Source organism: Tyto alba, unplaced genomic scaffold (assembly GCF_018691265.1).
Source record: "Tyto alba isolate M040663 unplaced genomic scaffold, T.alba_DEE_v4.0 Super-Scaffold_10, whole genome shotgun sequence".
NCBI classification, from domain to species: Eukaryota; Metazoa; Chordata; class Aves; order Strigiformes; family Tytonidae; genus Tyto; species Tyto alba.
In genome coordinates this window covers 13,623,484-13,751,792 of record NW_024881262.1, presented here as the reverse complement: position 1 = coordinate 13,751,792, position 128,309 = coordinate 13,623,484, and the positions used below count along the sequence as shown (strand labels likewise).

Here is a 128,309-nt window from a genome sequence, read left to right as displayed (position 1 = left end):
TTCCTCTGAAAATCCTGCATTCATGCAGGTGTAATAGATGTGGAAAACGAGTAAGAGATTGAAGACATCTTATGGCAGATTACTGTCAAATGCTGGGGTATGGAGCATGGTTACTGACTGGGCTGGTGCTGATTTGACGTTTGACCTGCTGTGTACCCATGACTTCCTTGAGCCTGAAAGCAGTAAAGCTGCATTAATGCGGTGGTGCTTCCAGCTTATTTGCTTTTACCTCTTGGTAGGGTTCATCACCTTAGTTGCAGGCTGGGACTGCAGCAGCAACACCATGTCTAACCTGATACTAGCAAGTCTGAATCCAGCTCCTCGGTGTGTAGGCACACAGTATAGATGCACCATCAACAAAACTTCTAAAAATCAGCCACAGAAATGGAGCCTAACACATCATCTTTTTCTTTATGAGACAAAGTTCTAGAAATGTTTATTTGCTTTTAGTTACTGTTCAGTTTGCGTCACAGTTCTTTGGCATACAAAGACATGATAGAGAAGGTCTTGCCTGTACAAAACCTAGACTGGGCTTTGAGACAGGGGTTCAGTCCTGGTTTGTGCCTGATGCTGCCTATTTGTCCTTTTGTATCTATTCCCAGTGGGTGAAACCGAGCCAAAGGCCTGCTGCTACTCATGGAAAGTGTGAGGTAAAGCCCAGGGAAGCCTGTGGCATATTCCTATGCCACAGAGGTAGCTAGAGACCAATAGGAATGAAAGCAAAAAGTAGAAGAAAAATCCAGTTCTTCACACAACCATCACAACTAGGTAACGAGGAGGTAGCCGAGATTAAGAGTTTCAGCTGGGTACTGTACTTTTAATTTCAAAAACAAATCAGGCAGCTGAAATAGAGGAGCAGGAGGCAAAAATTCTGGGGTTTAATACTGCCTCTGGCATTACATTTTGTTTCTGAGCTTCAGTTTTTATGGAATCCACCACTGGACTAGTTCATAGCAACTTCACAAGAAAACATGATTCTTGCTGCTGCAAACTGTGTGAAGTTCCCTCTCGCCAAGGATCAGTACCAGGTCCAGACACCTCTGGGATGGGGAAGTATGACTGAAATGGCCCAGTGGCCCTGGGAGGTTCTTTGAGCAGTGAACTTCATTGTCTGTAAAGATCCATCTTGTATTAACATATCTGTTTTCTTTTTTTTATTTGAAGCTTGTTTGCTTTATTATGTGAATGTAACATGTGCAGCTGCACACTTTAAAACAATCCATGTTTTTAGAAAGGTATGCTAATAGAAATGGAAGTTAATGTAGCACTTACTGTGTTAATGTTCATGATTTTTGTGATTGAGAAAGGCCATGATTATATGTAAATGTCAATTTTACCAGTGTCATTAAGTTATGTCTAATAAAACTTAACAACTAATTGACGCAATTCTTTCTGTCTACTTCAGCATCTATTAAACAATGCAGCTGTTGCTCACACTGCAGAGCACCACACCTGACCCCTACACATCCCTCCAGAGGACTGAAAGGGATTTTATTTCCTGAAAGCACAAGCATCCACACAAGGAGGTGCAATTTTTGATCATAATACAACAGAGGTAAAGATATAACAGCCACAGGTATGCTCATTTCAGTCGCAGGTTGCACAGCATATTGCAGTGATTCATTATTGTTTTCACTCAGAAATAGATTCCATGCTACAAAATTACTAGGACAGAGGGAAGTATTGTGCTTTTCTTTTGTTATTTGTGCAGCATCAGGGTCTCTCACTTAACAGACTTATACCTTCTTTCTTAGTCAGCGAAGCATCCTGATCCAGGGCAACCTGATTCATCATAGTACATTGAGTACTCTGATGTTGACTCTGAAATGCTGAATTGTAAAATGGCACAAAGTGTCATGTAAAGAGACTGAAGATGAGAGAGAAAAGCATGAGCAAAGAATTCAAACCTCTATTTAGTCAGCTATACTTGACAACAAAAGTAAAGCTGTGTTACTTATTAACTTTCCTTTCTGATCATGGGCCAGTTTATTAGTAACCATGCACCAGCTGGGGAACCAGAGAGATCTATTTTTCATTGGAATGTGAGTCTGTTTATTGCTTATGATAAGATACAAAGTGAGCCTTCCTTAATCTCTTTTACCCTCTTCTAGAAGCTGCAATAAGTCTATTAGATGATTCATAAACACTCTGGCTTGTTGCCAGGTAGCTGACATCCTGTCAGAAAGAGAGAGCAGTCTATAAATAATTTGTGGAATGAGCTGTGATTCACCTAAAATGCCATCTCTCCCATCATTCCTCTGCTTCATTAATTGTGCATCAATGAGTTATTTCAAGGCTAAATATTTACATGCAGTGCAGCCCAAGGAAATTAGTATAACAATGGTGTGCAAGCAACAGATTACAAAAATCAGAAGGGGTGTGAAGATCTGGGAGGTCTGAGGTCCCTATTTTCCCCAATTTATTCAAAAATCCCACTCACAAACTGTAGCGGTAATACTGGTATGGTTAGCTGAAATTCACAACTGACTCAGAAACTGTTATTAGTCCAAGAACACACTCTAAATATTAATTTACTAAACAACATTTGCACGTATAACATCTTCCACCACCACATTATTCCCTGTTAATGATCACAAAACACAGGGTCAGGAATTGGGAGTGTGGGAGCTATATGACACTTTCATGGGCACAAAATATGTCTTTAGATGAGCTGCAACGCAGGCCAGGAATCCTAGCCTCCAGCTGCACAGACCGAAGGCCTAACAGCATACTAGAGCCCACATGTGCAGTCAGTGTCCCAGCTGTGCAGACAGCAGGCGCTGAGGCCTCAGCGGTGCGGTTGTACAGCCAGATGTGTGGCTGAGGCCCCAAGCTTCCACAGCTGGGGGGGCTTGTTTCATGCATGCCACAGCTGGGGGGGGGTTGTTTCATGCATGCCACAGCTGGGGGGGGTTGTTTCATGCATGCCACAGCTGGGGGGGTTTGTTTCATGCATGCCACAGCTGGGGGGGTTGTTTCATGCATGCCACAGCTGGAGGGGTGTTTCATGCACGCCACAGCTGGGGGGGTTTGTTTCATGCATGCCGCAGCTGGGGGGGTTTGTTTCATGCATGCCACAGCTGGGGGGGTTTGTTTCATGCATGCCACAGCTGGAGGGGTGTTTCATGCACGCCACAGCTGGAGGGGTGTTTCATGCACGCCACAGCTGGGGGGGGTTGTTTCACGCACGCCACAGCTGGGGATTTCGGTGCCCACCGAGGCCGCGCGGCGCGGCCGGCCCCGCGGCCCTGGCCAGGGTGCTGAAACGGCCGCGCCGCGTCCTGCGCGGGGGTAGCGGGGTGCGGAGCTGCGAGGGAGCGAGCGTGCCCCACCCGAGAGACATCCCCGCAGTGTCACGCCCTGACCTTGTGCAAGCCAAGGTGGGAGCAACACGCCTGTCCGGTTACCCTGCCAATACCCTGTCACACGGGATGGCCTTTGATTGGAAGAACAGCCTTTCGCTAGTCTCGAGGGGATCTCTGCCTGATGACGTGACTGGGGTTAAGGAACCAGGGACAAACACTGCGTGCACAGGGCTTCAACCTTGGTAAACGTAACTGGCACAGTTTACAGGTAGAAGCGGTGCTGGGCTCCTCTGCCCAGGCTGTCAGGTAGGTGGGTAGCGGGCAGGCTCGTTGCAGAGGCTGCACGCATGGCCAAGTACCCTACCACATATCACTGCATGCAGAGAAAGTGTCAACTGGCAAGCCCCCCATTACCAGTATTACAAACTGCAGTTTATTCCACACAGAAGCAAAAGGTTATCAACTGCCTCCCAGCCAGGACAGAGAAATCAAGAAACCCCTGTGATCTTTGATAAATAACATCCTTTGTAACCTCTAAAGTACTGGATGTTTTATTGAATATCAGTGTCCAGGTATTAATCTTGATACTACAGAAACATTTTTTACTAGAGTATTAAAATAATAATTATGTTATAGGATTATGTAGACTATCCAGATAGGAATATGGGCTTACTATATTAGTAATTTTATTTAAAAACTTAACCATTCTGTAGTGAATTCTGTTCTCATTTCCACTGACTAGGATCCCAAATAGCCTTCCTCTTTTTTAAAAGATTTTTTCAAGTTACATTATTATAAGTGGGACCTGAAACATATATTGTGTTTCTTTGCTTTTTACCCAACATTCACTCTGGAATTACATGACAGACAGCTGCTAAAATGATTTTTAATAACCAAGAGACATGACATAATAAGAACTACCTTCTTGCTGCTCTCCTATTCTTTGCCCATCCAGTCCTATTTGAAATCCAGCAGCACAAAATTACCTGACAATTTCAAGCAATGGGAGGAAAAAAAAAAAATAAAAAGGAAGAAAGGAACATATATGTATATGGAAAGCTTCTGTGCAGATTTGGGTTTTAAGAAAAGCTGACATTTCTTTTGTTTATAAGACCACACAGTTCCAAGACACAAGTAACTGTCTAAGAAATACACATTGTGGCCAGGCCCAGACAAAATCCTAGCCTGACAACTCAGTTGCAAGCTCTGAATATTACTGAAAAACAAGAACTCAACTCAGCAGTATTCATGCTCAGCTAGAACTGTTGAACCTACTTTGAATTCCATTTACCTCACTTAGACATAGAATTAAACAGAACAAGTAGGAATGACAGGATCCCTTCTTGCTTCAGGAAACAGGGCTAATTTTGATTACCTATGGGTCATGAAATATTTAATGACACCTTTCTGCAAGTGAATGGAGAAGTTGTGAGTTAATACTGGTAGGTATTGTTTAAACCTGCCAGCTTCAGTTTCCTTCGAAGATTGATATTAGCCTGGTATTTTTTCTTGCCTTCTTACCTGAAGCAATCAACAATACTACTGTGTGAAAGATGCAGTGTTCTTCCACAATTGCTTCATTTCAACAAAAGTATGTTTCTGAAATAAATGGGTCATTTTTGCAATCTGTAAAAATTGAACCAACCCGCTGAAATCAGCATGAGTTAGTACTACCCCCGAGAACAAAATGGAACTGAAAGAGCTTTAAGTTTCTTCTTACTAAAAGATCCTTTATCAGAATAAAATATCATTACTTCAATGGCCCTGTGGCCATTTCAGAGGTATATAAACATTTGCTGCCTATCTGTTAGCCATTCAATTACTAAGATCTTGATACTGTGTAAATATTTAACTACAATAGAGGATATAAATCAGAGAAAGTGATTCTGTTTCATTCCACTGGTGGCAGTAAATCACAGTCTATTCAGGCTACTGGGCTACACCCAAAGAACTGAGCTGTGAACACAAGTGGACGTTATCTGAAATGTACTGTAAAGCAAGCCCTAATTTAATTAAGAATTCTTAGGGAGAAGGACAGAAGTATACCACAACTCTATAAACCTGGAGCACTTCCAGATATTTTTATTATATCAGCCAGAAAGGGAGACACTATCTGCACCCAACCTTTGAATTAGTTTTCCAGATGATGTGACCAGAACACAGGAAAGATGTGGGAAAGCAGGTGCTATTGAGTTTGAGGCCCTGGATACTAATGACACAAGCAGCAGAGAAAAGGAGTGGCCAGTAAATTCTGATCTCATTCATTTTCTGGAATGGGCAGCCAGATAGGTCTGAATATAATTAAAGGCAGCAGCATGATGAAACTCAAGAGCAGTCAGCCCTTGTGATCCAGGTTTCTGTGCTGCAACAAGATCCAGGGGCTGCCACAGGAGCAGCCATTCTGTGTGCTGCTACTCCAGAGATGCAACACTGAGCTCCCCATCACAACAGGGACGTGAGTTTTGTTGCATCTCATTCCCTAAATGCACTGCAAATTGAAAGTCAAAGTCTCCAAGGACACGGCTTTTCCTATGAGAATAACAACTGCAAATGCATGGTCTCATGCTCAGCTTCAGGAACAGCCACCAGGGACTGTCACCATTCTCCAGTGAACTACGCCTGCAATACCTTTTCTCTGACTTTCTGGTGTACAAGTCTTGATGACAGCCCTGGGGCCAGGATGATGAGTCACACTTCCCTATTTCCAAGAGATACCTAATACTACTGCTGGCTGGTGTTCTCTGTCAGGACTTGTTTATTCTCACATCCTCATTTCTGCCTGTGCCATCCTCTGTCATCAAAACACTTCAGTCAGAAGAGCAATTAGTGTCACCCCAGTATCTTACAGAGCCCTGCTGCAGTCTTGAATAGGACACCAAGAAGCCAATGGACCAGCTATCTTCAGAAAACAGAGGAGTGGGATTCTTCTACCAGAAAAGTGTTTCCAATCCTTCCAACAACATATAATTTCCCTGGGGCACCTCACTCGGGGCCTCTGCTTACCCTTTGCTTTGCTCTGGAATGGGCACTTTGGCAGAGAGGAAAGCAAGGCTTGCTCACCAAAAAAAAAAAAAAAAAAAAAACCCCAACAAAAAAACAAAAAAACAACCAACCAACCAACCAACCAAAAAAGTGAAGTAGGTTTATTTCCATCCTTTTATGGCTTGGGGTTTGTCCTCCCTGCTTGCAGGATGCTTCATCTCTCCAGTGCCACCTGCTGGGCCCCACTGGGGGAGGAAGAGGAGGGAGAGGAGGGTGCAGCGCCTGGAATAGTCAAAATCTTCTGCAAGAGAGCATGACTGCAGAGAAGGCAGGCATAACCTTCCCCACACTTTTCTCAAACACATTTTCCAAGCTGCATGGCCTCACTTGGGGCTGCTGACAGTGGAAGTTAATCTGCTTCTGCAGGGGCTGATTAGAAATAAAATTCCCTTTGCCTGCCCTCCCTTTTCCACTTGGCCCACGTGCAGGTACAAGTTTAGCAAGTGCCTGCAAGCCCCAGTGCATACAAACAAGCCTTGTGCAGCATTATATTTTGGTTTTCTCTACCCCCCTTATGGCCTCCCCTGGCTAAAGTCAAAGAAACACCGAAGCATCCAAGTAAATCAGCCTATTGCATTTTCTCATCAGCTTAAAATGCAATCCTTGGTGCCAAAAAAATGACAATTCTCTGCAGAACCAGGCTTGCAGGACAGTTGTATTGAAGCTATTTCTTTTTGCCTTGCCTTCTTGAAAGGCATGTTGGCAGAGGAACGTGTCTCCAGATTCTCAAGTCCAGTGTGCTGTACTGAGCACACAAAATTATATGTATGGCTGTGACAAAGTGCAGAGGGTGTCCCAGCATGAATCTGCTCCATGAGCACTTGCCTCCTACCACGGTCATCCTAAGAGAGGTCAAATTAATTGCACCATAACTGACAGCTGCTAAATAAAACCCTGTCAGAAGTCAGGAGCCCAAATGTGCTTGCATGTTAGCCACCCTGAGGGACAGGGCTGAACACCGTTAACCACTCTGAGCTGAAGACCTTAGGGCTGTGTCGCAGCAGCCAGAGCCCTGGGATGACAGCAGTGACCCAGCCCTCTTGTGTGGCCTGGGCAGAGGGGAGAGCTGAACAGAGAGGTTGGTGTTGGCTGGGGCAAGGGGAGTTCCTAGGATGGCACATCTGCTCCTTAACACACACTGCAGGTGTTTTCTTAATGAAGAAGCAAACCCAGTATCCCCAACAGTCATGCTCTGCAACATTACACAGTCCTCTGTCTTGCATCTGAGCAGTTAAAGCCTTCACATCTACTTCTGTCACTAGAAAAGCTCCAGCTGCCCATGACTAACTGCAGCACTTCACCCTGCTCTCCTCTCCCACAGCAACATACACACACACAGCGACAGGAGAGACACAGAACCCCAAATAAAAAAGGAGAGTAAGAGAAGCGGGTTATCCAGTGATGGAAACAACCAACATTTACCATAATCATTATTTGTAATACGTTATTTGAACAGGACAAACCCTCCTGTAAAAAGCAAATGGCAGAGGATGAACATCAGCTCAGAGGAAAGAATTGGTGAGTTACTTGAGCATAGTTCAGGAACACCTGTTTTACAGCAGCTTGGGGAATTTTTAGAAAGTCAGAACAGAAATCAAAATATAACCTTGTTCTGGCTGTTGCCTGAGTCCAAGTCAAGAGAGATAACATGTGCAAAGGGAAGCAGCAGTCAAAACTGGAATAAAGGGGAGCAAGATTTGTATGTATTTCTTTCTTAATGATTTAATTTTCAACCTACTCTGGAATTGGCTGTTCATTTCAGCATGGATACACTCAGCAGTTTGTGACACATTGTGCTGTTTTGCTCTGCCGGCCGTGTTGTGCCTGCCAACATTTGTTGAGAAATAACAGGAGGTCATACACGGTGTCAAAAAAAAAAAAAACATCCCTGGCACAGTACATAGAAAAAGGCATTGTATTAGTGGCAATGAATTCAGACTTACTGATGGTGGAATTAATGAAATCCATGACTGGCACTCTCTTCACATCCCAACAGAGGCTACAACGAACAAAGCAAACGTACTGGCCACTAGCCCATAGGATCAGCAAACCATGCTTGTTCAAAGGAGCTGGGAGACCATTGCCTTCCCTGTCAGGCCCTGAGGTGGAAAAGGAAATTGCAGTGTTTACCGAAGACCTCTCTTCTCTGACTCTAAACCAACAGGAAACCAAGAGACAGGGAAGCAAGGATGTAAGTGATGCTCATGGAGGAAAAAGAGCAATGAATAGTGAGAAGAATTTGATGATTCTTCTACTTTGGCTTTCTTGGTTTCTTAAGCTTTTTGATCTAGCTACAAGGCAGGAACATCTTTCCCTTTGGTTCTTATTTGCCATGAAGCTAGAGCCTATCTCCTGAGCACTAGCATTCACACATCAGTCTTCTTTCCACTCCCAAGTGGTTTCCAGTCTCTTTTAGGAAACCCCCAGATTGATGCTGGTCTTTGTCTTTCCATTATCTTTATGTTAAGCAGAGACAACTAAGGATCCATATATTTCTAGACAAGGACAAAATTCCTCACAATAAAAAGAAACATTGCAGCCAGGACTCAGGTAGGTGATTGTCCATCCTTGGAGATAGTCAGAAGGTGGCTGGACAAGGCTCTGAGCAACTCAATTCAACTTTGAAGTTACCCTTGCTTTGAGCTGGAATTTGAACCAGAAAAGCCCTATAGGTCTCTTTCTACCTCAAATTTTCCATATTTCAGTGATTCTAGATCCACACCTGATCAGCCATCTCTTCATGTACTATCATCTACCTGCAGGTAAAAATCAGTTAACACTTACCTGCCTTGGACTAACCATCATTAGCTAGAGCATGATCCATCACTTTCTTTTTCCTCCTATAATGTAGGTTTATAGATTTTTCCGTATCACATACTTTCTTCCTTCTGTCCAAATGCATCTGGGAGCAGAATCCAGAAATTACAGCTATCAAGTCTAACCCTTTCCCTAGGTATCTCAAAGGACAGCCATTTGTGGAAGTTTCTGTATTAACCCCAGCTGCACGTTCATTCCCCTTCAAAAGGATAATTCAACCCCTATTGTTTAAAATATAACTGGGTGAACCAAGTCAGACACATGCCAGGGTTAAATCTTCTAGAAGAAATACCCACAGATCAAAAAGACTCAATTAATTCCTTTCTCCTAATGCATTTTAATGCAATTCTTTTGTGTTTAATGTTTAATATGAGTGGAATAATTATTTGTCTCTTGCTATCCCCCATTAACACAGATCAGAGACACCAGCTGCTTATATCCCATTTAATACTTCCCAGTTGGTCACCCAACCAACAGCATCCATCCTTCCCAGAGCTGCAAACTCAAGGAGACAGTGCTCAGATTGCTGCTGCAGCACCGCCAGTGAGTGTTCCTTAGCAGGGGATGAAGTGAGAGGAGGACAGGCAGCAGCCAGCATTTCTCACACCACCTATCATTCATTACCATTATTAATAGAATCTAGCTGTTATTAATATTGCAAAATAACTATTCCAATAATATTCCCACTAGTTGCTCCCACCCTCACAGTTACATGATCAGAGCAAGATCTGGGAGACCAGCTCCAGCTCTACTCAGAAGTGGAGAGTTGTGTTCAGGCTGACTAAAAGCAGTTTTACATCCTAACCTGAAATCTGATTTTTAAAAAAATGAACTGTAAGAGGTTGCTGTGCAATTCCACTGTAATTCATCCCTCATATGAACCTGAGAAGTCTGATAATAGCAAACTTTAAAACTACATTTTGACTGATTCTCTCTAAAGCTAAGATGAAAACTGGTAATTCCATTTTTGTTGAGCACTGACATTATAGTCTTTGTTTTAATTTTGAAAAGAGTAGACAATTAAAATTATGTTCTATGTCGAAGACTTTGATGTAGAACATATTTGGTATGCATTTTCTGGCCAAAGTAGAAATCTCCTCATAATCATTAGTATTTCTTGATGTATTTTAATTTGAGAACTGCATTTTCTGATGGAAAACAGTTCTGCTGAAATATTTCTAGAAAGTTTTCCTCAGATTTGAAGTCCAAGATTGAACAGGGAAAACAAAAAAATCAATTGCAAAGTCATGTGGGAGACCAAGCTGCCCACAGAGGCCCTGGCAGAATCAGTTTTACACCAAAACTATGCTTAAGCTGAACAAAGATGTAGACAGGGTGACTACCTTGTGTGATTTATTGATGTTCAGCTGATCCTTTATGCTCATAACCAACTTGCAGCAGGGAAGCATTAGTCATCAGCTTCAAGCAAGCCAGTTGTCTATGACTAGCAAATGAAGAGGGATTTGCCAGACAGTACCAATGATCCGGTATTGGAGTTGCAACAGCTTTTTGAAGATGGAGGCAACCATAACGTGTGCTGATAAAGCTAACAAACTCAGGACCAAGATCTTTTGTTTTCTTCCCTCTGATGCCAAGAAGAGGAGCGTGGCTGGGTCTGCACAGAGTGTTCCTAATGAACAATGTCAGACACACGCCAATTTGGAGGTCTGCCAGTACAGGGCCACCTCAGTGAACTCATATTGGGAGGCAGAAGGAACACACAGGGGCCAGACCTAGGTTATCACCGTCTTCTCAGAGAAGGCCAAAGCAACCATTTGTCATCATTATGTTCATCCTCTATTCTTATTTTCTGCACTCCCTAGAAAAGAAAGTAATGCTTACTAAGAAATAAAAGGAGGGAAAGAACAACTTGAATACCTGAGACTGGCTAAACTGATGGAGAAGATGATGAATAACCAGCATGGCTGGCATAACTGCTATTTTTCCTTTATGAATGTCGCACAACCTACTCCTTAAAATATCAGTCTTGATTTATTACATGGTGTTAAAAAGGTTTTGATTGCTTGGCACTCTTCTGCCAAAAAAAAACAAGAGATCATCCACCCATGATGCTTCTTTGTGCATGTCTTGTACAACTGAATCCCTAGACACTAATTTCTGCTGACTCAGCTTTAAGCAGCCCACCAGTCCCAGCAAGTGCCCTGCTAGACTGAGACTAATGTCAAATTGGAGTTTCTATGCCTACTGCCAGAACGTATTTTGTATATGAAAGGCCAGAATAAACTATATAAACCCTAAAGAAGCAGAAACTGGAGAACACCAGACAAAACCAGTGAAAAATTAGAATATGAGAAGGCAGAACTGATACTATTTTACCTTTCTAAGGTATTTTCCTATCAAAGAACCTTTGAGTACTGAATTCTGCACTTGCCTCTGGTTTTTGCTCCCTTCTCTTTAGCAAAGACATTCCCTGATCAGACTTGCCTCCTCACTGTAGCCTCAAACCAGGAAAGTAACAGCCCAGTGGCACTCAGCCTACAGCTAAAATGTGCCAACAAGGTTGAAGATCAGGGACCATCCCTGTCTGCACAGGACACAGGATCTTGAACATATGCATTAAAACACACAAGACACCAATCTCACATTCTTATCCAACTGTTACCCCCATGACCACTGCAAAGCTCTGTGGTGCCTGAGGACAGGCAGGGATGATGGTCATCCTTGCCTCTGATGCACAGGGCCAGATATTGCAGCAAATATTCAGCTCCTGCCCTGCATCCTTCATCCTGTTGGATGAGCCCTCACTACATCAATGATTGTGTGTTGGCTCCATAGTTCTGGTCCTGTAATCCTAGCACACATCGAGCAATCAGTGAATGACAAAGTAATTCCAAAAATCAGGAAGAGGAGAATTAACTCATTCATGCTGCATCCTGCCATATACCACTGCAGTCCAACTCACCTGAGCATGAATCAGGATGTCAGAATGTGACCCATGAAAGAAACAAACCAGCTTGGACTATTTAGCAGAGTTTTCCCACTGGGGACATAGGCTCTGCAGACTGTCCCTATAGCTGATTCACAGCTCTGGAAAATGACAAGAACAAGTAGAGAAAATGTTGCACCCAAAAACTTCCATGTATGCAGTCCCATAAAGTGATAATGTTGTGATCATCAGCCCATAAACAAAAAGGATGGCAGTGCCAGGTTAATGCAAAACCAAGGAAAGACAAACAGAACAGGCAAAAGGCACTTGTGGAGGCATGTGCATTAATTGTTTTATCTTGGATCTGGTCATTTGTGTTAGCAGCCTTTGATTAGCTGCTTCCTTGTTGACACTAGGTCTGGTTGAGTTGTTAAAGAACAGCAGAGGATACTGGAGATTCTGTATTATAACAGATGAAATGCAAACAAGGAAGCTAGAATAAATCACTGGCACACAAATTGCCATCACTATGCACAATATACACATCAGAATTGTCCCCTTACCTTACAGGGAGAGCCTCAAATGCTGTCCTCCCCCAAAACTGAGATGAAGAATAGCAGGTCCAGGAGCTGCAGTCATCTTGTATAGGTAAGGAAGAACCAAAGAACAGCCTCAGCAGGACTGTGAAATGGTGGTATGAGCTCCTTATCTCAAGTGACCGTTGCCTGAGGGAATCAGCATGATTTGGGCAGTAGGGCAAGTGCTCAGCCTGGATCTGACACTAACTTCTGACCTTCTCCCCCTCATGGTTTTATTTTTCTTCTGACTTACCTCTTCAGTGTTCAGGCTCTCTCCTGTTGTTCATTTTTTTCTACTGGAAGCAGATGTCACTTTCTGGGGATCAGAAAAGGAGGCTTTGCAAAGAGTCCAGATGCTTTATTTTTATTATCTTTTTTCCTGTTTGAGAGAAAAGTTTGAAAGAACTGATAATTCGCTCAGGTCAGAGGAACTGCTCAGTTTTATGTTACTTCCCACTAGTAAAACCCATATCTATGTATAGGATACACACTGTTGCAATCAAGCATAAAGATACTAAACAAGATACATTTCCTCTTCTACCACTATGAGGATATCTCTGCCAACTCCACTGTGCTATTCCTGATATATATTAAGGAGTCAGTGTAATAAAAACAGTAGCAAGAGCTTAGAGTGGAACAGTTTTGAAGATTCCCAGAAGTTTCCCATCCTGTGCCAAGAATCAAGAGCTTTCTGGAAATGAGAGTAAAAGCAAAAGAAATGCAACACAAAGTAATCTGGGGGTTACATCTGGTAGCGGAGTTGGAGCTGCCACACCAGGCTGAGTCACACAGGGAACACCACCCTCATGTCTCTGGGGCAGGTGAGCGATAGGTCTCCCATACATACAGGTCCTGAAGGATGACCACACAGCTTCGTTTTCATTGTGCCGAGGAACCTCTAACAATGATCCTTGTGTTAAAACTGCTACATTCCTACTGAATTTGAGAAACTGAAGAAATCAAAAGTTTCTAACAAATCTCCCCTACACTCTTAAAAATTCCCAGTAAACACCTGGGAAACCAGTCAGCAGAAGCCCTGAGGGGGTAGGTACACTGGGATCCCAGTGTTAAGGTGAGACTTCACCTGTCAAGTCTTCCTAAGGTCCTTAAAACTCAGCTGCTAAACATTTATGGGCTTTTCAACCACTGTGCAGTTCATGAAAACTAGCTATGTAAAAGCATTTATAAGAAAATGGATTTTAAACTGTCATCTACATTCCCTATTGCTGCATGTCCTCAGACATAGCCCACTGATAGCTCATCTGTGTAGAGCTGAAGCTGCTTTTTTTTTTTTTTTTTAATTATTCAAAAAATGTGTCTGGAAGGCTTTGAAGTATAAACTGTGATAAGTTTGAAGCATCACAGTACAATGCTTGATAAAGAAATAAAGTATGAATTTTAAAACCTCATTTCTCATTGCCATCTTCTGGTCAGAATGGTGTAGTGTATTTTCTTGCTAAAACAAGCTGTGCTATAGGGCACAGAGATGCAAGGTAAATCCCAAGTGTAACTCTGGTTTGGCTGCAGTGATGTACTAGTGTGCAGAAGGGGTATGAAAGCAACTATCTGGGATTCATTACCCACCTGTAACATCTGCCCAAAAATTAATTCTGTGAAAAATTATAAATTTGAAGATATCTGAAAGCAAAGCACACTGAAACCTTTCTCTTAAATGGCATTTATACTCTAAGTTCTTTCCCATACTTTAGGTATATTAAAACGGTTATCAATCTTTTCCACAGCTTCATCATGCCTAAAGAAGAGAAAAACAGCTTTTAAAAATCACTCTAGAGTTACAGTCTTATCTCTTCCAGACCAGTATCCTCAAGCAAACTTTAATCTCTGGGGGGAAGCTAATAGATGCTGAAAAGCCTGTATTCAATGAGCAATACTTGCATTAACACACCATCTATTTCTGATCCAGATGCAAAATAGGCTTGGCATATATGAACTGCACAGCTTGTGGTGACCTGCCTGTGTACCTATTGCCCCAATATTAGAGCTGCATCCCTGGTCAAGCTTTAAATTTATGTTTATGAACCAAATAGGCACAGATAGCAGAAGTTGTGTTCACTATCAATATGACCCTGACAAGTGGATAGGAAGTGATTCTCCATCTCCTTGGTCCTTTCTGCTTTTGGAGTCAGCTGCAAGTGAGGCTGCTTTGTCTAAACTGAGAACAATTTTCTTTGCATCACTGTGGAAGAGCATGACTGCTTCCCCAGTATTTTCCCATCTTGAATACAGCATCCCAAGCGGCTTCAACTACAGCTCATTTAAGCATGCATAAAAATTCCTCCAGATTTCTAGAAAATTAGTCAGTCCACTCCACAGAACTTTTGCCCAACTCTCCCTGCAGACTGGAGGACAAAGAAGAAGTCTGGATACCCTATACTTGCCTACATCTTTGTTGGGGAGCACCTGCTCTGCGTCAATGAGTCATACCACAATGGGGAAGAAGTTGAATATTTACACGTCACACCTCTTGATTCTATAATAATTTTGACAATTTTTGGCTAATCCCCAAGCTCTGTTCTCTTTATCCTTTAGTTAAACAAGCTGGAGGTTTTAACTGCAAATTTAAAACAGAACAACAAGAAAAGTGTAATGAACATAAATAAGTTCAACCAGAGAGAATGAAAATAATAGGGCAAAAGAGGAAAACCACAATCATTATAGCAGTAGGTATTTGCAGTAACCAACTTCCCTGCTCCTCTTGCAGAAACACACCTGAGTTAATGAGTGGGACAGTGCCAGAGAGCTGCTCCAAGTGCACTGGGATGGCCTGTAATTCCTCTCCAGAGCAGGACAACATGAGCATTTTGCTCATGCTTTCCCAGACACTCTTCACGCTGCCCCATTTTCCCTGTGCTCCCTGCAGATGGCTCAAGACAGTCCTTCCTCTGAAGCAGCACCACCACATGCAGGCAGTGAGGGGGCTGCTCATGTAAGACTCCAACCCCTGTGTTGTTCATCATGTGTTACTGTCACAGTGCTGACAGTCTTTGATAGTCTCAACTTGGCTGCTCTTTTCCCTGTTCTGTTGGCAATCTGAACTACAGACTGCTTCTCTTCACCTCTTGTTTACAATAGCTTCAACATACAACTTGGTTAAAACCAGGATTACAATGTCTTTTACCATGACACATTTTCAAAGACTCATTTATTTTATGAGCCTTGGATTTGAGTGATATCCAATTGTATATTCATGATTTACAAGCAAGCAGCTTGGTAAATCCTACTCCCTTTAGGTTCCCTCTTACTTGCTTAAACTTTTTAGTAGACAAAGAGGTGAATTATCCAAATAGATAGTTATATTTGTTTATAGATTCTATCTATTTTATGCAATAACTATTTTAGAATACCATTAGGGTGTTGAAACTAGTTTTTATCCACAATCAGATTAGGCCTGACTCTGTATTTAAACTTCTTTTTACCCACTAGTGGCTCTGCTTTTCTGGATAAACATTGGCTTTCAAGTCTCAAAACAAATACTTGTGATTAGATCCATGCTGTTAAAACTCACTTATTCGGAGGGTAGAAACATGCAGCAGTTCCTTCATGAGTATCTCAAGAAAATGTTGTGTCTAGATTTGATTGGAAGCAACTCCAACTTCCAAGTGGATCAGATCTGTTACGACTGATGACACTGATTAAGTCTCACAGCCAAAGTTACTAGGTTAAAGAATTCAAATCACATCTTAGCCAGCACTGTAATATGCTTTTACATCTAGAAAAAGCTTTTTTTTTTTTTTAATAAAAAAACTTGGACCTTGAATCACTTGCACTAGAAAGAAGAAACAGATATCACCCGCATGTTCCTTTTAAAAGCTGTACAGCCCACTGAGCCTGAAAGCCAACAGAGTGATAAGAAACATGTTTGAAGAGACCGAATAGCAGTGAGGGATCCAGCAAAGAGTTATCCTGGCTTCTTTATACTTATTCCCTGAGTAAGTGAAATATTTTTTTTCTTGTTCAGCTCTGCTGTAGTAAACTAGTTAATGGATAATTCACAATGAAAACATTAGCAACAATTAATAAAGGAGAAATGGCTTGCATAACAGAACACACAGGAGGACATCTTGCCAGAAGACTGCTTATGAAACACCACTTATTTGCTCTATAATTATGACTATCTGCTATTTCTGTTATATTTACAGGTTTAGGGTTCACTGCATAAATTGCGTACAAAATTGCTGTAAGATGAAAATCCAAGCACTTAATACGTCTACACTTTTTTTTTATCTGTTCCACTAGCAACATTTTGCACCATTGGGTGCTACTGCATGCGCTAGCTGAAGAACATATGAAACCAAAGAGCTGTGCCCTACAGACAGCAGTGGGTACTGGCAAAATTGCAGCACAAAACAGCAAATTGAGGTTGTTGAGATTAATCCAGAGGAACAGCTGCAGCTTTCAAGAAGTCCAGGAGGCTCCTCTAAATTTATGCAAATAAACAACATTTACAGGAAGGAAAGGAATCACACATAGCGATTTACAGTCTTCACCATGTCTTAGCAGAAGCCTGACCCTCATCTCTGCAGTTTGTGGTTGCAGAGCATTGTTCACTGAGGTTGTCAAGTGTACAGTTCACAGACAGTGTAGAGGCCACTCGGTGGGTGGAGGTGGCCTGCATTAAGTACCCATACACTGCACAATTTCAGCTTTCAGGTAGGAAAAAAAGTTCAAGGAAAAAAGTAAAAATTAGGTAGGGATGGTAGAGGGAAAGAAAAACTGAAGTCAGAGGAAGAGGAAACAAGAGGAAATCAGGAAATGAAGAGGGAGATAAGGCAGCAGCTCATTCACTTACAAAGCAACTTGGTCAGACACCAAAGATTTAGCTATTAGGCTGTTTGATGATGAATCAAAGACTGGAATCCCCTTGGATGTCTGTGCAAACACTGCCTGAAGGAGTACACTGAAGGGTGCTATGATCCCCACTCGTGAACTGTTACCAAAGCCAGCAGGACACACAAACCCATCATTCAGCCCTCTCCCTTGAGGACTGCAGTCCTCAGCCTTGTTCTCTGATCTCAGACCATTTTAACCAGCTTATTCTGGACACTCAGACATAAGGGTTCAGATTCCAGCTGAACAGCATAAGAAATGCATGCACTACTGCAGCTGAGGCAAGGGAGATGCTGGCACTGCAGCATCTATTGTTTGAACAGAAAAGACTCTGGTTTTATCTCAAAAAACAATAGGTTGATTCGAAGGAATTTTCCCTTGAAATAATTCATCTAAATCATATGACAAAATAGATTTTGAAACAAAAACTAGTTTTTCAATCCCCACAGCTCTTCCAAGAGCTAGGAACTCAGCCAACGTATCCTGCAATCACTGGGTTCTGTTCCTACTTCACCACTATATTTTTCCCACTGGAGTTAATACAAATGCTAAAAACATCTTCAAGTAAGATATGAAGTCCATTGCTGCTAGAGTTTCTGGCTTGGGCTGGTTTAAAAATGTCATAGGTAGGTTTTGGAGTCATAATTCCTTATAACATTCATTGGGAGGATGTGATCAAGTCCATGACAGCTTCACTTCTCTTCCCCATGCCACATGAACTGCTCTCTTATCAGAGGAAGTTCTTGGTCCCTCTATTTCTGATTGAAATTGATAGCAAAAACTTCTACATACATGTACTTTTGTACATATACACACACATGCATATAGTATTTGATCTTGCAAATGCTTATTCATCCGAATAGTGCCATTTACTTCGATAGGAAAACATCTGTAACCAAGAGTAAGCACATCTGCAGGGTCATATCTTTGTATATATTGTGGTGAGTATATAGAATACAAATAGATGATTTTTATTCTATTAAGTAGTGAAAAATATTTGACAGCATGTATGTAAACAGAGCTGGAAGTCCTTTCTGCATGATAACATATTGAGCACTATTTAAACAGCATAGATATTTGTACTACTATAAAACACCTATTATTTTATCTGCTCACACATCAAATTGATCTGAAGCTTTTCCTCAGGAGGAGGAGTAATCAAAGAACAGATTTCCACTTCAAAACCCAAATGTAAGAACTGTCCATTTTCAGCTGCACCAGTGATACATTACTAATGTTGAACATCCTCGAAGGACTGACGTGTTGAAGAGTCGGAGAGAAATTGTACAGGAAAGAAGTAGTAAGAAAAGGACACTGCTTTCTCTCCAAAACCAGATAAGTTTTTAGGTTTGAGATGAAAACTGGAAATTGCAAAGAAAAACAAAGTCATCTGGTAAGTACATAATTTCTTGTCTCAGAGCTTGCTGTTAGAAAAGCTTTCAACACAGAAGTGATGACATTTTAGTGCTGCACACAGGCAGCTCCTGAAAGCCTGTGCTAATATGGCCTGTGGTCAGGCCTGACCCATGTCAGGTGAGATCATGGCTCTACTGTCCCAGGTGCCCTACAAACCTTTCATCGAGGGTGGTTGTTATCATGTCTCTACTGACAGCCTTGCCCAGTATTAATTCACTGAATTTGATAGTCCTGAAATGATTTTTGGGGGCATTGTGGTTTGCTTCAGGTTCACCAGTTCTCTTCACCCTCCCAGCACTAGTCATGAAAACAGATTCCCGAACCCCAACAAATAGCTTCACCTGTCACCAACATTAGTTAGCTCAACATAGCCAGATACAGGCTAGATTGAAAAGACAGTAACAGTGAAGAGAGCAAGTTTCTCCTGAACCAATTAACAGTTCTAAATATTTTCAAGAACCAGGACAGGTACTCTGTGTTAAACAATTCTCAAGGCAGTCATAGAAGCAATCCTAGGTATTTATTCCCAAGAGCAACCATGTTTGCTATCTTCCAACATACCTCACCCTCCTTTACATACTGCCAGTGACAACAGCATCACCTTTAGAATAGGGCCTGTTATGGATAACTCCTGAATTCCAGTGCTCTCTGGGATGTGAGTGAGTTTACAAAAAAAACAGAACAAAGGCATCTGGAGCTTGAATATTACTCCAGTAAGTAATTGCATTACAAGAACACCTGGAAGTGTGACCAAGGCCACACAAAGGTAGGTGCTGCATGTCTACTAAAAAGATAGTCCTCGCCACAAAAAAGTTCACAATCTTGGCATACTATGGAGTCTTGGTTGAGGCTATTCACGTACCATTAATGTCTCCAAGGGTCACAAACCTGATAACCCATCTGCCAAGGCTGGCTTCAGTGAATGCAGAGTCCTGTGAAGGGCCAGATTCCTGCACCGCACCCAGCTAAGGAGTATGTGGAGAAGGTAGTAGCTGAGAACAGGCTGCTACAACTATTCTTTCTCCAAGCAAGGTCTGCATGGGGTGCAGGAGTGATATATGGCTTAATTCACTTTTGTCACAATATAGAGGAAACCTTGAAAGTAAAGACACATCTTTAATACCCTTAGCCACTTTGAAGACCGCCTGGACAATTCCATGGCTAAAACAGTAGGCACGAGGACTTCAGTTACTGCATAGACATTGTCGTATCCAAGGTATCAAGTGTATTTGCAAGGACTGACTGGCAGCACAAGAGCCTCACCAACCAGGACCTCATCCATAACAGCCAAGCAAGGCAGGCCACAGAAAGCAGCCAGGTTCTGCTGAGAATCCAGATCACCAGAGAAATCCATGGTGGTGAGGCAGGTTTGAAGTGAAACTAGAAAGCCAATCCACAGGTCAGGTCCAGCAATGGCCAGGCAGGTCCACAGTGGCAAGGCATATCCAGGGTAAGGCCAGAAAGTCAGTCTATGCATTGAGGTCTGGCTCAATGGGGTTACTTGCCAGAAAAGAACATAGACAAGCTGCAGACCAGCACTCTCCTACATCACTTAAACCAGAACTCAAGACCCAGGCCTGAACTTAAATAGGATCCCTGGGCCAGTGAAAGGGATGGAGGTCCCAGGGGAGGCTGATCAGGGCAATTAAGAGGTATTACTGCCGTCAGGACTCCAACCCATATGTAGAATCACCATCTTAAAGGCTATGATTGCACATTTATCAGCAGTGCAATTAGCCACTATAAAAAGTGATGACTACTCTGGGATCCTTGAGAGTTTCTAAAGCCTCCTGCTTGCTTCTTGCCCATCCCTTAGCATATTAATCCATCCTAGAGAGATGCTGATGCAACTGTGGCTTGAACAAGTAAGCAGTTGCCTCTGTAAGACAAGTAGAAAGTCCAAATAAATTAATAGAAACCTCCTTTCCTGTGATTTGAGGGGACTTTGAGTCATCGTGCAACAGTGCATCAGCACCTATTTTGCTGGGAATCACAGGGACACTGTGTGCTGAAGAAATCACTCCTACCACTCATCTGGCTGCTGGGTTAAAGGTTTATTTTGCCACTGCTTTCTTCTGTAGAGTTGCCATTTCACTAGTTACACCCATGTTGCCCATTAGCCTCATCACTAGCACCGCTCCAGTTGTCTCTCAGTTGGTGACATACAGGAAAACAACTCTGATTAATTTTGTTTCCAAATCATTTACCCGATACAGCATATATTGTTCTGGTTGATTTCAACAGGAATTTGTTCATACTTTTCAATGCAAAATGATATTAAAGGTCAATATTCTGTCTTGTTGATGAAGTGCCACGTGGAGATGCACTGCATACAAAGGTCACGTTGCCTACACTCCAGATAGATATAGTTTGAGCAGAGAAATTTGAGTTCAGGTAAAGGCAAGACAAGTTTGTTTTGAAACAGAGCAGTGCTCTTGATTCTGGAAATTAAAAGAAACGTTGGAATCTGAGGGAAGAATCTTCATGATGGCACTGCCAGAGCAGAGCAAAACTGACTCTGCAAGCGAAGAAGAAATGTTCAGCAACACCCTCAGCTTTGGGGGAATCTGCTCCACAGGTCAGCTTTCAGGTGAGACAGGATCTGTATCTCCAGAACCTTGATATATAGAGAGACAGCAATGACACATTGCTGGTGTGCTGGCATGGATATCTTAGTGCATGTGTGTACGTGTGTACACAACAATTCAGATTTCTATGATATTCTGATTGTGCTCCCTTTTCCTCTAGTGAAACATCTCTTTCTGACATATCCCAAAATAAATTAAAAAGTGAAAAAAGAGGAAGAAATGCCTGGCAAAGCAACCAAAAGCCATTTAGCCTCAAAGATATAGGTCAGAATATGAGCCTGACTTGCAGAAGATGATTTCCATTGTTTAATTTTTATTTTCATATTAAAAGAACCACTGAGAATTTTTAGTCTGGTGTTTCTTTTCTTGTTTCCCCTTGGTAAAAGAGTTTCTCTGCTCCTTCAGTATACTTACATCACTAATTTTTTTAATGTTCTAAAGCCTGGGATGATGACTTTCACTTGACCTCCTATTTTACCAGCCAAAATGCCAAGTCAGGACCATGCTGTATTTGATATAACATAAACAGTGAACACACTCTAAGAGCTGTTAAGGTTAAAAGAGGTGAACTACATAAAGAAATGGTTTATAGGAGAAGTCAGAGGGAAGATGCTGCACAGTGTATTTCTTATTGGTAAATATAAGTGTGGTATCCAGCAGCCTGAGGGCTGACAGCTGAACTGCTGGGACCATTGGCTCTCAGAGAGAATGATCCTGTTTAATTATATTCCTTTTGCTTGTTTTGTCCATATTCATCTTCCCAGGGCTTCTCCGGTGTGCATTGTTTTGTTATGTGTACAGAGAGCTCTTAGCAGAGTGGCGCTGAGTTTCTCAGAGAGGCTCCAGTCTGCTTGATTAACCATATCAGCAAGCTCATGCCAGTCATCTCCACTCTTGCACATTAACAAGAGCAAATGTGTGGGACAAATGCTGTGGAGGGCCTAGGTCAGAGAAGGAAAGCGATACTAGAAGCATGTGGAGAATGAGGACTTGGAAAATAGCCGTGAACAATTTCCAGAAATGTCCCAGGAGATCATTACTTTATTCAATGCCTCTCATTTCTGCCAGCCTATATTTGTCTCAGCCCCAAATGTGTCCATCTTAGTATATGCAGCTAACTTGGTAATTTTTAACTCATGGCACTAATTGAATTGCTATTGAATGTGATTAATTAGAACTGGAACAAGCCTTTAACAAAGAATTTATCAGATCCTTTTCTGCTCCCTCCACTGACTCACTGCTTCCCAGTGGTTCTGAAACTTGTAACTTGGACATGCTCACACAATCCTTGGCAGGTCTCAGGTACCTGAACCCCACTGGAACCTGCTGCCTTATGGGCATGATGCCAGTGTAGGCAGCCTGGCCTTCCTCGACCCAGATATGAGCCACCGGGTGGGCCAGGTTTTTTCTTCACATTTTCATCTCCAAGAGCACCACGACTAGCTCAGCAAACCACTACTTGGAGCTGCAGCACTCAGGTCAGGTTAATTGAGCTGCAATAATGCACACACCATAGCAGGACAACAGCAGGGTTTGGAAACCAGTCTATCTAGGCTCCTAGATTTCAATGGGCATTTAGATCCTAAATACAGATTAGGGTCTAAATATCTTTGTGACACCAACACAGTTACAGAAGGTCTAATATTACATGCAAATATATTAGAAAGATTTATAATGACTCTGGAGATATGTATGTATGTGTGTATACACAGAGATCAATATACAATCATCTCAAGTAGAAGACTTTTTATGCATCTTGTGATATTCTTGACCACAATGATGTCACATAACACTGATTTCCCAACCTGATTGTACCTGGAATGGAAAATGTCATTTTAATTGTTTTTGAACTTGTAATTTTTTATTTCATTGACTATCTCTTCTGCCATTTATTCCTCATGGAAGCAAGTACTGAGTACCTTACCTCAGAGGTCCCTAGGCAAGAAAACTGCTATCCTCATGTCAGCTGGCACTTCTTGGTGATGGGTACCAAAGAAAGGATCAATTCAATGTCAGGAGCTGAACATCTTTCAGAGTATGAACACAGGATACACTTTTAAAATTCAATGCTTCCATTTTTTAAATCCAACTGATCTTTTAAAAACAGTGATTAGGTGTTTTTACTTGTTTCAAGGGAAGTCACATTTGTTTTTAGTCTGGAATTCAAAATATGCTGAAATTATGACTTCTGAAATGTTCAGTTCTGCAGTAGGACAGCCTCGGGCCAAAATCAGTCAAAAACTGGAGAACTTTCAGACTGTTCTATGCTGAAAGTCACACAAATTGTGAGAAATTAGCATTCCCTAGAAATTATTTCAAGCACTAACTGAGGTACCTCTTCTGCATGTATAAAATAGAGCTTCTTTTAGGGGATTGCATGAAACTGAAGCTTCAAATAAACTTACTTAGGGAAAGTCTTCCATCTTCTCTGAATGTAGATGGAAAAATTCAAGTCCTGGCTCAAGCAAAACCAAGCTTATTAAGTTAACTCCAAAATATGCACAGGAAATTGTTAACTCAGAGAATTATGGCAGTTTGGAAATGAAAAAAAAAAAAAAAACCCACAAGCAAACAAAAAAAAAAAACCCAAACACAAAAGCATGCAAAACTTTCTTGTTGATTTGTTTAGTGCCCAAGCAAAACACTAAATACAGATCTATTTTGTCCCTAGCCCAGCCATGAAGTGGCAGAGTGTTGGGTGACTGGTGCATCAAAGCTTTGGACAACACCAGACTTAAGCACCCATCCTCTCCTTAGCTGAATACATGCTGCTTAGGTATCTGGAGAGAAGAGATGCAGCCGGGCATCTGATCAACTCAAGTATTATTTTAAACACGAGGCATAGCACTCTTAGACAATTGAACTGAAAACCAAACACATATACGTTGATAGCTATTTACACTAGACTTAGAATTCCCTTTTATATGATGTCTCAACTTACAAAAAAATCACATATTTAATTATAATTTTCCAAGACCTTCATATATTTGTCATCATGGTAACGTGCTTTGGCACCCGAGATCAAATGAAAAGAAATGAAGGCAGAACAAATATATACTAAGAAAGTTCAGTCCTACCCACTTATTTGAGCTAATCATCTCATCTGTACACTGCTCAGCAAACAAAAGGTGCTCCAAATTGGCTGTCCTCCCTGATTTGCCTGGGGAACGTAGAGTAGGTAGAGCGTGTCACCTGGGGGGTGAGTGTATCGTTATTTGTCCTGCCAGCTCACCAGAAGTCCTCTTTTGGAAATATTGAGCTCAGGTGTGGAACCAAGAAAAAAAAAGTGACTTAATATCAAGTTGCCAAGTTTGGAATGAAAAAAAAACTTCTCATTCTTTCATTAGTGGTAACTTCAGTGGATGTTGTGAAGCAACATGCAACTCAAACTGGCAGCAATATTTGAGCAGCCTCCAGTTCTCTCTCTCCTGGCCTTGGATCCTCATCTATACACATGGGATACTAGCATTTTTCTGACTCACAGAAGTTTTGAGAGGATAAAGAGGTCAAAGCAGGGGGAACAGGAAGGGGATATTATCAGATAACATCAGATATTTTCGCTACTGCTCCATGTGTACATACAGCACACTTTTAACTAGCTATTAATGGCCCTGCCACGGGTACAGCTATGCCGCAGGGAGCTCATGACCCTGCCCAAAACTGGGGACAGATGCTGAGGCAACCAGTCCTCACTGTCATCTCCATGGCATTGTCACAAGTGTTATAAGTGTGAACTTACCCATCTGTGGATGTGTCTGACAAGTTTTGGGGTTTCTTGACTTTGCAATTCCCTGTTAAGAGCTCCAACTCTCTTCTAAGGCTGCAAGATGCAACTCCTGTCCCACATGGTCAAAACCTGTCCTTACTTTCAATGTGTTTGACCAGGCAGTGGTGGAACATTTTCTTACTACCAGCTACTTAAATTCCTGCTTCCTTTACACCCAACAAATATTTCTCCAGGCCAAACACAAAGAGTTATATTGTACACAGTATTTGAAATGTACACTTAATTTTCAAGGAGGCTGCTTCAAGGAGGGCAGCACACTTGTAGGTATTTTTAACTAGCAAAAGAAAAGGAAAAAGATAATGCAACGGTGGAGAACTGAAGCATGACTTCTCTGATGTTTGTTTTTTTTCTGTGCCAGCAAACATTCAATAGTGTGGAGGATTTGCCTGCAAAGTAATTCTTTGCCCTCCCTCCTTTTCTTTCCATTTCACTCCCCTCAGCTAGAGTAGTTCTTTATTCTCATCATAGTTCATGAAATGCCTCATTTGCAAAATAATGTATCACCAGCACCTGTTAGGTAAAGGAAACCATGGCCAGCATGGTGCTGTAACCTCTCCACAGGATAAAAACAGATCAATGAGGAGCTCAGGTGGGAAACTCCATTTGGAAACTACCCAGTCTGCAGAAGCCAGTGGGTGTTGCAAGATGTGTTTCTCCTTTCAGTCAATTATAAACCACTGTGTTTGCAGAATCAGCACATAAACTGCAAAACAGAGGCCATGACTGTTCATATTCACTGAGTGGCTTATTTTTGCTAAATTCAAATATGCCCTTAAATCACAAGTCTGTACATTGAGTCCCAGCATCTGTGTTTGTAAGGAATTTCCACATACAGTCTGTAAGGAAGGTTGGCTAATTAATTCTCTATAAGTTTTCCTTCCATTAAACCTGTGTTCACAAAAACCTGGGAAAATGACAGGCAAGAAGAGGGCAAGGCTTCTACCAAGTTCGTCTGGAAAAAGATAGATCTCCAAAGTCAGATGTCTGCCAAAAAGCAACAGCAGTTACATGCATCAAGCTCTGCAGATTACATCAGTGAGGGTAGAGCACATGTTTCTTGGGTGCTGATGGCACAGCACTTCAGTGTATCAGGCCTCACAGATTTAAAAGTTAAATAAAACAATGGAGATCCAGTAGGTTATTATTTTGTCAGAATTGTTAACAATCCTTTACATTTTAATTGCCCATAATTTCCTTAAAAGCCCTGCAAAAAGAACATTTAAAACTCTGGGTTATTGAAGAAGTAACATATCTTAATTGAAAGCAAACTTTCAGCCAAAGAGGTTTTTGGCAAAAGACCAGAACTACTGACCTTTTCCAGAACTTACTTAATTTTTTTAAATTATAAAATATTTTAACAAAAAATGTATAGCAGAGCTAGACATCAAATTTTGTTCTGATTTTCAGCACCATCATGAACATCCTTCTAAGTATTCATGGTGGTTGGGTTGCTTATGGGTAAAAAAATGAGAATAAAGCGATGCTCTCTTATTACTGAAATGGTGGTTGATGTCAGGTGGGGTGTTAACACTTGTGTGCATGTGTCCAAGAGAGAGAGAAAGAGGAAGAAGTTTGCATTCAGTAGAATTATGGAAAGTCCCAAGGAATAAACCAAGCAACCTTTCGCAATCTGCCGTTGTAAACTCAGAGATCATGCCAAAACTTCAACAAAATGATCCCCCAGCTCATTTCTGGAGGTTATTTAATCCTTGGAGGTAACGAGGTGGCAGAGGTAGTGTCTGCTTTTTCACCTCCACATCCTCTGACTCAGCTCAGAGCAGGACACGCCACTTGGCAGTCGCTACCTGTCCAATAGCCTGCACAGCAGCTTTGCGAGGATCAGACGTGTGTCAGCCCGTCTCGTTTGCTTTTTCCTCTCTCTCTCTCAAAAGAATCAGTCTCAGTTGATTTGACTTGATTTCTTTGTCACCAGAAAAAAACATGTACACTCAGGCCAGAGCATGGGGTTGGTGCACAGACATTCAGGTGCAATGGCAAGGAACACTTAATCCCACTTCCAACAGCACAGCCTTCCTCATGCTGCACTCCTCTTCCCCCATAACACTACAGGTACTGTACCTTAGGCAACTCTGATGAATGATTTAATTACAAGGGACAGTGAAGATGAAGTGCATGGGAGCTGAGGAGTCATGGGGGTTTGAATTTGTGTGATGCTCAGTGGGTTGTTGTTCCCAAGGCTGAAGGGCAAACCATCAGCAGTGCTAGGATGCTGGTGCTGCAGGTGGGCAGGATCACACCCCAAAGGATAAATGCCTTCATAATAAATGGTTTTCTGGATGTGTGGAAAATGTTTTGGCATGAAATTTTGTACAATGCAAAGATGCTCTTGAAGTCCTGTGGCACATGCATGTCCATCAGAAGAAATACAGTTTTGTTCCCTTTCCAAGGAAGGTTTTCCAGCCCCAACAATTCAGCATATTGTACAAATAAGAATTTTATTTACTTGGAAATAAAAAGACCACTCATATTTTAAACAATTCCTATCTATCACAACAGAAAGTTGCATTTCACACAGCTTGAGGGCAGATGGGTGACACAAAACACACCTGGCCTCCGATTCATTCTATTTCTTACTGTTTTGTGGTTTATGCTGGAATTGCTTAGCCATGAAGCCTTCAAATTCACTGAGGGTCACCTGTGAATTTTCTAAGACTATGTCTGCATTAGCAAGTAGAATGGACCAAGAGGAGCAGAGCCATAGACCAGGAAAATTTTTGCCGAGGACTTGACATCCACAGTAATTGGATTTCATGGTTCTTTTTGTTTTGTTTTTTTCCTCTTTTTTATTCATGTCATCCACACTCTGGTCTAAGGGATTGATTTCCCAGCAGTGACTGGAATGGATTAGGGGAATATGCATTCCAGATAAATTTCCTCCAAAGGGACACTAATTCAAGCATCCTTAAGATGGCACCACAATGCAAACCAATCTACTTCTAATGTGAGCTCCTGATCTGAACTGAAACACTAGTGCAGACACACTCAGGTCTTCACAATGGTTTTAATTAGTGGATCTGTAATTTCAATCCATATTTAGGAAGAAAATTGCAGTTCGCAGTGCTAAGAGAAAAAAATAAGGACTGAGTATTCCTCAAGTATTTGTATTCTCCGGGAACACACCAGATGAAGCATTATGGTTACTAGGGATGTGAGATGAATAAGGTTTACTCTGCCTTGATCTCCAAGGTTGTTGATTTATGAGTTTTATCAACCCTCCAGCTGCACATAGAGCTGATGTAAGAAACTTCCCATCTTGTTGAATAAGGGACATGCCTATTTCCCTTCTTGTAAATCTCACCTGACCTTGGAGGGAGTTGAAATTAAAAAAAGAAAAAAAAAAAAAGCAGGGGTGGGGTGGAAGGACTGAGAAAATAAAAAAAAATAAACAAGAAATTAAGCTTGGGATAAGATCAACACTACTATTCATTTGTCCTAAGTGTGTGAGATAAATTAAAGAATAGAGATCTCTATCTGGGCAAAATGTGCATCCAGTACCCTTCTTCCCCTCCACTGAAGTAGGAAATATGTAGTTTATGACCAGCTGGGACAATCTCTACTGAATAGCTTTGAGGCAATAAATCACAGAAGCTGGTTTGTCCACATTTCTTTCTTTTCTTCAGACTGTTTGGCTAAATCTCCCACAGAGAAAGTTACGCCATGCAGGGGATTCAGCAAAATACATGAAAAATGTACTCAGGTCACCTACAAATTCTTCAGCTCTGGCCAAGGTCCAGTTGTGGCTTTAATACAAGACAATGCCTCACTGCTCTCCTTCACTGAATCCTATGAGAGCAGCTGTTTAAACATTTATCATTAAATGTTTCAAAAAAGAGAGCTCACTCTAGTACAATGATGCTATTTGAACCTTCAGATTTGTTTCTGGCACCTATAGAACACATGTGGGTTTGGGTGGGGTCAACCCATAGTCACACAGTTGGCTTATTTTACTCACATTCATGCTAAATACCTCACTAATATTTTTTTTCTGTATGTTCCTGATTCTTCACAAGCTGGTTCAGCAAAACCAAAGCTGTGGCAAAGACTCGGCATGTTGGGAAAAGGCCTCCTTACAGCTGCATCAAGGAGAAACAGAGCCAGAATAGATCTGGCTTGATTTCTCATGCTGCTTCCAACTGTTCCTCATATCCATTCTCTCTAATTTGCTTCTCAGATTCATTCAGCCTATCCCTGTCTTAGGATGCTACAAGTCTACATGAGACCAAGGAGGACAGAAAAACTTCCTGAAAGAGAAACACACTGGGTTACTAAAGACAGAGAAGCTCCTTCTGGCTCTGGCAGGTCCTGAAGCAGCAAACAGTTGCATTTGGGTGAGTCATGTCCTTGCCAAGTTCTTGTATGTTTTCCTGTGGATTGCTTTTGTCACTGGTGAACACAGCACATTGGGATAGATGGACCTTTAGACTGAGGCAATATGGCCATTCTCTTCTTCACAGGGGACTGCTTACCTGGGGAACCAGGGTCCCTCTCCTGTGGACAGACAGGCTCCAAAAGGGACAGCAGTCAGATCATTTCACAGCAAGATACCAAGAGCCACTGTCTGAATGACCTTCCAACCTGAAGCAAGCACGAGTCAACGATCGAAAAACGTAAAACTCTGTTACTTTCAGAGGTCCTGGGAGGCTCTGGATCTCCTCTGTGTTCTGGAAACATGGTTTCAGGAAAGGGTTGATTCCCCCTGAGAAGGTGGATTGTTAAATGCTGGTGTGGACTTCATGGCATGTGTTTGAATGTTCCCAGGTTGCCTGTGCTGTTGCAGTGCAGCAGGAAGCAACAGCATGGGCAGCCAGTCTGCACCCAACGCTAATCTGAGCCTGTTTGCCTTTCAACAGCCAAATTTCTTCAGTCTGGGTGGCTGAAATGAGGCAGCTAATGCTATACTTAATGACCTATTTAATGACCCATTTTCCAGAAGTGATGAGAACTTACAATTATCCCTGTGCTCAGTGTGAGCTGTGACTGCTTAACAATCAAAAAGTCCAGACTAAGCATTCAGATGCCTCATTTTAAATGAGTAAAAGTAAAAAAAATGTAGCCTCAGATCCTTGTCCTTCCTGCAGTAAGGTCAAATGTAACTACATCAAAATAAAATACTTCTTCCTATTGACTTCCATGGGACGATTAGTGTGACCTGGGAGTCTCAGTCTTTCCCAAAAGCAGAGTATCTCCAGCCAGTGCTGCCTGTTCTGGCCCCACTCTCCATCAGATGCGCCACGTATACTACCTGCAGATAGTTAACTAGGCTCTGCTGAGAATACCAATTGAAGTTAGATGACTGACAGTACAAATCTGTGGTCCCACTGACTGGGAAGTCCTGGTCTTTCCATCCTCCTTTGGGTTGTCATAATAGATCTCCATGACCATTATATGCACCCTGCTCATTTCAGGGACTTCAAGGTAATAAAAGATCTCAGCTAAATGGCTTTATGTGGAACATTTGCACAGCTCAAAAAGCAATTATCATTTCTCAGCAGCAAGGACTGAGCACAGACTTTGTTGATTTTGGCTCAGGGTTGGGTGTACTGATTTGCCTGAGGTGCTACTTAAGAGCTGACTAGCCATCTCAGGGTAAAGTCCTACAGACCAAAAAGCCTTTCCTGTGCAGAAAAAAATATGCTGGCACGCTGCAAACAGAAACCCTGCTGCTCATGTGAAATCCCTTGTCAGCCCAGTGCAGGCTCTTTCTATCTGGAGCTCAATCCACCTCTGTGGCACCAAGCACACCTGCCAACAGCCAAACTTCTTCTGCCATTTGAGCTGGCCCATAGTGACCTCCTCCCTCCATATGAGCAGGACTTAGTAAGCAGCAGAGTATGGAGTGATAGAGACTGACTGCAGACATTGATTTGAATCTTGATACTCAAAAATGTCTAGCCAAAGTGGTTGAAAAATGAGTTTTCAGGTCTGTGAAGAACAGAAGTAGTATTTTTAAGTGTTTCACCCAAAACTGGAACGCTTTGGATCGAAGCCTCTTTTGGTCAGAAGATCTTCAAGTCCACCATTAACTTTAGAAACACCAAAACATTTCTGCTCTTAATCTCAGGAGCCTTAATATTCACCAACGTGCTGAGAATCAGGAATTTCAGCACAAATCTCAGGTTTAGAGTCAGGGCTTCTTGCTGCTTAAGCACTCTCCAAATGCATTTTAGTCCACATCAACACAACAATAGCTTACTTTTGGGACAGTATCAACAGATTTTACCCCTACACATGAGAGATTTAAGGTTTCATTGGCACCTTTTATTATCCTGGCTTCAGTGGGTTTTCTCAATATGTTGAGGACACAGCCATGCCAAGAAAAATATTATGTTGCCCTGGAGTTGTCATCTCTAGGTTTCACTCTCCCAGGGTCCTCCACTGCTTTCTCAGTCAACTTTTCCCTGATTAGCTTCACACTGATATGTGGTTCCTGACCATGCAGGATAAATGACTTAGTAACTGTCCAAACCACTGCATATATTAGGGACTTTCACCCCAGAAGAGAAAAAAATAGGCGAGAACATGGCAGAGCTACTTTAACTCATGACAAGCTTGCTAATAATTAAAAGGTGACTTCAGCTTGCCATCTCTAACATCAACAGGGGGGGATATGGTACGAAGCAACTAGACAGCATGTTCAAGAAAGACGAAAGAAGGTATTTTTTTCCACACAATGCCTTCTGTGCAAGAACACTGTAGGTTCTTAAGGGCTACTGTGATGCAAAAAGCAATCAGAAATTCAAGAAGAAAACTACGTCATCTACAGAAGTCTGAGCTCTGCATCCTGAATTATCTGAGCTACAGGCAGTTGAGAAGATATTCTGGGGAAAACAGCTCAATATATTTTTCCCTTGACATCTCCTAGTAGCGAGATGCATGATTGAATGGATGCTGGACTGCAAGGACCCTTGCCCTAATCTTTTAAGGTGCTCTTATATAAACAAAACAAGACCAAAGATGACAACACTGTGTTCCAAAACCAGAAACACATGAAAATGACCTTCTCTGGGCAAACTTGACTATGTCCCAAACCGGGTAAGTCAGGCTGGGACTGTCCAGCTCCACCCCTGCAGACAGGGCCCCACACCAGAGCCTCATGAGCCAAAAGCAAGAGCCAGGTAACCTCCCTTTGGGCTGCAGGACTGCCTTATGGAGACCTGCTTTGCCCTCTAGTGACTATTGAGCATAAAACAGGGATTTTTGCACCATCTATTCCAGTTAATAAAAATCAGGTCCTGCTACATCTGCTGGCTAGCAAACAAGCAGTGATCTTGTTCTGACTTTGTTTGGCGTAATTGAGAATATCCTGCTCCTGAGGCAGCCTAGTCATCGCTGTCTAGGAGTTATGTAGGATGGAGCAAGGGAAGGAGATGCTGTTCTGAAAAGTTGAGAACAGACACCCTGAATTGGGGAATGAATGTCCAAGTGAACTGTAAAGGAAAATCCTCCAGGGATGGTGCTATTTCTAGTCTACACATGCCTTGGAACTGAGAAGAGGCTATTTTGGAAAAAAAGGAATGGATGAATAATGGAAGCAAAAATAGTCACTCCACATTCCTTTCCAAAGCCGTGTTGCCTACAAACTCTTTGGAAACAATCAACAATTCATCATAACATGAGCTCAGATTTTGTGATCTATGGGGCCATAGACTTTGTGATGTATGGTCTGTGTAAGTGACTATTAAAAGAGCTCTTAGTTGGAAAAATAATAACACTGATCTTTGTTTAAACATTAGCAAGGAAAGAGAGGGATTAGAATAGATATCTAGATATTTGCAACTTCTGAGAACTGTTGAAAGAAAACTCTTCAAAAACAGCATAGAAAACTTTTCCTTTAAACTTAGGAATAAATATTAATATTTTACACTTTGAAAATGCTAGTCTGTTTTTGCTAAATTAGAGAGACTTTTGCTACAGTCCAAAATAATCCAAGAAAGCAAATGGAGTTAGATTCCTAAGTATCGCAGAAATAAAAAGAAATCAAATTTCTATTTGGAAACTCTCCTACAGTCAACTCTTGTAGTCAGAAAATAGGGTCATGATCATGCGATGGAAAAATACTTTTTGTGTTTTCATATATAAACTATTTTATAGAAACTCAAACTCAATCTAAATGTTTTGATGAGTATTACTATTTTCTCAAATAGACAAGAATGTTAACAAAAATACTTTGAATACTAACAATCACTAAACAGACGAACAAAAAAATAGGGACCATAAATTAATTTAAATGGAAAACTTAAGCCCAGAAATAGCATTGAGCTTTTGTGCAAAGATTGATTAACAGGAATATTCCAGGCAGGCTAGAAGCCATTCTCTTACACCACTGACTAGAGTGAGTTAAAAAAACCCCAACATGCAAAACAGAAAAAAAAAAAAACAACAACAACAACAAAAAAAGCCCATCCTAACTAATTCATGAGTGAAAGAGGAAAGGCTACATTAGATGATATGGTCAGTTGCTGATTTCAAAAGGTATTTCATTTGGATATTACAGTTCCTAGATTTGTACCTAAAAACCTCAGTCTTAATTAGGATCTTCTGCAAATCAGTCTCATCAGCTGGGGTATTGTTCATAAGAGAGAGATGTTTGGCTGTGGTCGTTAAGTCACTTAGACCTACTGCAGAAGGATTTGAAAGAAACCAGGACTACACAGGAGGTCTGTAATCATGTTTGAAAACACCGTCTGGCTGTCAGCTCCACATCCACGCTGGATACCCAGACCTTCACATTAGCATCTGTTTGTTTAAGGATGCTCCTTTTCTGTGCTTTTCTACACAGAATTCACTTTCACAAATTGTTTCCTGCTGGGTTTTTCTAGGCTGCAGCTGGCCAAACTCTGCTGAGAAATGCCTGTGCTGGGCTCTGACATGGATTCAGTGGCTTGATTAATGCCAACAGATTACCAGGAGTGGGCTCATCTGACTTAACTTTACAACTCCAAGAATAATTATTATTTGTAGTGCCCACATGCCAAAAGATGGGTTGTTGTATAAATTCTGTGCTCTTCTCCGAGAGGTCCTGGCCCCCAAGAGTCATTAGATGGCATCAAGTGAGGAGAGTCAGAGGGGGCTTGGGGGAGCACAGCCCTGTTCTTGCTACGTTAATTTTTAAAACAGGTAGATACACACAGAAGTATCTATAAGACATGGGCTGCTCTTACATGGACAAACTGTGTTTACCTGCATTCACTGTCAACTACAGTGTGTGCAGATGCCTATCCAAACTTAGCTTTGCCATCCCTGAGGACTACAAACTAATGCAGACAGTCCTTCCAAAATCAGACCAGCCTGAAAATACCGATTGGTTAAAACAATGATTTTGAGGTTTTAAAAACTTTCTTCCTGTTTTTTGACCCTTTAGAGACATAGGAGTGACTGTTCCATAACCCATAACCAAGTGTTCAAGATCATGTTTCTGATAAAGTGTTTCACAGGAAGGAAAACCACAGCAGCAGATGTCTGATGATAGTCTCTCGTACATTAGTTTCTTATTGCACATTAGTTTGCTACTGATCTTAGTAACTCGTATGTGATTTTGACCTGAAAAACTAGAACTGAGTCACTTGATTTTCATGGATCATGTTCCTTAGCTATTCTTGACAGCTGAAAGAGGTAGAACAGCATTGTGAAAAGAAATAGGTCATGCTTCTCTGAACAGTGGCAGCTTGATATCCATCCCTCAGAACAACTCAGGGATGCCAGGCATCAATAGAAAGGGTTAATCAGAAGCAGTTCTCCTCTGAGTTCCCATATATGTATTTAAATTAGGCTGTTTCATGTCCATTTCATATAGAGATGTGTCCTCAGGGGCAAAAACATGGGCATTGCTGGGCAGTTCCAGCTTGCAGAGTTTCAGGGTATGCTTGGACACAACTGAGGCAGCAGTAAGGCTCCACTGGTGCCTTGGTGGGAGCTCTGAGGATGTCGTTCTCCTCAACCAGGAAACCCAGATAACACACAGAGACAGGTTCGGTCAAACACTGCAGAAATCTATCCAAGGCAGATCTAACAGCACTAAATTAGCAAATGCTGAAGAAGGCACAAACTCCCTTCAGAGTTGCCCACCTGCACTCAAGTGCTGCTGACAAAGTTCTGTAGTCCCATGAAGGTTTTCCCAGGAGCAGAAAAGTGTTTCAGCATGTACATCCCACCTGATTCTCTATCTCTGAAGGTTTCTTTGTGTCCCTTTTTCTATGAAGTGTCCTGAGAAGGCAGTGCTTTGGCCTGGCCATCCACAAGAAGGGAGGTGGAGGTGCAAGGGAAGGAGGAACAAGCTGTGACAAAAGATGTTACCAGCCTGTTACTTAGGGGGGAAAAAAAAAGAGTAAACAGTGGTAAAAAAAGCATCTCAAAGCTGAAATAGTCAGAATTAATTTTGTTCTATTTTTCACAAGCAAGTAAATTCTAACCAAGCAATTAAGATGGTTAATTGTTTTAAGGGAATAGGCTACTCTGAAGGAATATAGTGGAAGAATGATTTAAAGAAATAAATCATGTATTCAAGCTGGCAATGGCTGCAGAAATTCCCCCTAGAGTGCTTAAAGAATTAGCTGAACTAAACCCTCTGAACCATTAGTGATTGACTTCAAGGAGGCAAAGATGACAGCGAGGTCCCAAAGGAGTGGAAAAGGGCAAGTGTAATATTTATCTTAAAAAGGGGGCAGAGAAGGGCTCTGGGGATTAACCTTTTCAGGAGCCAGGCCATGCGAGTGATTACTGAGCAGCCCATTATTAGTACCAAATGGATAATGAAATGATAAGGACCTGCCTCCAGGGATTTGATTAAAACAACTGTGTCAAACCCATCTGAATTCCTTGAGAAAGAGAGTGACCTGATGGAGAAGGGGAAACCTATGTATGTGATCCTAGCTTGAGAGCAGTAAGGCTTTTAATGTTTTTTCCCCTCTGCCATCTCACAAGTAAACTGCTCCATCTACCAACAGACTTATGGGCACTGGTACTGGACAGCGGGGCAGGGAAAGGCTAATATTCCTGTCATTCCTCTTGTATATTTACATCCCACCAGTGTCATTATGTTGAGAACATCTTCTGCTTTCTTACATATGTAAGCTCACTTATGTTCTCACCACAGCAGGTGAGGCTAGAAGTTTTAGTACAGACCTTTCTCAAGCTGCTTCCAACTGTTCCTCATGTAAAGATCAGTACATGTGAGGCCACTGCAGACCATAAATGCAATCAAAAAGACTATATGAAGGTGGAGATAGTCCAGAACAAAAGGCTGGATCTCATTTGCACTGAATTTTGAATAATTTTTTTAGAAATAAGTTTTGTAAACTCCCCATACTTTTAATAGAATTTGAGCCAAAAGCCACCTGGGGTAGATATGCATCCTAGCAGTGAAGTGCATTTGTGATCCAGATCTGCTTTCTCTTCCCAGCTCTGTGGGTACATGCCCAGAGTCAGACAAGGGGTGAGCTTCCTTCCCCTTCCATAGTCTATTGCAATGTTTTCTACAGCACACAAAGAGACAAAATAATTGTGATCTTGAACTAAATTCCATCTAGGGAGACCTGGTTTGACTACCCCCAGCTTTTTGGGAGAAAGGTACTGTGCCCTGGAGTAGTGCAGCATTTTCACATCCTCTCTACCAGATCCCCCTTTGAATTGGGAGGCATGAAAAAGCAGTTTGGCAGAGCCCACTTGACAATATTTGACATCTAAATTGAACGTCCAGGCCTTAAATTCCTAGGATTTGATTGAAAAGTCAGTAGGCTTGCCTCTTTATAACTTGTGGGCTGTGAAACTGGCTGTGTGCTCCTCCAGATAAGGGCTTCTTTGTGCAGAGTTGTGTAACGGCTGCCACAGGGTTGATGTGGGCCAGTCCATAAATAACTTCTGCATAAATATTTTTAGCAAATACTTTCTGCTCTCTTGAGATACACTGGACAGCTTGAAGTGTGTGTATCTGCATGTGAAGTAGGTGGGGGAAGCTAGAAGAGCTCCCACCCTGGGCACAGAGCAAATATCACAGCACTCTTGAGATGCACGTTAACACAATAGGAGCTGACACCTCCATGCAAGAGTGTCCAGAGCAAGCAAGACATCTCAAAAGAGCTGCCTTATTGGAGTGGCAAGGTGTGTTGTCCTGTGGTAGAAATGTGAATGAACCCAGTGCCCATGAGATGTGGATGCCAGCAGAAGTGATCTGAGCTAGACAATCCACAGCCAAGCCCCGTGCTCCATCCTATCTGAAGGCTGCCCTGCCAGCCATCTACTGACCTTTCTGGTGCATGCTTAATGCAGGGGGAAGTGCAAACTGCTGGTTGCATTTCCTGTGAGGATAACCTGCTTTTTAAAGTGTACCTGAAGGACACTGTTTGACTCCATCTATAGAAAACACCACTAATCTCTGTAGATGATTGTCCAGCCCTGAAAACATAACAAGGGTTAACAGGGAAGCACAGTTGTAAGAAGGCTCCAGCTACAAGGAAAAAGAAATGAGCCCTTCACCCTCATATATGAAGCCATATATTAGGACCCCAAATATCTTTGAAAATGCAGAACAGGACAAAATAACCTACTCACATTTTAGTTTCTCATCCCTGCCCCCCACCTCCAAAGGCACTTCAGAAAGGTATGATATATTCCCAGCGTGTTAATGAGCCTTCACTAGCTACAGCTGATAGCACAGAGGAAAAGGTACAAACTGGCTATGGATTTCGCATGTATTTATCATTACCGATTATCTGACTACTTCTGTGCAGAGCGAGTCATAAACACAGGGTCAGGCTTTAGCAAGATTCTGCATGCATCACTTCGAAACCAAATGGGTCAGCAGAGAAGCAGCACTAAACAGTCAAGAAGAAGAAATAAAGAAAGGTGGTTTGGGTCAATCCCAACTGGGTTTGTCCAGAATAGCCTGTGCGTTGCAGCACCTAGTCTAGAGGAAGCATCATAAAAAGGGCTAATTTCACAAAAACATGGAAGGAGAGAGAACGCTGAAGACTATTAAACTCACTGGTTAAAACATCCATTTGACACATAACAGGACATAAGGATACACAGGAAAGAGCAATTTTGCCTAGTCAGCCCTGCAAATACTAGGAATCTGAATCCTCAGATGAACTCACTTTGAAAGTGGCAGGGAAGCACCAGCATATTTACCTTCCATTTTTCTATAGAGACAATTCAGAAGCTGTATTGCAACTGAAGAAATTAAGCTTAATGGATGCAAAATTTATCTCTCTGCTTTCCAATGAAGTCTCTATGTAACCAGAGGGAATTCTCCCGAGTAAGCTATCTGGAAGAGCTCAGATATCCACCTACCTGTTTTTTTCCTTAAGGAAGATAGCAAGTTGTACTTTACCACAGTGAGCCATAAAAAAAAAAGAGATCCCTGGCGACCTTCACTTCCAGCTTCTGAAGCAGGCATGGAGTAACATACCTCAATCCAACCCTGCTTCTCAGTCATTTTTTCAGGGGCTTGCTTGCCTAGCTATATTCCTCAGACACAGCTGATGTAATTAATAAGCACTGTCTGATTGGTTAAGGGGGTGACCCTTAAGGGAGTTGCTCAAGGCAGTAGAGTTGTTGCTGCAGGTGGGACTTGTTGCAAAGATTCTCTCTGCCACCTGCTAGCCATGTTACTTAATTATACAGTGCTGTCTATCTTTCAAAAATGAAGGAAAATACTGATGTAACTAGTTTAGTATCCATACTATCTGCTCTGCTTTTGTAGTCAGGGATAAGAGGTAGTAAGAGCTTTTAACTATCCCTAGTTATAAGGGGAGGGAGTTTACAACATAAGGTATTTAAAAAGAAAGGCCAAATGCCAACCTGAGAGGGAAGCAATGAAAATCAAATAATGCAGTAGTTATTCCAATTAAGTGATAAAGGTGACAGTAGCTAATGGAGAATGCTGCTAAGGGGTCAGCCAGGCAGCTGTGAATTCTCAACAATATCCCTAGAGCTTGCTTTTGGACAAGTAGCTCTTCTTATTCTAGTGTTTCTGTAAAAGCATTGACTAAACAGAAAATAATAAGGGCTACCTTTAGTCTGTGAAATGAGTGGCCACATTTTCCCTCTGCAGTACTATAATGGAGAGCTACTATTGTCCTGCCAAGTACTGTATTTAAAAACAACAAACAAACAAACAAACAAACAAAAAAACCTAGAAAACAAATCTCTATCATAAACAAAAGTACAACTGGAAATGCCAGGATGAATGCACTTTTATATTTGGAATGACATGATCTATTTTCTCTGCCACATCTTTCTTTGTTCCATCTCTTTTCAAAACACCACCTACTAGAGAATAAATAAAAGCTACCCACCAGACTGAAACAGCCCATGACAGGAGGTGACAGCCTGCAGGCTGCTCAGATCTGGATGCTCCAGCGTTACGCTGGTGACTGGCAGACAGGCATCTACACACCGATTTGGACCATGCTCACTGGTGAAGTCACTGCTCAAAAGCATCTGTTGTGTTGACCTCTTCACTGTATGCAGGGCCAAACTGGGGAGACTTAGTGTACCTCTGGGAAGTTTACTGTAAGGCTGTGTACGGCTGCAGGGATCACACAAAATAAGAGTAGAGCCCCTTCAGAGCAGAAGGTGTCTCCTGACATCTGTGTAGCACCTGGCACACAATTCCTTACCCGCGGAGGATGGAGAGAAAGAATGTGCTAGAGACTGAACTGTCCAGATACTGTTATAGCAGAGGGGTATAAGGGCAGGAGGCAAGCTTCTATATTTCGGTGAGGAATAAGTGAGAGAAAGAAAACAAGCAGGTAGGCTGGAGTACAGCCAGATGATGAGTCCCAACCACCTGCTAAGTCTGTCTCCCTCTCATAGTCAAGCTGGTGTGCAGAGCAGCTGGAAATATTTGGATGCTGCTTGTGTGCATGACAATGGTTATCAGGAAGCTTCAAATACAGACAGGCAGGAAAGAGGGGTAGCTGAATTAGAAGTGAGAATTGGAAGTGAAATGATCTTGACCTAGTTTACAAGGTGGTGACCTTGGGTCCCCCTTTGGCATTAGATTAATGTAGGAGGAATTGCAAGAAAATGAGCTGGACTGAGCGTTAGGTTTGGAATGAGCTCTGGGCATCTTCCCAATGATGTCTCTGCCTAGGATCTTGGCAGAAGTGAGAAGGTAGTGGGGAAGAGTTTTGGCCACTGATAAGAACAAAGCAAACCAGGGGTGCAAGGTGTCCCCTAGGAAAAGGATAACTTAGCCCAGTTACTTGGGTCTATTTTCATAGGTCTCAAAAGAAGCAGTAATAAACACTTAAAATTAGAGTGGTATGAATGGATTCTGCTGACATTATTGGTATTTATTAAACTCTATCCCAAGGGAAAAGGGAGCACGAGGCCAAGCAAGCAGAAAACTAGCACCCAGCATTATAGAGCAACCCTATATGGGATCTGAGGAGCTGGGTGGTAATTAGGTGTTGACATAGCCCAGATGCCCTCACTTTTCTCCATTCAGGTCCAGCCTTGTGTCAAAGGCTGGGCAAAAGTAGGCCAACTGAGCATTTACTGTTGTTCGGGTGAACCAGGACTCTGGCAGGATTGTGCTGCTGAGTGGATGAAACCATCCAAAATAGATGTGGATAATAGGGGACAATAGCCAGATAATCGGGGTTTGGTGGTTTTGGGGATTTTTTTCATGTGTGCAAATCTGAAGGGTACAGTGAGTGAGTTTGAAATGCTGTCTAACTCCATCAGAATGTTAAATGCAGATAAACAAACATGTGCCATTGAGGCCGATACTGAATGGGAGCAAGCAGCTGCTCTCTCGTGCATCACTACAAGTGAACCAGGTGCTTTTGAGGCAGAGATGTGAAACAAAATTATACTCTTGCCTGCCTCCAGAAAGGAGCATGCAATTAAAATGTAAGCATGAATGGAGCAGAATTTTCTTTCACTGGCAACAGTGTGCATTGAAAGAGTGTAAGCAAAGCAGAAGGCATGTATTGCTGTCTTCAGAGACATCTCCATTTGTCTTGGCACTATATAGGAGGAAAGAGGTAGTAAGGCATTATCCACAGCCAAGTTCTTGGACCTCATACACAAACATGAGTGAGATTGAGGAGCTGATGCGATCTGATATGCAAACATGTTGATTTTTTTCCAGCTAGCTGTAAGAATACAGTTGGAGGCTTTTCAATTGCTAGAGGGTTGGTTGAGGAACTCATGGCATCACTGACCTAATTCTTTAATAAATCTTAGAAGACTGGGAAACTTCAAATACTGAAAACTGAGAATGCTGGGCCAATATGCAGAAAAGGGCAGGTTTGATAATCAATGCAGATCTGATGTTGTGTTTATAATGGAAGCTTTTTTTCAAAGGAAAACGTTGTTTTCATTTAAGTTGAAATGTTTTAAAAGGGACTAGTCTTAACAAAGCATGCTGCAAGCAAAACAGAAGTGAAATACAAACATGTTTTTGACACGCTTGGTATAGCACATTTTGAGCTTTGTTTAAAAAACTTTTCAAAATATGTTTATGTTAAAGAAAATAGAATTTAAAATGGAAATCAAATATTTTCCATTTTCCATGGATATAGTTTGCTGTGAACATTTCATGGAAAATTCTGATGTCATCTTGTGGTATTTGTGTTCTGTTTGATGACAGGAGAGGAGAAAAAAAAACCCAAACCAATGGTATTTCCTGTCAATAGGAATCTCAAGTTCCTTGTGAATCTGTATGGGTCATTACAGGCTCATACCCAGACTGGTCAATATGGAATTGCCCACATACATCATTTCAAGGTGTCAGTGTAATTAATTAGTAGCCAGTGAACATGGCTCAATGGGATCAGATATTCCCAAATGACCTTTTTCCATCAACAGTATTTCCAGCTTGGCTCGTACCTGTGGATACATAGATGTGACAGTGTTTTGTAAGCATCAATCTGTGCACATTAACAGCAGGTTTTTGATTCTTCATCCATTAACCTATAGATCTCAAAAGATGAGAACTTGTCATTGAACATGTTTCTAATGGGAGTCAATGTCTTCATGGCTGATATGGAGATAAATAAAACATCATTTGCTAATAACTGTGGCAGATGGCACAAAGATTGTCTGTCATCGCTATTTCCCGCTTCTCCAAGCGTGCAATGTGATCTGGCTCACCTGATGAACTGGCCCCAAGCAGACACAGTGCAGTGTACCAAAAAAATTCATCTAAGACCATGCTGGTGGAGTGCCAGGGGGCACCTCAGCCTTAACACCTGTTGGAGAATGGTTCAGAGACAAGGGTCCTGTGCCTTTAGCCAGTAGATTGTAAGCCTGCATGCCTAAGTTGTGCCTTGTCATGTATTAAGAAAATCTTTGAATGAACGTTAGCGCAGGCTCTGCTCATACAAAAAGAAAAAGGGGGAATTGTTGGAGAATGGCTCAGAGACAAGGGTCCTGAGCCCAGCGAGCAATTGTATGATCAGAGCCTGCTCTAGCTGCTGATGCTGAGCCTCACTAGGGTTTGCCTGCAGCTGCTCGCAGCTGCTGATACAGGAGGAATGTCAAGGACGCTTCAGCCCTGTGTACCGTGGTGTGTCGAAAACAGGTTAAGGGGAATCAGGAATAGTGGTCTGAGAAACCTAGTGTTATGATAATGGTGGTCTGAGAAACATTGTGTTACGGTACTGTCATGTATCGAAAACAAGTCAACAGGAATCAGAAATAGTAGCATGAGAAACTTAGTGTTATGAGAAGCTTGTGCTGTAAGCTAACTGCAAGTAGGTGGCCCGTGCGAATACGATCTTTAGAGCTTAAGCCAATCAGCTAGTGACTAGTAGGCATAATAATTATCATTGTCTGTATAAATATATGTACCCTGGACCAATAAACACACACGTTGATTGATGCTCTATCACCCACACTGAACCCGTCTCGGCGTGTCGTTCGTCCGCGGCTCTGCAAACACCTTCTTGGAAAAGGTATTGGAGTGGATGAGCAATGAAATCTGGTTTCCCACTAAGATGTGGTGGCATGAAGGAAAGAGTCAATGAGAAGTAGTGAACAACCACAGGTCAGGGACTTCACCTCCTTGTGCAGCCCTGGCAACAGGAGAAACATCTCTGAACGTCATCTGAAAATGATTAAACATCAAAGAAAACAAAGAAAACCTTTTGAAAAACTTGAGAACAAACCTTTCATGGGCAATGGATTGCCAGATGATTTGGCAGCAGCGTGCAAATACCCCATGGACAGAAAAATCCCCAAGAAGCATCTTTGTTGCATCAGAGGAAGGTAGAACAAGAACCCTGTCTGGAAGCAAAACCAGGCAAAACAACAATCAGGCATGATATTAAGGGTGAGGCTGATTATTCACTTGAACAAATACTGATGAGTTGGAAAATTCTTCTGTGTTTTCAAGCCAAATGACTTTGTGGCAGATATGTTTTAGTAAAGTACGAATCATTAGCCTGATTACAGGCATATCAGTGTATATGTTGTGTCCCCTGATGTCTGGCCATTACTGTGTCTGGTATTATGAAGAATTAAATCCATATTCTTTTACAAACCATTCTGCAACATTTATGTGTCTTATTAACATCTTTGCAAAAGAGGCCTGAGTGGTATGTTTATTAAGTCTTTTTAGAGCTGCAGCCTCTCTGCAGCATAACCAGTATGGTACATAGCATGAACACCCACATGAACAAGAGTAAAACTTTCTTTCACATGGATTTGGGCAGGCAGCTATGGGACCATCCATTAGTGTTTCTCTCTACTCCTGCCACAGTGTTTTAACTCACACATTTCCAGAAGAGCACCACATTTTCCCAGGTGCCGGCTGAGGCCAAGTGCCTGGGTGGTGAGCAGGGAGCACCTATGTCCCCCAGGCTGTAGCTCCATACTATGGGTGCACTCTCTTCCATGGTCTCCTCTCCCCTGCTTGGTGTGGCTCTGGGTTATACCCTTACTCTGGGTAGGTCACACTGGGCAGGTACCATCTTAAAGGTGGTGCCACACTTCATAGATATTTGTGGTGAATCAACCATGGAAGAAAAAAATATAAATGTGGAGCAAGGATTAAAGGTTTGAAGCATTTTTTTTTCCCTATTTCTGGCATCTGTTGGTTCCTTCACGATCTTGTCATCGTTTGGCAAAATGTCTGCTATAAATACACTTAGATCAGATGCTCTGCGATCAGCTTCTAGTGTAATAGATGAGAATAAAAAATATTGTTGATGTTAGGAAGAGAATTTGTTTAAGTTCTTGCAGGTTAGTGATTCATCTAACATTTCAGATATGAGAAGCAGCCTGTTATTGGTATGTCCAGTAGAAGTTGCTAGGAAGAGACCTTCTGGGTACCAGAGCTTTGCAGCCACTGAAATGAAAACAGGTTGATGTTGAGATGGACTAAATAATTTGCTTGTGTTCCCTAACTGCCTAGCTAGCACTGTTCAGTATCTTCATGACAACACCAGCCTTCCACAGACTAAAAACAGCTAGGTAATAGTGGAAATATTGTACAAATGGCTCTGCACATTATGACCTGGTAGCCTTGTACCATTGCATGCCATAGGTAGGATACTCAACATTGCAACACTGTATGAATGTTAGGATATGGTAGAAATTCTCCATATCTACTAACTCTTCTCCCCTCTGAACAATTCTCTTCAGAGGACAGGGTAGAGTGAAGTAAATTGTAAAATAGTATTGTGATGCCTGTTAACTTTGGAGATGATTGTATTTTTTATACAACTGACAAATACATGTGTACCAGAGAAGAGAGCAGTGACTACAGTCCATCTGTACCAGTCATCTGCAGATGGGACATGAACAGATTTTAACTGATTTTCAGATAGAAGAACTCAAATCTGCAAAGAGCTCGTTCTGGTCCTAAAGCAGGACCTCATGCTGGTGCTTGGGGTTATTTCTAAGCAATGTGCTTAGGATGAGACAAATAGAATGGAAATTGGTTCTAGCATTTGGTCCCTGTGTCCTTGCTGAGACACCCCATCTGGCACAGTGTGCCTTTGGGCTCTGGAACCTTGGCCTCAGGGGGCAAAGTCTCTGCACACACTGAAATCCACCATGTCTCAGTATTTGTTACAAGAGCAACCAAAACTCCAGGTCTGTTTGGTGGGTAGGAAAAGGGGTAGTAAAATTGCACTGCCTCTGTTGAAGCAACAGGTGAAGCAATAGTACTTACCAGTTAACATTTGTTCTTTCACGAAGAGATGACAATTTGCTGAAAAAGGCTGGATTTGCCCATTCTGTACACCTATTAGAAACTCCAGCTGTTGTTTCCTACAGCTTTGGATTGGTGTAGTGGACCAAGACAACACCACAGTCAAATAAGAGCAAAGTCTGTAAATAAATGCTGTTTAAATGCCGACAAATAAAAAATGTGCTGACTCTGCAGGTAGATTGATTGCAAATTATTTGTATTTTGTAGCTTGTGTTTTCAGCTCTACCAGGCTCATTGACAGTACCATCCCCCATCTAGTTGTAAGCAACTGGAACCATTTAACCATTTAATGGTATTTTGATTACTTCTCACAAAGCATTCTGCATTTTATCAGCTTTCTCTCCAAATATCTCATTCCTGCTCCTCCTTTTTGATCGCTGAGAATGGACAAAACTTTTCTGAGCCATTTACAACATATCTGCTTTAAATTACAGAGAAATCCATACCTGGAGATCTCTCTAGAGCCTGAATTTCTAATTCCTATAAACTGATAGGGGATTTTTTTCCTCTTATTTTATTTAGATTGACTCAGCATCAGATTTTTTGGTTTCTATTTTCTCAGTCTGTTGGATCAGGGCTGTCAGGATTCAGCTCACAGAGACTTGTAACGGGAGAGCCAACAGCTGTGCTTGATCTCAGAAGAAGGAAAGGATCGAAAAAGCCAGGGGGAAGAGGGGCTGCTGAGGGAAGGAAAGCAATGTGTGAGTTATAACTGGGCTTCAGCACTATTAAAATGGGTGAGATGTGGCGCCTTCCTTTCTCACAGCTCCAGTAATTTCGCTAGGGCTGCACCTGAAGACATCAGATAAGGGTCTGTCCTGGGGGCCATGGACCTTGTATACCGAGGGCTCAGTTTGTTTCCAAGGCAGAAGAAAAATAATTACTTGCCAACCTGAGAGGCAACAATGACTGACCAGAGTGCTGAATGAGACCTTTTCTTTGTCTCAGGGAAAGAAAACAAATACAGTGTATTACCCTGTTTAGTGTGTCTGAAGCTGAAGGCAAGCAGCCGAATCCCAGGATTAGTACCCTTCCTTGGTGGGGAGAGAAGTCATTATACAAAGGAGAATGAGTCAGATGAAGTTTTCATTGCAGATGAAGAGTGGGAAACACTGTTGACAGCTAGCTCAACGGGCTGATGAAACAGCAGCTCCAGGGAGACTGTTCAAAGGCTCTTTCGGTTATTAATTAAGTGTGGTTGAGATTTGACCCCTCAGCTTCAGTGCCTGAGGTTTTCTGAGTGTTTTAGGTCTTGCTCCTCTCCCTGAGCTCACTGACTACTCGGAGAATTTTTTAAATCATATTTCCCTAGATTTGTAATGGTTTTCTTTCTTGCTGCGTGAAAGGCCACGCAACTGACAGAACAAATTCATCATATGCTGAAGCTGGGAGAGGGACCAAGCCCAGGAGCCACTTGAAGCACTGGAAACAGGAGGGGACCTCAGCCAGTTTGGGCAAACCACCTCCCCAGGCATCACCTGGTGAACAAGGCTCCGGCATTTACCAGTTCCCATGGCACTTGTAACAACAACAGGTTAAAGAAATCAGTTTTATTTAGAGAGAAGGGACTCATCTTAAAACTTTTAACGAAGTTCTTTTAAAACACAGTGGATAATGCACCATACTGTGCAGTACACTCCTGCACTGGCAGAGGCTCCCATTGCCCTCATTAGCAAAGTTTTATCCTTTGCAAAATGCAGGCTTGCTCCCCCCTTCCAGAGGTTACTGCCAGGAGCGTGGCTTCTCCCCCCTCCCTCCCACCCATCCCCTGGCTGAGGACCTGCCCTCCGACACCCAACCCCAGCAGCAGCCCTGTGGCAAACACAACCACAGCTGAGGAAAAGCAATGCCAGAGAAACACATTCTCAGCTCCACTTTGCAATTTAAATTAAGGAGAAGGACCCAAGCAGGCAGCTCCTTGCTGCTGCTCTGTGTGTGGCTGCAGGTCCCTGGCTCTGATCACCAGCACTGGTGATATTGCTGCAGTCCTCCATGCTGGCATGGGACTGATGGTGAACAACACTGAATCAGCCTGTGATATTGTAAAAATATCATAGCTGAGGCTACAGTGAGTTTCTTTTGCTGGCCCAGCACCTGGGGTGCCGTCAGCCTCCTGGCTAAAGTACGTAGAAGTCATTGTTGTTTGACAGGTCGCTGTAATGGCAGAGGGCGAGAGCAGGAGCCTGTGCCGGCGGGGGCTCAGGTCGACTTCTGCCCTGAACCCCCTGCACCGCAGGCCTGCCTGAGCCTGGCTTGCAGAGATGATTGTCCCACCTGGGCTCAGCCACAGCCCGATGCTTGCGCTTGAGTCTGCTGCCACCATTGCAGTAGGTCCCACAACACTGGCACGTCAAGAAGTGTTTGGCTCGGTGTTTGGCCTTTGACTCAGGGGATGGGGCCATCCCTCCGGGAGCCAGAGTCCCTGCCATGGTGCCCTGTGGGTCAGGCTGCCCTTTCAACCGGCTCCTTCTCCTCTGGACAGGGTCCAGGCTGATGTCCGATTGGGAGGAGCAGCTCTCATTCCAGCTGGCACCAGCACTCAGGCTGCGCAGCGGCAGGGCAAGTCGCAGCGCCTTCCAGAACTGGGACCCAGAGCGCTTGGACTTCTCCCCCTTCCAGGTGACAAAGGAGACGGACTCCTTCAGCTGGAGGATGGTGGGGTGGGTGCATTGCAGCGGCCTGTACTCCACCACGATGAGCTTGGTGGCGATGGCATTCTGGCACATGATGCCCAGCTTGAACTCCAGGAGGCTGATACTCTTCTCCGTCAAGTAATCAGGACTCAGGACCACGATCATCCTGCGGCTCCTCTGGATGAAGTCGAACACAGCTTCGGTGGTATCTAAGAGTGCAAGGGCAGAGGAATTGGGGTGCACAAGGGGGAGGGAATGGGGAGAGAAAAGCCGAAGGAAGCTGTTTGGTGGCATACCTGCACAGATTGTCCCTTCCCACAGAGGGAAACCTGGCACAAGCCCAGTGACTTTCAACTTGCCCACGCTCCTGCCAACAGGGACTGCAGGAGCCGTAGCAGCATTTTCACTTTGCAGTTGGTTTTTGAGAAGACTGAAGTGGTAAATGAGAAGCCAGGATAGCCGGATAAGCCAGGACTGTACTATGACTTCTGCACGGCACAGCATCACTGCTGCCCAGGGAAATTTGGGCGTTAGATAAAAGGCAGGTCATGTTCAGGAACTACCTGCCCACAGCTCTGGCAGCCCTTTGCATGGAGGGAACAAAGTGAAGTAATCATGTAATCATGCCACAGGTCACCCTGCTGAGGCCAAAACCTACTGCCCTCCCTCTTATGCTGTCATCTAGAAATGGAAGCCTCCAAGCTTGGAAAGCAAAAATGTCAGCCTTAAACCTCCCCATCGGTTCCCCTAGTTGTGATGGGGGGGTCAAAATACTGCCCTTCAAAACATTTCTTGGGATTAATTGCAGTCTGTAAAGCTCAGCAAGATGCTTAGCTGGAAAGCTGCCAGGCAAGGGCAGCATCTCTTTTATTATGAATGTTGAAAAGCAGCACACCTGAAGGATGTCCTTGGACATGTGCGGCTTGGAATGCAGCAAGTGTATTGAAGGTGTCATGGCTAATGGGTGAGCAGTGGAAAGGGTGGGAATTAATAGGGCTGTGGCACTTATCAAATTAACCCAAGCTGAGTAACAGAAGTGTAAAAACTTTAAAAACCCCCATCTACCTACTAAGTGCTGGTGCCTGAGATGGGGAGCGGACCTGAGGACAAGGTGATGTTCCAGCAGGACAGGGAGCACTGGAGTAAGAACTCTTACACACTCAGTGAGAAAAAACACTGCAGGAATATCTTGCAAAGAGCTGTTCTGGGGAGAAGAGCTACCTGCTGCTTCCATCACCTTTCACACTGCTAAAGCCTTGATTCCTCAGCCTGGAGACTCCTCTCCCTCCCTACCAGTGGTCTTTTACATAAATAAAAATACTGCTCCTTCCCTGCAATGGCAATACTTCTTACTCTTCCAGTACTTGGCTGTCTTTTTCCTTATCTCACAGCAGAAGGTGCACCATGTTTCACCTGAATGCATCTTATTTTAATACTGTACAGAGAAATATTTTTTTTTGTTTATTGTTGTTTGTTTGTTTGTTTGTTTGTTTTCCCAAAGAGATATTACTAGATGTAAAACTCATTGTCACTAGATTATTTGGGAACCAAGAACCTGGGATAGGAAAAATGATTGAACAGTAATATCATAATGGGGAAAGTAAGTCACTGTTTGATTCTTTAACATAACACTGGAATTTAAATCAAACTATTTGGAGTATTTTTTTCTTGTATACAAGTTTTGGAGGGATTTCCCACACACACACAGAGGAAATCACTGATGCATTGCAACCAAAAGTAGATGATAAAGGCAGTTCTGCCAGAATTGTCACTCAGTGCCATGAAATGTTCTTACCACCCTATTTCAAAGGCACGAGAAGTTGGCAGCAATCTTCCAATTTCCTGAGTCCCCACCTCATTCAAACCTTTCTATAACTGATTGAGATCTATTTTGAAATCAGCCAAGCTTCAACATTTCATGAAAAAAAAAAATTCTTTGCTGGTCTGAAAGGTCTTTCTGCTTGAAACTGGAATTACATAATCACAGTGAAACGTAGGCAAGCGCAGCCCCTGGGAGGTCACCTATTCTATCTGCCTGCTCAAAAAGCACAGGTTCAATTAATATGAATTATTCCAACATTGCTGAAATGAAGTGTTTCGATTGGGCTGACAGTAATGGTTTTATCAATTTTGAATTTGCAACACTCAACATTTTTTTTTCGGTAGGAAAAATGCTCAAATTCCCAAAGATAGATTTTATTTCTGAGAATGGGAAGCATTTAGACTTGGCTGACCAGGATACCTTGGGATGTTCAGTTTATAATGTAATCCCAGCTCATGGGAAAACCTGGTGGCGACTTCACAGTGTGCTGGCAGGAGGGTTCCTCCCAGAGACACCAACAGCACAGGACAGGGCTGGCAGCAATAACACTGTGGGGTTTAGGTACCAGCAGAGTGAGGAATTTGATACTGTTGAATATCTGCTTTATACTAAAAAAACTTCCATGTTTACTACATGGTTACAAAGACACTGCATATTTTTGTTGGTTTACTTGTGTCTCCCTTAATGCACCCCAGAGATGTGACAGAGGATTATGAGATACACACATTTGTCCCAGCCCAATAAAAGCTGGGGGGTCACAGACCCCATAGCCCACAGACCCCAAATCCATAGACTGTCACAAGTATTCATTTTGTTAGTGATCAGGAAGTGCTCTCTCAACTTACCTGCTAACATATTGTCTTAGTTTGGGCTGAAATAGAGTTAATATTCCTTTTCAGGGACTAGATGGGTGCTGTGTTTTGGATTTAGCTTTGGGTTTGGTATGGGAAAAATGCTGATAGCACACTGATGTTTTCAGCTGCTACCGAGACTTCAAGGACTCTCCGACTCCTCATGTCCTGCCCGTGCACAAGGGCACAGGGAGCAGGGAGGGAGCACGGCCAGAGCACCTGACCCTAACTGGCCAGTGAAATATTCCATATCATGGAACGTCATGCTCACTATATAAAGGAGGGGTGGTTGGGAAGGAGCTCTCTCGCTTCTGGGATTGTGATTGTGGGATCTTGGTATCTCGGGGTCGCTGGCCGGGAACGGGCTGGGTATTGGTTAGTGGGTGGTGAGCAATTACGTTGTACATTGACTGTTTATATATTTCTTTTGGTTTCCCCCCTATCATCGTTATTGTTCTCGTTTTATTGCCATTATTAAACTGTTCTTATCTCAGCCTGCGAGTCTCCCTTCACCCCTCTAATCCCTCCCCCATTCCCAGGAAGGGAGGGGGAAGGGAGGGTGATTAGCTGCAGTGGTTGATTGCCGATCAGGCCCAAACCACAACACATATAAACAAGGAAAAGAGTAAAGAAAGTGGCTTGGATGAGAAAATATGAAGCTGAATGAACATTTTCTACCCAACTACTTGGAAGGTAATGGGCAAAGCAGCCTAAGAGTGAATTTGATTTCTGTGGTTAGGGTAGATTTCCAAGATTTCTGTTCAACACTCTGGCTTGGTCTCTCGAGCAAAGGGATGATATTTCCTTCTCATCTTTCTATCTTGTGATTGCTGAATGAGCATTCTTCAGGTCAGAGAATTTCTGTGTGTGTGTGTCCACTGTTGGGTGACATTTGAGCGCTGTGTGTCACTGTGTTTCTGCTTGCATGGCCCTGGTAGCAGTGGTGGTGCCTCAGGATCTCTGCAGGCACACCATGAAACAGTCAGGAAAATGCTCCCCTCTAAGAAGGTGTCCCCAAATGATCCTGATGCTTAGACTACACAGAGTCATCTTTCTTTAATGGCCTTCTGTAGATGTAATGAGGAGGAAAATGATACTTATGAGAAATGCACAAGGACAGAAATGCAAAAGTGAAAATGTTTTATTGAAAAGCAAAATAAAATAATACTGACACTTCACAGACCAAATAACACAAAGGCAAAAACATACAGGAAAGAGAAGGGAAAACTCTGGAACTGCTGTACGACATCAAATGGCACAAGGGGGAAGATATTTTTTCCAATTTGTGCCGTGCTGTTTCCCCATGAAATAACAATGAGGAGTTTTATATGAGCTGCATATTGATAAATGTTAGGCTAGAGCACAGAAACTCAAATGAATCAACTGAACTATGCAGATGCTGTGACAGAATCCCACAATGGACACCACACATGGCATAGGATGAAGTGGCAGGCATATTTGAGGTGCTTTGCAGATCTGCATTACAGCTGGGACTGGGCTTCACTCCTGGCCTGAGAGCTCCCAGCAAAGCCAGTGGCAAAGCTCCCAGAGGAGCAAAGTCTGCTCCAGCACTATTCCCTCCCTCTGGACTTCCTAGTCCCCTTCCAGCCCATCTCACTTCTTGCCTTGCAGGTGCTCTGCTGATGTCTCTCAGTAATCCTGTTCTGGGGTGTCTCTGATTTATTTGGAAAACTCTTTGAATAAAATCAGCAAAATAAATGAGGTGTATTTTACTTCCTAAAATAATCAGACTTATTAAAATATCAGCAGAAGTTTTCTTGGTACTTCAGCCAAAAGTGAGATGTGATATGGTGAGGCCTGCAATGTTAACTAATTTATAGTTATTTTTGAGTCAATTTTTAAAAAATCAAATTGGAATATAACACATTTCTGCTTTGGCCCCAGGGCCTTCTCTCTGCCTGCAGATCTGTCAGCCAATTACAGAGATGCTGAAAACACAAACAAAAGGCAAAATGTCGTGGTTGCAAGGGGTTCACAAAGCTGAGCATGGTTTTGGGTGCTATCTCTTAGAAATGAAGCTTCCTGGAGTGTGGGAAGCAACTCTGTCCCTCCACAGAGAACCGGAGTAGAAAAGCTCGTAACAGCAAGGCTTTTAAGCACCTCTGAGCAGATAAGGAGCTCCACTGCCTTCAGTGAAGCTGACTGCAATTTTATTTGCTTAAAACAAAGCTTACTTGGGATAGGAAGGATGAAGATGAAGGTGAGAAAGAAGACCTATTTGTTCCACACTCGCACAGTACCTGCCCAACAGCACAGGTGCCTGTGGCTCCCCACTGCCAGGCAATAACATTATTAATCATAAGATGCTAAGAGCAAAGGGCTTCACCAGTGCCAGGATTCAGCCCCACACCTTTAAGGCTGGGCTGTTTACTGGGAGACCCTCAAACCTTGCTGCTCAGCTGCGTGAATAGTGCATAGATTCCAAATTGTAGTGCTTTTTTAATGCTAGTATGAACGGATATGCTTCACCCACTGGACACCTACAGAGCAAAAGCATGAGTCACAGGTGACTCTGGAGTAACCATTATCAACAAAAAATAAGCATGCACTTAGTGTGCGTAATACTGAATTCCACAATTAAGTGGGCTGGCCATTGCACCGGGAGCTACAGGAGTATGGAAACATCCCCAGAGCTTGTAGTTTTATGTGAAAACACTGTGAACAGTACCAGTCAATGCTGGGGTCCTGCTGTGCTTTGGTCTATCCTACAAGGGAAGGGACACTCCCCTCCCTCAGTCTGAAAAGCCTGTCTGCTGGGGGTTAACATAGCAGGTCCCCTCCCATGCTAGCTGCCTTCCACTGAAATAAGGACTTGTACTCAGTGGTTTTTTATATTCCCATTTTGTGCAAAGGTTGCAGAAGCTGAGATATATCCTCTGTCCTGCAGCTCTGGGTGGGAAATAAGATGGGTGGAGACTTGTTTTGTAAAGCCACGGCTAGTTTAAGCCTAAGCCCTGATGGTGATGTTGTTCATATCTAGGCAGAAAACACCAAGTCTTCATAAATTCATAGAATATTTTGTGTTGGAAGGGACCTTTAAAAGTTACTTAGTCCAACCCTCCTGCAATGACCAGGGACATCTCCAACTAGATCAGGCTGCTCAGAGCCCCGTGCAACCTGGCCTTGAATATTTTCAGACATGGGGCATTTACCACATCTCTGGATAACCTGTTCCAGTGTTTCACCACCCTCATTGTAAACAATTTCTTCCTTAAATCTAGTCTGAATCTACACTCTATTAGTTTGAAAACATTATCCTTGTCCTAATGAAACAGGACCTACTAAGAAGTCTGTCCTCATCTTTCTTATAAGGCCCCTTTAAGTATTGAAAGACTGCTCTAAGGTCTCCCCAGAGCCTTCTCGAGGCTGAACAACCTGAACTCTTTCACCCTTTCCTCATAGTCTTACCCAGCTGAACAGAGCTAGTAGTTTTTAATAAGTTCAAGTAAGTTTGTAGGGTCTCCTGGGGAGTTGGACATATATCCAGTGTCATCCCAGAGGCCTTGGCAGCACCTTGCATGATGCTTTCCCCCAGCCAGCAGCACAGAGACAGTAGGCGGGTTCAGTAGTAAAGTGGGGTTCCTTGCAGTGCTTCTGAAATCCCTGAGTTTACTCTACAAAGAAGCATCTCTCAGACACTCTCTGTGGTCTGTACTAATGAGAGATTTCCCCTGGATTATAAGCATTACAGCCCTGAAGGATCTGGGATACTCAGGAGTCTGCAGAGTCCCAGAGACTGACCACTTAATAGAAATGCTACAATGCAAATACAATGCAAATATCACCTAGCAGAGCTCTCCCCCCCCCCCTTTTTTTTTTTAATTATTTTGTAACAGCCATTTCACATTGCCAAACTATCTGAATACCTGCTCCTAGAGAAATGTGGGGAACAAAGATGAGGAGCCTCAAGAGTCTACACTCCCCCACACTGAAACAGAAATCTGTGATCCCACAGTGATCAGGACTATATAGCTGGGACACGTATGAAAGGCTCTACACTGGAGCCACCTTTCAAACTGTTCCCCAGCCTCTGCAACAAGGGTCAATGACCAGGAAGGAGTGAAGCTGCTTTGGAGAAGAAAGGAGCCACAAGTTGCTGGCTGCATCCCACCTGGATAGCCCAAATTTAGACCTGGAGCCCAGGGCTTGTGTGGTTGATGACAAGAACATGAATTTGCAGAGAGGAGGTGTATGCATCTTTGGTCTCTCTACTGCCAGGGCAACAGAAAAGCTACGGGGAGGCCTGGCTGTCCTCTGAAATGCTTGGGGGACAGTCCTTCATGGCAAAACCCCCGAGTTCCTTCCCATGCCCTGACCTAACTTGTGGGTTTTGGGGGTTTGTTTTGTTTTGTTTTCTGATGGTGTCAAACACTTTTCAGGGATACGTATGAGCGTATCAAGGCTCCTGTTAACTTTTTGCACTGGCATTTCCACCTGCAGCTGCTTCCAGAACCTGCCCTTTGGGAACTTGGATTTCTCGCCTTTCCATTTAATGACAGTCAAGGCCGCCTTGGCCTGCTTCAGCTCCTTCACTGTGCTCTTCTTGATGGCTTTGTACTGCACTAGAATGACTTTGATGTTGCCCTTGGAGGCCATATTCTCTAGACCAGCCTTGAGCTCCAGCAGGGCCTGTGTCCCCTGCAAGATGTAGTTGGGGCTTAGGACAACAAGCAGACGTCGGCTTTTCTGGATGAAGCTCAGGGTTTCGTCTGTGACAACTGGGAGAAAGAAACATTGAGGTGGTTAGTGATGGCCGAGAACATGCTGCTGATCTGCTAGTGTGACACCAGGTGTCTTTTGAAGGAGACAATCAAATCCCTTGGAGGCCTTCTCTATACTGGTGCTTCCCAACCCTACAAGTGATTCCAGGTAGGGTGTCCTACACCATAGCTGGCACCCACTGCCCCATACCAGTGACATATTCTACTCCCAGCCTCAGGCTGCCTACAGATGCATTTCCTCCTAGCTATGCTGCACAGAGATGCCTGAGGTAGCTACATCTAAAAGGCACTGTACTACATGGCAGTGTCACCACCCAATGCTATGAGGATGCTATGTGGCCAAGAGGGCTGCTCTGGTAGGCTCAGATTTAGCTTCCTTCTAGTAAGAGTAGAAAAGGAGGCTCTCTGGAGCAAAACAAGAAAGTTGTCAGCTGGACAACACATGACTTCAAGGAAAAGACTCAGCCTGAAGAGGTGTTGGGAAGCCTGAATGCCTACACTTATATCCTCCTCTGGCAGATGTCCAGAATGACTCTGGGTAATCCCTTCACTTCTCTTGCCTCTATCTACAGCCTCCCTGAGTGTCCTCATGGGTTAATTTGCTTTGGAAATACCACCATCCTAACTCCTGCTTCTCATCCAGCTGTTCCTGTTGCTGTCATCGATGAAAGCAGATTTGTGTGTTTGTAGAAGTGACGAGTAAACTGCTCTGAGGACTTTTAATGAAGTGTCCCAAAAGTAACACCCTTTGAGCTGGAGATGCCATGGTAACTGTGGATCCTCTTTGATTTTCTAACATCCGTACTTAGACTGTCATTAGGTATCTTTCTGTAATTAATGTGAAAATTCATTGTAAGTGTGAATCCCAGTGCTTGCACTCTCTGCTGCAGGATCTCCTATGCTTTATTGACAAGTGAACAATCTTGACTGGTCAGGAAATACAATGGAGAATAAAATAATGGTGACAGGCAACTTTATTTAGCTGTCAAGCACGTTTGATTAGTTCCTGTCAGCAAGCTCACAGGATAATCCATCTCCCACTGTTTCTTCATCAGCGACAACATAACTCTCTACCTGTTGACACAGATGCACACTCTGGAGGCATAAGATCAGCTGCCAAAAGCTATCTCCTGGCCCCCCGTGCTTCCCCCCAAGAAGGAGATTAGTCAAATCCTAGCTAAGAAGCAACACACAAGCCCCAGCAGTGTTGCAAGTGGCAGTGCAATGACAAGCCACCCTAGCAGTGCTCTGGAGGGCTGGCGCTGGACTGAGGTTGGTAGTGACCACCACGGAGAGCAGGGATGGGGGTGCTCCAGGGATAAGGGTGAAGGGCAGGGAGCCCAAGGGAGCTGCGCTGGAAGGAAAATGAGACCCTCCAAAGGGAAAGACGAAGGATGACAAGAAGTGACAGAGGGAACAGGAGGCAGATGTACGTCTTGAGGAACTAGTGAGAATACCTCAAGAGCAAACCTGCTCTGAGCCTGGCACTGGCATCAAGCAAATAGAGCCCAGAGGGTGTCCTGCCATGTCATCCAGGCTCTCTCTAGAAGGAACAGCACCAAGATTGCGGTTGTCTCCCATCCCCCAAAGCACACATATTTATTTGCCCTCAAATTTAGAGGTGCTGTGTTCTAGCAATGATCTAGGAGATAAAAATAACGGATCCCAGACTGATTCTGCTCCCTGTCACACAGCTGGGCTGGGACTCCAACAGTCCCTCCTGTCCTACCCAAAAGGGACCCTAATGGACTTTATCAGCACAGGTTCTGTCATCAGTGGGATCCTGACCCAAAGCCCATGACTTCAAAGTGGGGCAGTCTGCACTGGCAAAATTTCACGCTTTGAACTTTTAGTAGGCATCAGGGATCATACAGCCAACTCTGCTCCAAGGACACTGGAAATTGAGTGTTGGCCAGATTTGTGCCCTTGCTGTGGCACCTGCGCGATTGTATGCCTATCCAGAGACTTTCACAAACTTCTGTTCTTGGTGAATACCTGCATCTCTGCAGCAGAGGCTGTGTCTGGAACCTTGTATGATTTAGCTTGAAACAGTGAAAATAACCAAATCTACATCTTGGTGAATAAATGAGTCTCACTACCTTCAACAAAGTACTCTTAATCAGAGCAACTTAATTGTATGCCAAGTTAGACACAGACTCTATAATTAATGAGGGTGAGTGGGAAGCCTTCTGGGAGGGCATTTTATCTTCTCACTGATGTTGGCATGGTGCTCTCCACACTTCCCTGAAGCAGACACTTCTGGGTTTTACAGGAACGCACCATTACCCTCTGTGAACTATCAGTCTGGTCCAGTATCACACTCCCCCTGTCTCTCTTCTTTAAGGCAGCCCAGGGGGGTTTTCATGAGATCAGTGGTCTGGTTCCCTTATGTTGATAGATCAATCACTCCTGTACATCATGCCTGGGAAGAGCAACTGAAATGACCAACAGCCACCACTTGTCCACTGCAGCCTTTTTGGTGGCCTGGAACATCTGAGACATTACCACATGAAGCAAAAACAATAGAAGATACAACAACAGATCATTAAGGAAGATGGGGAAAAAAAACGAAAGATAAGCTGGATAGGCCAGTTCCTATCAATTATCAGTACCTCAAAGAACAATAAAGAGGATGCGCATGAAGCACAGCCCCCTGTGAAATACTCACTTCCCCCTGGAATGCTGTCTCTGTCGAAGATACACAGCTTGTACCCAAACTCATTCTCCAATACTCCCCGCAGCATCAGCAGCACAAATTCCTCCTCCTCCGCATTGCGCGCGTAGGACACGTACACATCGTACTCCTTCCCGTCTGAGCATGGGGAGCGCAGAGAAACACAAACAGCAGAAGAGACACTTGTGATACTGCACATGCTGAACCTTTGACTTGCTTCACAGGAAAAGCAGATATGAAGGCTCGCTTTGAGCCCAGGCAGCACAGGTTAAGACACATTGATTTCCATAGTTACAAGACAGCAATGCTGCCTCTTTGACTACCCAGCCTGAACGTGCAGGTACTCAGATACTGCTGGGTTGCTGAAGGCACAAGACCGCATTAAGATGACCAACCTGTTCTGTCCAGGGTTCTTTTGTCATCTCTGACTTTGCTTCCTCTCACTGCTGTCTATCCACATGAGCAGTCTCACAAGACAGAGACTTGCACCCCGCCTACACCCTCTGAGAACCACCGCACCCCCTTGGCAGGTTCACACCACAAGCTGCAAGGGCTCAAACTCCTCCTCATCCTACAGATGAATAAACCTCACCTCAGAGTCCCAAGAGATGAAATCCCAGTAACACAGGGAAGCTGTGGAAAAACTGAGGATAGAAAGGTGATTTCCAGGTCCATCTTTTTGGATGCTTTCCCACAATTTAAAGCAAATTACCCTGGATTCATGAATCCTTAGAGTCACCAGAGAAACCAGGGACTTACTGAAATGTGATGACTTATTTTGACCATCTAGATTGGATGAAACAGCTAGCCATCAGACGGGCAGTACCCCAGGGAGCCTGACAAGTCCATGCTTCACCTCTGCAGAGAACACAGAGGACTTATCTCTCCTTTCCCCCAACCCAAACCTGACTTTTATTGCTCTACAATGACCCACACAATTGAACACAGGTATAGAAATGGAAGGTCAAAATGCCATTATGCTGTGAAGTGTTAAAAATAACTTGCATGAAAATTCCTACATGAAAATGAAGGGTCTGGCCTGTAGCAGGATAAAATAAATGTAAGTCCTTTAACTCCTTACCTAGAATGGTTTCATCTGTTCCAAAATGAGCCCGATAGAAAAGGACCATTTCAAGCCAATAAACATGATAGATGACTATCAGCACCACAACAAGCAGGATGGTTGCCCCCAGTCCACAGGCCAGCTCCACGGTGTACTTCGGTGCTACAACTCGGTTCAAAAAGAAATAGAGGGTCTGGTTTACAGAACAGGTTGGGCCTTCAGCTAAGCAGGAACAAGCTTGTGTCACATGCAGCCAAACACCACAGAGGAACAGCTGAGGGCCAAGCTGGCTCTTCAGAGGAAGATGGCCAAGCCAAGGCTCTTCTATCAGGATTCATGATGGCTGGCCACCCCGGAGTCCCCATTCTGGGTTACCAGGTCTGGTTGGGCTGGCAGAGCAAGCCAAAGCACAGGCTGGACTTATGCCTCAGAGAAACCCTGGGAGCAGCCAGATGTTGATGGAAACCACCTGCACAGTTCAAAGCCAGCTCATGAACATGACCTTCTCAGCAGTATATGAAAACTCTTAGGGCAACACAACAACACTTCTAGGAGAGCCAGCCAAAGCTCACATGCAGCAAAATAAAGGCAGTGGCCACCATTTTCCCTCCCCATCAAACACATATAGTTCTTGTGGCTTGTCCTAGACTAACAGCAAGGATATAACTAGCCATGGCCTGCTTGTTTTCTACCAGGAAAGAGGAATCAGAGTTCACTACAGAAAAACTGAAATACTTGCAAACAGATAGGACAACCTGTGGACATCAAGCCAGAATATCACAGGCCCCCCTCCAACTCATACAGCGTCTGTCACACCACTGCTGCTTCTTTGTATTAAGGACAGAGAATAACTCTTCTAACTAGCCTTGGGCAACTGTTTTTATGGCAATTCAGGTGGCAGCTGACATGCACATTGGCAAACTGCACAATAAAAGAACAGCAATGAGTGGAAACATCACCAAATTCCAAGATTCAGTAAGTTTTATTAGAAGATGAATTACAAAAAAAAAAAAAAAAAAAAAAAAAAAGAAGGAATTTAACAACTTTTATTAGGTGATGGGCAGCGGAAGTATTTGTTCCCCTACTCTTTTGCCAGACAAGGCTCAAGGCAGGACTGACAGCCCTCTCTGAGCATGCCTCATTTCACACCCATGCTCTGCAAGTATTTTACCTTTTATGCGCACTATGGCCTGGCTATGGTCCTCGCCTTTGGCATTTCTGGCATAGCAAGTGTAATTCCGTTTCAAGTCCTCTGGTGTGGCTTTTGCAACTGTTAGAGTCCTTATGACAGTTTTGTCTTCAAAATCTCTAGTAATTTCACTGTAAGAGAAAAACTAGAGCACTACATACGTGAAACTGCAGCAAGTTCTTCTTGACAAATACTCCTTTCCCTGATATATAACCTGACTTAAAAAAAAAAAAATTAAACTGATATTTATAAACTGATACACACTTCAGATTTTAATACAGCTGAAGCTGTTCCCTTATCTGATTTTCCTTAATATTTATTTTGCCACTCATAATTTTCTCATTGCAGCTGTATCACATTGCATTTTAGAGATAAAGGAAGTTCTTGCCTACAAAGCAACAAGATCTCATGAACTCAGGATTCAGAGCACACGTCACATTCCCTGTACAATCCTGGCTGAGTCACTTTGTCTCTCTCTGTCTGAATTGATCATCTGCAAAATAGGGATAATAGTATTTTGTTTTGCCTTTCCTTTTTCTATGTAGGTTTGCAAACTCATTGGGGCAGTGACCGCCTTCTAAGTGTAATTCAGTACCCAGCAAATGGGACTCTGAACCTCATCTGGATTTTTCATGTAACAAAATCTCTATTCCTTCTAATCAATACTATGAATAATACTATATTTTTGTTTCCAGCCTCTATTTTTTGGAAATATTTTTATCACTTATGGTACTTGGGAACATTTGTCTAAATAAAATTGTGTCTGCCCCTCTTTTAGAAGTCCCACAATAGCACCAGCTGTTGGCACCACTACCAGGACCAGAACAAGTGATGATGTGAACAGGTAAACAAAGCTCCCTCGAATCCTTCTGTAAGGTGAAACACTGTCCAGGTCTGGAGGCCTCCTCCCTGGAGTTTCCAGTGCTCATCATGGCATGGTGCAGACACAGGGGTTTCTGATTAACAGGGACGGAGGGGACTACACACTCCCTTGCAAGGGAAAATGATATTGCTGCTTGTCTGTACCCACACAACTCCACAGGACCCAAGAGAGGGTTAGATACAAATGAAGGTTCACATTATTATGTTACCTTTGTGTGACTTTTATCTTGGGGTCTGCAATGTCATCTGTGCTTTTCCCATCTATGGTCCACCACACCTCAGTCCGGGAGTCCTTCAGGAACGTGAAGAAGACCTCACAGGACAGTACAAGGTCCTCTCCTAGGAAGAAAGGACCACTGTGAGGTCTTGCAAAGCAGGAACAGCATCCCCCTGACTTTTGTGCTTTCCAGTGATTCTACCAGCCGAAGCTCTGCCTCCTTTCAGGAGGGACTGGGACTCACATCCACCTTCAGACATCTGGTAACAGTTTAACACTCTGGACATGTTGATTTATGACAGGCAAATAAATAGAAAAAAATATTCTGCCTGCTCAAATGTGTTACAAATTCCTTAACTGCACCAAGTGACCCATCAAAAGGGTCACTTGCTAACCACTTAGTTGGAAAACTGGGCAGTGTTAATCACCCCCACTGCACAGGGGACAGATGCCGTAAAGCAAAAGATCCAGCTCCACAAAAGCATTTTGATGGAAATATTTCTTCAGGCATTTAACTTCCCCTCAAGATCAGGCATGGGAGTGTGAGTATCTTTGTGATCAGCCCATAAGTGATTTTATCTTATAGAGTGACTATGGAAGAAGTCTGACCTTCTGAGCCAAAAAAGCTGTGCTTTAAAGTGAAGACTCTGCTGCTATTCATCATTGGCACCACATTTATTAAAGCAATGTAATAGGACACGATCCGTTCAATATAGGGAATTTCTCCAAAAAGTTACCCTTCTAAACAGATGGGGTGGGGGAAGGGATGTGGTCCCCCTTACAAAATGATGTGAGGCCAGCAAAAGGAGAGCTGTCGTTAATTAGGAAGTAATCAGCCAAAAACGGAGAGGAGATGAGCAAGAAGTGGCCAGAAAGCTGAAGCCACTGAGGGAGGGTTGGAGTAAACCACAGCCAGGGACAGGGCCGAGACAAGGTCCTACAGGAACTTCTCTAAGCACCTGAGTGTCCCTGTTTCACCTGCTTCTGCAGCTGCAGTCCTGCATATTCATGCCTGAATATGTATCTTTATTTGTGCCTGGAAAAAGAAACTTTTAAAGTTGTGCTCTCCTAATTCTGGCCTTGAGAACTGGCACCCCACACTGTCTGCCAGGCAAGTTGTGGCAGCTCGAGTGCTCTGCAAGGGGAAGCACCGGGGGTGCAGTAGAAGGGGAGAGCTCCTTGTGCCTGGCTGGGTCTCCCCATCCTGGCAGGCAGGCTGCCAGGACAGCTACAGCCCACAGTGAGCATTGCAAATTTACCTGCTTCCAGTTCATAGACAACTTTCTCATTTGGAGAGGTGAATTGTGGCGGCAAGGCCTTGTTTGGAGATCCTGTGGGAGAGAACAGAGAGGCCCCCATGGGGACCCAGACTTCATGAGAAACTGAGGTCCTTGTAGCCTCACTCATGATGCCCTTGGACCCTGCTGCACATGCCCCAATCTAATATGTGATACAATCCTACTGCAGAGTTCCATGCAAAGAGAAATCTAATCCTAGTCCCCAAACTCAGGGAGTGACCCAGATTTTGAGGATCCTTCAAAGTTTAGGTAAGTCTAGATACAATTTTTTTGGCCTCTAATCTCCCACTCAACATCTCTCACAAGGCACAACCTGTACCACTTTATTTTTATTGCTGCTTCTAAAAGACAAATTACAAACATCATTTCCTGTCACAAATATTTAATTCAGCTCTTAAAGCAGTGGTTGCCATGGGACTCAGCATGTGCTCTACTGTTCACTAGGTTTTTAAGCTCTGTCTACAACTCCCTGGCAGATAGGCTGAGCCCTTGTGCCTGGGACAGACATGCCCAGGCACTAGGCTGGGTAACTTGAGCCCTGGCTGGCCGATTAATAGTCTCGACCTCAGCACACAAAGCTTTGAGACTGCAATAAGTCCGAGGCAAGTTGGCTATAATGGGACAATCCCACAAATAATGACAAGCAAAGGGAACAGAAATGAACAGGACTCCCAGGGTTATGCATTCACATGCCAGCAGAGGGTACCCCTGGCCACCTCATGGGCTATACCTCACCAGCCTAAAGCTTGGTCACTCTCCGTGTTGTTTGGGGCATTTGACATGGTGGTGGGTTGGACTTCTAGTGCAACATGTTCTGGGCAGTCACATGAGGCTGACCGCAGAAAGCAAAAATATGCGGGTCAGTTGGGTAATGCAGGTTGAGCACAACCACAAAGGAATTCCATGACAGACTCTTCTAGCTGTTTTTACCACTTGTGCAGTTATCCATCTGCATTTTACGCATTTTAAAGTCATTCTTACCCACCACCTTCATCTTTATGGTTCTGGTGAGATTATAGGTTCTTCCATGGTCCTTGAATGTCACAATACAAGTGTAATTCCCTTTATATGCACTGCGGACAATGCCAATGACAAGCCTGGGCCCTTGAGGGTATCTCTCATAGAAGCCATCCACCAAGTTGCAGTTCTGGAGTCAGATAGAAAAATACTTGAGGTTTGGGATTCAAAAGTAAAGATATTGGTCTAAATCTACTACAAAAATCAGTTCTTAAATGATGAATATGATACTTGGGATTGTGACATAGATTGGACCTAAATACCATAAACTTTGAGCACGCTGGAATATAAACTGGTATGTTCACCTTGAAAATGAGGTGATGAAGCAAACGACGCTAATAGCTTTATCCCACCTTAAGTACAGACAGTTTTATAAAAGAGAGACCTCTGATCCAGAAGCACATTTGCAATCAAGGTGAGCACCTCAGCAGAGTGAAGAGTGAAAGTAAAGAGAGACAGGAAAAAAGTGATGATGTATTCACAAACGGATACTAAGACTAAAGGACATGTCCCCCGTTGATGTCAGCATGTCTAACTCTTTCAGGACTAATCAAGCTACTCTGATTGACTTCAGCTGAGGATGAGGCCCCAAAATTGGCAACTGGCAAAGGAAAATATGTAGCACAGAAACCTTAATAACTCTCTTCTTTCTGTCAGGCGAGGCAGGAAACCTCTGCCAAGTAGCAAGCTAGAGATCCCTTTTCAGAAAGGGGTTATGCAATTTGTCATAAAACCTAAAGAAGTGAACATTTTCTAAGAGATTATTTCTGAATGATACATTTCCAAATCAGATACATCCTAATGGGGCAGTTTAAAACAGGGGTCATATACCATTTTTAATGATTTTTATTAGGCATGGTATGACTTGCTGCCTGAAAAATTACTTCCACGGGGATTTTTTGTTTCATTTTGCTAATTGATTGCTGAGATGTGAATTTCAAAGAATTGTACAAGTAAAGCATTTCAACTACTGGAGTGAAACTGCTCCTGTTGGATACAAAAGTATGTTTTTCCTGAAGGGTTTCAGAGTTGGGTTTCTTCTTTTGGGGTGTGTTTTGGTTTTGTTTTGTTTTTTGTGTTTTTTTTTTTAAAAAAATCAGCAGATACACTTGTTGCCAACTTACTTTATTACTGAATTCACTCATACAGAATCTTCTATTTAGAAATCCAAACGCGCTTTATAAGCAGCTCAGGCCCATAACCCTCTGGCTGCATGTCCCCTGACAATTCTTACTCTCTCTTGACTAAAGGCATCCACCTAGAGAAAACCACTGAGGTCAAAATTTAATAAAATTGAGCAATAATTCTATAAACAAGAGCCTGAGGATGGCTGGAGACAGCGTAACTATCAGAGCAGTATGGAGCCTAGAGTACAGATGTCTCCATCTTCAGAAGATAGGTTTGCTGAAGTGTCAAACAGGGCACCCACAGTCTTTGCAGAGGCCTGATGTACAACTTAATTTCCTGACCTCAAAGGATTTTGGAAAGTATACTATATTCATTAGCAGGTGGTTATTGCTCTGCTCCCTGTCCCACTCCCACGCCCTTTTTTTTTTTTTTTTTTTTTTTTTTACAGAAGAGGGAATATGAATCACACTTTCCCCTTTACAGGGATAGTGACTGCCTCACACAACAGGTCAGGTACACTGCCTGCAGCTGAACTGAGGTTCCTAAATCCTTGCTAGAGTATTCTCTGCTTATGCACACTGGTCAAAAAAGTGTCAGTGTTAGTTCTCAATTCCCTTCCAAGAGCAGTTTTACCCTTCAACTCAATGGAAACAAAGCTCTTAAAATTAACAAAGCTTCTTTAACAGCTTCATCACTGGGGAGACTCTGAAACATAGCTCCATGATTCTTATGCCAACCATTGCTTTTTCAGATACAACACTGCATTCCCCCACTGCCCAAATAAGTCCTTACCAAGTACCACTTGACAGTTGGTTTTACACTAGCAGGGTAAAATCCATCAATATTTGGACATACGATCTTCTCATTGGTGTGCTCCAAGTAGAACATCTCTTCAGTGGGTTTTATTGAATGGCTCACACAAGAGTGTTGGTCTTTCGGAACAACCTCCAAGGGAAATGCAACTTTGCTGCAATAGGTTGTATTTCTAAGGATGGAGCAGGATAGGGCTGATTATTTGAAACTCGTTTACTCCTATAGCAGTGGAATGAAATAAATATCACATCTGCAATAACAAGCATCATAGCGTTGATGAGGTATATACAGCCCTAGTTGACTCATTTCTAAATGGGAAAGAAAACACCAAAGATGGCCACGCTAGCTCAGAAAAGCCTATAAAGATGACTAACAAGCAACATACACTCTCCTGCTGGTAAAGCAGATAATAGGGTCAAAGACATGATGAACAAGAGACAACATGAGGAAGATCAAAAAGAGCTCTTGTGCTCAGTGCATGGCAGATGCTATGTTCATTTTGTACCACACTTAGAGACACTTTTAATTTCCTAGAAGTCTGAATCTCATGAATCTTTGCCAAATTAGCATGCAGTCAAAACATTATCCCTGCATCTCAAGTTATATTTACTCTAGACACACAGATCACTTTGTAATGGTGAGTGCCTGTGGATTTTGCCGCGGGCTCAGCAATATTTTCACGGACACTTGCAGCTAGCAAAGAGAGGCATGCTCATTAAAGTTTGCAAGGCTCCAAGCATTATTACGATGTAAATTGGCTCAGCACTGAGTGGTCTTATAATTGTAGCATTCTTTTCCCATTAATGCTTATGTAAATGGTCTCCCTACAGAAAGATCTGGTGCTAACAGCACAATTTTCCCGCTTCCGTTAAAGTCGTCCTTTGATTATGCTGAAGACCTACAGAAGCCACACTGTACAACATACCTGAGCATGCACGTATAATTCCCAGTGTCATTGAGAAGAGCAGGCCAGAACCAAAGGGTGTCTTTCTCCTTACTGATGTGATTGTCTGGGAGACGAAAATTAATGGGTTCCTCTAGATCCCGGTCCTGCCCAATCCTGTACCAGATCAGGGTTAAACCAGCAGAATGGGCTGTGCTGTAGTTGTACTTCAAGAAGGTCTCGAAAAGTGGGCATTTGATCTTGGCAGGTTCCCCATCATAAATCTGGATCTGCTTCATGGTGTCCACACCCCAGTCATCGCAGCGTTCTGTGGCCAGGAAGAACAAGGTACCTTAACTAGCAAGTCTACATGAGAAAAACAGTTCTGCCCATGCTCCTCACAGCCCTTGGTCCTGTCCCCATTAAAATCAGAGGCAAAAACATGGCGTATTCAGTGGAAGAAAACTGTGCTTTTATAAAGCAGAGCAAGAATACTGTGTTCAGTTCTAGAGAACCTGCAAACCTCTACTTTCATTTGTATACCTTCTACATTTCTTCCAAGTTATTTATCCCCCGTCAGGACAATAGGGCAAGATAGGATATTCCTGCACAGCACCAAGAGAGCTCCAAGAAAATTCAACCCTAAAATCTTGTGTGGGAAGATAAAATTGGAATGAAAACAATGCTAGAGGTGTGTCTGCATCCATGCACAGCGACAGGAAAGATGGAAATAGAGATGGTGGAATAAGAGGGGAAAAAAATAACAAAACAAACATCAACCCTCCCTTAGAGCTATGGGCTACTGCCTCTGCCAGAAGCAGCTGAGCTGTGATTCTGGAAGCAAGGACTGTCTGTCCTGTGATAGATTCAAGCAATGCCTGTGCATGCCATGATAACACAGAGTACAAGCACTAAAAGTGATGCGTAGTGGCTGTTTATAGTGAAGTTTGGGAAGGGAGGCTGAGGAGCTGAATAGACAGTATGGAGGAGGTGGCAGCAGGTTCTCTTGGGGATCCCCAAGCAGCCCCCAAGTGCAATTCCCATGCACAGGCTCAGTGTAGCTCACAGCAGACTCAAGCTGACATAGAAGCTGAGCAGCATGAGAAAAAGCTGAGCAGTACCTTAAAAAAAAAAAAAAAAGCACAACAAAAACAACAACAAACAAAAAAAAACCCACTTTTTTTTTTTTTTTTTAATTCTTATCATTAGTGAATAGTTTCAGGACAAACAGCACAGTCAAAACCCATTTCCCTTCCAAGTGCTCCTCTCCACTCCATTCCTCCCATCAGGATGCCCAGTCACAAAGGGACTGTGTACAAGCAAAGCACAGTATCAGGGTGTCAGCGAACCTAAGAACAACCTGCCCTGCCGGCAGCTGTCACCGCATGTTCTGTCTCCCCACGCTGCCGAGGCAGAGTGTGGCACAGCATGTTTCCCAGCACATCTCTTGTAGCTGCTGGGAGGCTTTAGCTAGGGCAGCCTGACGTTTGAGAGCCCAAAAAGTGTCAGAGGAGAGGGGTGTGCTGCCTTCAGCAGTCCCCAGGAGCAGTGTCTCAGCATATCACAGGCATACCAGAGACAGAACTGCAAAGCCTCTCTGGTTGGCAGATATTAGAACTACTCAGACCAAGAGGAAAAACAGAATACAATATGTTCTTTGAGCCCAATTCTTCTGAACTGGCTTCACAGACCCAAAGCAGGACTTCTGGCATTTTATCTTCCTTAAATAGAGAGTGGGATGTAGCTTAGCCCCAAATTCATACTTAATTTAAAAAAACAAAGAGATAAACCTTTGAGATGATGGGCCCACAGCACTTAAAGGCAGTAATGCTAACTCCTGTGGGTCAGCAATGGTTAGTCAGTGAGGAGGGATCCGGGCCAGTAAGAACAGAAATTTTTTTGGTGGGCTTATACATAAATGTAAGTGCAAACTGCACGGCTCCTCCTGTGGTATGCCAAACACCCATATGACAGAGTGCTACTTCTGGAGGAAGAGAGTGAATTGGGCTAGGAAAAGGCAGTGTAGCTACCATGAGTACAAGTATCTGCTAGTAGGAACTCCAAACCCAAAGGACTGGAGAATGCCATGGCTCATCATCTAAGAAACATACAGATATTTCTCTCAAAACTGCAAAGCATCATCCAGCAAGGCTGCTACCACAGCCAGGACCACGGGTCATTCTGAAACACCAAACCACTATTGGAATCCTTACACCGTGGGAAGGTGCACAGTCACCACCATGGTCAAGGCCAACTGGAATCAGTACACTGCTTTATGTTAGTGGGGTCAAGCTACTGGATTAGGCATAGTCAGGTTTCCATAGAGTGGTAAATGAGACAAAAAAGCTTGCCAGAGACTACCTGCTAATTGCATAATAAAGAACTGATTACTATTTGGGGGGTGGCATTTGTTTCAATAAAGAAAGGCTTTCCCTCTGAAAGGAGCAGATCTGGGTCCGTAAATCAGGACATGTGACACTGTCTCCTCTTGGGCTGCATAAAGGCAAATTGTCCTTATTACTTCAAATGGCAGGACTAGAGAGGAAGAAAACTATATAAAACATTACACTACTGAAATTCTTGGAGTCAAGATCAATGAAATTTACAATCATGAACAGCTCTTGTATTTTGCAACAGATCATAAATCAGCATTGTAAAACTACTTACCTGTTCTACCTGAATGAGTTATTGAAAATAAATGCAACTATTTTATTTTTTTCCTTCCTCAGTTACTCAAAAGCAATACACAGGCCTTTGTCTTCTTGACTGAGGAAAAGGCAACTGTTATTGTTCTTTACTGTAAGAGCTGTACCTGGAGATTTTGTCCCAGAGCTGGCTAATTTGCCTGACTTCAGGAACACTGTCACACCAAAGAGCTAGTCCTAAGACTCTTCATGTACATCCTACCTTGGGGTGCTGCATGCTCTGAGCTGAACCCCAAACACAGCACATAACCATGCTGGCAACGAGCAGCTACCCCACAGACCACAAGAGCAGCCATGCGGCTTGAGATCAAAGGCTGTGCTTGCCACCCTGCAGGCAAGGAGTCCTCCTGGTTGCTAGGGCAAAGCCAGCCCAACACAGCTCCGAGGGCTCAGGGAGAAAAGCCACGACCCATCGCTCACTGCAGAGATGGCAGAAACATCACGGACTGGAGCGAGACCTCCTTCATGCATAAAACGCTGAGGACATAAATTACGGTGCTTTGCACAACTTCCCTCCTTCCCATGCCATGCTGACAGTAGTACTGCTATTTTGATTTTTTAAGGTGTTTTATGCCTGAGATAGCTGGGATCTGCCTGACATGGTATGGGAGGGGACTGCAGGGCATCCCTCACACGCACCTTTGTGAGCCGCTTCCTCCTCGGCTGTGATGTGACTTTTGCCCCCTGTGCCAACAGCATCCTTTGCCACGGTGGCACTTTTGCAGCAGATGGGTCAAGCCCATAGAGCCGGTTGCACTCCTCACACATGTAAAATGAAGGGGATGCTCACATTATTATGACTATAATTTTATTTGCATCCAACAGCTCCCTGCAACATTTTGTGCCTCTTCCACTATTTTAACCTTTATCGGATATTCAGAGCCTTTTTGGTGCTAACATCAGATGTCAGTCTAAACTGGAGATAGCCTGAAAAAAAGTGGCATGACTTCACACTGAACCTCACAGGCATGGAACATCTCCCACTATGAAAAATATACATGTATACATACATACATATCGATATACACTGACTTCGGTAACAATTTTTGAGGGGGCACTGCAGAAAGACAGAAGGACCCAGTTCTAATTGTGAGAAACAGCACTAACATCTATGGTGCTATGCCCATTTGCAGCAGCTCACACTTGTTTTCACTGGCTGAGCCTAGGAAGTGAGTTTCTTCTCTCTTGAAATGTTTCCTGCACAGAGGTTCACTAACAAACGGAACCCAGTGAAGAGATACAGGAGCTATATGCAACTCCATGGTCCCTTCCATGCTTCAGCAAACGGAGCACTACACACCTAACCAAGGGATGCAATTAAATTCTCTAAAAATCCACCATTCCACAGATGCATCTTCCTAGGAACGTCTCTGCAAACCACTTTTGAAAGAAGCCATCTTTTTCTCATTAACAATGAGGTGTGCTACAGATGCCTCAACTGACCCTCTTACTGCTGGGTGCTCTGTAATCACACAGCAAGGCAGTCAATGACCCATAATACCTACCCATGACAGACAATGCAGCAAAAAAGGTAAGAAATTGTCCTGTTTCCACAGCCCTCCTTGGGAAAAGGAATGAGTCTTCTACAGGCTGGAGGGAGGCTGCATGGTAGAAAGAAACACCCACCTTCAGCACTGGAAGAGCAAGGTCAGGGTAAGGATGCCCATCTTCGTTTCATGTGCCTTGAGATAAAGACAAGAGCAGTAGCACAGCAGCCCGCTCCTCCTTGATGCACACTGGGAACTAGGTGAACTGGCAAATTTAACTCCAAATGTTTTTGCTGTTTGGACTGTATGTTGCAATCCATGTTCATAGAGGGATCTACTACTGACACAAGGGACAGAAACTTCTTCTATTACAGAAATAGTCAGATCTGTCCTGTTTCTGAATCTGGTTTTACAACACCCTTAAACACCAGGTATCCCAAAACAGACTGCTCAGAAGCCAAACAAAGCTTAAGAAAATGGCTTCTCCAGGTACAAAGTAGAAAATTAAAGGAGAGGAAAAAAAAGAATGATGTTGCTCAGCTGCATAAAGGCAAAACCAGACATATCTGGAAAGCTTTCCCAACCTTTCACTTATTGCACTGATTTACCCCTTTCAGAACAGGGCTCTGAATACACACACCCGAAATGCTTTTGAGATGCATCTGCCATACTCATTACAAGCACCCACACAATCAAAATAGATATTAAATTGGTGCAATTATTTGGATTTTTCAAGAAGAGACAAACTGCTTAACTCATGGATCAAAAAAGAATGACAGAGTAAGGTCATATCAAGAAATGCCATCCCACTGTGTCCACAGTTTGGCATTTCTGTGCAGTCATTTAAAGTACTTTCATTTAAAAAGAAAAAAAAAATAATTCTCAACCAGCAAAACTCTACCAGCTCCACACTACCGCCTTCCCTTCCTTTCCCTTCCCTGGGGCTGCAAATAAAGGCTTCCCATAGTTAAAATTTCTGTGAAGAAATAATAAAGAGCCATGCTTATGAAAGGTCACCTGTCATGCTGTCCCAAGTTACCCTGCCATTCGCCAAATTGATGCACCCTTCTTAATCATCTCTAATTTTGGGAGGGGGCCTGCCTTGGATGCAGATGCGACCGTGCAGCGGCAGCAGGACACAAAGCCATCAGTGCTGTCAGCTGAACGACACAGCAGAGCTCTCTTCCCCACGCCACTTCAGCAGCAGCATCAGGTGGGGCTGCACTATCTCAACAGCTTCCTACTTTTTTCAGCCACCCCTGCTGCATTACCTTAAAGCAAAACTGATGTGACTCAGCCTCCACCTGGGGAGCACAGCCAGACCAACAGTTAGTTTGATGCAAGAGTCAGCATCAATAGGGCAGAAAAAGCTGGTTGCGCAAAGCAATTAAGTGAGAATTAATCATTACTACCTTAAAAAATTTCCCCCTCCACCCTCTTTCAAGCGCACAGCAGTCAGTGAGAAGCGGCAGCAGGGCTGAGTGGAAGAGTTGCACCAGGAACACAGGAGGTACCAGCTGTGTCCAGCAGCCACGCGTGGGTGCGCTTTCCATTTACACCGGCGCCAGAAGCACCCACCCTTCCACTGTGTCTGCATCTTTCCTTTCACAGGCACATCCTGCACAGGACCACCCCGTGCTCCCTGAGCTGTGCCTTTTGCTCAGCAGCTGAGCTGTTAAGCAGCGTGGCATAACTCCCATGCAGCCTGCATCCCATCTGACCACACAACACAGCAGAGGGAGAGTAGCATGGAACAAAACAAATGAAAACACCTTCCCTGAACTGGGAGTAGAGACACAGACCCAAACACACTGAAATTGGTGGGAATGACTGAGAACTTGGGTTAGCCCTAGCCGAGATCAGCTAGCTCTCACCATTTGCTCCCACTACCTCCGCAGCAGCAATAGTGGTCAGAGAATGACTAAAAACTGGTTGTAGCTCAATGCTGCCTTAGAGGCTCAGCCTGGAAACTGCGCAAACTCTGCAGGAATTTATAATCTGACTTCCAGTGGAAGCATATCAAAAAGGACCCATCATAACCTCACTGCCTTCCTCCCACGGCCTTTCCAACAGCGCAAGTGGAAGTGGTCCTGACACAAACCTTCCCGTGACCAGCTCTGGCACAGAGCACACAGCCCAGCCCCATCCACACAGTTCTGCTGCAATGGCACCAGCAACATGGTTTTACGCTTCACCCGAGTCTCACTATATTCATCCTGTGTCACCACTGAGCTGCGATGCCCCCATGGAAGCAGCTCCACTGGATGCTGTACACAAGGATGGAGTCTGTCTCTCTCTCCCCCTCTACCCCCTCCAACCTCTTTTATCATTTAAATAGATAGAACAGCTGAGAAAAGAAGGACTTTGTTGCAGAACAGCTCATAATTTCTGAAAGCACTTATACATTGTGGTTGTTTAACTTTAGATCCTCAAAACTTGGTTTAAACAGGTATGATGGTCTGCTCCCTCTGCCAAATTCATGAAAAAAAAAGCTGACTGTGTAAACTTCTGTTGATTTCGTAGGAAGCAGCCAAGGCACAACATCCAAAAATTGATGATTCTGTAATGGAGCCCATATCTCCTGACTCCAAGTTTCCTTATCTAATCAAGCATAGGTTGTAACATGGGGAGGGGTAGTTGCTGTTTGTGGCTTTTAAAACTCCTCCACAGAGAGCTCCATACCTTCACTCTCTATCTGTGTATAAAGCTGTGTTTACTACATGTGGCAGAGAGTATTTTGGTTACCTCCAGCCACTGGTCTAAAAAAAAAAAAAAAAAAAAAACAAACAAACAACAAAAAAAAAAAAACAAAAAAAAAAAAAAAAACCCAAAAAAAACAAAACCAGAAGCCCCCCCCCAAAAAAGGTGTTCAGTTTTCTCTAACAAGGTTGACATGTTTTCCTGGAGGCTTGTTTTTAATATTGAGATCAAAACGATAATGGTAGGGGTATGAACTGCTTCAAAGCCTAAAGGAGAAAAGGAGCAAATAGCTACTTTCCGTCCCACTTCATTGAGGAAGTTGCTACATGAAGCAAAGCAGAGCAGCACAGAAGAGACAGAGATAGAGGAAATGGAAAGGCCCGTTGCAAAATCATCTGTAGGAGAGGCAGCATGAAAAGGAGGTTTACCTGATTAGCACCACCATAGAGCTGTGTTTAAACGTGCAGGGGTTCTTCTGTGTGTCTGGGACATCAGATTGGGACTTGATAAGGTCCAGGCTCAACTCCCGGCTCTGCCACAGGCTTGCTTAAACCCATGCCACCTAGTTATTGTGCTTAGCCACGGTCTCTGTTGCCTGGTTTAAAATACAGTGAACAATTCTGCACTGCCCACCACAAACATCCACAGGGATGTCTGCATTAAAAAAAAAAAAAAAAAAAATCTACTGCAGCCGTTGTCCTCAGATGAGGACAGGAACTGAAAAAATGTAGCAGGCAGTAAAATACACCGTAAGGGTCTACGAGCCTGGCAGAAGTCACTGGTGTGCAATAAAACGTATGAGATTGAGCACACAACTGTGCCACTGCAGCAGGGGGACATGATGGATAAGGAGGGTAGGAGACCAGTCTGATGCCCTATTTGATACACACAGAGGAGTAAAAGCGACCATCCAATATCACATCCGCAACACACCCAAAATAGGCTGCCTTCCTCCACACGTTTCTGTGCTTCAATGCAGATGGGTCACATCGCAGTGACGCCTGCACAAAACTCGCCCCTCACAACCTATTTCCTCAGCTGACAAGAAGCAGACGTGAGGTCTTATCTCCTCAGTGGGCACGACTCTGGCTGGTGCGGAGGGAGGCTGGTGGCTGCGGTTACACATCTGCACCCAGGTTTCATCCCTGCAGGTTTCATCTCCATCCACTTCAGGGCTACGCACCTTTCAACGCCCTCAGCGTTGAATAACTTCATGCCCCCAAGCACCATAAACTTCTACAACCGCAGTAACTCACAGATGGGTATGGATGGTTATAAAATCCTGTCCTAAATTAGGACAGCAAGAAGCTGAGATTGGAATAGTAGGAGGAAGTCAGGAAATCCCAGGAGAAAATGATGGGGGAGGGATTTAGTCTCTTTAAAAAACAATAATACAGTTTAATCTATTTTTCTTTTGACTTTCCACACTAAACTAAGCTTCTCAGCTTCTGGGGCTGTCACAAATCGTAATGAAAATAAGGCCACTGGAACTCCGTCAGTAGAATAAGAGCTATATAGTAATAATCCTGAGGAGCTGCACAGGGCTTTCCATCTTCAAAGTGTTTTATAGACAGTAATTTATTAATCTGCAAATTTCCCCTGGCCATAAGTAACTGCTCTGCCTCTCTGCTAATCATGAGACACACATGCAGCGCAGATCAGCACTCAGGAGAGATGGTGCAGGCGGCAGCTCTGACCTCTGGAGCCAGACCTCGGTTTCTGCTCACTGTGGTCAGAATTTCGCTGCTCCAGCCACCACCTCAATGCAGAAGCGCTGGTGACATCTGGCACTCTGGAACCAACTTCTGAGGGGACAAAACCAGTGCCTGAGAGCCTCTGGTATGGGGAAGTGCTCACAATTCAGTAAATAACAGCAAAGCCTGAAATAAAACTCCCAGGACAGAGGCTCCCGGCTACCTTACAGTCCCTGCCTGGCACGCCGGGCTGTCACTCTGGGCAGAAGCTGGTCCCAGTCCTGGGCTCATCCTACCACACAGCCTGTCTGATAGCCCCCAAGGGAGCTGTCAGAGGAACTTCCTATGCAAACATGATACTTCCTCCCACCAAAGGGCTATTTATGCCCATCAGTTACCTGTTCGCACTAGGTGGGTCCTTTAGGTAATCAGCATGAGGCTGCTCCTCCTCTCCTGGCAGCAATATTCTTCTGATTTTCTAATTCCCCAAGACAGTACTACTAACCGTGATCCTCTCCCCAGCCCTCACCCTGCAAAATCTGGGAGCTCTTGGAAAATGAAAATGCAAGCCTGGTTAGGAGAGAGAAAAAAATGGAACAAGGAGTACAATTACAACTACATCTTCTAAATAAGTCAGTATCTAACATAGGCCAGCTTTGTTTGAAAGCAAGAAGATAACACTATTCTGTATTCATACTGGCTGTTGTGTTCTTTGTCTGACTGGCTTTTCATCTCTTTTAAGCCAGTGTATATTTATATGACTTCAGTAGGGCCAAAGAAATCATTGTAAGACCAAAACTGGGTTCATTGTTTCTTGCTATCCTTCTCTGGGTATCAGAACATCTGGGTTCATTAAGCATCCTACAACACAAGCATAGAGATCTAAGCCTTATTTCCATCTTAAGAATGGCTTAGCTGAGGCAAGGAAAGCAGAAGAAAAAGCAGAAAACCTGAAGTACCATTGCAAACAATGTCCCAAAGGTCATGGGTAAGGAATTCATACCCAGGCACCGCAGATCATGTATATTCTCAAGACCAGGAGAGATTTGCCCACGCACGCAGAATGAGTAGCAGACTCGGGCACAAATTCAGTCTCAGACTCCAAGTCTTTTACTCTACAGTACTCAGATCACATTTCTTTCTTCTTCTAGCTTGCGGCTCCCTTTCAGCAAATGATTTTGTTTCAGCACCAGCCTCCATACATAGCAGAAACAGCAGAGCTCAAAGAACAGATGTTAGTGCTGCAGTGCTGTTGGCAAAATTTTGGGGGGAAAATAAAGTTTGTGGATTTGTCTCTCCAGTAAGAAGTCGGGTGAAGTACAATGCTGAAGCTCTCTGACACACTGCCAGGAAGACTGTCAGCCATAATGGCTAAATTGGATGGAAAGGCAGTCTGCATTATAGCTGGAGCAGTGCTGGTGTTTTTTAGCTGAAATTTAGTAAGAATTGACCCTCCCATCCCTCCCTGTAAGCTCAGTGAGCTTGGGACTCAGCAGAGCTGATACCCCCTGGCTTGGACAGTCCCCAGTCAGTGTTGCTGGTTGATCATGTTGCTCCCAGGGAAGGCCTGCAGAGCAGGGAGGAAAAGTAGCAGCAAACCGCGACAGGACTCCTGCCCCTGCCTCCAGCCTTCCCCAGCCCCCTGACAGCCTGGGCTGGAGAGAGACCTCGTCCCGACAATACAGCATTACATTACTATTATTGCAAAGCGCAGAAAAAGACCCAACTGAAATGACAAATCCCTACAAAGTCACATACCTTAAATAGCCCAGGAGCCAGGTTCCCCAGTGAGAGCTACCCATCTCCATGGCCTTGCCTGGCATTAGGAGACCACTGGGGAAACTGCACACTGTGTGCAGCCCTCCTGTGTTCACGCTGGATAACCTCTGCTCTGCTCCCCACTCTGAGAATAAAAAGCAAGCCCAAATGCTGTAACAGTACTAGAGTAGGTCTGGTCTCCCACACTAATCTGTGTTTATGACTTTTCAAGGGTGAAACGAGCTCCAGTTGCCTCTTGGTGCCAGTCTCAGGAAACCCTGCAGTGTAACAGAGGGCTGCACAGACGGCTGCCCCTCCATCCAAGTACAAACAGCCATCCAAGCCCATCATGAATAACAGAAGACATTTTGACAGTCCAAAGTGGTTTATGATGTCCATGGAAAAAAAAAAGGGAGCTCTGAACTGAAAAGTGGGTCTGTTACCCACAGACCTGCAGAAAAATTAAATGCATACACTACCGTGGATTTGCAGAAAAAACGTATTTTAATTGATCATGTGTCCTATGCATCACTCTAACACTTATATTCTTGCAGCACTATACAAGGTCTCTAACCATCTTGTACAGAAAACTTCTGCTAAAGAAGGAATATTTAAAGAGCACTAAACACCTCACAGAAATACATGGTGGGTTCTGCCAAATCAATTGACATGAGCCTGCGTGACCCAAATGCCAGGGTGCTCATTTCACAGCTCCCAAGTGACAGTCTCAGCTTTTAGAGTTGCTCTAACATTTCCTGGGCAATCCTGATTCAATTGTACCTACCTCCCATTTCTGAAAAAGCCCGAGATGACTGCACGTGGGGTGTTGTAATGCTGCCTCAGCAGGAGGAGGATATTGCGTTGGTGGAGAGCAGAACAGCACGTCCAGAAGCACAAGCAAAGCAGGGATTTTCCCAGCTAGCAGCAGCAATCCACATCTCTGGGTCCCTTCTTCCCCTCGCACTTCTACTGCCTAGAGCTTAGTAGAGGGGACCTGGGCCATATATTCTTTCTCCTTTGCTGTTTCCCCATTGTTCATCCCTTCCACCAGGCCCCCGTTAGCCAGGATGGGACATCCCCTGCTGAAGACGCCAGCCTACTGAGGAATGCCTGCAAGCCCTTGGGCAATCCGAGGAGAAAAGCCTCCAAGCCTTCAGCCTCTGTGATGAACCCTGTACTGAGGTGTGTGTTGTGATTCTGGCCCCGATAATTCATCATGGTCCAAGAGATAATGATGCAAGAGCTGTTCATCTGCTCAGAGTATTATAACCACTTGTTTTTCCAGTGCTGCAGAGGGGCAAAGACTTATGGCAGAACTTGCCAATCCCCTGTACAGCCCTTATTTCTGAACATTTCCCCCTATAAAGCCAGCGCCTGTTCTTTCCTCCCTCCCCCTTTCCACACATCTCCTGCAAATCATGCTGTCTCCTTCCACCCCCAAATAGGAAGTCCAGAGCCGAGACGCACACAATCTGCCTCTTCACAAGAGCTGGGCTGAACGTGTGCCAGAGGAGCTGTGAGCATGACAACATATTTCCTGTCAGGAAAGTGACTCAGTGAGATGGGTATGAGAGATCCTCTTACTCGAGAAGTTCCCCTCGCCCTTTGCGTTGCTGAGGCATGAGTCAGAATTTGAGAGCCGGAATCTCAACCCCCTCCGGATCCAACCAGGAAGGGCAGAGTTCAGGTTCAAGCCCAGGTCCTGCTTGCAACTCAGTGACAAGTCAGCACCACATGCCGACCCCTAGTTTTACCCCTCACAGAAGGGGAATAGCAATACTGACCGAGTGGGCAGCCTGAATTTGTGAAGCACTTTTAGGTCGAGGTGGTGCTTATTGCTATTTACTAATGTACCTGTTTACACCATGCTCATAACCTCTACACATGAGCATTATACAATACCCACACAGAACTAACATCTTGTTCATGCATTTTGCTAAAGTATTTTATGAATGACCATTTCATCCAGGAATACTGTAAATGCTAAAAAAAAAAAATAAAAAAAAAAAAAATCACTGCAGCCAGTTTTCTTTCTCCGGCCTCAGATAAGCTTTTCCCACAATAAGCAGGCAGACCCATTGCCCGCCATGTCCTTACCCGAGCTGCGGCCAAGGGTGACCATGCACAGCCAGAGCGTAGCCAGCAAGGCACCAACCATCTTCATCCTGCTGAGAAAAAAAAAGCAGAGAGAGAGGTTCTGGTTATTTTACACTATTTCATCACTGCAGACACTTTTTTTAACTCTGAGGATATGTGTTTATTCCTCCGCCCACCCAGTGATCCTTTAATTCTGGTATGTTCTTTTTTTATTTCACTAAGATTCATTAAGAACAACAGCATCTGTGTGGCAGTGTCATTCTGCCTGCAGGCAGCTGCATGAGCTCTCCAAGCCTGGGAGGCAGTGGCTCAGAAGAGGACAGCCCAGCTCATTGACTTAGTCTATATCCGTGAGCACAAGGAGTAAGCTAGATGCTCTCAGGCTAGAAATCCCAAGCTTTGACTCCCAAAACACCAAGGTCCTTTGCCAAGACCTCATTTTGCTCATTTCTAAGAACAAGTGCAGAAAGCACTCTCAATGGCAAGGGGTGGCTGGAGCACATTTGCACTGAACATGCGTCTAATGGTTCGGCCTGACAACCACGCTGGTGCAGTCTGAATTTGCAAGGTCTGATGCTGGTGACCTGTGAAAAGGCTGGCTGCCAGTCCTGACTGCTCCATCCCATTCCTGCAGGCAGGTCAAGGCAGGGCAAGGCTCCAGCAGCTCTTTCCAGTCAAATCCTCCTTGGAACAGCCACCTCGCAGGAGTAAACAAGCACCAGGTTTGTACATTTTTCAGAAATTATCTGAACAAAGGTTTATATTTTCAAAATGGCACTCATAGGCAAAAAACAATCCCAGACTTCTCCATTCCCACTACAGAGCACAATTTCCTGTAATTTGAGATAAATGTACACTGCCAGAGTTTCACTTGCCGCCTGCTCCAGTATCTGGCATTCAGCTCTCAGAGCTGTTCGCTCACTGGAATTAAATTTCCCTGTGTTTCTAGGTTTTTCAGGATGAAACTTATAAGCTGGTAGTCACGAAAGCTGACATTTACTAGATGTTCTCATTAATGGGGCAAAGGTTGCATTTGATATTCCTGGGTGCTGTCAGATCACAAAGGGAGAAGAGGTGGTTAAAAGGCCGAACTTCAAAGCATCTCAGCTCTGCCAGGCAGATGCAGTAATGAGCATAGTGATACTGTCAGGAGCACACTCACGAGATGACAGGGAAATCTCATCCATCAGGGTGGGCTGAAAGGGTGGGGAGAGAAGCCACAGAGCTCCCTTAAACACATGCCTCATAACCTGTCCATAATATATGCATTACATGGAAGGGTTTCGAGCATAAAAGCAGGCAGCACCTAAGATTGTACAGATTGCAGAGATTAACAAGAATGGGACGTGTGAACTGTACTACTCAAAATCCAGCAGCGGATATTGAATCCTTCCTTTTCAATGCTTGCATCTGAAAAGCCTTTGTACGATGCTTTCCCTCTGCTGGGCTCATCTCAGAGAGACAAAGGAAATCTGAAGCAAGCGTGCTCTTCACCACACAGTCCACGCCAAGGGCTACAGACTGCCTCAGAAGCCGTAAGGCCTTCAGAAATGGGCAAGAAGCTGGGAAGATGAGTTTTCTTCCCTGGGGTCCAGCTGAGAGGGCTGGTTGTCCCCTACCTCTTTCATCCAAACTGAAATGGCAGCGGCTGATCAAACCCTTCTCTATTGCCACCTACAACCAGCTCCCAATGTCACCTAAGAAGCCTCCATAGGGAGGAAACAAAATTAAGTATCCTACCCTCTGGAAATGCTGAAGGAAGATAAAACATCTTTACACCATCAGATTGGACCTTTGGGCAGGAATTTAGGAACTTTTGGGAATTCAGATGCTGGAAGAGAAGAAGTATAAACAGTGGGGGGGGATCATTCCCATAATAAAGATCCACCATTGTTCCCTCTCCATTTGTCATTAGATAAATGCACAGCGTGTCCTAACTCACCCCTATTTTCCAGTGATTCTCTCCTGTATTTTGCACAAATCAAGACTGAATTCAGCCCTGAAGCAAGCAGTAACAACTACTGAGTTTGGAAGAGTTTCTCTGGTTTAGATCAAGGCCATTTATTTGGCCTGAGGCCAAAATAAGCTACTACCTTTCACTCAGTTGATACCTGAACTCTGCAGCAAGCTAATATTTACATCCATTAACTATGCTCACAGGAGCATACTCCTTTCAACTCCCTCAAAGAGCCACCAGGTCTCTGTTCCCATGAGCAAGGTATCTAAGATTTCCATGCTCTGCCTGCTAGTAGGAAATGTCTTGTTTCTCGCTCTACCCAGCTATAAAATCAGAAGTCCTACAGTGTGATTTACTTCTGGTTCATTCCAGGCTCTCCAGAGATCTTATCAGTGGAGACAGACAGACACAGAGCCTGTTGGATAACAGCAATTTCTCCATTACGGGAATGGGGCTCCGTTGACCACAGCCCTGGCTGCTCTCACACTATACAAAATACAAGAGGCCATGAAAGGCATGTGCACAGAGTCAAAGGCTGGTCAAGGGGAGCCATCACAACCTCCTGGATGCCCTGACCATGCCAACGTTTGCCAGCTGAGATGAAGGAAGAGGATTCCTCCCCTTTGGTAAAGAAATGGAGAGCTCATACACACAATGAAGAAGATAAAGGGGACTGAAGGGCAGGATGGCTTCTGCAGTCCAGCTCCATGCCTCTGGCACATGATTATTTAAAAAAAAAAAAATATATATATATATATCAGTTAATACCACAGGATCTGATGGTCTATACTTCTAACACAGCACAGGGACCAATTCTTGTGTACTAGGGCAGCTATCACTGTGATGCTTTAAATGTCCCAAAATCTGTGATATACCCCAAAGAGTCTTCCCACTGCAGTCCTGTGGTCTCACAATGTCATCATTTCTCCCCAGGGAGGATAACGTGATTCTGCCAGTGACACCAGGAAAAGAACATTGTGTCCCTTCAGTTGCAGAGAGAGAAGGTGGGTTTTGCAATGCTGTAACAACCTGATGCCACAAGAGTACAACCCACCCGGGGTTTTGCCAGGAACAGAAGAGCTTTCTCAGCCTTTTCTGGCAACCTGCTGCTTTGTTTCATGACATCAGAAAGCATGTTGCCATTTTGCCTGTATATGATGCAATTACAGTGGTGCCTGATTCAGTTCTTGCACAGTTCGGTACCGCTGCACTGAAACACTAGCATCTCTGGCTGCAACCGAAGGCACCAGAGGTCAGAAAGTACAAAACCCAGGCTGCAGTGGACACGTTCACCCAATCGCACCCACCCAAAAAGGTCACAGACCTCACATCTAGTACACAAGCAAATGAAATAAAAAGCAAACCCTAAAGGGAGCCAGGAATAAAATCAGTGAGCAGAAGAGCGTACCAGCTCAGATATCACACCACAGCTAGAAAGCAGGTAATCAGAGCAGCCAGAAGAAGGCTGGAGAGCTCTGATACATCCTCAGCACTCCAGGAACTTCTCACGAGACCAATATACTCCAAGGTGTTCTTAATGTCTCCATAAATTAACATTTTAATAATAATAATAATTCATAGAGCAGTTGGGGAAAACAATCCATCACTGCTGTTGCTAGAATATTTTTTTAAGGAACCTACTTGAAATGTTAGTTTTGTTTCAAATCAGAAACTGTTTCCTTTTCATTCCTGAGCATTTTCTCCTTCAAATTTTCACCTTTTGTCTACTGGGGAGCAAAAGAAAGTGGGCTGGGGGAAACACAGTCATGGAAGTCTCTCCTGTTCTTAAAAGCAGAGGTGGTGTAAAGGTTTGGCTTTTCATTTGATACTGGCCAGAAGTGTCTTTTATGTCAGAAAAAACATAAATATTTTCATATAAAACACCATTCCCAAATAGACTTAGGCAAGGAATCGTTCAGTCCTGCCTTTAGCAGCATGGACCCTGCAAAGCCTACATGCTTTCCAAACAATTATAAAACCCAAGACAGGTGTCAAATAATTAATGAAGAAAGCTGCACTCAAAGTAACTGCTGTACACTTGTTCTCAAAGACACTGTACCAATTCTACAGAACACTGCTGCATTTTCCAAGAAAACGCCTTTGTCCTTCCTAACCACAGGCACCTAGGGAGACCTGACAGGTTTTTGCTTTTCACTGAGAAGTCACACTACGACATGCAGAACAAAAGTACCCTTCAAAACCTTGCCACTAAGTGCTGCAGCTGAAAGGGCATTTAAAATACAGCAGTTTCAGAAACAAGAAAAAAAAAAAAAACACAGGCCAGATCAGGTTTTACATAGTATTTTCTCCCTGTAATTCTGTTCCGAGACTTCTCTGAGTCAAAAACATTTAAAAGGACAGGACTGGCTCTAGGAAAAGGGATGCACATACGGGAATGTTAGCAAAAACCAGGGTGGGCTAGCTTAAGAAATGCTATGCTTTTATGCCACATGGATTTGGGGCAGAAGGCTGATGGGCTGCAAAGCAGGGCTGGTGCTCAGGAGAGGGACACAGCCTCTCTGCTCCCACATCACTGTGTGCCCACAAGCCCTGCATCAACACACAGCAGCACTGGAGAAGGCTGCTCAATGAGTTTGCTGGGTTTTCTTATGGGGAAAAATCAATGTACAGTCCAAGTAAATTCAAAGAATCCAAAAGGCAGACAAAGGGCAGCCTGCAAAAGCAGCTGCTGAAAAGTAATAGCAAAAACACTAATGGAAAGTGGGAAAAGGCCCTTCAGCCCTCCGGGAAACACTTTTGCTTTTCAGTATGTACAAGAGTAAGTCAGACAAAGGAGGAAATTACTGTAGCATAAACCATCTTGGTGCCACTTAGCCAGGATTTGCCCAGCACCTCTCTGACCCTTCCTCTGCTCTGGAGGCCATTTGGGCACAGCACCACACCGCCCTTTGCTACAGCATCGGCCGTTCCACTCGTACCCCTGCCCGAAGCAGAGCCACTCCTGCAGCGAGCTGGCCAGTCCTGCCGACAGCCCTCCCGAGCAACGGAGCATTACACCAAAATCCCTGGAGACATGGGTAGTAAGACACACAATGGGTTTTGGAAGTCCAGCCTTTTCTCCCCAGGAGGAATTAGCACAATCATTAAAATTTTCCTTCCCAGAGAGCTTCCAGGAACAGAACAGGGAGGAAACCAGCAACAGTTCAATGACTGCCATAACCAGCTCAGAGCACTTTCCCTGCTCTCATGCACACTATGCCACCCTCATCACTTCAAATGCAGGCACACTGACCAAAAAAGGGCCCCCAGTGCTGTCCTCAAACACATTCGCATCTCTCCTAAGGGCAGAGAGCCCAATTTGTGTTGGCAGCAGCTCCCTAACAACCAAACCACATTTCAGCAGGAATCAGCCAGGGCGAAAGCCTGGCCCACAATCAGGGATATCGCAGGAGCGGTAAGTGTGACCCAGTCAGCCCATCCAATGGCAACACATCCAAGGCAGGACCTGTGAGATCAGTGCTGAACTCCCACTTTTGCCAGGGTAGCTGCACTCACCAGTCTATCGCACGCCTGACAACAGAGAGGGCTGAAAGGATTATGTTCTGAAATGTTTCTATTCTAAAAGCAATTTATATCATCAGAATCAAATGAAACATTTAGATTTGAGCAGAGTGAAACTTTTTCACTAGCTAGAATCATAGCAGATATTAACACTTGCTTTTGCAGAGAGGAAAAAAAAAAAAAATAGTGGGAGTCAGATGGAAAGCTACCCTGGTGAGAGGTCTCTCCCGGTGCTAGCACAAAGCATCTTCTGTCTTCCTTGGCCAGAGCTGGCCACTGTCACACAGGGCCTGGAAGCACTGGCTCCTGACACTGTGCAGCTACAGTGCTCACACACAGCTTTACATCCAGGTCTACAGAGTACCCAGAAGAAGGAAAAAAACCCAAACCAACCAACCAACCAAACAAAAAATGGCAGCAACAACAAAAAAAAGCAACCCACAACACACCTAAAAAATCTGGAAACAGTCTTCTCAGTCAGTGGCTCAACCAGCTCTTTGCCAGCAAAGGACATGACACCAGGCATCCAAGGTGTCTCCATTTGTGCATCACCCACCCATGTCCTTCCCTGGCCTCCTGCACTGCACATCCAGGCCAACAGCTGCAGTCTCCTAGCTTTTTAATAATTACTTTTTACTAAATCCCCAACATGGAGATTAACTCAGCAGTGTGTCACTCCAAGGTCACCCCAGAAGGTGGTCCCAATCTATTTCTCCTTCAACACAGCAGCACAAACTGCAGAAGCAAGACTAACCTTCAAAGAGCACCAAGAGCTGCCATGGGCAGAGCAAACAGCAGCCCCATCTTGAGCTCAGAGGCTCAGGGAAAACCAGGGAGACATTCATTAACAGTAAGACATTTCTGGGGGCTTTCTTGGTAGTACAAGATTTGCCTCTGGCAGCGCCAATGTTTGGGACATGGAGGCAATTGCCAGGCAGGGAATTTGTAATCTGCTATTGGCATTTACATCTCCTGGCGTCCTTTTGGCTCAACAGATTTAACACTAATAATCAAAATTCAGAGGAAGAAGCCCTTTTTCCTCCTCTCCAGAGAAAAGGAAAAAAGTGCAATCTAGATATGTGGAGAAGAGTGTGGGGGGCTTGAAAAATATATCTGAAGAAAGTCAGTTTCCCCTCCTTCCCTTTGCAGCTCTCCTGGGTTCCTCTCAGGGCTTGGCAACGCAGAAACGCTACAGATCTTACACGCTGCTCTGCTGGAGCCCAGGGTGCTGCTGATTATGCTCTGGCAGCTGTTTAGCAGGCAGAGCATGCTGCATTTCATACATTTAAAATAAACCAGCTCAATAATCTGTCACCTCTCTGAAATATATGAACACCTGGACATGACAAATAAACAGCTGGGACTATCACCGAGAGATCCATGGAGTGGGCTGAAGAGGGGCAGGTAGAGCCACAGCTATGAAATCAAACAGCATGGATTACAAATGCACACACACTGGCCACCGAGCAGTTCAAACACCAATCTACAAGAGCACTTCTGTGCTCAAGCAAAAGGTATCCAGCCAAGATAGTCTATTTTTTAAGCCTGAATAGCCAGGGAATGAAAAGCCTCCAACAGAGCTTCAAAGAGATCTGAGACCTTCCATGAAGTCAGACACAATGCTTCTATTTTGGATGGTGATGTTATAGTTAGAGCTCTGAGAAATACCCACATATTGCGCTACCAGAAAATAAACTGATAAACTAATCTTTGCAGAGAAAAAAAGAAATCTGCAACCAACATGGCTCAAAGACCTGAGGAGACTTAAGGAATCTAGAGCAAGATTCTTCCCTTGCTGGAGGAGTTCTGATTAGCTCTCCTGGAACACCTGGAGACATCTGAGAACAAGCATTTAATTTATACATTCTGCCTCCTGACCTTCTTAATGGCTTTTAGATGTAACTCCACTGCCCTCCTAAGAGGTTATTCCACTATCCCTGTGGACATAGAACCAGGCCCACATTGCCCAACAGATGCACGGCAGCAACCCTGAGCTAGCTCAGCCCAAGTCTCTAAATCAGAAAATCCAATGCAGACTCAAGCAGGTTTATCAACTGGGCTTACTGCCTTTTGCAGGACCAGCCTGGGACTCCTGAACCCAAGAGCAGCTTTCCCAGAGGTGGCTCCTCGCAATCCCACCCTGGCACGGTCAGTGCTCTGCAGCCCCACTGCACATCCCCACTGTCACAACGGGCTGCACCCAGCCCCACTTAGCACTAGCTGCAACAGGCTCTCAGCCTCAAAAAATGTTCAGAGTTTCTTAAATTCAAGCCCTTGTGGCCAGCTACATACCTGCTCTTTCACTCCATCCCCTCCTCCTGTAGTCCTCAGTGATGTAGACCAGATTCCTAGGATGGCTGCTCTGTATTCAGCCAACACCTTCCCCTTCTTGTTTCTCCAGAGATGGACACAGCAGGAAAAAATCCTCCAAGCTCCACCATGCTCCAGAGCACATCACTGTGTCTCACTCCCCTTTCCAAGGATCTCTTCTACTGTGCTATTGCCACAAAATCCCCAGGTAGACTGCAATGTCTCCAGCACCACTAGCAGATTTACCCATGCTGTTGCCAGTGGTAAAGACTTGACCTCCCACTCTCCCTGCCACATAAGAGGAGGATTTCCTCAAGTGACTCTATGTATCCTGGGATGAGCAACATACTCAAGGGTAAAAGCAAGTCAGCTGAGTTTTTCTTTTTCAAGTTTGATCCACACAGTGTTTCCACACCTGGCACTTATGTTAATTTAATTGCATTTAGCCTTATAAGAAAAAGCAAACAATAGTAAGACATGAAGATGCTTCATTCCTTCTCCTCCAGCTCAGACAGGCTGCTCCATAAGTGTGCTTTACACACCAATCCACAGCAAAACTTAAAGCAATAGAAAAAGGAACAACAAAGGCACCAAAAGCCCAGGGGCTACCTGTCTCCCCCAGGACGATACCCCACTTACAAGCAGTTCTCTGGACATCCTCCCAGCCCTCTCACGGGCCTCCACATTCCCAACCCACCCCCGTGGTCCTCCTGGTGACTATCAGAGCAACTTTCTTCTGTGTGTCTGACCATTCCTGTCCAGCACAGTACAGCTACGCTCTGCAAAGAGGACTAGAAAAACCTGGGCACAGACAGAAAAAAAAGAAGGAAAAGAGAAACAGAATGAAATAATCCTTCTCATGTCACGTGTATCACATTTGGTCCCCACGTCTCTAAAATTTCCTTCTGCAAACATTAGGTTGCACCATCACAGGGAACTTGCTCAGGCTCTGCCTGCACTGACCCTATCAGTGCAGCTCTAAATTCAACCTTCAAACAATGGCACCCTGAATTTTCAAGTCCAAGAGCCTCCTACAAGAAGGCCTGCTGTGTGACCCACATCATCTACACTGTGGGAAGGCTGAGAGGGAGCTGCAGGCAGCTGTATGCTGTGATCGTCAACAATATTAATTATTTGGGGAGAATATGATTGATCTCATGAGGGCAATGAATTAATTTCTCCAGCTGAATGACAAACAAAAGGCAATATATGCGCTGCTGACATTTCCAAAGGCTATAAGGAACAGCGACAGGAGGAAATACTGCTATGTGTTAAAACCCTGATGCAAAAGGCCAAAAATCTGAAAAGTCTCCAAAATTTTCATTTCTGAGCACTTTCAATGCCAGGAAGCAGATGCCTTTATATTCTCAAATCTGTACTGACCCTAGCCCTGGGCTGGCTCACCTATTTGTATTGAGAGGAAGCAATTACTGAGTGTCTTTGGAAAGTTGGGTTGCATTTCTCTCTTGCTCTTTCACACTTCTTAACAGCTACAGAGCTGTTGCACCTGGTGGACAAGGTGGGGGGGGGGGGGCACACAGAAAAAAAAGCTGAGAAAGGGGAAAACACTGCTCTCCTGGGTAGCCACAACCCAGGGCTATTCAGCAGGGCTGAAATGCCAAGATGTAGCTCCCCTGGGCTATGGGAGAAGAAGAGGACACAATAAGCCTGGAGAAAATAATTTCCAGCTCTCTGTGGCCCCAGGTCAGGGGTGTCTGTGTGTGTCCAACTTCCAAAAGAGACAGAATTAAACAGCCTCACTAAAGTCCACCTAGCAACATGAGAGAAAACAAGGAAGGTGGAGAAAGGTAAATGCACTGAGGCTGTGGCTGTTTTTGCAGGAGAATGGATGAGGAGAAAATACAACTCCATCCATGGGAATGTTACTCCAATAGAGTCTGAGTTCTGACACATTCTTCAGTCACCCAAACCCATCAGCCCTGTCTGGCTCAACTGCAACCAGTACAATGTGCTAGAGCAACACATTTTGGGACCTGGCAGCACACCTGTGCTCATTCAAAGAGGCTGGGTGCCCTATAAACCCTTCACAGCCTGCCGACATCATCATGCTGGGCAACAACACAAACATCCTCCTCCCATTAACCAGATCCCTCCTTGTAAAAAAAGGGCTGGGAAGTGTCTGTTCTTGAAGGAAGAGGGGGGAGGCAGCTATTTCTCAACAGAACAAATCCAATTATTTGTATTAGCATGAATTTGTATGGCTCTTACTGTCAGAATAAGTGTTTTCTACAGATCACAGAGCTTTGAATCAACAGATTGATGATAAATTCATGTAGGTGGGGCCCTGGATGTTACTATGGTAAGGAGGTAAGGTTGTTTTACTTCTAGTTCCTTGTGAGATTTATTTTTTGCAATAGGTCTAACCCCAGAAAAAAGTAACTAAAAATTTGGGCTCCCACCACTGCCATTTACTATACTCCTGTAAGTCTCTGAGGTTGAAGATTTTAAAACAGTCTACTAGTTTAGGGTAGCAACATGAGTTTCTGGTTAATCTACATGAAGGCTACAGAGACATCAATCACCAACTGTAGTGCATGAAAAATTGTAGTGCCTCCCTGATAATCAGACATCAGAGAGCTTATAAACGGCTATCCCCCAAACTGAGCACATTAGTAGAGGTTTCTGAAATCTGTGCCTCTATTTCCCCAGACACATTTATAACAGCCTCTCCCCACAGCTATGCATCTTAATGTCTCTAAAGTGCTTAGAGATGATGAGATTAAAGATAACATAACAAGTGCAAGGTATAGATTAATTCCCTGAGCTCAGCAGTCACTGGAACTGATGGGTATAAATGTACCACATACCACCACTCAAAACTTGGGTTCTGAGCCTGTCTTAAATAGTAACTACTTAAGCAGCAGTTCCCTCGGAACAAGTCGTCTTGGAGCTAGTTGGCTGGGCACATAGAGCCCCAACAGGCAGGAAACACAGAAATGCAGTATACTACAATGAATAAGGTCTCCAACCTGTTCCTATAGAATCTGGTAGTGGGATTTCAACTTGTCTTGGTAGGAATATGACAGAGCTATTCCGGTTATAGCAACTAGCACATTAAGAGCACGGCCAAACATAATTTGAAAAGCTATTTCCATTTCTGTTTGGGTCTTTTTGTTTTGTTTTGTTTTAATGATTAAAGATCCAGTTTAAATATTGAAAGGAAAACTTTAAATTGAGCAAGATAAGTTTTGGCTTCCTTCCGAGTAAAAGGCAAATCCCAAAACACTTCTGAAAATCTAACAGATGGGAGTTATTTTTCACTCTTTAAAAGTTTCATTCCTTTGCACTGAGATTAACTGTAATTAGCTCTTTATTTACATCTAGGACAAAAGGTAAAATGATAAAGGCAACTATACAGGCAGAGATAGACCAAAAAAAAAAAGGCAAAAATTCTCTCAGAGAAGAAAACGTCATGTCTTTCTCACCAAGCAGCATAATTGTTATAAATATATAGTTAAGCAGTTCCACAGCATCCTGTCAGCACTAAGGATAAACATTTAGGTCACAGTGTGCAAGCTTTTACATATGAGTTGATCAAATATATAAGATTTAGTCTCTGAACATCTGAAAATATCACATCCCTATAAGTAGACAGGATCAGACCTAAGACAGTCAAAATACTCTATTACACTTTTATTTCAGTCATGCAAAACTAGGAGAAAAATAAACAAACAAACAAAAAAAACAACACACAGCAGCTTTTCCAGTTAAAGACAAGGAGATATTAAAACTTTTTCCTTTTTTTTTTTTCTTTTCCTTTTAAAATTGTCTTCTAATTCTGATAACACCTCAGCTTAGTAAAGCTGAAGAGGCTTCTTAAGTATTTGTGCAAATACATGATTCATGTCGTATCTTTGCCTTTCAGTCGCACACCAAACTCTGAGGAGCTTCACGCGAAGATAACTACCAGCTTTTTACCGTTGTACTTCCAGGATGCTCCCAGCTTGCACCCAGACAGCTGACTGACCCGTGGCCACGCTGGCTGAAGCTGAAGACCAGATCCAAAGCTTCAAGGGTTAAATAGTAAAGCTTGCCTAGCCATGCCCAAGCAAGCTGTTAGCAATAAAGAGAAGTAAAGGGCTTGAAGGCAGTCTAAAATGCTTCTGAACCAACTGGACACTCTCCCATTACAGCTCAGGGATCCGAATACCCATGATGGATGTGGGATGGGAGCTCATGAGCATCCAGTTCTCCTTCCAGGCATGATAATACAGTCTCCTTTTGTGGACATCTAAAAAGAGCTGCAAAGAGCTGGTAGCTCTTGATGACCCTGCTCTGGGTGGGATTTCCAAGGTAATAGCTCTCTGGCACCTCCCTGGTGTTCCCAGGAGAAACCACCTACGACTCCCCTGATTCAGCCCAGGATTCATGACAATCTCATTCTCTGCCCCAAACAGAGCTTTTAACAGACCCTTTTTGTTATCATATGTAAATCTAAAAAGACTCAATAAGAATCAACATAACTTTTTCATAGAAATATGGAGTTGGAAAAGACAGAAAGTCCAATCCCAGCACCAGGAAACTTGACTCACTGCAAAAGTTATGGACCGATATAATTCGCCTCATTTCACTCATACGAGAAAGTGAATCGCTCTCTCTCTCTCACACTCGTTCCTTCTCTTTTCTTAACACTCTCAGAGACTTCTATCTTTAGCTAGTTATCTTTGCTGAAATTTTCTTAAAACTGTAATTGGATAATCATGCAGACTCAAGGGAAACCTGTGTCAGAGGAATTCCTGGGGATATAGCCCCCATTTGATGAAACTGAGAGTTGCTAAACTGACAAAGGACTAACTAAAGATACAATTCTTCACTTGTAGTAGAAATCCTGTTTAATCAGCAACTATTTTTAAGGAACCCTATAACAAAACATGTACACTTGTACATTCATGTTCCTGTATTTTGTTTCCTGTCAAATAAGGCTCTGATTTTATGAATATCATTATCTGTGCATGTGTCTCACTGGGACCTCTGAGGTTGAAGGTAGCAAGCGCACTAGCTAAGACTGAAATTCCCAAAAGGATAGGCACTATTTGAACTACATTTCCCCAAATCAGTTTCCTTTTTGCAATCTCTCTGAGCATACATGTGTCTTAGTCGCATGCAAAAGCCCTACACGCAACAAAACTGCGGCTGAGAAACGCGAGATTAGCCTTCTGGTTTGCAAAAACACTGGGAGGGGGTGGGGGGGGAAGGGTGTTGAAATCCTAAAATACCTACCAAAAGAAGCAGCTGTTTTATTCCAGTTTAGCAGTGACCAAATCCCAGCCGTGCGTTTTGCTGATGGCAGAGCAGAACAAAGTGGTTACAAACCGTGGAGGGAAAGAAACCCACCTACACATGGGCCCCCCGAGCTACACCCAGGCTGCAGAGCTGGTGCAAGAGAGGAGGTCAGCTCAAGCGTGGCAAACATGACAGCCAGCGTTGCCTTCCTTCTGCTGTGCATCTGGCCCACCTCGCGCAGCCGGAGGAGCATCACCGGGTACAGAGGTGCTACCGGCCAGGCTGCATCAGCCTGGCAGCACAGAGGAGATGGCTCTTGGTTCTGTTTATAGGGGCAGTGAAACCCCTGAGCTGTGTCAAGAGAAAGGCAGGGGAGGAAGGATGAGAGCAGGCAGTATCTGAACTGTGAGCTCCACTGTGGGAAGTGCTTCAGTTCCAAGATAACATAGTGCTGTTCAGAGATTTCAGCTTATATAGTCTTTTCCATATATCTATTTTTATTCCTGAAGCATTCCCCATTGCTGTACTATGAAAAGAAAGACTGGACAGCATGGATGCTCACATATATGTGAGCACATTCACACACTGGTTATAATCTTCCTAACTGTCCACCTTGTTAATACAACCTGTGCTCTGAGAGCCAAGCTGGGACACCTCCTCTCTCACAACACCAGCTGCAAGGGTTTTCTTCTTGGCAAGTTTTTGTAAGTCAGAGTCTTGCTGAAATGAGAGGGCATTTGACAACAGTGGGGGACCCAGGACAGATGGGGGAAGGAATATGAATCATGTGTCTGCCAAAATAACCAACCTAAAAATCCAAACGTAACAATAAGTGAGAAGAAGAAATAAGAGAGCATGTTCTGGCCTCTTATTCTGAAAGAGTTAATTGCTTCTTCCCTAGTGCAGGCATCTGGCACATGCAGGTCTTGAAGGAACAAAGCTGAGACAAACTCTCTCTGCCTTCTCTTTCCTATATGCATATTTCAGAGCTTAAAATTATAGCAGCGGGGCCAACAAAGGGGCATTTCCCATACCTCCATGTATCCAGGCACCATCCAACCTGCTGCCACACTGCTCTCCCAGCCCTCTGAAGTCTCTATGTGAACCTAGGTGTTCCTGCCAGGCACTTTGAGGTAGCACTACCTGACCCTGGGTATGATCCTGCTCAAGCCCGGACCAGCAGAGTACTCATCCCGGCTGCACACTAGCTAACACTCAGATGCAGGATACCTGCGCAGAGCCCTGGAGGTCTGGAAGGAGAGAGCCCAGAGGTGTTCAGACACGAGCTTTCCTTCATGGACTCTGGAGGGACCAGGCATGGGCAGACCTGAGCAAGCACAGCTCTTCCCGTGTAACACACAGACACTTTGAACTCAAGCTACATTCAGCAACATGGAAAGACAGTCACCGGGCTGTGTGCGTGTAGACCTGCCCTCTGCCTGGCTCAGAGGCATCATGTTAGAAACATAACCTCTTACCCTATAGCTCCCCACTTCACCTGCATGAAGTGGCTCCCACGTTCCCAACTTAATGTTTCTTGACCATTTTGGTGGTGCACACACTTCCACCAGCCCAAGTCCTCACAGCCTCAATCTCCACATCCCTCATCATCCTGCATTCTTAACTGCTCCTACAAAGAAGGTATTCCCAGCAACAGCAACAACTCTATATACTTCCAGGAAAGGAGAATATCTGGGTGTTAGAGATTAATCCTCACCGCTTGCCCTCCCCTGCTCACCCCAGGCAGGCAATGGAGGCAGAAAGCAGGACCCTTCACAGCACCAAGCCCTCCCACCTGAAAGCCCTTGGGCTGAAGTGATGCTCTCCATGAAAACAGGAGGCTTTTCCTGCAAGGAACACAAAACATGGAGTAAATCTTCTGGAGCTGCCAAAAGCAACCTGTTATAAATGGCCCTCTAAGTTATGAGATATGGACTCTCCACAGCACAGTTAATAAATAATACCCCCACAATCCTTCTGTGTGTGGAAGTGTAAGTTCAGTGACAGTTCTGCTTACTCAAGAGGGGCCACAGTTAAAATTGCGTGAGGAAAAGAGTATTTTTTAATTACATAGCTTTTTCTTTTTTTTTAAAAAAAAAAAAAAAAAAAAAAAAAGATAAGGAGCTTGCTGCAGCCTCCCAAATCCAGAAGTAAAAAGCCTTCCCTAGGACAACAAAACTAAATGTGTGAAACTAAAGCCATCATTTTATAAGAAAAGAAGATCTGTAAAGAAAAACAGAATTTTACCCAAGCATTATAACCAGCTATTCACAAAGCAGATGCTAGGATGGAAAGAGAGGGTGTGCGTGTGAGAGTGTATTTATAATCCAGTTTACAGTAACATCCTAAGGCCCTGCAATCAGGATCCTGTTGTGCCAAGCAGACACACTCCAAGAAGCCAGCCCAGGCCGAGGAACAAGCACTGCCACTGTAATGAAGGGAAGCGACACTGGCACAGAAAAGGGCCACCTGAGGCACTGGAAGCCTGATGGCCTCTTCCCCCCCCCCGCCCTTCCTTTTCAGGAAGCATTCCCACCATCCAGTCTCCCTCCAGATACCCCCTCCCAAAATGCTTCGCATAAGCGGGCAGTTGTCCCCAACAAACACGCAGCAAAAAGCATCTTGCAGCCAGCATCTAATCGCTTTAAGGCTGTTTTCTTGGACGTGCCTCTTCCACTTTATTTTCCCGCTGAGGCTTAAGCCTGACCCTTTCCATTTCAAAGATCTGACCGACAGCAGAAGAGAACAGGTATCAGAGGCTCACGCATTTGCAACGCAAATGAAAATTAAAGTTGCATTTGTCAGTGCGGGTAGTGCTCTAGCTAGGAATATCCAGATTTCCCTGGCCCCAAGGGAGGGAATTCCAGCAAAACCACCCCGCATCGCGGGTACCGCCGGCGCGGCCGCGGAGCAGCAGAGACCCGCATCCGCGGTCCTGCCTCTGGGCTCAGCCCTGCCCTCGCCCCGGCTGCGCCCTTTACCGAGGGACAGCCGAGACGTCCCCGGGCTCCGGCAGCAGCACAGACGCCACAACACCCGCTCTGTCCCCTCCGTCCCCGCTCCCGTTACCCCCGGCCCGGCGGGGCCGGCCGCGGCCGCGCACGTTCGCTCTCACCGCGCAGAGCCGCCTGTGTCCGGGACACGCCGCTGCCGCGGAGGCTGCTCGGGCTCTCCCGAGCGGTTCTTCCTTTTTTTTTTTTTCCCCCCCCCCGCCGGCCGACGAGCGGGGGCAGCTGCCGGCGCCGCCGCCCGACTCTTCCCGCGCACCCTCGGGGCTGAGAAACCGCCTCCTCCGCCAGAAACTTTCCCTCCGAGTGCGGGGAAGTTCACGGCCGGGGCGGGCCGGACCGGACCCCGACCCCCCCCGCCACCCCCGCTCCGTGCCCCCGCCCCGGCGCGCCGAGGGGCCGCGCCCCCCTCCCGCCGACCGCCCGTACCCCTGCCCGCCCCCACGTAGCGTGGCTCACCTGAGAACGCGGAGGGCGCACGCAACCATGTCCCACGCGTCGCGCTCTCCTCTTCCTCCTCCTCCTTCTTCCTCCTCCTCGTCCCCGCCCCGCGCTCGCCGGCCGCCCCTTTCCCCACCGGCGCCGGCCCTGCCGCGGGGAACCCCCCGAGCTGGGGGGACCGGAGGGGGGGGGGGGGGGGGGTGTGTGTCGCTCCGGGGAACCGGCAGCAGCGTGTTGGGGGAGGGGGTGGGCCAGGAATCCGCTCCGGCGGGCGGGCCCGGAAGGCGGGAGGCGGCCGCCGTGCTCCGCTCGCAGTTTGCGGGGTCCGGCCGGGAGGGGCCGGGGGACGCGGCCGCGGGTCCCCCTCCCGGCCCGAGCCGCGGCCACGCCGCGTCCCCCGGGGCGGCCAAGGGGCACCCGGAGCCTTTCGGGGCTCGCCCGGCTGCCTGTTTCGGTAAACCGGGGTGGCGTGCGCAGCCCCGCTGCTGCTGCAGGCCCCTCCGCTCTCTGCAGGTCGCTTGCTTCCCCCCCCTCCCCACCACGGGAAAGCAAAGTTTCCCACTCTCCCCTCCGTGGTGGGCTGGGAGGGAAGGATTCGCTGGCAAGAGCCGTGGCACTGCGATGCCGCCTCATCCCAGAGAAGCGGCACCTTTTTGCTGTATCGCTGCCACGGATGCAGCCCGGATGAGGCTGAAATTTGTTGATGGGTGAGGAGCAGGCACCTGAAACAGATTCCAAGGGAAATGCTAGTGAGGCTTTGGAGTGGAAGAAGAATCTGCAGAAATTTGGGCTGACACCTTCTCCTGGAGAACATGGCCAGCAATAATCAGTACAGCCCCTAGAGCAGGAGTGCCCTTGCCCCGCTCAGGAAAGAAAGTGCTCTCTCAGGTTGGTCAGGAGGCTCTTCCATCCTGGCAGTGAGTGACTTGGCCTTATTCACGCTTTTGTCACCTCTGGGCAGCCTGACAGCAAAGCGATACGTCGGGACACAAAGCCTGTAGTGCTAAGGAAAATCTCGTCGGTTCAAAGTGCTGCAGCACTTCTCAGCACTGTTGGCTCCAACAGTTGGACTGCGTTCAATATTTCAGTCGTTATCCCCAGGTGGTGGCTCCAGGATATCTAGGAGACCAAATTTCACTCCATCCCATGAAGCTCCTCTGCAACAAACCTGCCCTGGAGAGCAGGGCCAAGCCAGAGTGCTTGGCACAGCCTCACACAGCCGCCGCTGGCACACATCTCCCTGTCTGCTCTGCAAGGCCATGTGAGGCATCACTGCATGCACACTGCTGCTGTGAAGGGGGGGCCTTGCCCTCATCAGCCCACCCCAGCTCATTAAGGTGGGCACACCTGAAGCTCTCTCCTACCCCAAGGAAGAGCAGCTGTGGCCTGACTGTGAGTGACCCAGGGTGTGAAGGAGCTGCAGTGGCAGGCCAGCGTTCCAGCAGGAATAGCTCTTCCACCTGCCCTTTTCTCCCCTTCCCAGGGTTCTGGCACCAGCAAAATTAGGCAGAAAGTTTCTTATCTCAGCAGCTTTCATGTCCTGGTGGTGAATGCCCTTGAAAATCTGCCTACTTACCTTGTACTTAGAGTCAGTTTTACTCAAACCATCTCTAACCCAAATCCATCCAAGTATTAAACTAACTTGTTAAGGCAGAGCACTCTGTAGACTAATTTACCGCACTCTTAGGGCAGATTAGTCTGTGTTTTGCCCCATGCTACCTTCACAGCTCCAGGATCCAAGCTATCTTCTCTGGAGCTACTTTAGGTATCTGCATACTCAGCTGCATTACTGAATATAGACAAAACTGGAATAGCAAGGCACATTTTGTGAGCTGTATTTTCCAACATACTTACAGAGAAATATGTGCTTAAATTCTTCTGTTGAAACACGACAGTCCACTTTTCTCATAGAAGATGAAATAACAAAAGGATTGCATATTTTAGTCGTGATATTTAATGCAGCTGTGGGAGTAGCTCAGCTGCTACTGTGATTGTTACAAGAATTAAATAATAATAATAATGATACTTTGTTCTACGTAATATCTGCCATCCATAGATACAGATCTGGGATAGGACATGTCATTATCCTTGTTTGGGAGGATCCAGACACTGTTGCAATACTGGTAATGCAGGTTAACAGTCATTGACACATACACCCTGGGAAATTTGTACCATTTCAAAATCCTAGCCTGTCAGTGCAAATTAGGGTCTTTAGACCAGTGTCATTAATTCTCTCTGATTCTGATGGAAAGTTTCAGACTTCATTGAAAGGCTCATGAATTAAGGCTCAAGATCAAGTTTCCAGAGATTGTTTTAAGGCTATGGCTGATAGCAAACCCCCAAACCACACCTGCTTATTGTATTTTCATGGGAAAGGTTTCAAACTCTTTTTGTTTATAGATGGAAAGAATCAGCAATTCCCTCCTGTAAAATAAGGATAATATTGCTCACTTGGGCTCAGTGCTGTCATAAGGATTATTTTTGTATTGCTATTTTTTCTCCCATCCTCCCTCCACACTTGCACATGCTATTTCTGTGCAGGTTAAAATGCAACACAGTTACACCCTAGAGTGAATTATACTACAGTTTGAAGAGCTATTCAGTAAATATAAAACATTTTTTAAGCACAAAAAAGCAACATTGTGTCACAATTTTTTGGGCAGGAGCGAAGAGTAGCATTACTAAGTGAAACCACAGGGGGGACTTAAATAGCAGAGGAATGTGTTGGTGTTTAGCCAGGACACTGGAGCTGCTGGCATTGCAACTGCTGCGAAAATATTCCACAGATCTCCAGTAACAAGTGGCCAAAGGCCTTGATTTGCTGCCGTTTCATTCCCGTTAGGCAATTTAGAGCTAGAAGCACAAGAGCAGCCTGGACCATACGTCCCTGTTCCCTGCCATGTCAGGCACAATGTTGGATTTGGTCATTTTCATGAAATGACCGTGCTCCAACTTAAAACAAGATTGTGTTTTCTACCCTTTACTCCTTCTAGCAGATTCTCCCAGACTGTCCATGTCCCTGACAGTCAGGAACCTTTGTGTCATTTCCATCATGAGTTTATTCCCACATATTCTGGCACAAACACTGGCTCTGATTTCAGTAGCTGTTTTGCTCACTGCTCCATACTCAGGTATTTTTATGGAGATGGTTCTTGCCTCCTTTCCCCACCCTGAACTACAGGACTGGCTTTTCAATCTTCTTTCCTAAATGACTCTCAGTTCCCCTCAGACGTCTTCCATCCGTTTTCTCTGGTTTCAGTTAATCTTAAAGTGCATATGGATGACCAAAAGGAGTTACAGTATTAAATGGAAGGAGGTTTTACTGATGCTTCACACAGTGACATTATAGTCTCTGTCTCTCACTGCAGTGTCTCACCTGGTAATCCCCAGATTGCATTTATCTATTCGCAAATAAGGTGTAGTGGTGATCTCATATTTCTCCTCCATTTCTGCTTGCAATGATGAATTCCCAGACTGGATCAGAAACTTGTTACTATTCCCTTGTCAGTTCCCAATTCTCCTGTATTTGTCCCAACTCTCAGCCTGCACACAGTTTTCTGATTTGTTTGTTCTTAGGCAGCATTTCTGATACTGGGAGATCAAGGTAGTTTCATAACCTCTAAAAGACATGTTCCTGCTTGTTACTTTACTCACACCCACCTAACCCATTTTTCTTCCTTCCTAGTTCAGGAAACAAACCCTAGACTACATATAATTATAGTCTGTGTAGTTATAAATGAATGTGCCTTCTGTGTTTTACACCTACATTTTAACTGGCATTGAGAAGAGCACGCCTGATAACCTAACATACAGGACACAGAAGAAACAGGAGAATGACAGACATTTCTAACAGCAGCACATGAACCTCCCATCTGCTTCTGCCAAGGAGCTGATGTTACCCACACACAGGTGTGAGGGCTGAATATTTTCTGCTGAGACCATTTTCCAGAGAGACAACGTGTGCCTGGCTGTGCAGGCACGCATGGCCTTCAGACAGGTACACACTGCTCATTCACCAAAATGCATGGGGAGTTGCAATGGTATCTCTGTCAGGTGAGCTTGACTAACACAAATTGTGTATTCTTTGCCACATTGACCGTGTGCAGACTAGATCTCAAATCATTTCGCTCCCCACTGAGGCATGTTGTGTGAACCTCTATAAAAACCCTGCACAACGAGGAGGGAATGGAAGCACAGCTTCGTTAAAAGTTCATCTATGTTTATTCCTGAGGATGTAGCAAATAGCTGTTGTCCATGTTCATGTGCTAAACACCATTAGTGTCTCTTCCTCTGTGTTACCATGGTGGTAGGACTGCTAATGCAAACTGTTCTCAAATGGAAACTTGACCTTATATGACTTGCACCTAAGTCCATTCAAATCTCTGTCACAAATGTTTTGATACAGCCTAAGGCTGGAGATATTTTCCAGCCCTATGAATCTGTGTTTCATACAAACTAAAACTATTTAAAATCAGTGATGGAAAGGAATATCTTCTCATCCCGCTAAAGGCTTCAACTTTTGTCAGGTATCTGACCCACAAGTACCGATGTTAGACACGGTTTGTATTTAGGATACCTGAGCATCCTTCTGCACAACACATTCAAACACACCAAAATTGTATAAATTGCCTAATTGTGGAGTTTGCAAGGATACTTAAAGTGGCTTGGCATTTCAGTTGGACAAGACCATCATCTGCCTCAAATAGTCTTTAAAGAAAGCATCTAGCCTGGGCATTAATTATCTGCAGCTTACCTCGCTTGCTCAGTGATGCTAGTGAGAAGCAGCAGGATGTCAGCAGATTAATAAAGCTAGATAGTCTGAATACAGACTTGGTCGTCTAGGCAATTTCCTACTGCTGGGTATTTCTTCACAGAGTGGTCTCTGGAGCTGTTTTCAGACACCTTGCTTCTCTAGCTGATGGTTCACTGACACCACTGCAAAAGGGAAAAAGCACTGGGGTAACACACTTTTTCCTGGGTAAATGGAAACATTTAAAAGATTGTAAGAAAGCAGGAAAAGCTTTAATACATCATGGTTTTATCCTACCTAATTGTAAAAGCTCTTTCTGTCTTGTCATAAGTTTATACAGATGCTTTCGTGCTTTAATAGTTTTTCAATAGTCTTTTTTTCTGAACAAACCCCAGTTTTTCTGACTAACTGTCCGATGATGAATTGCAATGGTTATGGAAAAAAGAGAGCATCATGTCTGGTGAATGAAAAAAATTCCATTAGCACATTCAAAAGCTTATTATTATAATCAATAACAGTTTACTTTTTCCTCTAAAAATGCAAGATCATTCTGCAGAATGGCCTTTTAAATCTTTGATTTCACATCAGCAGTGATGAAGCAACATTAACCTTTAGACTGTCGGTTTATCTGTGCATAAGTTAAGGATATCTTAAGGGAAACAATCCTTTTGTGTAACTCTTAGAAAGGTTACACAAGCAACAGAAGATTTTAAGAGCAAACTCAAGAAACTGCAGAAAACCTTACACAATTGCTGGAGAGGGCAGCTGCAGGTTAGCAAGGCCCTGATATGAGGAGATGCTGTTACTTGCCAAAATTGGGAATTCCTCCCTAACAGGCTGGCACGTTTTATCCAAAGGGCAGGATCCTCTGCTCCTGTTAATCAGTGCTGCGCTGATGGAGGTGTAGCAGTTCACGCTGGTGGAGATTTTTGGCAATGCTGAGCACTGTGGTTAGGCAGAATACCCATCTGCACAAAGAGTGATTCCTGGCACCCTTGCAGCTCATTTCCCAGGTTAGTGTATTTCCAGGCATTTGAAAGTTCCTTTCTCTTAATAGATGTTATCCATCACTATAAAAATGAGTGTAACAGATGAAGCAGAATGGACAGTTTTGCTCTATCTCCATTGACCTCACTGGATTTACATTAGAGAAGACTTTGGAGTAATAAATTTGCATTTGCACAATTACTAGGAATGTGCTGTATTTCCTCCCACCCTGACTGCTATTGATTTTCCAGGTGCCAGATCAGCACAATGCAGCCTCATGCAGCTGCAGTGGACCAGCTCTGGTAGCAGGATCAGGGGGACATGCTGGCCCTGTGTCACAAGGATGGTGCTGCTTGGCTTCTGCTAAAGGCCCACCCCACCCCTTTGTCATTACCTCCTGAAGCACCAGGGAAGAAAGTTTCTGGAGCAGCCTCCCAGCAGCCTAATAGAGTGATCAATTTTTAAATGGAAATTGGTATGATTATAGATGTCATCATGAGCTCTGTGAAAGCAGAGGGAAGGACTGGGGGATACTCCTGGTAACTTCAAGTCCTGCATTGCCATATCTATCTTCAAGGGAAAATCTGAAGCCCTTAAAACTATCTCCTTTCCTGTAGCAGGAAGAAGGATTAAGCCAAAATTTTCAAAGGTGCAATAAAAGTTATTAGCCTCCTAGGGCATAACAAGATTGGGCAAAGGTTTCTGAAGGAATAAATGAGCCACAGGAATATTTCATTAATTGTAGATCGTACTCAGAGAATAGCTGTAAAGATTAGCAGAGGAAGTATTCAATTTGTATGAAGAATGATGAAGGGATGCTGCCTGCATGTGTGGGTACAACCTACAGCTCTCACAGGAACATGGGTACCTTGAGGAAAATGCTTTGGTTAGGGCAGTTAATTGCTGCTAAGTAATTTGACAAAAAAAGACTGAATTAAGTAAACGGAAATTGGATAGATGTATAGGCAGCCTTAAGACACAAGCCACACTTACGGAAACTTTTTTTTTTTGGAAGCAGATCACCCACCTGCCTCTTCCTTATGAAATGAGAGATCTTAAAGATCACTGAAGAGGAGGGAATCAAGAGCAACGCATTTGTTAGCAAGTCATAAATTTACAGGGAGAAAGCGAGGGGAGCAGAAAAAGAATGAACTTGAATTTCACAAGGGCAAGAGGCACCCTTGAACCCCAGCAGTTGCTTGGCTCATGGCAGAGAGCAATCAACTGGGAGATGCAAAGTTGAAAAGCAGCATCTGACATGAAGTTCACAAGTCGTTAACCAGCGATGTAAAGATGTGCTCGACAGGCTGCAAGCTAAGTGACCTCCCAGGTTTAACACTTAGTCTTCATAATATGCCGGAAATACTTCTGAAGAGAGTAATTGGCCAAAAGGAAATGAACAATAAACTCTATGATGGAAGTCAATGTTTTTGGGAACTTTTATTATTTTTTCAGTTAAATTTCTCTGTATTATTATTTCTCTGTGTATAGCATGGATGAAAGATCCTGGGTGAACTGAAGTCCTCTGCCCATCCTAAGAAGGCTGAAGTTAGAGCATATCTCAAAACAACGTTGCTCATCCTGGTAAACATAATATCTTCATCTGATCTGCAACAAAAGGTGTCCTTTCATGTTTGAGCCACTCAACTTTTTTTAAAAAAACATTTTAAAATACTTTAAATTTGCATTTTTTTTTCTTTAAGATTTGACTTCTATTTCAAGCACATTAAAATTCTCCCCTCCACTCCTTTTTAGTCAAAACTCTTCACTGAATTCTTCTTCAGTTTATAAATAGTTTTGGTCCCTCTAAACCATCATTTTTATGACTTTCATATTTCTGGAAAAAAAGGCGCTGCTGCTATTATTAGTCACCTACAGTCTTCAAGATATTACCCAAAGTATTGTCAAACAACTTCTGTTCCACTATTACTGGGAGGACACCCTATTAAATGGATGTTTTTTCTTTGACCAGTCACTTCAGACAGGTTTCTCAACCCATAGTTGTGCAATCAGTTAGCAAATTATTTTGAAGTTGAAAATACCCTTAGAGGAATTTTCCAGTTTGTTCTCACATGGTTGTGTGTTCCCAGCAGCGTTTCTCTCAGCTGAGCCCAAATCACAGTGTTCAGGTTCACCAAGAATCACAACTGTCCATAGGATGAGCAGATATATGTGAGATCCCACCCCAATGGAGAAGTGCATTGCGTTGGGCCATATTAAATCAGAAAAAAGTTGGTGCCACAGTATGAAGTGGGGAATTTAATGTTTCTGATGCAAATGTGGGTTTATGGGGAGGGAGCTGTTTGGACAAGAGCTGTGACTCCCCATCACTTTCCAGATGTATCTGTGCATAATGTCTGGCTGGAGCCTCCCCTTAGTTCCACTCTCCTGCTCTTGCCACACCTGAGATATAATTACAACCTATGTCATCTGTACTTAAGTCAGGTTGAGGGTATAATTTCTAGCACATTCAAGATCTAAATAAAAGGTCTCCCTTGCAATGGGTGATAGTAGGAAAGGTAACAGAAAACTAATGTCTCCTAGCAAGCCAATTAAATAACTTGTAATCTGGACTTCCTTGTAAGGATAAATATGGGGCTGCAACTCTTCCTTTCCCCATGAACGCTCTCTTCTGCTGGTGAAAAGATGTTTCCTTAAGCTTTCTATCCAGCGAAATCACCTAACCTATCATTTTCAGGCATGGAATTTTTCTGCTCACACATGCTGTCAGTTGTTCTGTGGGGTTATTTCTCATGCAAACCAAAATAGTTCCTGATTTAAAATGTTCCTCAACCTGACTGTTCACATGATAAATGACATAATGGAGTCGCATTCGTTAGCACCAGAAGCAAACTCCAAAATAGAACCAGACAATTACTAAACAAACATTCTGTAATTATCTTTTCTTTCCTGACCAGCTGAAAGATGAAGAAAGCGGCAATGTGTGGAGCTCGTGATTAGAGCTGGTCATTTAGGCAACAAAAAATATGGGATTCAAGTGCATTTCATCAATCAGAGTGTGGAGGGAGCTGCTTTCAGCTGATGGGACCAATACTGTGGCGGATGTTGATTGTTTTCCCTGTGTTGACTCCCACTGACTTCCCTTTTTATACTTTTAATCTGTCTCCTAGATCACTTCACATGGACTCCTCTGACTTATTTTCTTCTACCTTGCATTAATAATTAATTCCATTGATTTTGGTATACCCTTGACCTTCAGCCATTACCAACACTTTGATATAAATCTTCAGACATGTCACAGTATATATTACATTATATATGTTTGAATACTACATGGAGGTGCTTGCAAGAAGGCATGTCCGCATAAGAACTGCAAGAGTCTTTTACAGACCTTTGTTAGTCCTTCTTTGGAGCTCATTAGTCCATTATCTGGTAACATGAGAGTCTTATTCTGAGACACGCCATTATTTCAATTACAGAATGATCATAATTAGACTCTGCTCATTAGGACTTCATCGTTTAGTCTACAGATGGAAACCTGTATAAATCTTAATTAAAAGAAAAAAAATTGCTTGTTGTTTAAACATGAATTTAACCTTAAATAATATCCTACAAATTAAGGACAAGCTTAAGTGCTCTTTTACATGTAGTGAGGGAAAAACCTATTTGATTACTTGCCCAAGCAGAAGAAATGTTCCAGATGTTCAAGGCAAAACAGATCAGAGATGTTGCATCAGCTTGTGAAAGAATTCGTGTGGTTTGGACTCTGGGCTGACACTTCTGCTCTGTGTGTCTCCTCTTCAGTCCCCAAGGACAAGGCTGCCTTGAAAATGTTGATGGGGGAGGTATTTGTTGGCAATGCAGAGGGGGAGCACAGGGTGAGGAGGGCTCAGGGAAGTTTCTGCGTGATGCGCAGGGTGCTGAGCAGCAGGAGGGTCCCTTCTGCAGGCTGGTAATGCTGGGTCCTGCCTGGGGGGAGGAGGGGGCAGAGAGTTTGGTTTCTTAATATGCCATTCTGGCAAACATTTCATCTGTTGAATGAAGACTCAGTCTTTTTCAAAGTGAAGTACAAATTGTTGCTAGGGAATACCCTGAAGGGAACTCTGAAGTTTAAGGATTATTTGTTCAAAATGTTCAGCGTGTATTTACAAACAGCGAGGCATAGCCAACAACTCAACTGCAACGCAGGATGAAGTTTTGTCATGCCTGGAAGTATTTATGATGGATATTATTGTTAGTTTAACTTCTGATGAGCCCTAACAAGGGAGTGTTTGGCACCATGAAGTTTTGCGGCACAGTGGAATGGGGTCACTGGAACAACCATCACGCATGTCCTGGCTAGGGCTTGTTCTGGATAGTGAAAACCAAGCAAGGTGGATTGCTAGACACTTGCCTAAAGCAGCAGTATGTGCACCCAGTGTAGCAGAGCTTGTGAATCCCTCAGGCTTCCTCATGTGCTTGCCTGCAGAAGAAAGGAGACATTGCAAATCCCAAGGGAGCAGCTTTCCATTTTTCTCTTCCTCTTTAGCCAGGTGTGCTTGTACTTCTGGAAGTAGCTAGGTGAGTCCTTTGCATTTCAGTTATATATCCAAAGGGCATGTGCTTTTGTTATTGCTGGTAGCATGTCATCTCTTCCTGAAACAATTATCCAGGCATGAGGTAGATAAAATTTGGTGGCACTATGGATAAAATCCACTACTGCTAGTTTCTGTAACATAATAAGGAACACCGCAGCCTTGCCTTCAACACAAGAAGATTTAATATGCAAAACAATAATTCACAAGGAGTCTGTTTTCTTCTTTCCATTAACCTTTAAGATTAGCCTAGAGAAATGTGGAAGATCAGGACTTTCCTCCTCCTCCCATTATTGTGCTTTGGAACTGTGTCCAGGGCTTTACTTGGTAAAGTGCTAAAAGGCAAAGACAGCTCTGCCTTATGTTGCTTTGTAATAAGGAGTGGATTAAGAATACAAAGCACAGTTACTTCATCACCATGACCTAATGTTGTTCAGCAAATAAGAGTGCTTTGAACTACTTTGAATCCAAGAGCAGAGGGAGCAATGATTGATTCAATCTTTGGTGTTTAAGATCAGAAATAAAGTCAGGGGGATGGTGCCAAAGGCCAGGAAAACTGCAGGAAATATTGACTGAAAGTCACTTCAGGTGTTAGGGAGCCTCTCACCCTCCCAATCCTTAGGGAAAACATTTAATTTTTTAATAACTTTCTTTTTTTTAATCACTCAATAACATCAAAATCATTCTGCTGGCATACATCATTCTGGCCTTCCCGATTTTTATGTGCCTAGCATATTATGCAATTTCAGATCGCATATTATTGCTCAAGGATTCGTGCTTTGTGGTTTGAAGATGCAACACACAAGTGGAAGTGCTAGGGCAGAAGTGGAACTGCCTGTGTCCACCATTGCCAATGCTGAGAGCAGGGAAGGGCAGAAGCACGCAGGGCTGCGGGCTCAGGGCCCACCTGCCCAGCTGTCAGGCACACCAGTATGGCTGGGAGAACTGGGAATTTTTTGTCTTTGAAGATGAATCAAAGAGGTGGAAGCACTGGTCTAAGGTCACTTAAAAACGAATCTGGGGAATTCTGCCTTTTTTTCTGGTGAGTACCCCCACCCTTGCTTCGTGCTGAACCACTCCCAGTGCAGTATATGGTTTTTTAGAAGCCTGGTGCAAGGCATGAATTGGTCAGGTCTTGAGAACAGTGTTATAAAATTAAAACTCATGAAATTGGAAATATAAAAATCAATCAGCTTTTTTATTTCCTTATTTTTTGAAAATATTGCCTGCACTATTTTTTTAGACAAAATTATGGAGTATGGTACACATTAATTTGTTGGGGTGTTTTTTGACAAAAAAAGTATTGTCTTAGTGAAAACCAGAAAATTCTGTCTGTCTTTGCATACAGATGAGTGTTTTCAGCTGTGATTTTCTAACTCCCAATGGAATTAATGAGTAAAGAAGAGCTCTTCGTAATGCATGTGTATATGTGTGTATGTCTGTATATAGATATTATATTGCTTATTTATTATTTATGTTGCAGGAGCTTATTCAAAACATTGCTCTATCTTTTTATTTGAAAATACTCATCTAGAAAAATTACTGATGTGTGTCTCTGCCTTGTCCCTTTCAGTGATGGCTCGGGTCCCTTTCTGTGACCTCACAGCGGGCTTCAGTGCAATGCCCCAGCCTGTGCCGTGCAAACAACTTACTTGGGTACAACACCAAGTAAGTTGTTTCATTCCTTGTGTCTGCTCTAGCCCTCCCCTGCAGTGAATGCAGTGAGGAGAGGCACTCACAGACACGGGGGATGCTGTCCACGGGCCCCGGGGGGGCAGACCCAGCACCGAGCTGCCCTGAGGAAAGCCTCCGCCACTCCCCAGTGAGCCGGGACCTGAGATTTCAGCATCCTGCTGGCAGTGCCAGTCCTCTGAGGTAGCAAGACACAGCGGGCTCTTTTGATTAAAAATAGGTCAAGATTTAATTGAAATGAAGACACATTTTCAGATGTGCAGAAATTTGAACCAGTATTGAACCTTCCTTTCTTTTCCCCCCATTTGATGCTCATTATTTAAAAGATGTGCAAAATTCCCGGATTTCTGGAGTGGATGGTGACCCAATAATATAATGAAGCTCTCCCCTTACTGCCCTCTTCCCAAAAAATTTCCTGAAGTTTTATTCATCATTTCACACATCACTAAGTAAACATCCCCCTTCCTGTCACTGGCCTGACAGAGACTTACTGCATTACTGTGTAAAGCAGAAGGATCATGATATGAAATGCAATACAGAGGCACAGGCAATTTCCTGGAGGTATCTCTGCCAGGAACATGGAAAGCAGTTCAATTTCAAGCATAATGAGATGAATTTGTGAGTCACTTTTATTGAACCTTTTGTGATTTTGCTGTTCTCTCCAACAATTACAAGTCTTGACTAATAAACAGTGTTATTATACATAATAAGGAACATTTCCATGTCTCTGTGTGCAATGTGGCTGGAAAGGGTAGACTTTAGCTTGATTTTTTTAATATTTTCCAATTAGATGACCAGGCATTAGTGTTCAGACCTTCTTTGGTGGAGGTTTCCAATCATGGCTCCTTAGCAACTGAAGTAATGTTAAATTAAATTGATAAATGATGCTCTAAAAAAAAATGAAGAACTCTAGCAGAGAGATTAATTTGTGATGCCCTTTTAGGAAAGATTTACGGGATGCGATGTGCATTTGCTATCTGCCAAGTGCAATTCATCACCTGAGTACACAAGCTTTGCAAAACTGTTTTCTGATGAAGTGTAAAGTTAGATCTAACTCACCCTTCCCAGCTGGTGAGGAAAGATCTACCCCTTTGTTAAAGCTCTTCCTCTCACCCAGGCCCCTGGGAGTCTTGGCCAGCCTGGGAGATGACAAAGCTGTCGCTCAAGGCACAGGCCAGCCATTGGACACTGGGACATCCTCTCCTAATGCTTCCAGTCCTGATGCTATGGAACAACGCTCTCCAGCACTGGTTTCTGCCATGCTGTTCCACTTCTCTTTGTTCACAAGATATTGAACTTATAAACAAAACAAAAACACAACCTCCACATCCCAAACCCTGTTTTATCATTCCTCCTCTGTCCTTTCCTGCTCAGTTTAATTAAAACCACAGTTTGAATCCAGCATGTGAAAGATGTTGACACCAAGCCTATTCATTTTTTGGTGGTGAGAAAGGGCCAGTTCCCTCCACTCAGAGGGCCAGGAATTGTGTCCCTGCCTCCTACAAGCTGGTCCTCCATTTAGGCTTTCGTGTCGGGCAACTCTGAGACAGACCAGTGAGGGGTGGGGGTGGTAGGAACGAGGTTTGGGGTGGACCTTGTGTGTACAGTGCGATAATGCTGTGTCTACCCTTCCAAGCCCACCCTGGGAGGCTGCCTTTATATAGCTGGAGAAGGGGATCAACCCTCAGGCCAGCACAAGGCTGCAGGTGCTTTTTCTGGGATGAGCTCCCCAACCATTTCCATGGCTTTCCTCTGGACTACCCATGTCACTGCCCTGCCATGACTTCTAGCTCCTTCACAGTAAAGTTGCTAGTAAAATGCTACTTGTTTTATACTCTCCAGTTCCCTTCTCTTTTTCACTGATTGTTTTACACTGCAGGCAGTCCTTCTGACATGTGCGCTTAATCAGTGACAGGAAGATGGTTGAATGGGTGAGCACTGAATAAACAGAAAAAAAAACCCAAAATTGGAAATAGGGATTGCCCTGCTGAGCACAGTTCTGGTGTCCTGGCTCCCACTAAGGCCAGAGGAAAGTAAGAGAACAATTATGAGTTATGTTTCTTCTGCACTTCGCTTAGTGTGAATCTAGTTTATGCATCAAAATGGAAAGGCTTTCCAAAAAATACTTAATTGTTCTGCAAATTCTCCTTTTCCATGGTGATGTCCAATTTCTTTCTGAATTGTGCTTGGCTCTTGTCCTCAGTAATTTCCAGCAGCCTTGTATTTCATGGGGCACTTATAAACTGGCTATAAAATCTTTTGATGGGCTTTAAAAGGTTGGATTAAAGGATTTGACACCCGTGAACTACCTGCCAGTTGGCTGCCAGTGCCTTCTAGCTTCATTTTCTTCTGTTGTTATCAAGCAAATTCTTGCCCAGAGAATATTTCCAATTCGCCTTGAGGGTGGCAGTGATTCTCAAAGCATCTTCGGTCTCTTCATCTTTGATAAACACTGAAATGACAATCCCAGGTTGACCTCCATCAAATCAACACATTTACTCCCATGGGATTACACAGTCTTGAGCTATGACCCAATCCTTTCCCATGAAGCCAAAGACATTAGAGATGAAAGCAGCCGCCTCCAGGTTAGTTATTCCACTTCCAGGTGAACTAGTCCATCCTTAGGTTAAGTGGTCCACCTGCTTTCCCAGACAACATAGAGCTGAACTTTATACATGTTCTCCCCTCTCCCTCTTAACAGACTTTATAGCAGGACTTATCCCTGCTTCTTATTCTGCAAGTCTAATCCACAGACTCATGAATAGGTCATTTGCTCCTGAAGTCACCTCTTGCCTCTCATGACAGTTCTCTGTGATCTTTCCCTGCTATGAACAATGACTCACATTTTCCAGTATCTGTACAGAGAAATAGATGCCCATGGAGTCTATGCAGCTCAAACCTTCTTACTGGTTTGAAAACACAGTCTTTCTAGCAATATTTGCCCAACAGACTGAAAAACACCAGACTATGGGTCATCAGAAAGGTACAGGAAGCCCAACTGACCCACTGACTTTAGTGGAGTGATGTGTTTCAGTGCAATGTTCTTACTGTTCTGTTAAATTTTAGAAAAATACATAAAATAGTCCTAGACTTCTTGTGAGCCCCAAGAGAACAGGTGTTTTGTCATGGAGCAGAAAAAGTCTGTGTCTCGCTCTCACTTTTAATGTTAACACCTGTGAATTCTGTTTGTAATGTTTTGGATATACCATTTTGTTTCCCTTGCTCCATGCTGACCTCAAGCTCTTCAGGCAAGCAGCAGCCCTATCACAACTGGGTATGATGCTGGAACTCACCTTCCTTCAAGTAAGATTGTTTCTAAATAACAGAATACTTGGGGTAATTCTAGATTTATTGAATCAAGTCTTTAACTCAAGAGGTTACGTGTGCTGTGTCTTACATAGAAAACAATTTTTCCTGCCAGATGAAATCTTAAGGCAGAGTGTCTCTTACTTTATATAGCTGCTTGGGTATTTCTCTATCTTGGGATTAATGGTGATGGTGTAATTTAGATTCTGTATCAACTTGAGACAGATGGATTTACAGAGTTATCAGTCTAGCCACACACAGGCAGCTTTGCTTTAATTGAGTTTAGTGCTTAGAAAAGGAAGAACTTGATGAAAGAAAGTCCTTTTCCACCTGCCCTGAGAATAAAGGTCCAGCTGAGGCAGTACCAGCACACTTTGTATTTATTACCGGGGTAGGCAGTAGCGGCAGGTGGGATGGCAGAGGAATGATATCTGGGCATGCTGTCACAGCCTGCACAGAGCAGGAGGGAGGTTTGCTGCCTTGTGGTACCCATCCCAGAGCTTGAGCTGTATGACAAAGACATGTGAAGCAGTCCAAGGGAAGCATGTAGCCCACCTAGCAAGTCCATACTGGAAGTGCATTTGCTTGCATCACTAATCTCCTAAAGAAACAAGGCAGCATGATCATATGACTGATGGCCATCTATCTCATTCCTGTGACTCCACAAACTGATGACCATTTTTAGTCTGACTTGAATCATCTCAAATTAACTCAAACATAATAGTGACTTCCTACAAGCTTAGGAAAAATAGCTTAACTGACCAGTAGAAAAGAGAGAAGTGTTAATGCTCCCCTGAGGAGGAGGACATGTCAAATATAGTGATGTTGGGAAAAAACAGGTCTGGGGCTGTCAAGCTGAGACCTCAAGTGGGAAAGGACCATCTTCCTAACCAGGACCAGCTTCTCAGCTTTATCCAGTGCAGCAGAAATTCCAGTATCCCTGCTGCCTCACTCAAAGCCTGGCCACCCTCTCTTTTTTCTCACTGTGTTGGCAGGAGATTTGCGAGTACATCACCATGTGCCATTTCAAGCTTCATTTGAATAAGCGTCCCATATAATAGACTTTTATAGCTCTTTTTCTGTGAATTCTAAATTAACGCAACTAATTAAAATGTTCCAAAGTTTTATGTAAATAACTAATTAGCATTTGAGAAGGAATAGTAAATTCACAGATGGTTGTGCTCCATTCAGGGCCCACTCTGCTCGCTTTGGCTGTAGCCAGTGCAACATCCTCCTTGGCAGGAGTGGACTGTCCAGATTTCATCCCGAGGATGACCCAGCACCAACCACCCTGCCTGCAGGCATCAGGAACTCCGCATCTTGCAGGATTAGGCCCATTCTTTCTGTCCCTGACACCAAGGCTTGCAGGAGTAAGGACAGGGTGGATGAGAACCTCAAGGAAGATGAGATCTGTGCACAGGAGTTGAGGTGGGTGTCTGAGCTGTGACTTTTGGTGTTTGTACTGGTGTTACTCTGTTGCTCCAAGGATGTTTCTCTAGAAAGCCTTCCTCAGGGATACCTTTTAGGCGTGCAAGCTATGATACTTAACACAACACATCTGAATCTCATAACTCATGGGTTCCAGCCCCAGCACTGCCACCAAGACCCTGGAAGACTGTTCTGTCACTCCAACACTGTTCCCAAGCATCACAAGAAGCATCATAAGCTAAATATTTTCTTCTCTCATAAGACTGGGGCTAACTGATGTCTGTACCACATTGGAGAGACTCAGGGAGAGGTGGTGCAGGAGTAATACCTTGCAAAAACAGGGAGGTTTGAAAAATAGATCCATATCTAATGTTGATTACTGTCCAGGTCAAAGTGAGGAGCATGTTACTTCTCTGACATCCAGATTCTCATACATATCAGGAGCTTTAAATTTTTACAGCCCCTAGCATCCAGCACATCTTAGTGCTATTACAGCACCAAAAACCCCTGTAAATGCAAGGAAGGAGTTTACAGAAGTGGTCAGTTGGAGTTTGTTTGCTCTAGAAGAAATTATCATCAGAGCAAATAAAGGGAGAGATCATTTTCCCCTCCTATTGAATGTGTCCTACACAACCACTCTCACCTGTTTTAAGGGCAGCTCTGAATGTTTGCACCTTTTGCTTCCAGAGCTGCAAAGACCTGTGGGAGATGAAGGGATTATAAAAATCTTCTTCAGGGCATAGCAATGCTTTCTTGTGAATTTGAGCTAGATCTTTAGGGAGGGGAGATGAGCTTGGGAAGATTCATGTTGCTAGGACAATGCAGTTTGACCAAAGGGAAATTGAGGAAGTAGAAGCAGGAGTCAGTGGGGAAATCAAAGGGTGAGATTTTAAGGGACATCTTACAAGAAAGAAGTGTGCAGAGCCTGGCTGTTTGAATGTGTTGAATTTAAAAACAGGATTGTGTTCTTCAGATGTATTACCAGAGGAAGAGAGAAAGCTGGGAGACTAAGTGAAACAGTAAAGCTGGTGGTGGATTTGCAAGGTGAGGGGGAGAAAGGGCTATGCTAACCATGCCTCTTGCATGGTCTTATTTGCAATCCCTGTCTGCCCTGGAAGAATCCCCCCATATCTCTCTCCATCTGTTTATACATGAAGCAAACTCCTGCAGAGAAGGGAGGAAGATGCAAGCTCTCCATCTGGTCTTCCAGCCAGTGTTTCTCACCCCAATGCCAGCCTGGAGAGAAGCTGAGCTGGGTGGCTGGAGGGCAGCCTGGCCATGCTACAGGGCTCTGGAGGCTGATGTGGAGGGGGAGAGAACCCAGGGGAGTCTCATCACCTCATCCCTACCCTAATCCCACCTCCACTGCTGCAGCATGATTGGGGAGCACAAGGCAGATGGGCACACAGCATCTCACCCCAAGCACCAACTCGCCATGTTCCCAGGCAGAGCATTTGACTTTTCACCTGTTTCACAAGAGGAAAGTTAGAGAGTAGCCTGTTGATGCTGTGTTTCTTGAATCCATCAGCACTGATATGAATCCTCTCTAACTCTGGCTGCAACCTGTTCTGAGCTGACTCAGCCTGCAAGAAATGAGGACCTGAAATCACTGCTCTTCCATGTCTGGAGCCCAGGTGGGCTGGGGGTGCTTGGCAGGGGACAGGCTGCACCTGAAAACCCCAACAATTCAAAGTAAACCCAGAAAGGACGACTGGCAAGAATTCAAGATGCAAGGTAAGGCTATAAGCAATCAATGGTGGCAGCAGTCAATAGGTATTTGGAAAATCTGAGGAAGCCTTAAACTGAAATGTCATCAGGTGTCTTCCTTTAAGGACACAGCACATTGAGTGTTGGGCACCTGGGGTCTGGGTATTGCAGGACACACGGAGACATGAACGTGTGGCCCCTCCTGCAGAGCTAACCCCCAGCCCACAGGCTTTCTTGGCAAAGTAACACATGTGCCAGCTGATAATGACTGGCAGCGTGATGTATTTCAGCATTCATTGCTAAGTGGTTCTGCCTGGAAAATTGACTTGAAAATGTGTTTCAGTATGTGCCGGATATTCTCATGCTAATTTCTCAGCCAAAACCTCCCATGTGGTGTCCAATGTGATATCAGTAACTCAAAGGCAGGGGAAAATGAAGCCTCTATCTGCTTTCAAGCAATTTATTCTCCTTTTGTCTTTTTACATCCAGCAGCTAAGTAAATTACAGGGATTAAAATACAAAAGACATTTAACTTTTTAACTGTAATTTCTTAGCTCCTGGCAACAGAGTAACAGAAAAAGAAGAGAAATTAAGAAAAAGAATTAAAACCCAAATATAATTTCTAATGATTAAAACACAAAATGCAATTTTAACTGATTAAAAGTAAGAGGACCTGTTTGAACACAAAGAAACAGCAGCAGGCTTCAGGATTCAAGTAGCCATAATCAGCTTCAATTTCACATTAAAAAAACAAAGGGGAAAATTTCTGCTGGTGATTACTTTGACTGTATTTTTGGTGCACTTCATCTTTATTCAAGCTTCTTTTAATTTTATCAGCTTTATCTTAATTCTGCTTTTCTCTTCCTCAAGTCTCGAGGGTTATCCAGCCCTTTGAACTGATTTCTGACATGCTCTGTGGGAGGTACAGTGCCTGTCTGGAGAGCTTGTGAGATGAAAGGTGTCTCATACTCTTTTTCCAGTTGGGCTGTAATACATAGAAGTTCATGGCTATGTGGGAAGTCAGTGACAGAGCTGAGAATTATCTCAAGTCCTAATGTCCAAGCCAGAAATAAGAGAAGTCAAACTACCATTTATTCATCGGGTGCAGTAGTTCTCAAAATGTAATTCTGAGCTCTGAATTCTCCTGTAAAACCAAACAGCTGCTAGGATTAACCTGGTATTTTGGCATTTCTTTTTAATAATCCAACATAAGTTTTCAAAACAAAACTCAATTTAGGGGGAAAAAAGCCACAAATAAACCAATTTTCTAAATTCTTTCAGTTTCCCATTGTCCCATCACAAGACAGCTCTCTGTAAAACACTGCACACTGTTTTCTGTTTTTAATGGTGAGTGCAGAGTCAGTACCAGAGTTGTAGGCATACACAAGACACTTGCTAGAAAGATGCACTTGGAAAAGTTGTTTCCCCTTATGAATTCCAGAACAAGAAAGCTCCTGCTAAATCCTTCATGTATGTTCAATATTTCAGTTGTTGCGGTATTTATTTCAGGTGTTTGTTGTGGGGATGGAACAGAGGTATTTGGACAATTTACAGCAATTTCTCACAACAGTTCAGTGGATTTTATATTTTGGAGAGTTTTAAAGTTTTGACTTCCCATGAATGTGTGATTTAAGAACTTGAGGACTCCATTAACACCTTTGTATTGAAGACAGTTTTCTGTAGTTCTCAGTCTGGGATATACACACATAGAAGAAATCCCTTTTACAAATAACTAACCTAAAAGGAGATTCCTTTTCCTTTAGCTTTCTGCCAGGCAAAAGACTTCACTGACCCCATTCTCTACTGGATTTTCCCTCCTGATACACCAATACAAACAAAAGGGCGCTTTGGATGATCTGAAGTAGCAGAGGTAGCTGCAGTTGCCTCAGATCCGAGGGTGACCTGCAAAGCCTTGCTCCTGAGGAGGATGCAGCAGAACAATGTCATCCTTGTTTGCCCTCATTTAAATCAGTGCCCGGAGCCTTTCCTTCCCCCTGTGCAGCACGTCCCCCACACAGGCTCACAAAGGGCCGTATTCATCAGTGAGCAGCAACTAGTTATAATCCTTTTGAAAGACAACAGGCTGTGCCAGCTCTACCAAGGCTTGTTTTAAAGAGTTCATCCTTCCTTGCTCACGCAAGCTCGGGGCTGTCTTGGCTGGCTCCTGTACATGCAGATGGATTTGAGGGTCTAAGGAGTAACTGGGGTGGTTTCCATGGAGTGGGAAAAAAACCTCCCTGGTTCAGCAAGTCCCGCTGAAGTGGTTACATCCCCTGTGGGAGCTCCACGACTTCCATCTTGGGAGCTGTTTGGTTTTGTGCCCACGTTCCTCCCACAGACAAGCTGCTGCACAACCTCACTTCACTGGATGGGGCGAACCTTCTTTGCACTTCCAGCCTCAATTTATTCATGGCCAGTTTGCTCCTATTTATTCCCATGCCAGCACTGGCCATTAGCTTAAATAGCTCTCCCGGCACTGGATTTATTAATCTCTGTGTGCTCGTAGGGAGCAAGCAGCTCCTTGCAGCTTTCACTTCGCAAGAATGAGACAGAAGGTGCTTTAGTTCTCCTGTTGCAGGTAGGTGATGTACGATCCTCAGTCCTCCCTGTTACCCCTCTCTTTGGCTAAACTCAATTTACATGTCCTGAGTCTTCCCAGGACAGGCCAGGGGGGGATGATCACAGCCTGGCTGAGCCCAGATGCTGAGGATGCAGCTGCAAAACCAAAGACCATGCCAAGCACGGCAGTAAAGTCAAATAGGGAAGAGAGAGCTCCCAGCAGACTTGGGCTGGATGAAAAATTGATTGTGGTGATGATGTGAAAATGCTGCAACATAAAAAAGCCAACACATGATTAATTAATTACCTCTTGTCAGTCGACCTTAATGTAAAGAGCAGGGCTGCCCTGTCTTTCCTTGTCTTCCTTCCACACCACGTTTCTGTACATTCTCCATCCTGTCCTGTCTTTCCCTGTTTCTGTCTCACCTCCCCTCTTGCCACTTTCTTTTCTTGCTTTCTTTCTGGAAAAGTCTTTCACAGTCTCATTCTGGACTGTACTGGGAGGCTGGTTGGATCTTAGCAAGGCAATTACTTTCTCGAAAGTCATCCCCAGAAGCCACCAAATGCTCTGAAGGCAGCCAAGGAAGAGCTTTAAAGAGGTTTAAACTTCTAACTGTGTTTATGAACTGTCAGGGGCTCTGTGTGGGCTCCTGTTTGCCAGTCAATTCCCTCCCACTCTCACCGGAATCCAGAGGTCCCCAGGGTGTTCCCCAAAACTTTGGCTCAAACCAAAAGCAAGATTGAAAATTATTGTATGACAATCAAGTCAGCAAAGGCCACCACTTCTTACCACACATGCATACAAGAACAAGCTCAGTTCCTGAAATTCAGACCCCTATTCCAACCTCAGCCCTGTCAGACTCCACAAGTTAAGTTAGTTTCTCCTAAATTCCTCCTATCTCCCAGTCTTGCATAGCTTCTCACAAAGCCCAGCAAGAGCCAACCCCCAGCAGAGGTGGTTTCTGTGGCAACTCTAAAAGTCACCCTTTGGATGATCTTAGAACTGCACATCTTCCTCTCATTGAAAGGACCAGGCACTTTAAGCAAAGAGATAATGGACAATCATAAATTGCTCTATGTTGCAGTAGTCCCTGTTGCTGCAGGGGAGATGCATTTGTCACCTAGCAACGACATAAGGTGACGAGGAAATAACAGAGTTTTAATCTAATGGCCATGAGTTAACATCTATCAAAGAGCAGCCTCCCAAGTCCGCTGATGAGGTGGATATAATTGATTGAGGAGGAAAGAGATATTAAACTTTTCATCAGTAAGTGGATGAGGAGGAGGGAGCAAGGTTTACCTTTCATGTATGTATATATGTATGTGTGCATATACCTTCTCATGGGGTGAATGAAAAAAGACCTAGAAAAATCCCTCAGACTGGAGATAACCCTCAGGCACAGAGCTACCCAGAAGATGAGCCTCAATATTGCAAAACCCTGAAGGTAGCAGTGTCTCAGTAGGCAGGGAGCAGGCGGGGGGGGGGGGGGGGTCATAGCCCATTGTGGGATTCGGTACAGAGCTCCTCTGGGCTTTTGGTATCAGGTCCTGGCTGTCTTAGAGCAAGTGCTGGGGCCTTTTATGACATTTATGTATTCAAACTGCTCAGCAGATCACAGACAGAGAGAGTTCTTATGTTGAAGCAGCAGCTCTTTTCAGTATCAGGATCATGTCTGAAGAAAAAGACAGAGCTGTTTGTGGACCCCCTCTTAGCTGACTCCCTCTCCTCTTGACATCATTACCAAGAGTACAGGGACAGGCTCCACAAATTGCTGCCACCACTTGAAACCTCTGTATGGGACCAGCCAGCAAAAAACATCAAAGTTTGCCTTGAGGCCAGGAAGCTGAATAGTGGCAGAATTAAATTCTTCCCCTTTTCTTCTAGAAATACACCCAGAACACATGCTACGCACTATTTTTCAGTACCAAGAGCTCATTGTGGTACCTACTCCCTGAAATACTGGGGATGATCCATTCGGTAGCTCTATATTGGAAGTATCCTGGGTGATGGCATGGGGGAAGTAATTGCGAGAGAAAGAAATCTGAAATTAGTTCACTGATGGATGATCTCTTTGAAGCTTGAAATTGTAAGAGTCACAAGGTTCCCAGCAAGGCTGTGCACATTTTTATAGAGGATCTTTTTCTTTTAAGAAAGCAGCTAAGAAACTGGTTTGGCTTTTTACTGCTGAACAAAATCTAAAAGGACTGGTCTGAACCAGGACACCAACATGTTCAGACCATTTATATCGTGTAGCACGTGTACTTAGCACCATTATGAGAGCTGCTTTCTCAGAGTGCATCATTTCAGAGGCTTGCCCTTAATAGTGAGCTGAAAGTTAACATTTGAGAACACCGGGGTTTGGTCTGGGTTTATGCAAAATTTTAACAATAAATAACAAACCTGGGTTGAGTATATGTATCAGAGTTGGTTAGACTTCTTGACCTTTTAGCTGAAGCAAAGCCACAGAGGTGTATCTCAATAGCAGCTTGGGTTTGTCAATCATTACTGAAGTAATGGCATCACAACATAATGCTTAACTTCTGGAGTGACGGCTAAACATATTCACGGCAACACGTTTTGTGTTAAATCTGGAAGAACCGTAGTTAATGATGCATTTCAGCCATGGGCCGTAAACTTCAGTGACAATCTATTACTGACTGCCAAACAAACCAGGATCATCAGTTCTGTGGTGATCAGAGCTACAGTGCAAACTGTCTTCCACCCCTGTTTAACTACATCATCTGGATGTATCCATCAGGATCAAATTGGTCCTTATATTGTGTAATGAAATTTATAACCTTTATGAGAACCACTGGGGATGTGTGTTTTCTCAGATGCATTTTCCTAGCAAACCAGCCCCTGGCAAGGAGAAGTGCCAGTGGTAGTTGTCTCAGGCTGGGAAAGGTTTCCTTCATCTTTGGTGGACATGTTTGAGGCAATAGGCACAGTGCATAGGAGATGGTTGGAGGTAGCTCTGCTTTTTCTGTAATCCCAGAATGGCAGCTGAAGGCAACAAGTAATGAAAGCATGGCCTCACAGTACGGTTTCCAGTGATTCTTTATTTGTAGCAGATCCTGTTAAATACAGCTGTGGGTTAATATGGAACCAAGCTTCAGCAGCAGGAATTTGTGAACAGCTATGAAAATACCCAAACAATTGAAAGGTGCTGACCTTAAACTAGTGTTCCTTTAACTTTTAGCAGCTGTTTGAGTGTGTCCATGCAAACCCAAATTAGTTCCCTGTCTAGCGGTAATTTCTGAAGTGCGGGAAGCCATTGGGTAACGTGTTCTCTGGCTGAAGGCACAATGTGAAGAGAAGTTTTAAAAGCTTCAAATTACAGAGGGTAAAACACTGCTGCAAACAAAGATCTTCCCACGTTTCACCTGCTAGTGATGAGGAGACCTGGAGCTTTGTGTTCTGCTCCATGGATCACAGGAACTGGAGTTCTGTGTTTAACCTTCTTCCAGGTAACCAAACCCTTCAGTGGGACCAGGCTTATTTTAGGAATTTTGTGGGGGGAAGATTTCAAATTTTATAGAATTAAGCCGTCAGCCCTTTTTATTTTTTTGGGAAGAATTTTTTGAGGATCTGATGAATTTGGGGAAGATTAAACCTTCACAACAATTTTGATTAATACAGAGAAAACCACTGCCTTAATCCTTTATTCTGTCTATGGCAGTTGAAATGGAAGAGCATGGGTCTTCATCAGCAGGAGTGGGTGTTTGGCTGCCTTGATACATTACTGCCTCAGAGCAGATGCACTTTGCTGCAGTTTAACTACGCTGAGGTAGCTCTGCTGAGATAGTTTGAAGGATGATAAAAGAGAGTCCAGAGGTTGTAATTCAGCCATGAAGAATACTCAAGGTACATGTAATCATAACAATCAGCTGTCTGGTTTTGACCTGTTGTTCTAATAATCAATTGAAGTGCAAAAAAAAAATTAAAATATTCAGCACCACGGTGCATGTGTGACATGGCAAATTAGCTCAGTTTTTAAAAGACATGTCTGGAAGAGTTGAAGCTTCTGTCTTTTTCCCTATTCCTCACTCGGGTCTCAGCCGCTCATGAATTTCATAGATAATGTTTTATATGAAAGACTTATTATACTTAAAGACCTCTGGTGAAACTAGGAACCAAAAGGCAGTGTGTGCACAGTATCAGACATGTTATAGAGATTTGTGGGGTGATTTGCTGTTTACAGTGACACAAGCTTTGCACAACAAAATCCTTACAAAGAAGTCCTGTTAATTAGAGATGTAATATGAGATCTCTCAATTATACCTATTTGATATGAATTTCTAATACAGAACAGTGCTTGCCAGTTTGGCTTGATAAAAGTCAGAAATCTCTACATGTTTTGTATATACACAGAAGGTAATCCAAAGTAAAATAATAATTTACAAATTACATTCTAACAGTTTTCTCCAAGAAATAAATCTAAATTCTTCCAACTTGCTCATTCTGCTTCCCAGTGTTATTGTAATTCTATTCTGATCTGAAGTTTTTCGTAGCAAATTTGGGCAAGTGTTATAATACAACTAACACAAGTCAGGCAAAAACTGTATTGAATTCAATTCAATCATATGGATGAACCACTCTGGTTACTTTTTGCTCAGGTAATCTGAAACTAAGACTAAGATCAACAAGGCTTGCAAAAATAAACTTGCTTGAACAGAGAGTAGAAATTTACCTGAAAAACAAGTTTCAGGTTCACATATTTGCAATACCTGAAACCTGAGTCTGGGAATGATGCACCACTACTATCCAAAAACAGGAAAATGCTGGTTAGAGCACACATCTGGTCAAATCAGCTCAAATTTACAGCTACATTCACAATTAGCTACTGGAGAATGAGCTACAGACCAAGAATTTGGTCACAGGACAGTTTCAGCAGACATTTATGAACAGCAACGCCCAGTTCTATAAACATGTCTCTGACACCTGCTGTGTCTCCCTGCTTTTGTCCTTCCCTCATTCATACCAAAACAAATGCCTTCCCCTTGGCCGAGGTTTCATCTGCAAGCTGTTGAATTTATCGAGCTCTCTGAAGGGTTATCCACTGGTTTCAATGCGGGCTAGCTCAGATCAGAGACACACAGAGGAGAGAGCTCAGCCCTGTGATCCCTAGGGAGAGGTTTGGGGCTCTTTCTCTCCGACATCCTGCTCTAAGATCAGTAATTATACTGGTAAATTATAAAAAAACAACACATATCTGCCCTCTCTGATTTACATGTGTGTTTTCAGTTAGCAGACTCTGAGTTGGACTGTGAGCTTGGCGAGAGGTGAGTGTGGCTCCCTGTTTTCTCATGCGTGACATCTCCCACTCCAGGTTCTGTCGGGGATGCTGTGCTCCTGCCCAGCACACTGGCACAGCAGCAGAATGAGGGCTTCCAGGAAAGGGCTGCTTAGTTTTATTTCCAAAATTAGAAAGGGAGGCTGGTATCCTTTTGGGTTTTCAGAAAAAACGCACGTGGCGGGTGCGATTGTTGAAAAGCAAACCAGTTGCACACTGCTTCGTGCATCACCTGCATCTGCTCCCATCTACATAGAGAAACTTCTAACAGGGTTCCCTTGATGGAGGAAAACTTCTCAATCCTCAACTTAGCAACGATGCTTCTCTTTGTGTTAGTAGATGTGTATTGGAGCCAGTATGGTCCCCTCATGCTGGACTGAAAGTTCCTTTTATTTTTCCCTTGTTAGGTGCATTGGGCAGAGTGATGAAAACTTTAGCAGCTGGTATGTGTGGTAAGTTTCAGATCTGTTTTAGAGGAAAAAATAGCAAATAATATTCTTTGATGGATATATAGAGAGAAAGGCATTAAGAGAGACTGATAGCTAGAGAGCATTGCTCCTGGGCTGTCCCTGTGTTCTGTCTTTACTGACTAATGGGAATCATTTATCCATATCCTCCTCACTGTATGCTGACAAGTGAGAAGTGAGCTGGGCAAAACCGATGAATGATTTCGGGGAGAAATGTTTGAATTTCCAGCCAGCACTCAGCGCTGAGACATTGGTTTCCAGGGACTTTGATCATGTCCAGTACGCTGATGGGGAAACTGCAACATTTAACGGCTATTTGCAAAAGATGTTAATGAATATGTTAATTTGAAGATATGCAGCCATCTGTCGGTGCTGCCCACAGATGGTGATGGTACTGTTTCTCCCCTACTGCCTCTGCCGCAGGTTCCTGATGTTGTTTTTCCTGGCCTTGCTCCTGTCCTGCGGGATCTGCTGCTGCCTGCAGTGCTGGCTGAAATGGCGGAGCTGCCTCCCCCACCAACGCACCCTGGCCGTCTTTGCGCTCAGCAGCTCGGATGTCTTTGGTGGTTAGTCCTCTCCAGACCTCCTGAAAGGTCCTTCTGGCCCCAGCGGGCTTCCCATGGCCCATGCATAGCCCAGTAAGAGGCAGACAGGCTTGAGTGGGAGCTGGGCTGCAGCTGGGTTCTGTGTTTCTGGTGAACAGTGGGGTACCCAGCTTGGGCATCTTGGGGGGATGTTTGGACTACAGACTGGAAGGCTTAAGCAAGCTACATCCACGATTCCTCAGCTGTACCTTCAGCTGAACTCAGTGCTGTCCCTGTGTGCCGTGTGTCCCAAAGTCAGGAATTGGCCATGCCAACACTGGAAGTGTGTGGGACCTTCTCCTTGGCGCCAGGGCACTCAGCAGCCTGACACACACAGTCACAGGCACTGCCTGGGGTCAGGCAGCCCTTTCCAACACGTGACCTGCATTTCTCACACAGGCAAGACCATGCTGGTCTACTTGAGCCATCCCAGCAGGCAGTTTGACTAGCTGATACCTTCCAGAGTCTGTCAAAAAGTTGTCTTGGTGGGTGCTGTTCATCACAGTAGTCACCCTCAGCATCCCTCAAGGGGCACTCAGACTTCTGAGGACTGGGCTATAACGACTATGTCTGGCACCCAGCACTGACCTGGAGTATTGCCAGCAGGCTGGACCAGACAACCGTCCCTCCAAGAAGAATAAAGCTAATTCTGCCACTAGACCTCCCACAGGAGGTATTGCCTGCTTTCTGGGTGGTCAAGAACAGTGTCTCCACGGGGAGGGCCCACCCCAAATCCACCCAAATTCCTCTGTTCTGACTTCTTGTATCTGGAGTTTGTGGTGAGAGGATTTGTGATGCCATGCTTCAGAAATTACATCCATGTCTTTCTTGTTTCCAAGTGGTTTGGCAGCTCCTCCCAGACTCACCCCTCTCACTCCCACACTCACTCTTCACGCCTGTATGCTGTACAGTTACGGATTTGCTTTTTTTCCAGCAAGTGAAGTGCCTCAGTGCCCATTCTCTGGATCTCCGAGCCCCTGCATGACTGTGGAGATGTCCTCTTCTTCTGAACCACAGTTCAGCCTTGGGGGAACTGAGTTGCCTCCATCCTACGAGGATATTATGAAGGAAAACAAGCTTTAGATGCCACATGTTGGCTTTCTGCAGTTCCACTTGGCTCATTGGAGATGTTCTGTTATGCTACAGTAGTGTGAGATCAAATCAGCCCTTTCCACAGGTTGGTTGAGAGACTGAAAAGCAGTACATGTTTCATTTGAATCTAAAAGGGGAGACAAAATGCAACAGAATAAATGCCAAAAGCATGTATTGAATCTGTCACAGGAGCTCGGCTTGACATTTTGATAGGGCTCTGGATTTTGAGAAGCTCCCTCAAAGGTCTGTCTGCATTCAGGGTTTCTGGCTCAGCCTCCAGATTTATCTCTCTAAGGCTGCTCAGGCTGGTGCAACCTCATGTGTTTTAGGACAGAATGTTGATTAATGACTTGATAGTTACTTCTCAAACTTGGGCTGCCTCCTTCACTCGGCACAGTGCCAACAAACACCCTCTGGCAAAGTCATGTTGTTCTAATACATTGTAATGCAATCATGCCACTCTGTGATGAAGGATCGTTTGACACATTTAAAATATTTAGCACAGCATATCAGATTTGTCTAGTACAAAAGGCAGCAAATTTATGGCCAGGGGAGGGAAAGTAAGTGATGGGGATTAGGAGTGGAGTAGCAGTGGCAGGAACTGGTTACACAGCACAAAGAAAGGGAGTTTGATCATTTGAGCTGTTCTTAATTTCACAGTGACTGTCCCCAGCTACTCTTGCCCTAGCATTGCAGACCTACAGGCTTTGTTTGAATGGCCCAGGACCCACATGGAAGTTCCCCACAGACATGAATTATGGGGTTAGGTATTTGGTGCTTAGTTACAGAAATTTATTAGGATAAGGAAAGCCATTTTCTTCAATGTGACCTCTGCAGACAGGATGGGAAGAGACTTCAAGAAGACTGCCTTATACCCAAGCAGGATCAGCTCTACCTAAGCCATTCCTGGGAGGTATTAACTTGCCTAGTTCTCAAATTACAGAGGAAAGATGCTGAATTTCTCCCTTAGCTGGATTCCAGATGAAAGCAAAGATTTCCTTTGTTTGTTATGGGCTGGTCACTGAAAGCTGGATTCAGCCTGTCTGACCTCTCTACCTCTGCTCTCTCAATGGCGAGGGCTGGGGGATGCAATCAGACCCCCCTTGGTGCAGAAAGTAAATGTCACACCTAGTACCATGCGTTGTATACCCAGGGAGCCACAAACTCAGGGTCAAAGTGGGCAGCTGGTATCCTAGGTACCCCAAATGATTAATGGAAGCCCACAGCCTGCCTCATGGAGCTGCTCCCCACCTGTAGAGTGGGTTTAGTACCAGTTCCCCTGCTCAGGAAGGAAACTAGGAAGATAAATCCACTAAAGGTTATGAAGTGCTCACATATTCTCATAATGAGGCTATATAAGTACCTTCGCTAGATAAAGAATTATAGCATATTTCGAGAGACAAATTCTCTGCCAGCAACACCACAAATTATCTTCATAAAATCTTATTTTAGAAGCAGCTTTAATGTTTGACTCTTGTGTGAAAGGAAATAAATGTTACAGTAGCAAAATGAATGTTTGTGCCAGCAGGCTAAAATATTACAGGGTTTATTAATAAGGAAAATTAGCAAGTACAGACTCAGCCAGTGGAGAAGTCGAGCAGTTCCTGAGTGTCCTTTTGCTGGTTGAACTTAGTAAGAATTGCAGGTAATCAGCACCTCTCAGGATCAGACCTTTTATATACATAACTGCTTCTACTACTCAGCCCCTTCAATTTATGCCCTGAAGCATGAGATTTGATTATGTTTGTCACTTGATCTTGCGTAGCCTGATAGTGGGCATTAAATCAGCCATCACTTCATTCCCACCTACACACTGCATTTGCTTCAGTGACCCTTTCGTGGAAGTGAACTCCACAGGTTGTCTGCATTATATGCTGCATAAAACATTACTGTCTCCTGCTTATTAATTGCTTGGCTCTAAATAAATTGCTGCCTTTAATTTCATTGAATGTCACCTTCTAATCAGATGGCTGGAGAGGTTAACAAGTAAGGACTGCTCTGGTTTCAATGCCTCCATCACTCTGCATCCCTCTTTCACAAGGCCAGTGAGCAGCACTCATTACAGAAGCAGCAAATCCTTCCCCAGCCACCCAACAGAGGGCAAGCAAGGCTTTCAGCAACGCACCCAGGAGGCTGCAGCTCTTGCAGAAACATTTGTGGGAACAGGTTTTTGTTTCTGTGCTACTAGTGAAGTGCATTCAGCTTCATGGTTGGGGTCCTTTAATTGTTCACAAAAGGAATAAAACTATTCCACCAAAATTGCGTCAAGTGGCTTATAGTAAAGCAAGCTACTAGCTGTCACAAAATTAGGCTCCAGCTGAAGTCACCAGCGTGGGAGGACCTGTGTACTGCAGTGCTTGTGCAACACGGCAGGAGCCTTAGGCGCTTCCAAAAACTGCAGAAGACCAGGACCCATTTGCAAAAAGAGTGTGTGTAGGGTTGTTTTGGGGGGTGGCATAAGATGACCTTGCTGCTGGCTTAGGGTGGAGAGAGTACACTGAGAGAGGGATCACTGGGTGCTGCCCTGGTCCTTGGCTTCCTGATCATTACAGTGGAGAAGGGATGGGTTCCTTCCTTCTGCAAATGTATTTGGGATGGCCCCCTTGACATACTGTTGCCCACAAAAGCTGCTTCTCCCAGCCTGCCCCCTTACTCCCAGGTGCTCCAGCAGAATGGGCAAGGTTTCTGGATATCCATGTTCCTATTCTTACAGAAGCAGAGATTTTGCCTGGTATCTTATGCTTTTGTAAATACACAGCCCTTAATGAGGGCAGTTAATGCAGTTTTGCTGATGTTTCCAGAGTTATTAGGAAAGATGAGCCATTTATTTATAATTCATCACCTTAGGGATGGGGTCTACTTTGGAAAAGCACTTGTTCTACTGTGACCCTCTGGCTGACACTCATCCTTTGATTTATACTTCCTGTTGATTTTGAGAAGAAAGGGCAAACTGCTTTAGAAAAACCAAGAAAAAAACTAGAAGGCAGATGTATTTGTGGGAGAACTCGCTGTCAGTAAGCCTTGCGAGGGGGGAATGAGAGCAGTGCAGAGGAGCTAATTGCGTGGTGACCATCTGGAAGCGAAGACAAAGGGGACATGGAGAAACATGCAGCTTGACTTTCACCTCTGCATATCAGGAGCTGAATAATAAAGTCATAGGCTGGCTCTCAGGCAAAATAGAGAAAAACTAAAGGCAGCTGACTCATAACAGGGAGTTGGTCAGGGCTGCCAGGAGGGTTGCACACAAAAGATGTGAAAATAATATAAATGCTCATTAATCTGTTTTTTATTGTCATCTGAAGACTCTGGATTATGGGCTAAAGGCTTTTGCGCAGGGAGGAAGAGGATGGGGCCGAGGCCAGATGCTTGCTCTCTTCGGGTCACTAGATGGCACAAGTCTGGCTCTCTCCTTTCTCACTCAAAGGCATTTTACAGCAGGGACCCAAGAGCTACCGGGAGAATATTGTTCTCCGCTCTCAGTAACAGTGCTCAGACAGAGTATCTTGGTCAATAATCACTTCCCCACAATATTTAACAGATGCAGAAGAGCAAACTGTGGGGGTCTGGCCCCAGCTGAGAGAGAACCTCGCTTTCTTGGTGGAATTTCACTTTTCTCTTTTGGAAAGCTTATAAAATGCCAATAAATATATTTGTCTAAACTGGGGATAAAGTCTACAGCTGTCAAAGAGCTGTTGCTGTAGATGTGCAGTGGGGTCTCAGGTCTGTAGCTACAGGCAAAGGTCTGGACAGCCTCCAAAATCATACCCCACGTTCCCAAGGGCTGGTCCTGTTTGTGGGGCTGCTTTTTGTGTGTCCTTGCAGGAGAGCAGTGATTTCCCTCACAGGAGTCAGAGCAGGTCACTTTGAAAAACACCTTTCTGGGCAAGACTCGGACATGAGTTAGAGAAACATAACGCTCAAAGGTAACTGCATTTATTATATCTCACTAACATTACAATATGTAAGGAAAACAGAATTCTGAAGTAACATTCTCATCTACTGAAAATAAGTGTTCAGAACTACCGAATTCACACCAAAATCACCTTACAATGTGTGTGAAAATGTAGAAAATGCATATTTTGGGAAATATTCGTGCCACTGCAGCAGGAGATAGTCTAGTTCACAAGGCCACAGTGAGACCTAGTAACAGCCGGAGTTGTAAAGAGTCCTTAGAACAAGGCTGATCGAGGTAGTGAGAGGACAAAATATTGCAAACAGAAAAGGACAGCCGTTGCAGATGTCATTGTTTTATTCTCTCTCACACGTATTTCAAAATGGGAAATCAATACCTATCTTTAAGGCATGAAATCTTGCCTA

General features: G+C 44.0%; 2 protein-coding genes across 17 annotated transcripts; one reads left to right on the top strand and one right to left on the bottom strand.

Moving 5' to 3' along the window:
- Positions 1 to 47,304: 47,304 nt before the first annotated feature.
- LOC104361937 (interleukin 1 receptor accessory protein) lies at positions 47,305 to 96,016 on the bottom strand. 16 transcript variants are annotated; one of them, XM_032986850.2, is made up of 13 exons: positions 95,610 to 96,008; positions 92,140 to 92,199; positions 79,110 to 79,180; positions 70,879 to 70,974; positions 66,711 to 66,996; positions 65,765 to 65,957; positions 63,809 to 63,974; positions 62,789 to 62,860; positions 61,522 to 61,651; positions 60,413 to 60,561; positions 59,260 to 59,409; positions 58,173 to 58,316; positions 51,886 to 55,501 (listed from the first exon to the last, which is right to left on the bottom strand). In XM_032986850.2, exons 3-13 carry the CDS (start codon positions 79,174 to 79,176, stop codon positions 55,062 to 55,064), a joined length of 1,893 nt encoding a protein of 630 aa, XP_032842741.1. In that variant the 5' UTR covers positions 79,177 to 79,180; positions 92,140 to 92,199; positions 95,610 to 96,008; the 3' UTR covers positions 51,886 to 55,061. The 16 variants fall into 16 exon arrangements, with proteins under 16 accessions (XP_032842751.2, XP_032842741.1, XP_032842743.1 ...); XM_032986852.2 differs by having other exon boundaries at positions 79,110 to 79,177; XM_042798369.1 differs by lacking the exon at positions 95,610 to 96,008 and adding an exon at positions 95,258 to 95,472.
- A 17,092-nt stretch (positions 96,017 to 113,108) lies between these two features.
- On the top strand, positions 113,109 to 123,983 carry TMEM207 (transmembrane protein 207). The gene is made up of 7 exons (XM_009972844.3): positions 113,109 to 113,170; positions 113,263 to 113,333; positions 119,923 to 120,023; positions 121,801 to 121,838; positions 122,257 to 122,301; positions 122,740 to 122,882; positions 123,835 to 123,983. The coding sequence occupies exons 1-7, from the start codon at positions 113,109 to 113,111 to the stop codon at positions 123,981 to 123,983; spliced, it is 609 nt and encodes a 202-aa protein (XP_009971146.2).
- Positions 123,984 to 128,309: the final 4,326 nt, after the last annotated feature.

What these genes read in the sequence shown, in the direction of transcription:
- LOC104361937 (XM_032986860.2), bottom strand. Translation starts at nt 95,638, where the DNA reads ATGGTTGCGTGCGCCCTCCGCGTTCTCAG. An exon ending in CATAAAGATGAAGGTGGTGG is followed by an intron (nt 62,861 to 63,808) that starts GTAAGAATGACT and finishes TCTCTCCCACAG; the next exon opens with GATCTCCAAACAAGGCCTTG. An exon ending in TGTCTATGAACTGGAAGCAG is followed by an intron (nt 61,652 to 62,788) that starts GTAAATTTGCAA and finishes CTTTCTTCCTAG; the next exon opens with GAGAGGACCTTGTACTGTCC.
- TMEM207 (XM_009972844.3), top strand. Translation starts at nt 113,109, where the DNA reads ATGCAGTTTGACCAAAGGGAAATTGAGGAAGTAGAAGCAGGAGTCAGT. An exon ending in TGTGTTTAACCTTCTTCCAG is followed by an intron (nt 120,024 to 121,800) that starts GTAACCAAACCC and finishes GTGTGTTTTCAG; the next exon opens with TTAGCAGACTCTGAGTTGGA. An exon ending in GACTGTGAGCTTGGCGAGAG is followed by an intron (nt 121,839 to 122,256) that starts GTGAGTGTGGCT and finishes TTCCCTTGTTAG; the next exon opens with GTGCATTGGGCAGAGTGATG.